At 51.2% G+C, this 136,576-nt stretch overlaps 11 protein-coding genes across 24 annotated transcripts; 5 read left to right on the forward strand and 6 right to left on the reverse strand.

Annotated features, from left to right (window-relative positions):
- Window positions 1-2,946: 2,946 nt before the first annotated feature.
- SDHAF1 (succinate dehydrogenase complex assembly factor 1) lies at window positions 2,947-6,382 on the forward strand. Its single transcript, XM_079908221.1, has one exon. It carries the CDS (start codon window positions 3,318-3,320, stop codon window positions 3,762-3,764), a length of 447 nt encoding a protein of 148 aa, XP_079764347.1. The 5' UTR covers window positions 2,947-3,317; the 3' UTR covers window positions 3,765-6,382.
- A 4,052-nt stretch (window positions 6,383-10,434) lies between these two features.
- On the reverse strand, window positions 10,435-14,581 carry SYNE4 (spectrin repeat containing nuclear envelope family member 4). Of its 2 annotated transcripts, none has more exons than XM_079908408.1 (9): window positions 14,467-14,581; window positions 14,094-14,231; window positions 13,745-13,895; window positions 13,105-13,245; window positions 12,693-12,872; window positions 12,358-12,606; window positions 11,488-11,565; window positions 10,727-10,785; window positions 10,435-10,634 (listed from the first exon to the last, which is right to left on the reverse strand). In XM_079908408.1, the coding sequence occupies exons 1-9, from the start codon at window positions 14,562-14,564 to the stop codon at window positions 10,457-10,459; spliced, it is 1,272 nt and encodes a 423-aa protein (XP_079764534.1). In that variant the 5' UTR covers window positions 14,565-14,581; the 3' UTR covers window positions 10,435-10,456. The 2 variants fall into 2 exon arrangements, with proteins under 2 accessions (XP_079764534.1, XP_079764533.1); XM_079908407.1 differs by having other exon boundaries at window positions 12,678-12,872.
- A 219-nt stretch (window positions 14,582-14,800) lies between these two features.
- Window positions 14,801-19,743, reverse strand: ALKBH6 (alkB homolog 6). Of its 9 annotated transcripts, none has more exons than XM_079908411.1 (7): window positions 19,694-19,743; window positions 18,822-18,904; window positions 18,439-18,507; window positions 17,049-17,109; window positions 16,517-16,689; window positions 16,196-16,312; window positions 14,801-15,065 (listed from the first exon to the last, which is right to left on the reverse strand). In XM_079908411.1, the coding sequence occupies exons 2-7, from the start codon at window positions 18,900-18,902 to the stop codon at window positions 14,802-14,804; spliced, it is 765 nt and encodes a 254-aa protein (XP_079764537.1). In that variant the 5' UTR covers window positions 18,903-18,904; window positions 19,694-19,743; the 3' UTR covers window position 14,801. The 9 variants fall into 9 exon arrangements, with proteins under 9 accessions (XP_079764537.1, XP_079764540.1, XP_079764536.1 ...); XM_079908414.1 differs by having other exon boundaries at window positions 16,517-16,668; window positions 18,791-18,904; window positions 19,694-19,713; XM_079908410.1 differs by lacking the exon at window positions 19,694-19,743 and adding an exon at window positions 19,021-19,465 and having other exon boundaries at window positions 16,517-16,668.
- A 314-nt stretch (window positions 19,744-20,057) lies between these two features.
- CLIP3 (CAP-Gly domain containing linker protein 3) lies at window positions 20,058-32,484 on the reverse strand. Its single transcript, XM_079907345.1, has 14 exons — window positions 32,055-32,484; window positions 31,517-31,740; window positions 28,371-28,510; window positions 28,192-28,285; window positions 27,843-28,004; window positions 27,309-27,427; window positions 26,563-26,799; window positions 24,136-24,271; window positions 23,868-23,996; window positions 23,084-23,227; window positions 22,893-23,016; window positions 22,621-22,685; window positions 22,168-22,240; window positions 20,058-21,697 (listed from the first exon to the last, which is right to left on the reverse strand). The coding sequence occupies exons 2-14, from the start codon at window positions 31,680-31,682 to the stop codon at window positions 21,643-21,645; spliced, it is 1,644 nt and encodes a 547-aa protein (XP_079763471.1). The 5' UTR covers window positions 31,683-31,740; window positions 32,055-32,484; the 3' UTR covers window positions 20,058-21,642.
- A 1,477-nt stretch (window positions 32,485-33,961) lies between these two features.
- On the reverse strand, window positions 33,962-46,328 carry THAP8 (THAP domain containing 8). 4 transcript variants are annotated; one of them, XM_079906804.1, is made up of 5 exons: window positions 45,601-45,676; window positions 44,509-44,578; window positions 36,792-36,984; window positions 36,238-36,630; window positions 33,962-34,536 (listed from the first exon to the last, which is right to left on the reverse strand). In XM_079906804.1, the coding sequence occupies exons 3-5, from the start codon at window positions 36,936-36,938 to the stop codon at window positions 34,396-34,398; spliced, it is 681 nt and encodes a 226-aa protein (XP_079762930.1). In that variant the 5' UTR covers window positions 36,939-36,984; window positions 44,509-44,578; window positions 45,601-45,676; the 3' UTR covers window positions 33,962-34,395. The 4 variants fall into 4 exon arrangements, with proteins under 4 accessions (XP_079762930.1, XP_079762927.1, XP_079762928.1 ...); XM_079906801.1 differs by lacking the exon at window positions 44,509-44,578 and having other exon boundaries at window positions 45,587-46,328; XM_079906802.1 differs by lacking the exon at window positions 44,509-44,578 and having other exon boundaries at window positions 45,601-46,327.
- A 23-nt stretch (window positions 46,329-46,351) lies between these two features.
- Window positions 46,352-93,096, forward strand: WDR62 (WD repeat domain 62). The gene is made up of 32 exons (XM_079906805.1): window positions 46,352-46,547; window positions 49,363-49,454; window positions 50,824-50,886; window positions 55,084-55,141; window positions 55,379-55,549; window positions 56,419-56,556; window positions 56,972-57,154; window positions 58,517-58,677; window positions 60,115-60,304; window positions 67,977-68,114; window positions 69,741-69,919; window positions 71,512-71,603; window positions 73,134-73,259; window positions 76,151-76,218; window positions 76,299-76,420; window positions 77,227-77,302; window positions 78,081-78,192; window positions 78,288-78,351; window positions 78,954-79,079; window positions 80,735-80,868; window positions 83,015-83,067; window positions 85,041-85,259; window positions 87,092-87,219; window positions 87,556-87,659; window positions 88,014-88,121; window positions 88,409-88,564; window positions 88,857-88,971; window positions 89,095-89,236; window positions 89,316-89,376; window positions 89,558-90,241; window positions 90,792-90,949; window positions 91,044-93,096. Exons 1-32 carry the CDS (start codon window positions 46,371-46,373, stop codon window positions 91,305-91,307), a joined length of 4,662 nt encoding a protein of 1,553 aa, XP_079762931.1. The 5' UTR covers window positions 46,352-46,370; the 3' UTR covers window positions 91,308-93,096.
- Window positions 93,097-95,913: 2,817 nt separating this feature from the next.
- OVOL3 (ovo like zinc finger 3) lies at window positions 95,914-97,846 on the forward strand (the record flags this gene model as incomplete). Its single annotated transcript, XM_079908419.1, is given in 5 exon segments — window positions 95,914-96,007; window positions 96,082-96,146; window positions 96,922-96,988; window positions 96,991-97,122; window positions 97,638-97,846. Coding segments are annotated over 5 exon segments (567 nt in total).
- Window positions 97,847-97,899: 53 nt separating this feature from the next.
- On the reverse strand, window positions 97,900-99,340 carry POLR2I (RNA polymerase II subunit I). The gene is made up of 6 exons (XM_079907533.1): window positions 99,055-99,340; window positions 98,922-98,976; window positions 98,556-98,629; window positions 98,394-98,468; window positions 98,235-98,286; window positions 97,900-98,003 (listed from the first exon to the last, which is right to left on the reverse strand). The coding sequence occupies exons 1-6, from the start codon at window positions 99,111-99,113 to the stop codon at window positions 97,941-97,943; spliced, it is 378 nt and encodes a 125-aa protein (XP_079763659.1). The 5' UTR covers window positions 99,114-99,340; the 3' UTR covers window positions 97,900-97,940.
- Window positions 99,341-99,571: 231 nt separating this feature from the next.
- On the forward strand, window positions 99,572-107,843 carry TBCB (tubulin folding cofactor B; the record flags this gene model as incomplete). Of its 2 annotated transcripts, XM_079907531.1 has the most annotated exons (7): window positions 99,572-99,655; window positions 99,754-99,878; window positions 100,276-100,419; window positions 103,768-103,864; window positions 104,600-104,791; window positions 107,340-107,412; window positions 107,568-107,843. In XM_079907531.1, the coding sequence occupies exons 2-7, from the start codon at window positions 99,765-99,767 to the stop codon at window positions 107,680-107,682; spliced, it is 735 nt and encodes a 244-aa protein (XP_079763657.1). In that variant the 5' UTR covers window positions 99,572-99,655; window positions 99,754-99,764. The 2 variants fall into 2 exon arrangements, with proteins under 2 accessions (XP_079763657.1, XP_079763658.1); XM_079907532.1 differs by lacking the exons at window positions 99,572-99,655; window positions 107,568-107,843 and having other exon boundaries at window positions 99,680-99,878; window positions 104,600-104,742; window positions 107,340-107,396.
- Window positions 107,844-124,323: 16,480 nt separating this feature from the next.
- On the forward strand, window positions 124,324-130,848 carry CAPNS1 (calpain small subunit 1; the record flags this gene model as incomplete). Its single annotated transcript, XM_079907768.1, has 10 exons — window positions 124,324-124,520; window positions 125,435-125,468; window positions 125,748-125,837; window positions 126,006-126,063; window positions 126,161-126,225; window positions 127,709-127,777; window positions 127,879-127,957; window positions 128,095-128,211; window positions 130,108-130,166; window positions 130,351-130,848. 10 exons carry the CDS (start codon window positions 124,324-124,326, stop codon window positions 130,375-130,377), a joined length of 795 nt encoding a protein of 264 aa, XP_079763894.1. The 3' UTR covers window positions 130,378-130,848.
- Window positions 130,849-131,419: 571 nt separating this feature from the next.
- Window positions 131,420-133,454, reverse strand: COX7A1 (cytochrome c oxidase subunit 7A1). Its single transcript, XM_079907346.1, has 4 exons — window positions 133,099-133,454; window positions 132,296-132,382; window positions 132,087-132,171; window positions 131,420-131,693 (listed from the first exon to the last, which is right to left on the reverse strand). The coding sequence occupies exons 1-4, from the start codon at window positions 133,333-133,335 to the stop codon at window positions 131,638-131,640; spliced, it is 465 nt and encodes a 154-aa protein (XP_079763472.1). The 5' UTR covers window positions 133,336-133,454; the 3' UTR covers window positions 131,420-131,637.
- Between the last annotated feature and the right edge of the window lie 3,122 nt (window positions 133,455-136,576).

A 136,576-nucleotide genomic window follows, 5' to 3' on the forward strand; every position in this document is an offset into this window, starting at 1 on the left:
AAATAATGTCACTAGGACTCAAGTTTCCATCTTTCATCCCTGCCTTTTCCTTTTTCTGTGTTAGCATCTATATTAAGTAGGCTCTACATCCAAATGCTATAACAGAGGCTCAACATTACAGGGGCTTAAACTTGATAAAAGCTTATTTCTCATGAACAATCCAAGTATAACCAGTTTGTTTCCTCCAAGTCAGGAACACAGGCTCCTTCTATCACACAACACAGCAGGGGTCAGCTCCTGGATTGCAGGGTTGAGGAATGAGACAGCTGGAGACAGCAGGTATAGACACCTCTCTTGACAAGTTGTCCATGCAGAAAGGGGAGAATAAAGATCAGCTAGAAAGTTCCAGAGGGCAAAGGTATCTTAGAATTGATGATGATGACGATGATGATGATGATGATTTTGAGATGGGAGAAACTCAGGGATGTTTAAGTGCTGATGGGAAGAAGCCAGACAGGGAGAGTTTGGAAATCCAGCAGGGAGAGATGCCAGGGTGGAGGATGCATGGTTCCCCAAGGAACTTGGAAGCAGGAGAGCAACAGGAGAATTGAAATTTGGGCAGGCAAAATGGATAGTATTTCTAAGTAAGAGGAAAACAAACCTGAAATCTCATGATGAGAAATAGAAACATCTATGAGTTCAAGGTTAATTGTAGGAGGGGGAGGATGGGCCAGCAAGAGAACGGCTGGGTATCTGCCACAACCTGGCAGGTAAACTAAGCCAGAACCTTTGGTTAAAGGGTCAAGAAACCCCCACTATGTCTCTTAAACTTCTAGTGTAACTTTGGGTAAGTGACTCAACCTCTCTCTGTGCCTCAGTTTGCTCATCCACAAAAAGTGGTGATAAGAGTGGTGCCCACCACATAGGGTAGCTGTGAAGATACATATAAAGTGCTTGGGGGACTTCTGTGGTGGCGCAGTGGATAAGAATCTGCCTGCCAATGTGGCGGACACGGGTTCGATCCTTGGTCTGGGAAGATCCCACGTCATGGAGCAACTAAGCCCGGGAGCCACAACTACTGAGCCCGCGTGCCACAATTACTGAAGCCTACACACCTAGAGCCCGTGCTCCACAACAAGAGAAGCCACCACGATAAGCCCACACACCGCAACAAAGAGTAGCCCCCACTCGTAGCCCCCACTCTCCGCATCCAGAGAAAGCTGGTGCCAGCAACGAAGCCAACGCAGCCAAAAATAAATAAATAAATTTTTAAAAAAATTAAGTGCTTGGTATAAGTAAGTGCCCAGTAAGTATAAGCTGTGATTGCTCTTGCAGCCATTTTTATATTATCTTTGGTGAGGCAGTATGTATAGCAGAGTGGTTAAAAACACAGGCCATAAAATCAGATCCCTGGGGTTTGAAACCTGGCTCTGCCACTTACCAGCTATGTGAACCTGGGCAGGCTACGTTACTTCTCTGGCCTTGGTTTCCTAAGAGGCAAGAGGCGTATGGTCCTGCAGATCTACCTTGTCAGAGTGTTGGTGAGGATTTAATGTCACTTAAAATATCAAGTGTTTAGGGACGTCCCTGGCAGTCCAGTGGTTAAGGCTCTGCCTCCCAATGCAGTGAGCGCAGGTTTGATCCCTGATCGGGCACGGCCAAAACTTAAAACAAACAAAAAATGTTTTAAATATTCACTATTTTAAAAATAAACTGTTTTAAATATTCACTATTTTCAAATAAATGTATTACATAATATAAATTAGGTGACAAGATATTAATATAGCATCATATTATATTGCATATTTTATTAACATACTGTGTCATACATTATCTTATAAATAAAATATTAAAGCACTTGAAAGAGTGCCTGGCACAGAGTAGTGCTCAGTAAACAGTTACTAGATTATGAAGACACAGGTGAGAGAGACGTGACAGGATCCAAAGGCTTTTTTTTCTCTCTCTCTAAATCTCCCTTTTAAGAAAGTGTTTATTACGGAAAATTTCAAGCATCACAAAAGAAGAGAGAATAGTGTTATGAAACCCCATTACAGTTACAAATATTTTGCCACTCTTGCTTTCTTTTCCTCTCACTCTTTGTCGCTCCGCGGCATGTGGGATCCTCCCGGACCGGGGCACGAACCCGTGTCCCCTGCATCGGCAGGGGGACCCTCAACCACTGCACCACCAGGGAAGCACCTCCTCTCGCTCTTTTTGTTTTGTGCTGGAGGATTTTAAAGCAAATCCCAGACCTTATTCCTCTAGCAAAGACCTGGATATGTATTTCTGATAGAGACACCGAGGGGATTCATAGCGGTTTCAGATCTCCCGTTTGACTCCCAAACTCCGACCCTCTCCCCAGTCCCCGACCCGCCTCCCTTCTAGCATAAGAACCCACGCCCAGCGCAGCTCGCCGCCCAGGTGTGCCGGGTCGTGGTCGCACGCTGGGCGGAGGGTTCCGGGTTATTGTCCAGCGGCCCCCCACGCTCCGGGTGCTGGTAGGGTCCGAGGGGGTCGTGGCATTGCAGGCCTCCCAGCCCTACGAGTACGCCTCCGCGTAGCCTGCGGGGACTCTAACGGAATTGAGGCTGACCTGATACTCCCTGGACATCGGGGTGCCAGCCTAGTCGAAATGTGCCATGTGGGCTGGACTCTGGACTTCAACAGCTAGGGAGGCCGCTCCCTCTCCTACCCTCGGACCCGACTCATGTCGGTAGAGGGCGCTAAGAGCCCAACTCCCTGCGCTACAGGCTGCGTCTGGGGGCTTACAGCCCACACCATCTCTCACGCCATCTTAGCACCGAGAAGCTTGTCCTGCCGGCTGTGACCCAACACTTCACCGCGTGACCCCGTCCCTCTGCCCGTCCCCCGGGTTGGGACCCTCGACGCACACCTGCTCTGCGGGTGGGAACGCATGGAGCTTCCCGAGACTGCTTTAATAAATAACTGAGGACAAAAGCATGCCTGTGCCTGTCTTCTCTCTCCCAGTGCCCCCAGAGCCCTGAGGCTCACAAGGGCTCCAACCTCTAGCTCTCTCCACTGGCAGGACCCAAGAGTCAGGTCAGTATCCCTGGTCCCTTCCGACCCCAAACCTAAGGGCCTCAGCGCCTAGCGCCCTCCTCATCCAGGCCCTCAGAAGTACCGTCCTCTAAAGGACACTGATTTCCTGTGGGGCGGGCCAGTGAACCAGAAGCTCCGCCCCTTACTCACAACGTTGTGACGTAGAAGCAGCGACAACCTATGGGACGCGACGGCGCCGCAAAGCTGGGGGTGGGTGGCGCAAGTGTCAGTTGTCGCGTTTCACCGCTTCTCCCAACTGTTCTACCGCGCCACTCGGTGGGGCGTCTGCTGTGTGAGCCCGCGGCCCAGCTGCTACCATGAGCCGGCACAGCCGGCTTCAGAGACAAGTTCTGAGTCTGTACCGCGAGTTGCTGCGCGCCGGGCACGGAAAGCCGGGCGCCGAGTCGCGGGTGCGGGCCGAGTTCCGGCAGCACGCCCGCCTGCCACGCTCCGACGTACTGCGCATCGAGTACCTGTACCGCCGCGGACGGCGCCAGCTTCAGCTGCTACGCTCGGGTCACGCCACGGCCATGGGTGCCTTTGTGAGTACACGGGGCCCGACTGAGGAGTCCCCCGGCGCGGGGGCCCCAGGGACCCCACCTGACGAAGGTGACGGCCCAAGGAGACCGCTGGACAGCATGGGAGTACCGAAGACCGCGCCGGATGGACGGTGGCCGTCACCCGGTGGCTCAGGGGAACCGGGGGCCCGCCTGACTGCGTGGGGGGACCGGGGAACCGGCCTGATGGAAGGTGAGAGGTCTTGAGAGACCAGATCGACAGATGGGGGGAATTGAAGAGCCCTCCTGGCGACGTAGGGTGCGTTGGCGAGAGATGCCCGACTTTGCCCGATGTATGGTAACGGGTCAAACTTACCCATGAGGGCTTGGGGCAGCCTGGGTCGCCGGCTGGCTGGACTATCAAGCTGAGAGCTACTTACCCGAAGGCCTTGGGGAACCAGGACGCCCCGCTGTTGGACAGAAAGAGACAGACACGCCCTTCTCTAGACCCGGGAGAACATACCACTCCTGGCTCCTCAAGGAGACTCCCTTCGTTGTAACTATGAGGAGAGCAGACTTTTTTGCTGAGGAGTTTGGGAAGATGCCCTGATGGCCGGTGAGAAGCCTGAAATCCCCTTAGAAAAATCTTTCGCCCATTGTGACAAACTAGGATCGATGAGGAAGCGGGTAGGGAGTCTCTCACCCCAGCTAATCAATTAAAGACCCCCTCAAGACCTCTACGTGATACTTCTGAGGAGGACTCCCGATTCCTGCCCCTTTCCCTGCTCAGGACTGTTGGACAAAAAGGCAATAAAATTGGGGATGTGCTTACTTCCCTGTTGGTGGTCTTAAAGATTTAATGTTTGGGGGGATTTTTGAAGAGGCACACACACACACACACCAACTAGTGACCCTCTGGCAAGGGATGGGTGTGGGGAGCTGTCTCTTCCCCTCTGGAGCCTTCTAGAATGGCAGGTTGGTTGGAGCCGCATAGTTCTCTCTCCTGGGCAGATCCATGGAGGGGACCCAGCCTGGCTTGACCCCAAAGAAGCCCCAGTAGACTCCTTAATGGAGGGTAATGAGGCAGGAGAGGAATAGTGGAGCTGAGGAGACCTGGCTGGTAACCCCTGAGGTAGTAGTGGGGCCCTCAAACCTGGCTGAGGAGTCCAGCCTCAGCTACAAGCTGGGATTTTTGTTAGCAAGGCTGAGGGGTTGGGGAGGAGAGGCGGACCCAAAGGCCACAGGCATACCTCCCCCCCATAGACCTGCCCTAGGTATTCTCTGGAGTACTGCACTTTGCAGCCCTCAGCTGTATTTGCACTGATGTCGGTTAAATAAGTGGAAAGCAGTTGAATGCAGTTGAGAGGAGGAGGAGGACCTCAGGAAGGGAGCCCAGGCCTCAGATCAAAGGTAGTACGGACAGAAGAGAAACACAGTCTCTGCCCCAATCCCAGTGGGGGAGGCAGGAACCCAAATAGTAATAAAGTTGGGGTGCAGTTTAAAGAATTATAAAGTATTTGCCAGAATGTAGGGATAGGCTTCCAAGCAGGGGGACCAGTGTGGGTAAAGGCCTGGAGAGGGCGAGGGGAGAAATGCTGGGCCCTGGAGTGCCCCAGAGCACAGGCTGTGCTGTTCACGCAAGTGACTTCTACTTCAGCTTTGTCTCTGGTTGGTGCTTGGCCTCCACGGCCATGTTCGTCTCTCTGCCTCAGTTTCTTTGGCCAGGGTGATGCTGTTAATCCTGGCCTGACTCCATTTTGGAGTAAAAGCCAAAGTCTTGAAAGTGGCTTAAGGGGTTAAGTCCTACCTATCCAGCCCCCATTACATTTCCCTCCTCTTCCTCTTGCTCACTCCTAGCTCCAAGATCTTGAGCCTTAATAAGCTCCAGGATGGGAGCTTCTGGCAGGGCTGCAGGCAATGATTGAGTTCTCACTGGGGCTGGGTATCCCGGTCAGGAAGGGAGACATTCACTTGGGTATTACAGAGGAATGGAGTTTGTCTGGTAGAGAGGATGAGGGAGGGGATTGCCTGATTTGAGGGAGGAAGTTGTAGGTGAGTGAGCAGTGATTAAGAGCATGGACCCTGGAACTGGAATGCCTAGGTTTGAATCGCAGTTTCAACACTTACTGATTACATGATCGGAGGCAAGTGATTTAACCTCTTTGTGCCTCAACACCCTTATCTGCAAAATGGGCATACTAATAGTGCCTCCCTCCTGTGGCTGTTATAATGATACAGTGAATTAAATACATGTGGCAGCAGGTGATGATGTCCCAACCCCACTTGTAGCTGCAGAGGAGGGTTCCCAAGAGGCAGCCAGCTTCCTGCTCTGAGCCCCTGCATCTCTGCTTCTCTGCTTGAGGGCTTTCGGGGAATTATGGGGGGTGGGTTAATACCCTTAGGAGCAAACTACAGCCTGTGGGGGACAGCAGTCACTGGATAAGTGCCTGTTGTCTGGTGGGACAAATGAAATGTGTTCTACAAGGTGCCTCCATGGGACTGAGCCCCAGTTGCTCACAGTGGCTATCACTCCATGAGCACGTTTTTTGATTTTCCCCTGCCCTGTCTCACTCTCCCCACTCCCTAACTCCTGCCTCCTGGGATCACATCCCAAATAAACCACCTCACTTCAGTGCTGACGTTAAAGCCCCCCCGTTGGTAATCTCTGTGTCTGCTGCTGTGTTTTTCACTCTTCTAAGGCACAGGGTCAGTGCCTCTCAACCTGTCTGTTAAAAGAATCTCCTGATCTAAGAAAATTGCTATAAAGGACTTAAGGGGCTTGGAATAACTTGGAATATGGATTGTGGGTTAATAATAGACTTGAATTGAGTTTTTAAATTTCCTGATTCCAATAACTGTACTCTAGTTGTATAAGATCTGTACTTTTGATCTTAAGAACTATACACTGAAGTATTTAGGAATTAAAAGTATCATGTCTACAACTTACTCTCATATGGTTCCAAATTATGTGCACATATATATTAGTGAGAGTGTGAATGGTGAAGCCCATGGGGTAAAGTGTTAACATTTTATGTGAATGTGGGTAAAGGGTATATGGGGGTTTGTTGTACTCGTCTTAAAGCTTTTCAGTAATTTGAAACAGAACAAAAAGTTACAAAAAAGACAATGGTCATATCACTGGCCATTCCTCTTTGGGCACCAGAGATCTTCACATAGAGGATACATTTTTACAAGAGATTTGAGAAGAGTAAAGCCTGCATCTTCTGAGACTTTATAAATCTCTCATGCATACCTTCTTCGCAGATTTAACAATCAATTTAAATTAAATTTCTGACCTTTGAAATAATAACATCTGCTCTCCCTTACAGATTCTGATCTCCACCCTATTGAGAGTGATGGGTCACTAGAATATGTTCCTGTCTTGGGTCACAAGCTCAGTGGTCCCAAAGGGGCGACCAGGTGCATGAGGTGGCCCAGTGGGGCCTTGGGGAATTCTGGGAAACTCACAGTACCTGATGAGGATGAGGAGCCAGCCACACCCTCAAATTCCCAGCACTCCTGCTGAGCTCCCTCCCTCAAATAGTGACATCCTAGGCGTAAGTGATGTAGAGGAATGACTAGAATTTTTTTTATAGTAGTAAGAGCGTTGTGATTGGATTTTTTGCGGGGGTGTGGGGGGGGGCACACGCAGCACAGCTTGTGGGATCTAAAGTTCCCCGACCAGGGATCGAACCCGCAAGCTCGGCAATGAAAGCATGGAGTCTTAACCACTGGACCGCCAGGGAATTCCGTGATTAAATTTTAAAACAGAATCGATCTTCTGGAGATGGTCCATGAATTGCTGGTGAATAGAAAGGTACAATGTCTAGAATTGACTTCACAGTAGTAATCTAGGAAGAGGGGAGTGAGCACCTGGGAGCATTAAACGGGATTGGCCCTGAGTTGATAATATTTGGAGCCAGTGATGAGTTCACAAGGACTTGTAATGCTATTCTTTCTCCTTTTGTACAAGTTCAAAAATTATCAGAATGAAAGCTGACACAACAAAAGCCCCTCCAGTGCCCATCTTACTCAAACTAGAAGTCCTCACTGTGGTCCACAAGGCCTCACCTGATCTGGCCCTACTGCCTCTCTCACCTTACCTCCTTCCATTCTCGCACTCCAACCACACTGGCTTTCCCACGCGCCAGGCACACTTCTACCTCAGGGCCTTTGCACTTGCTGTCCCCTCTACCTAGAATGCTCTTCCTCCAGGCCTGTACTGTCCAGTATGGTATCTGGGAAGTACCTGTGACTTGAGCATTTGAAATGTGATTAGTGCAACTGGGGAATTTTTTTTAACTTTATAAATTTTAAGTAACTTAAAATTTTAAACTGTAGCAGTGTAAAATATTTTGTCATTAAACACAGCTGTATTGTTTTGGTAGCACTACATTTCATTTTATGCGTTGAAAATTAAGCATCTGAACTGAGATGTGCTATAAAGTATAAAACACATACCAGACTTCAAAGACTTAGTAAGAAAAAAGGATTGTAAAATACCTCATTATTTTTATATTGATTACATATCGAAATGATAATATTTTGGATATGTTGCGTTAGAGTATAAATTAAATTAAAATTAATTTCACCTGTTTCTACGGTTTTACTGTGACAGCTAGGAAATTTAAAATTATATTTGTGGTTCACATTATATTTCTGTTGGACAGCACCCCTCTAGGAGTCCCCCTGGTTTGTGTTCTCACTGCAATTTGGTATAATGACTTAATTATAGCATAATGATATAATTGTCTCCCTGATTCTTTCTTCAACCATCCTAATTGTACCCCTCCCCCTTTGCCTTTTCCCACATTAGTTTTCTCCTTAGCACTTAACCACTCTCTGACCTGTTATGTATTTTACCTGTTTCTTTTACTTACTGTTGCTTTCTCCCACTAGAATGTCAGCTCCACAGGGACCAGGATTTTAGCCTGACTTGTTCACGATCATAGCCCTGCTCTTTGACCAGGACCTGGTTCATAGCAGACTCAGTCAATATTAAATGAATGAATGAATGAATGAATGGCATGGATTTGCTCCATTACCCAATCGGTTGGGTCAATATTGCCAAGACTCTGCCTGTCCCATTTGCTGGTAAGCCCAGGAACACCATGCCTCCTCAGGGACAGGACCTGGCCTGGCATTTGAAACAGAACAGATCTACGTTTGCATCCTGACTTCTCCCCGAACTTGGAGTCACTCCCAGAATCTGCTGCTTCCTGCCCCCTTCCCTCAGTGTCCATCCCCCCTTCTGGTGACAGCTCCCTGATTTTTTTTGGAGAACAACTTCTTCCCCTGTTTTCAGTACACGTGGTTCCGTCAAGGCTGACTGCAGCCCCCAGTGAAGTATGTGACACTGGCTTTGGGTCCTTGGCTGGAACTGTAAGGGAAGAGTAACTCTCCTATTGGCTGCTAAATTGGTGGGATGTAGGCTTGGAGGTTTTGAGGGGCACTCTGGCGATCACTTGCATAAGAGTGAAGCCAAAACAGAGGAAAGAACTGAGCCTCTGGATCCAGCTGTGCTTATAGTCCTGAACTTTTCAGTTACCCACGAAAACAAATTCCCATTTCTTTTTAAATCAGTGCGGATTTGGCTTCAGTCACTTGCTCCCTGTGTGGCCTCAGGCTGGTGGCTTCCCGTCTAGAGCCTCAGTTTCCCATTCTGTTAAGCGGGGCCACATCATCAGGTGGTTGTGAGAATTAAAGGAGAAGGGATCTGTCTTAAGTGCACATCCAGGAGCCTAGCACAGGGCTTCTGCCTCTGTTCTTGAGTCCGGTTCTGCTCTACCCCTTGTCCTGATACCTTAAGCTCTGGGGAGAGGATGAGCTTAGACACCTGGGGCTGGGGACTGGACTTCAGGACTGAAGCCTGGCAATTCAGCATGATGACCTGGGAGAAGGGGGCTTTCACAGTCGTGCATCAGTGATGGCCAGCCTGGGAGCCCACCATGTGGAGTGTTTGAACAGAGCACGTGGATGAATGCAGGTCAGGGGCTATAGCAAGTGCTGTCGGCAACCCAGCACCAACATCACCTGCACCCCTCCTGCACACCTGCACCCCTCTAGCATCCTGTAGCAAGCACCTGTGCCTCTTGGCCTGAGGGTCGTTTACAGGCAGGAGAGGCTGGAAGTGCTGGGGAGTTAATATCTCTAGGAATAATCCTTAACCAATGAAAGATGGGAGCTGGTACATATATGCCACAACTTCTTCACCTCTTGGGTGGGACAACTTTGAGTGTGTCTCACAGTCTCCCAGAGGTCCCTAGGGGGATGGCACTCTAGGTGCCCAGAGCAGCAACCAGCTCATTATCTCCTTTCCATGGTTCACTTCCCATTCCCCTATCCATTTGCCTAGGATCAACTCCCTAAAAAACTACCTGTGCTTGAATCTTTGTCTCAGGGTCTGGGGGAACCCAACCCAAGATGGGCTGATTCAGTTCCATGTTCTGTGCTCAAGGCAAAGGGATCTGTGGAGGGGGCTGTCCAGATGTACCAGGGCCATACCCAAGATTCTCAGTACTCAAGCACCCAATATCCCCACATATCCTGCTATAGACTGAATGTTTGTGTCCCCTCAAAATTCATATGTTGAAATCCTAACCCCCAAAGTGATAGTATTAGGAGGTGAGGCCTTTGGGAGGTGATTAGGTCATGAGGATGGAGCCCTCATGAAAGGGATTAGTGCCCTTATAAAAGAGACCCCCAGAGGATTCTCTGCCCCTTCTTCTATGTGCAGATACAGTGAAAAGACAGCCGTCTATGAAGCAGGAAGTGGGTCCTCATCAGACACTGAATCTACAGGCACCTTGATCTTGGACTTTACAACCTCCAGAACTGTGAAAAATCAATTTCTATTGTTTATAAGCCACCAGTCTATGTTATTTTGTTATAGCAGCCCGAACAGACTAAGACACATCCTTTGACAGTGACCATTTATTACATATGTCTGGACTGTGTAGTCAGATTGGGGGAGGACCATTGACATAGCTGAGCACCAGGTAAGGTGTCCTGGCCAGTCGGGCAGGAGAGCAGCAGGAGTCCCCTGACATGGGCAGGAGCAATGTGGCACCCACCAGCAGAAGGAAAAGGAGGAGGAGGAGGAAGGTCAGGGGCCGCCTGGATGCAGGAGTGGGGGATCTGCAAAGGGAAATGCAGTGTTCAATGTATGGGTGGGCTGCCACCATAAGCCCTACCCCCACACCCCCAGACCCATCTCCCAGGCATCTCACCCAGGGTCTACCTCCAGCATCACATCCTGGACATTGGGAGATGCTTGCCTCATCTTGTCCTAAAGGTAGAGAGCAGCCAGCAGTAGAATGGGTGGAAGTGATATTTAATGTGGTCTTTACCTTACTCCCACAGACCTACAGAGCTGGGCTTATTTCTCCTCCTTTCCTAGCACTCCCTCCATCCCCAAGACCCCACATGGACTTGGAATATCTCCAGGTATAGTGGATGTCTGTCAGTGCCTGCCCTCCAAACAGTCTCCCTTTTCCTGGTAACAGTGGTTCAATTTGGGGAGAAGGGTATCATACCTCCCTACTTTCCTGAACTCAAAACTCCACCTCCATGGTTAGGCATGTGACCCAGATCTGGCCAACCAGAGCCCTCCATCAGCTTGGCTACTGTGATTGGTTCAGGGTGTAGGCCATGACCCAAGCTGGGGAAGCAGAAGTCAGCCCTAGGACTCGGCTGCCGTAGGTCAGTGGCACTCTCTCCTCCTGGGGTGGGTAAGCCAGTGGGAAGTGAGTGTGTAGCTGCTGGGGCAGCCATTTTGCTAGAAGGAATCCACCTTGGAGAAGTAGAGCCCAAGACAGGGAGGGACTGAGCCCTGACAGTATTTGAGGTCTTGAATTCAACACCACCTGGACTTTTCAGTTACATGAAAAAAACAGCATCCTCTTTTTTGTGTGTAATTCAATTTGGGTCGGGTTGCTGTCACTTGCCGTCAACATTCCTGAGTGATACACCTGGCCGAGGACCAACTCACCTGAGACTTCCGGAGCAGGGACCGTCTTCGGTGACCTGTTAAGTGTTTCCGGTGGCTGAGGCCTGACATGAGCATGTCCTGTGGGGAGAGAGAGGAGTGGGGTCCTTGGAGAATCAGTGACAAAGAGACACAAAGTTGGGGAAGGGCCAAGAGGGGGGAAGTGTCACAGAGATTAGATTCTGTGGGAAGAGAGAGATCTCAGGGAGAGATGAAGAGAGGGGCAGAGCCAAAGAAACCAAGAGAAGAGAGACATTATTTATTCATTCATTCAACAAATATTTAATGAGCATCTGTTACATGCCAGGTGCTATTCTAGGAGCTGGGGACACTGTGAGCATGGAAACAGGCAAAGTCCTGGCGTCCATTGAGTTTATATTCTAGTAGGAGAGAGAGAGACCATAAGTTAATAAATGTATAATGTCAAGATGTGGTAAGTGCTGTTAGGAAATAAAATAAGAGGATAAGGAGTGATAATGTTTGGAGGCCAGGGCAGGCCTCTCTGAAGAGGTAACATTTGAGGAGAGACTGGATGGAATGAAGTGAGGAGGTGAGCTCGGTGTGCCTCTGGGGGCTTCGAGATGGGAGTGTATTTGGAATATTTGAAGAGCCAGGAGGCTAGTGTGGCTGTGGTGGGGTAAATGAGGGGGAGAGTGAGAGGAAATGAGGAAATAAATATAGGTACAACAGAGACACCTGGAGGCCAAGAGAGGCAGAGGGATGAGGGAGGAGACCACTGAGACACCAAAAGCAAAAGAGACACCGGGAGAGACAGAGCCATGAAGACCTCCTCGAAAGGGAAAAAGGCCCTGCTAGGAGACACACAGAGGGTCCCTTGGGTGCCTGGGGGGAGGTGACCCCACCTGCTCTCACCTCAAGGCTTTGTCCCCTGCCCTGGGGCCCCCTGCGGCCACACAGCTCACAGGGAGTCCCTGGTGTCCAGGCTGTCCTTTGCCCCAAAGGCCCGAGGCCCCCAACGTCCCCCGCCGGGTCCCACTCCAACTCTGCGGGAGTGGGGAGGCTACTGGGTGCCCAGGGCCCCCAGACCCCACCAGGTCCTGGCCCGTCTGAGTCCCCCTCGACCTCCAAGTCCTGCTCCAGTGTGCTGGCCTCCTCAAACACCTGGTCAGAGGACAGAGGTCATGAGGGTTGGGATCGGCGCCTGCGCCAGGGACCGCCAGGGTGGGCCATACCAGGCTGTAGCTGACCAGCTGGGCCTGCAGCCGCCACAGCTGCCGGAGGATGCTGTCTCGGTGGGCTCTGAAGGCCCTTAGGACCTGCTCCAGGGATGCCCGGGCCTGAGGCTCACTCCGCTGTGCCAGCCCCTCACCGAACACCAGCAGTGCATCTAAACGCTCAGCTGCCCCACGCAGGTCTGCCTGTAGGGCCTGGGTACACATGGTTGGACATCACCAACACCACACCAGCCCATCCCCACCCCCCGCCTCCATACACACACAGCAGGGGCACCAGAGACCTGAGACCTGGAGTCACTATCCCCACCCCCTCTGCCATCCAGACACCTGGAACATGGAATAAACCCATTTCCCACCCTGGGAAGCTGGCACCCACTCCTGAGGCCCTGCCCACCCTCCCACGTTTTGGCTTCCCACTGCTCACCTGCAGCTGGACCATCCTGCTCTGGGCTGATGCCCAGGGCCCCAGGCCTTGCTCCAGGTCCTGCAGCCGGAGGCCCAGCCCCAAAAGGCAAAGATGCAGGCTGTCCTGCTCAGCCTCTAATCCCCAGCCAGAGATGGGGCGCTGGGGAACACAGGGGACTGAGTCAGAGCCAGTGAGCCAACCAAGGCCTGGCCCGCACCCATTGCACCCAGGCTCCTGCCCTCTGGGTGCTTCTCTGCAGCAGAGTCCATCTCTGGGTCTGCACCAGGGTTGCTCCCACCTAGAGAAACTTCCCAGTGGAGCCAGGCCTGAGAACCTCTAGTTCAAATTCTCCAGGTTTTCAAGGCTCCTAGAAACTTGTACGTATAGGGCCTGGGGCTCTGGAGAGGGAGAGGGTGATGGAGCTGGATAGCCCCACGAGGAATGGGGCTACGCCAGGGCCAATGATGAAAGAATTCTCTCTCAGTTGGTAAAATACTGAATAGTGATAGTTAAAGAATCATTGTCTAGAGCATCCCTCCCCATACAGATGCCCAACATTTTTCCAGAATCATCACCTCATCCCCGGTGTGGAAGCCAGATCCTGGGAGACAGACAGGAAGTAGGGACTGGCACAGGGGCCTAGTTCACCTCAGCTCACCTCACGGTGTTTGGCCCCAGCCGAGTCCTCATGAGAAGGGGGCGTTGGCAATCTGGGGAGGCCAGCAGCAAGTTCAGTGCCCCTCGGCCCACCCTGGAAGGGCTCAGGAGGGTCCAAGGAGTCCTGCCCCAGCTTCTGGGCCTGTTCTGACCTGGGATGGTGGGGGGGGGGCATTGACAGGCCCCTGGGTGAGCCTAGGTGCCCATTATCCACCCTACCCTACCCCTGTCCCCAGTTACCTCTCTCATGTCCCCAGGTGATCTTAGCTACAATACCTCCTACCCTCAAAAGGCCCCTGCTACTGCCTCCACCCTTTGGGGACCACAGTTTCAAAAGCCCCAGCTCGTACCTGATTCTCTCCTCTCCAGAGGCGGAGCAGATGGTGCATCCAGATGTGTTCAGTTCCCTAGGGGCTCCAGGCGGGTGGCTGAAGGGCTCTGAGGGGGGTGTAGGGCCCAGGCGTGGGGGCAGGGCCATATTGGGGAGCCTGAGGACAGAGAGTCAGTGAGTAGGAGCCCTTTTCCTATCCTCCCAGACTTCCTCAGTAGGACTCACCCAGGCCTGAGGCAGCCAGAAGCCCAGGGGCAGGCTCAGCTCCACCTCTTTCTAGGAGGAACCTGGACCCAGGTAATTTGATGCCCAGCTCAGGTGATAGTAGCACCACTTAACTCCTTCCTCCCCAGCAGACCAGTAGCTGAACCTCCCAAGCTCACCCCACCCACCTAAGGGGTTTCCAGATATAACCCTGCTCCTCAAGAGCCCTGGGTTCTTCTCCACTCTGTGACCCGAACATCTGACCTCGGCAGCCCACACCATCCATCTAAGGTCCCGGACGCAGCGCCCCTCAGGAACCCAAACATCTGGCCCCCCACCCCCAAATGTCCAAAACCAGAGTAAGATTGTTTTGTTGGTGGTTTATTTGGAATGGGGCCTTTTCCTGTGGTTCCCTCACAGGTACTGGGAAAATAACCCGGGGGGAACCGCCTCTGCCCACAGGGAGCCAGCAGTCCAGAGCAGGTGAGAGCTCGGGAATCCGAGCGGGTCCTGGGTCCTGGCGTCACTTGCTGAGCAGGAGGCCAGCGCGCAGCACGCGGGGTACGCGGCGGATGGTCAGCGAGACGCGGGTGCCGCGGACCAAGCGGGCTCCAGCTTGCGCCGAGGGGCAAGCGGCTGCGTTGCGCGGCAGGGAGGCGGCGTCGAGCGCGTCTACGCTGGCGGCTGCGATGCCGTGGAGGAGGCGCGTGTAGGCGGTGCCACGGAGCACCAGAAGGCTGCGCGGTTCAAGCAACAGCGAGGTGGCCGGCCGGGGCGGGGGCCGGGGCTGCGGGGCGGGTTGAAGGTTAGCGGGTCCCCAGAAGTTAGGAGTGGGGTGGGCGAGAGGTCAGCGGGTTTGGGGGTTCAGGGGGCGAGGGTCAGCGAGTCCCAGGGGCAAAGGCTGAGGGGCAAGTGTGCTCCTAGGGATCGAGGCTTTGGAGTGAAAATCCCGCGGGGGCCAGGGCCAGGGCCAGGGCCGGGCTTCCGGGGGAGTGGAGACGGGGTGGTGGTGGGGTGTCAGCAGCCCCTTGGCAGGGACTAGGCTGCAGATGGGGGTATCTAAGGGCCTAAGGGAACTGCAGCTGGGCTCTGCAAGGAGCTGGGGCTGGGACCGAGGGATCAGTGGTCCCAGGAAACTGAGTGGAACTGGGCTGAGGACTTGGCTGAAGCCAGGAAGGGAGGAAGAGATGAACAGGTGTGGTCTGGGAGGATGTGCGGATATCAGGATGTTTTGAGGACACCAGCAGAGTGGGAGGGGGTGTCAGTGCATCTAGGAGCGTGTAGGATTAAAAAGGGCAGCCGTAATGAGCAGTTGGTGTCAGGGTGTCCAGGGAGTTTCTGTGTCCAGGGGGTGTCAGACATACAGCAAAGAAAGAGGTCAGGGAAGCTGCTGTCATGAGCAACACAGAGGGGAGGCAGGATATCTGGGGGCCCTTGAGCAGCAAGTCATGTGTTGAGGTGCCAAGGAGAATCTGGGGGTGTCCTGCATGACAGATCACATTATTGGAGGGGGAGGTAGGAAGTCAGTGTTGGGGTGCCTGTGCAGTGGCCACTGAAAGGGTGTCTGGCAGGATGTCAGCGACAACCCTGAGTGGCTGGTGTTGGGGTATCTGAGGATGTCCGTGTCTGTTGGAGAACTGGGGAGCCCTGCATGCGGTACTGGAGCGCTCTGAATGTATGGAGCCAGGGGATCTGTAGGCTGTCAGGGTATTCATTCAGCAGATGGGGGTATTGGGGTACCCGTGGATATCATGATTTCTAGGGCACCCTGCAGGCAGATGGGCTGGGCATCTGGGCGGATGTGGGTGCCCTCCATGAGGGGACAGAGGAAGATGTCTGGAAGGGTATCAGGGGTACCCCGCAGGCAGGTGGGATTGGGGCCTCTTAGAGGATATGGGGCGATGTCTCAGGGCCCACCTGCTCTGTAGGGTCATCGTCCTCTGGCTGCCGAGGCTCGTAGAGGTCCAGCATGGTGTGGGAGCCCAAGCTGATGGTGCTGACAGTCGGGTAGTACAGTGGCCCATCCTCGTGGGGCTGGGGAGTGGGTACCAGGGCTGGACAGGGCAGGAGTCCACACACCCCCACCCTCAGGTGAAAGCGGGGCTCCCCAGCTGGGGACAGGGAGGTGAGTGTTTGCTTGGGGTATGTGGCTGCTTAATGAGAGTGGATGTGGGTCGACAGGATGCCCTGCCCCATGATGGATCCGAGGTCTGGGGGTCGGGGTGAGAGTGTGGTTACCATGATGCCCTCCCCAGGCAGATACTGGTTCACAAGGACGTGGTTGGCTGGGAGACCCCCAAAAAGGCTGAGGTCAGACACTTTGTCCACGTAACGCTGGAGCCACGGTGGCAGCCGCTCAGGAACCATCCCCCGGGGATGGGGGAGCCCACCTGGGGGAGGGAAATGGGGTGCTGAGGGCACCCAACAAGGAGCTCTGGCATGTGGAGCCCCCATTAGGGATATCCCAGTGGTTGGTAGCACTCTGACCTCCTCGGGGACCCCTAAATCTTTGGAGATCACCACTCCACCCTTCAAAGGTTTCCTGACTTCTCCAAACCCCTAGAGATACCCTCCAACTCATCAGGAAATCCCTAAGCCCTCAGGACCTCCACTGACCCCTGAGAATCCTCCTGGCCCTTGGGACCCCTTGAACCCTCAAGGACCTCCCCCCGGCACCCTGACGCCTCAATGTCCTGAGACTATCCAACCTGAGCTGCCTACCCCAGTCCCCAGCCCTAAATCACCCATGCCCACAGCCGGAGACACTTACCCCAGTTCTGTAACTTCCTCCCGGAGAGCTGGGTCCACTTTGGTTTTGGGGCATTGAAGACCTGGGAGGTGGGAAGGGGGTCAGTCCTTTTCCAGGACCACCCTCTCTGATTCTCCCACCCAGGCCAACATAGGGGTTTTCACCTAGGGTGGAAATGGGTCATCTCAGTGTCTGTGGGATCATTCTCCGAGACAGTGTTCCCAGGATTTTGTTCTTGCCCTTTCCCCTGTGGAGGCCACTGGCCTCAAAGCCCCTCTGTGTCTAGGGATTGAGGGAGGGAACCAGAGCTACCCAATCAGGGTCTGAGTCTACTCAGAGCTCTGGGCTGGGTTGGGCTCTTTCAGCCCAGCAAACAGTCTGCACTCTGTAATTTCGTGATTCCTGGGCTATCTCAGCACAGTCTGAGTCCTGGAACCTCCTTGTTCCTCTTGCCTGGGGGAGAAAACGTGCTCAACTGGGCTATTCAGTATAACCAAGAGAGTACGTTGAAAATTCTCCACTGCCAAGACCCCAAGGGTCTAAAAAGGGTTATCTCAAAAAGTCTAAGAAATCTCCTTATTTCCTTCATTGTTATGGGGCTGGAAGCGGCTGTCTCAGTATGAGAGTCTGAGTTTTGGAGCTAACTCATTCCTGGGACTCAAACTAGACAGGACTAGTTGGGATAGCACAGGGAAGATCTGTGCTCTATAACCAAGGCTCTGGGGCTGCAAAGGGCTATCCCAGTGCACAGACTCTGAGCTTTGTAAAATTCTCCTTTCCCCAGACCTTAAGAATAGAGTACAGACTGGGCTACCTACCACAGGTGGTCTGTGCTTCGTAACCTTGTTCCCAAGACTCTGGGTCTATGCTGAGCTATCAGCACAGGGAAGCGTTTAACATTCTGAGGCCTGGGTTATCTCAGCACAGAAATCTGAACACTGTAAATTCTTCATTCCCCAAATCTCAAGGGAGTGAACTGGGCTACCTCAGCCTATGTTATAACCTCCTTCTCTCTAAGGTAGCCGGAGAGGGCTGTCTTAGTACAGGGAGTCTTAGCTCCATAATAACCACCACCTTTCTAAGAATCAGTTTGGGGGGTTCCCTGGTGGTCTAGTGATTCGGTACTTTCATTGCCATGGCCCAGGTTCAATCCCTAGGGGAATGAGATCCCACAAGCCACGTGGCGTGGCCAAAAAAAAAAAAAGCATCAGTTTGGTTTCCCCTAAGCTTCCTGGGAAAAGCCCTTTCTGACAGGCCCCAGCAGGTGCTGAGAAAGGAATAGGGAAGGTGGTGAGGGATGGGTGCCAGGTGGCACTCTCCCTCCTGCAAGAATCCTCACTGTGACCTTTCGGGCTCTCCTACGAGAACTGGGGGTTGAAGAGGTTCTGGGAAGAGGGGATAAACAGGTCACCTGTCGAAGCAAATACTCCTCCTCTTCCTTGGAGATGAAGTCAGGGACATAGTAGATTACAGGTGGTGCCTAGGATAGAGAGATCCCCCCTGAAGGTGTGACCTTTGGACCACACAGGAATGCTGCCATCCATGAGCAGCCCCTCCTCTGGAGCGTAGCTCAGGATGTCCCCAGACAGGCCAGGGCCTTAAGTCGAGGGACCAATGGCTATTTGGGGGATGGGGAGGTGGGGTGAGGGTAGGGCTAGACCCTGAGGGTAAGGATGAATTGAGAGGGAGGGGGCAGTCCCAGCCCACAAACCCAGGAGTCAGCCTGCCTATCCCCACTCTATCTCCCGCCCTCTAGTTCCCACCTTCACCCTCTGCACCCCCGGTCCTGACAACCTGCTCCACCCTGAATGGTTCCAGAGCTGGAACCCTGGCGTCCTGATCCTCCATTGACATCAAGTCCGTGTACCCGGTCATTCCTGTGGGGAGGGGAGAACATGCTGAAATCACCAAGCCTCCCACCCGCAGACTGTGATCCAGCTTTCTGGTCTCATCATGGGCCAGGGCCTCACCTCAGCCCTCTAGTGAAACTCACTTGGTTTCGAAAACCTAGATGTCCTCAGCATCTCAAAAGCCACACAGTGCACCCGTAGGCTCCCTGCCCAGACACGATGAGCACCCACAGTACTCCCCCCAGACTCCGTCCACCAAATACCCATCAAACTACACGTCTGCCGTCTCAAGCCTCTACAGAGAACAGCCTCAGACTCCACTGGGAGCCTTTCTTAAGAGCTCCACGCATATCCCCCAGGGCTGCACCCCAGACCCCCTTTAAACACCTTCATTTGAGACCTCATCCTAAAAACTTCAGACCTGCAATCCCGAGCCCGGCTCTCTAACAATATTCGAGGTCCTCATAGACCCTCCTCCCGCCTCAAGCCTTTTCAGACGCCCCATTCTGAGCACGCTTGTGCCCCCAATCTAAGCTTCCTCAGACACATCCATTTTCAGTCTCCTTGTATCCTCCCCACTCTAGACTCCCCTCAAGACTTCTCTTTCCGAGCGCCCCTTCCCTGCAGCCCCCTTGGACCTTTGACCCTGAGCCTGACCCCTCTCACACCTTCCCTCCCTGAACCCCTTGGTTCCCCCGACTCTGTCTTCTAGAACCCCACACTTTTAGCTTCCTCGGACTCCCATCTGAGCTTCCCCGGATCCCCACTCTCAGCCCTCTTGGACCCCCATCTCCGCCCTCGGCGCCCCAAACTGACCGTCCACCAGTGACCCCTCCAAAATCCAAATTCAACACCCCCATTCCCTTCCCAGCCACTTCCTACCCACATGGCCGACGCAGGAATTCTCAGACCAATGGGAATTCTCAAAGGCTCTAAGGCTCCTCCTTCCACCCAATCGGCGCTCTCACACACTGTTGTTCCGCCCCCTCGCCCTCCTTCGGTGACAGGCTGTGCCTCCCGGCCTCTGAGCCACTGGGGCCCCTTCAGAGACGGGTCTTCGTCTGGCATCGACCAATCAGAGCTCCAGAATCGAACCTGTCCACGCTGCGGAGAGCCCAGAAAGGAGGGGCAGCCGTGGCGGCACAGGAAAAACGCGATGGTTGGAAGGACTCCCCGCAGGTTAGGCCATCCTATATAAAGCCGCAGGGATGCGCGACTGCTGTACCCAGCAAGGGTACGGAGGCAGGGCCGTAACTCCCTAAACACCGACCCGACACAGAGAGCCGTAGAAACGTCTTTATTGAAGGGGGTAGGGGTCATGCTGAGTTTGGGGACATGCAGTGAAGGGGCAGTCGTGAGCTGTCCTTGGTTTTCAGGGCCCCAGGTCTGCCCTGGACCCCTGGGCCTTCAGGGTCTCCGTCGGGCTGTTAGTCTGGCCAGGGTGCTCTGAGGTCCTTCAGGGCCAGTAACTTAGATTTGGTGTTTTGGACCTGTGACCAGAATGTAGATTGAAATGGGGACTCCAGGATTTGGGATCCCCTCAAGGCCTTGATGCCCCTCATGTATGAGATGGAGGCTTGAGGATTTGGGGTTCCCTTGGGGCTGGGGCTCTTGGAATTTGGGTGTCTTGAGATCCATGGACTCAGGGCATTCAAGTCCTCTGGTTTCCGGGGATGAGAATTCCTGTTTGGGGTTTCTGGTGCCTATGAATAGAGCTTGAGGTGCCCTGGGGGCCCAGGATACATATCTCCTCCATCCCAGGCACAGGAACCTCCGTGACTGAGGTTTCCTGAGGGCTTGGGATTGGATTTTTAAAATTTGGGATTCCCTGGGGATTTGGGGATTCCATGATTTGGGGATCCTGGGAGTTAGGGCTTTGGGGTCTCCTAGGGGCTCTAGGACTTGCGGGCACAGGGGAGTTTAGGACATGTACTCTGGGGTTTGGATCCTCAGAGTCCCAGAATGGGACCTCCAAATTTTGGGGTTCCCCCAAAGGGGGAAATAATTACTTTAAAAATAGAGAATTTTCTGGGAGCCTGGCCAGCACAGGTGCTGTGGGCCGCATGGGGTGGGCTTCGTACAAGGCACTGGGGGTTTCTTGAGGGTGCAGAGGATAGGAAGACTTGGGGGTCCTGTAATTAGCACTTCCAGTACTGTTTTGGTATCTGTAAATTGGGGGTGACAGTGGGCTGGTTAATGTGGGTCTCTTCTTGAGGGGTAAGAGCAGGGGGGTTCGTTAATGGAGGGAGTCTCTGATTGCAGTGTAGGGGGTTTGGGGTGACCACGGGGGTCACAACATCTTGAGGGGACTGATATTAAATGTGGGTTTGTTACTCTTGCTTTGGAGGTGTTTCTTTCAAGGGGACTTGATGGTGGTTGGGGGGGGGCCTTTGTTAACAGGGAAGGGTTCTGATCCAGTGACTAGTGACTCAGGAATGTTCTGCTGTGGAGCATTATGTAGAGAAAGTCACCGTCATTTGGGGTGATGTGGAAATCTGTTATTGGGGGGTCTCCTCTGAGGGGTTGGGACTAGCCTGAAGGTACTACACTTAGGGAATCTCTTTCTGGGTAACATAGGGTCTGTATTTGGGGGGTTATCATGAGGGAATCTGTTAATAATGGGGCCTCAGTGATCGAGGGCTGGCTAATGGGGGTCTCTATTCTGGACGTGTTACTAGGAATCTCTATCTCAGGGTGACTCGGGGGCTCCTTGTATCAGGAGATGCTAGAGGAGGCTCTGTGTCTCTCTCAGATGTCCAGAGCCTCTAAGACTGCATCTCCGCCCTCAGCATCCAGGGAAACCAGCAACAGAAGAGCAACCTGGGGAAGAGAACTGTGTCACACGCTGGTGCAGGATGCGGAAGCATCTGGATCCATCACCACCCAGCTCTTCCCCGAGTGTCTGGGATTTGGCCTTTCTGGATTCCAGCTGTGCCCTCTCAGGCTCCCGTGGAGCCGAAGGTGTTCTGTCTCTTTTACCTGCCCCTTAAAAGTTGAAGTCACCAGGGATTTCCCTGGTGGTCCAGTGGTTAAGCCTCTGTGCTCACAACACAGAGGGCCCAGGCCCGGCGCAGCCAAATATACATATATATAAAAGTTGAAGTCACCAGAATTCACTATGGGGCCTCACTCCCTAAAGACTGCTTCTGGGTAAGCTAACTAGTCGTATGTTTTCCTAACTTCTATTTCCAGCCCCAACCCAGAACTCCAGACTCCCTGTGTCTAATGGCCTGGTGGATGCCTCTCCCTGAATATCCCACAGGAGAGGGGGACCAAGGGTTGCTACGTACCTGGAGATGGAGTTCTCTGATGCGATGTCCTTTGGGGTCCGGACTGTTGTGAAGGTGCGTTTGGGCTGCGTCACTGAAGGGAAGGGCAAGGTCTCAGGTGAGGGGATGATAGACCCACCTCTGTCCTCAATATCTACCCAGACTCTTTTTCATTAATATTTATCCACGTCCCCAATATCCTACATTCCCAATAGCCATCTAGACCTCTTGTCAATAATATTCCCTGTGTCCTCCAAGACCTACCCATGTCCCCGGTGCCTGCTCAGAGCCTTGTCGTTAACATCCCCATCCCTATAGCGCCCATCCTTTTGGGGATCCTGTCTCATCATTTTCCTGGACCCTGTGTCCCCAATTAAATACTGGAGATTCTGTCACCAGCATATACCTGAGGACCCAAGACCTTTCTTCCTATCCCCAAATCCACACTCCTCCCACAGCCAGCCCCCAACTCACTTGTCACTTGATGTACTTTTTTGGCTCCAACATTATCCCCAGGGGGGTCAGTGGATCCACCAATCCTGGGGAGACACGAGGAGTGGGAGGAGTCAGAGCCACAAGAGGCCAGGGTCTGACCAGGAGCGGAGCCCCGGGGGGCCTACAACGAAAGAGCTAGGGTGTGGGGGTGGATATCCACACTGTCCTCCTGGTCCAAGAGAAGGAGACATCCAAGCAGGGGATCAGGATTCTGGGTGGTGCCCTGAGTTGTGACCAGAGTTTGGGCTCACCTCTGAATTCGAGATGCTGGTGCAAAGACTCCATGCCGTGGGGGGCAGGTGAAGTACCGGACACCAAAGACAGAGCCATCATGTTTGCCGGTGGGCTGGTCTAGCTCTATGCCGTACCAGTAACCTGCAACAGGAGAGTGTCAGGATGCCTCAAGGCCCTGCCTGCCCCCAGCCCAGATAGCTATCCTCACCTGGGGCAAAGTCTGTCTTCCCATAGAAACGCACGATCCCTTGCTTCTGGCCTGCGACGAGCACTTGGTCTCCAACCTCAGCCTTAGCTCCTTCACGCTGCTGCAGGCTGCCCAGAGATGGGGATGATGAGGGCTTCTTCTTACCTGGCGGGAAGGGGACAAGGGGTGAGGGTGAGGCCTCCAGATGCCAGCCCTGGGGGCCCCGTGTCACCCAGAAAGCCACAAGGTAGAAACTATCCTGGTTCAAATGAGACGAGCCTTCCCCTGAAATGGGGTTGGCGGGGTGGGCTTGAAAGGAAACAATCCCAGCTGCCAGAGAATGGGGGTGGGGGCTTTGGGCCTGAGGGACAACTAAGTCAAGAACCTACAGAACCTCAAAACTCTTTCTCAAAGTTGAAGATATTTGGGCCAAGGGAAAAACTGAGTCTCAGAAGTCAGAAACCCAGAAACTGTCCTTTTAAAATGAAGGGGGGAGTTAGGTCTGAGAATAAATCAAGTCACTAAAGCCAGGAACCCCATAGATTCTTCCCTAAAACTGGGAGAAAACCTTTGGCTCTAAGGGGAAACTAAGTCATGGGGGGCAGGGAACACACAGGTCCTTGCAAGAACTGGGTGGGACCAGTACTGAGTCAAAGGAGAAACTGAGGCACAAAAGTCAGGAACTCAGAGGTCATCCTCTAAAATGGGAGTTTGAGCCTGAGGAGAAACTGAGTCACAGAAGCTGGGCTATCCACAGAATATCCTCAAGAATGGCTCTCGTCACCCCTAGGGCTCCCCCTCTGACCTTTGTGTTCCCTGCGGCCTTTGCCTGTGACACGGGAGAAGTCCATCCGGGGAGTCCGCGGTGTGGAGGTGACAGATGAGGGAGGTGCATCCACTGCCTTGGAGATCTTGGACACAGAGGCAAAGAGACCTGGGGGGACAGAGCCTGGGCTGGGAGTTGTCCAAGCCTCTGCCCTCTGACCCCCCTCTTCACCTCCCAACCCCAGCACTCAGCAGCAGAACTACTGAGTGGACCCCACCATCACCTTCTGGGCCCCAGTGGGACTGACCCTGCTTGGGAGGGCAGATGAAGTACCGGACACCCCCAACACTGCCATCATTCTTGCCCTCAGGTTCATCCAGTTCCACGCCCACCCACTGGCCGCTGGCGAACTCCGTGGTCCCGCAGAACCGCAGTGTGCCCGTCTGAGGAAACAAGGGAGGAAATGGCTTGGGTGCACCTTGAGAGGCCGATAAGATCACCGGCACACAGGTAGCATGGTGGGATGGACGAGGGAGCCCCAGGCTTAAATCTCAGCTTGGACATCACCATTCACTGGTTGTATAACTTAACTGTGCCTCGATGTCCTCATCTGCGAAATGGGAACAGAAATCTCACCCACCTTACAGGATTGTTACAGAGCTGCGCTGTCCGACGCAGTACACGGCCACTAGCCACATATGACAATTTAAATTAACTAAAATTAAATTAAAATATCATTTCTCCAATCACACTAGCCACACTTCAAGTGCTTAATATCCACATGTGGCTCATGGCTAGTTCACTGGACTACACAGACATAGAACATTTCCAATCTCACAAAAAGGTCTACTGGACATGAATGCTATAGAGACATAAAAGCCCTCAGAACAGGGCCTCGTGCTGAGTAAGGGATCAGTAAGTGTTGCCTATTATTATCCTGTAACTTTGGTAAAGGGACCTCACGGGGCCTCAGTTTCATTTGGAAAATGGGGATCACAGTCCACCTCAGAGGCTGGTTATCCGGTGGAAACATTTTTAACATATGTGAAGTTGCTTAGCTGCAGTGAGTGTGGTTATTATCATTTGTGTGAGGCTTCTTCACTGCTCTAAGCCTCAGTTCCTCATCTATAAAATGGGCTAAATAATAGCGCCTACTTTGGAGAGCTGGTGTGGGGATCAGAACAGTGCCTGGCACACAGAGCCAAACCCTATTCTAAGGGCTTTACACATTTTAACTAGTTTAAACCTCGAAAATAATCTTAAAAGAGAGTGGATATATACATAACTGATTCACTTTGCTGTTCAGCAGAAACTAACACAACATTGTAAATCAACTATATGCCAATACAAATTCATTTAAAAAAATAAAATAAAATAAAATAAACCTCAAACAACCCCCCTCAAGTGGGTACTATCAGCTCCATTTTACAGATGAAGAAGCTGATGCCCAGAGAGGTGAAATCACTGGCCCCACAGCTGGTAAGTGGCAAAGCTGAGATTTGCCTGAGCAAATCCCTGAGCCTGAGTTCATAACCACTGTGCTATGCTGCTGCTTCTCAATCTCAAAGAGATTGTTATTACATGTCTTCAGACAAAGAGTTTCACCTCTTGGGCTTCTTACAGTCTTCTATATTGTAAAATGGAGAGAATCAACCCATCCTGCTTTCAAAATTGTCACACTGATTTGATTAAATCATGTACAGAAACTTTCCAGTTTCTGGAATTACGCATGCAAAACTCTTGATTACGAAACAAAATGTGACTTTTATGGCTTCTCACTGTACAAAGAAACAAAATTCAAATTCACTCCAGTGGCCTGCAGGTCTGGTGAGATCCAGCCCCTGCTAACGTCACCACTTCACCCTCCCTAGATAACTCCCCTCCAGTCACACTACCCCTCCCCTCCTCTGGGATTTTGTACCTGCGATCTCCTCTGTCTCCATATTTTTGCAAGGTGAGCTCCTTCCCCTCTCAGCTCAGATATCACCTCCTCAGAGAAGCCTTCTCAGAAGACCTTAGCTAAAACCACCTCGGCCCTCAGCTAGGGCCAATTTATTAAATGCAAGCATTTAATGGTTTTCAAAGCCTTTGTTGCTACTGGAAATTATCTTAACTATGGGTATACTTTATTGACTGTCTCTTCCTCAATAGAAATGGAGTTCTATGAGAGCAGGTCTGGGGCTAACACAGGCCTTCATCCCCAAGGACAGGCTGGGTCCAGCATGGAGCCTGAGGGACACCAGGTAAATGAATCAAACTTGGAATGATTGAATGAATAAAGATCTCTCTGTCCTCTGGGACTTTATACCTGCTCCCCCTCCCTAGGGCCCCCTTCTCCCTTTCTTCTCCTGGCTCATTCCTCAGCATCTTCAAGTGAGCAAAGTATTGACCACTCTGGGAACACAAGTGGCCCCTGGATGGGAACCACAAGGCCCAGGGGGACCCAAATGGGGCAGAGTTGCACTGATCACTCTGCATGTGCTTCCTCGTGAGCCATGACAGCTCTGGGCTGTCACTGTCAGGAGATGGATCTGTCTTCCCCCTTGGACTGAGAGTTCAGCTTGGGTGGGGCACAAAGGAGGCACTCACAGAACAACTGTTAGACAAAATGAATACTGTGTGCATGACTGGGAGGGTGGGCAGGCAAAGGGGAGAGTCTGCACTCTGCCCAAAGACCCAGCTCTGAGGGATGAGGGCTGAGTCCTGCCCACCCTTCCCTGCTCCAGTCCCTGACCTTCTGGCCATCCAGTAGCACGCGGTCTCCCAGGCGCAGGCCCAGTGCACTGAGCATGAGATTGCCTGGGACGTTGTCATAGTTGGGTAGCGTAACCTTGGGGAGGGCGCAGGAGAGCGGCACAGCCTCCTCCAGTAACGTCCGCAGCTCCTTGGCCACCAGCGCCGCCTCTGCCTTGTCCAGGGACATGTCCATGGGGTCTGGGACCACCTCTGCTGGCACCTGTCCCTTTCGGTTCTGGGGGCCAACAGGAAGAGAGGGAGCAAAGACTCAGCGGCATAGGCTGCACCCCCACTGAGCCCATGCCCCCAGAGACCCCGGGTCGAGGTGAGGCAGAGGTGGGAATAGGTCATACCCTGGGCCAACTTGGAAAGAGGAAGGGGTGGGGCATTAAGGTACAGCCCACGATCCCCAGGGAAGTCCACCTCTGAGACCTCAGGCTGGAGATGTCAAGTATGGAGCCAATAGGGAATGAAGGTCCCACTTCAGTGCTGTAGGTCATGCCCTCAGGGCCAAGACCCCAAGCCCGGAATGGGGCCATGTGAAGGACAAACACTGAAAATGGGCTCCTGTGGTACCGGGTTAAGGATCCAACTGGGCCAATGGGGAATGAGAGTTTCAAGAAACTCAAGTGGTCCTGCCCCGCCCCCTCCCCCGCTCCCATCCTCTGCAGAGGCCTGCTGGCCAGAAAGCGGTTGGGGAGGAAGGAGAAGGAAGGTAACAGGACTGGGCCAGGGTGGCAGTACCCGAAGCGCCGGGTTGGCACCGTGTTCCAGCAAACATTTGGCCGCACCCAGGCACAGGTTGGAGGCAGCGATGTGCAGGGCTGAGCCATGGTTGAAGTCACTGCACGTGGAATTCACCACTGGGAAGTGGGTGAGAGGAGGGTTCCGGGTGAGCGCCCTCAGCACCCCAGCCCTCCCGCTGCCTTCCAGCCTCCGAAGTCCACCTCTTCATCCATCTCTTAACCCGCAGGCCCCAGGCCCCACCACCCCACGGCAGCCTCTGACACAGAGCCCCGCCCCTCCTCGGCCACCCCCCTCCCAACCAGCTCCCGCCAGGCCCTGACGTTTTGGACCCCTGAACTCCTTCTCCCGCACCTCCCGCCTCCCGCCTCCCACCCTGGCCTCCCACCCTGGCCTCCCACGCCAGGCCCCATCAGTCGCCTTCCCTGCCTTCTCACTCGTCTCCTCCCCCCACACCTGGGTACCCTCCTTCTGCTTCCAGCCCTCCTTCCTCGCCTAGGTCCTGCCCCTCCCAGCCCGGCCCTTCCTCCTTACCTCTGGGCCGTGCACCCTTCAGTAGCACGCGCACGAGATCCGGCACGTCAAAATAGGCCGCGTAGTGAAGCGCGTTCATGTTGGTCCAGCGGCTGCGCAGGGTCACGTCTGCGCCCAGTGCCAGCAGCTGCTGCGAGAGGCGTACAGCCGCCGCGGGGTCCCCTGCGCGACAGCCCAGGTCAGCTTGGGTTCCCTCCTCCAGAGCGTGGGCCCAGAGCATGGGGAAGGCCCAGGGCTTTAGGGACTGCACTTTGGGATCTTAGGCTGTGGGGTCCAGGATGGAGGTCTGAGGGCCGGGGTTCTGAGAGTGTTGGGCGTGGCAGTTAGGTTTGGGGGTTTGGACCCTCACCGACTCCGTGGGCCCCCGCCTTGCACGCATAATGGAGCAGTGTCATGTCGGTCAGCCCATCACGATCATTCACGTGGCAGCCTCGACGCAGAATCTGGGAGTACCAGGGGACCAGGGAGGGTTACCCAAACACGTGAGGAAGCCCTTCCTCTCCTCCCTCGCTTCCCCAGCGCTCTCACCTCATTGCCAATGACATCAATCTTGTGCTGGACTTGGGGCACCCACTGGCGCACAATGGCGAACAGCTCAGGGATGGTGGTCTGCGGGTCAAACAGAATCTCCTGGCAGGCAGGGTCGTTGGGGTCGAAGAAGGTGAAGGCTGGGGTGGTGAGAGGTCCAAGATCACCCCAGGCAAACTGTGGACTGACCCCCCCCCCCTTCCATCCTAAGGCAGAGGAGCTCTAGACCTTTAAAACCTTCTAATACAGGGTCTCAGACTGGTGGCACATGGGCCACAGGCATTTTCTGTGTGGCCAGCGTGAGGTTTCAAAATCAGGTCTCACATAAAAATGTGGATGCCTGGTGTGTCTTGAAAAACTGGAAGATCATATAGCAGCAAACTCCACCCCATGAAACAAGAGTGGTAAGGAGTCTGCATGCCCAAGGGGGCTGCTACTGCTCTAGCGCATGTCGCCCTGTCGGGGCATGCTTTAGCCAAATCTCCAGGGTAAAGAAAATTAAAAAGGCAGAAGTCACGGTTTTTAAGAAAAATCTCCCCGAATTTCAATTACTGTGCAGTCCACATAAAATGGATCCATGGGCAGGACCCAACCTGTGGCCAGCCAGGGGGTGCCCAGAGGAACTTCCATCTCCCCCCTTAGAGTGTTGCCCTGTAGTAACGTCAGCACGCAGCACAGGGCTGGCACAAGGCAGGAGCCCAGTGCGTGTTGAATGGATGAGCAAACGAATGACCAGATGACACAGAGCCCAGGGACGTACCGCATAGAAGGTGTCTCCCGGAAGCAGCCTGTGTGCTCTTTTTAAAACCCCAGTCACAGCACAGCTCTCCCTGGCTAAGCCTGCCCTGGCTTCCATCACACTCAGAGTACAGACCCAAATCCTCAGCCTGGCCCACAGGCCCTAAACAAACTGGCCTCATCTGTTCTCTGCCCTCTCCCCCTCACTCGCTCCCCTCCAGCCACACTGACCTCCTTCTGTCCTTCCAACTCGCCAGGCAAATTCCTCTCTCAGGGCTTTGTGCTTGCTGTTCTTCTTGCCTGGGCCCGTCTTCCCTGAGATCTTCCTAAGGCTTCAGAGAGGCCTCCCGAGACCACCCCGGCTAAATCAGCACCTCTGCCCTTCTTTATCTCTTGCCCTTTTTCATTTCTTTAAAAATATCACTACTTAGGGACTTCCCTGGTGGTCCAGCGGTTAAGACACTGTGCTTCCTATGCAGGGGGCCTGGGTTCGATCCCTGGTCAAGGAACTAAGATCCCCATATGCCACACGGCATGGCCAAAAGAAAAAAAAGAAGAAAAAAATCACTACTTAACATTACTTGTTTACTCCTTCCTCCCTCCCTCTTTTCCTCTCTTTCTCTTCTTCCTCATTCTCTTCCTTTCTTGCTTGTCCCCCTCACTAGGACGTTTCCAGGCTGCCTTGTTCACTCCCCTATCCATGCAGGAGGCGCTCTGTCAGTCTAGCTGAATTAATGTACAAATTTAATAAATACACGAGTTTCTCTTGGAGTCCACCTTAGCCCTCTCTCTGTCCTAGACTGCATTTTCAGATTCCTTCACATTCTGTGACCAAACCCTCCTCGTTCTACAGGCAGGATTCCTGGGGACGGGAGGCAGATACCCTAGACTCTCTGACTTCCCAGCAGGCCACAGGTCCCAGCCACATCCAGCCACATTTCCAGTGGAGATTTTCCAGTTTCCCAGGGTGGATACCCGGCCCTAGACACCCAGATAACTTTCTTATTTTTCTATCAGACTGAGGGCAACTTATGGCCTCTCTGACCCACCTCTAGTGGGTGACATGTCCACAGATGCCACCCCTCCTGCCCTATCCTGATGACACCTACTCTCTGAACTTGGAACCTCATTTCCGAACTTACAGCTGCCGGGGATTCCTAGCCAACATCTTTTAAAAGCCTCCTCCTATATCTAATTCTGGCTGAGCTCCACCCTCTCTACCCAGTAGCCAGAGGGAGCTTTCAAAAATATAAATCAGACCTGCCCCCCCACAAACTGCTCTCCCCCGCCATCACACTTAGAATATATCCAAAGTTCTCACAGTAGCCTTTAAGGCCCTTCCAGATCTAGCCATTGCCAACCTCTCATCTCAGCTCCAATCACTCCCTAACAGCAACATCAAGATTTTCCTTCTGCTCCAAGCTCAGTCCTGCCTCAGGGTTTTTGTACTTGCTGCTTACAGCCTGTAACACTCTTTCTCCAGCTCTCCTATGGCTGATTCCTCCTCAAGCTCTGCGTCTCAGCCTAAATGCCACCTCGTCAAAGACCCACCCTGACCACTCTGTCTCAAGGTGCTGCCCCTAGCCATTCTCTATTATATCTCCATCTTTTATTTCTTTCATAGCATCCACTCCAATCTGAACTTATCCAATTTATATACCTGTTACTTGCTTAGTCTTGCCTTCTCTCCTGAGAGCAGGGATCATGCCTGGATTGCTCACCATTAAATCTTCATCTCCTAGCACAAGGCTTGTCACAGAGTAGTAGTGATGGATAAACAGTGCTTGGTGAATGAGCAGACACTTTCCTTTTCTCCAAGAGGCCACCCTCTCAGCTCCACATCTTCCTACCTCAGAGCCTTTACTCCTGTGGTTACCTTGCCTGGGACCCCCTTCCCCTAATCTTTTCCCTTGTTAACCCTCAATTCATCCTTCAGTCTCCCTCAAATGTTCCTTCCTCAGGGAAAGCGTATCTTAAAAAGCTCTTGCAGAATTCGGTTCTTAGCAAACACAATTCTCATCAAGGCTTGTAATTATGTACTTATATTTTTATACTTATTTGTGTGGTTGTCATTGAGGCCTGTGAGTTCTCTTAGGCAAAGACTAGATCTGTCTTGCTCCATGCTGTGCCCCCAGTTCCTAGGTCCATAGCAGGCTTTCCAAAAATGCTTGTTTAATGACTAAATGACTGAATGATTTGTCATGAATCAAATATTACGATTATCCCAATTCCATTCTCCAATGGGTGAATGAATTAATGAGGGGGGGGGGAATCCAAGGGCCACGACTCCTCCAGAACACCTTCAGATCCTCCAGATTCCTCCCACCATCTCCACCAGCAGAGTTCAGCCAAACCTCCCTGGCAACCCAAGGCTCCAGGCCATATTGCTGAGTGGGGAGGGTGGTTACCGTAGTCCTTGGGGAGGGGGGCAGGTGCCGAGGGGTGCACAACAGGCTTCTGCCGGCGCTCCTGGGTGGGGCTGGGGGGCTCTGGGACAGGCTCATCCTCCTCCTCCTCCTCTTCTCCCTCCGCCCTGAGCGGCGGGGCCATCGGGGCGGGATCTGTCTTAGTCATGGTCCTTGGTGGCCCTCAGTGGGCAGGTGCAGAGTTGGAGGTGGCCTTCAGGCAAATCCTGGGGGCAGAGGTCAGCTAAAGAGGGTGCCCCAGTCTCTGGAATCTGAGCCCCCCAGACGCTCACCGGGCTCCGGGTGGCTCCCACGCCCCCAGCTCTGGATTTTGGGCAATCATAGGGACGCCAGTCACCCATCAGAGGACGCTGGTTTGTGGGCCCAACGCCTACCACTTCCCCCAGGCCAGTCCCCCATTCTTCTCCTCCCGCGTCAGGGCCCTCAGTCTAGGCCGCCCCCTCCCCCGGTTTGTTTATCTCAGGATGCAGGATGCTTTGCCCCTCCCCTTCTCCGCGGGCCTCCCCTCTACCCATCTTACCTCGGGTGTCTGGGGCTGGAGACCAAAGCTGAAACCGGGGAAACTGGAGTAATGGGGTGCCAGTGTCTGGGGAAGTGATGGGGGAGAAGAAGACAGAGAGAAGGGGACGAGGCCCGGACGCCGACGGGGGATGGGGGTGGAGAGGGAGGGGCGCTGACGGCGCATGCGCTGTCACCCCCAACCAGGCGCGGGGGCGGAGACACTGCGAGGCTGCTTGCATTGATGAAAAGGCTGGAGGCAGCGGTGGGAAGGGTATAGACACCGAGGACGGGGAGTAGAAGAAATGGCCACGAAGAAGGATGTGAGGCATGGGGACAGGAGACAGATGAAGCAGGGACAAGGGCAAAAGACAGGGATGGGAAAACGGGCACATGGAGTTTTGTCCATCCCGCTGTGATAGCGCCTTTGCGAAGGCCTGCAAACCAGACCAGTCTGGGCAGGGGTCTCGATGTGTGGTAGTGGTGGGTGTTGTCTCTCTCTGACATATCAGACCTGACCTCTACTCCACGTCCACCCTAGACAAGGGATGTCTCAGAGGGATGACTTTGTGGAGACTCCTATAATCACTGTCATTGTCATTATCGCATAGTGCGCACACAGCATTTACCCAGAGAAGGTAAGCCATTTACCCAAGGGCATACAGCAAACAGGTAATGGAGCTAAGACTTGAATCCCAGTGGCCTGGCTATAGCGCCTGGGCTTTTAATCACCGTGCTACATGGCTTTGGCAGTGCCTAGGGGATAGATCTGCCAATGGACTCCTCCCCCCAGAAAGGCCTCCAGGAGCCAGCCCAGGGATGAGGCCTTCCCGGCCCCATCATCCTGGCTGGGCTGTCACACCTGACTGGCTGTGGCCTGCACTGTCCACAATCATCCCAGCCTGAACAGGGCTAGCTGACTTTGCCTTCCACCTCTCATCCTTCTAATGTGCAGGCCCAGTAGCTCCATTAAGATATTTCCAGAATTTCATCCCTCACCCCAGTCCCAGGCCCTAATCCTGGTCCATCCTTCATCCTCTCCCACCTGGACTATGGCAGCTCCCCACAACACTCCAATATGCAGCCAGAGGGACCTATTAACACCTATCAGGGCTTCCCTGGTGGCGCAGTGGTTGAGAGTCCGCCTGCCGATGCAGGGGACACGGGTTCGTGCCCCGGTCCGGGAAGACCCCACATGCCGTGGAGCGGCTAGACCCGTGAGCCATGGCCGCTGAGCCTGTGCGTCCAGAGCCTGTGCTCCGCAATGGGAGAGGCCACAACAGTGAGAGGCCCACGTACCGCAAAAAAAAAACAAAAACAAAAACCCACACCTATCACATCAGGACCTTCCTAAAGGCATCTGCTTGCTGCACCTCACTGCAGGTAACAGCCAATGTCTCAACCACAACCCACAAGTCCCTGTGTGAACGTCCCTGTCATCTCTCCAATCTCACCTCCTCTCACTCTCCCCCTCAGTCACTCCACTCTAACCACCCTGGCCTCCTTGTTCCTCCTCACCCCAGGACCTCTGCACTGGCGCTCCTTCTGCCTGGAATGCTCTTTCCCCAGATACCTGGTTCCCTTACTCCTCTCTTTTAGGCTTTCGCTTATTGGTACCTTTCCAATGAGACCTTTTCTGCTCTATCTAACATTGCGTCCCAACCCCACCCTCCTCACACACAAACACTCACTCCCTTCCCTGCTTCAGTGTTCGCCATAGCAACACTGTCTTCCTCCGGCTTATACCTTAGATGGTAGGGTATGCGCAGAGGCCGTTCTTCTCCCTGGAACATCCAGTCCACGTGCCTTCCAGGCCAGCTCCTTCTCATCATCAGGTGTCTGCTCAAACACTGTCTCCTTAGAGAGTCCTCCCTCCCACCCAGCCCATTACATTTTCATTCAGTCTTTATGGCACTTATCACAACCTGAAATTATACTGTTTATTAATTTACTAGTTCATCTTCTGCTCAAGCAGAAAGTGAGCACCACGAGGACAGGACTTTTGTCAGCTGTGTTCACTGCTGTATCCCCAGCTTGGCACCAGCCTTGGCAAAGGGTACAAGGGGCTCTTCAGAACCAGGTACAACTCTCTCCAAACGAACAACCCTTGCTCTGCTCTGAGAATGTTTTACTGACCGCAAAGATTGAAGGTGGGGTTGGGACCTGGTTCCCAGGGTAATCACTGCTGACAGGGGTCTTGGGCCCAGGTCAGCCCTAAGGTTCAAGGGGTCCCTAGGAGGAGGTGGTGGGAGCCAGGGCCCTGAGGGAGGCACTGCTATGCCCCAGGCATGGGTCATGGGGCTGGGCCAAACCCACGTTTGATGCATCTCTCTTCCTCTGTCTTCTGTCATCTGTCCTGGTCCTTATGCACTGGGAGTCTGAGTGTCCAGGAGCTCAGGCTTGGCGTCCAGGGTGGGAGGTGCAGGACCTTGGGCGAGGACCACAGCTATGTCAGGCCCTCCACAGATGATGGTGAAGGCTTGGGACTCCTCAGGTCCAGGGAGCTGGGCCATCCAAGGCAAAGAAGTAGTAGAGATGGAGGACACAGGGGAATGAGGGGAGTGAGGGGAGGGAAGGAGGGAAGGAAAAAGTGGGGGCAGGGGGAGAAATGGTGAGGAACAGGGAGGTAGAGGTGGGAGGGAGGTGTCAGGAGACAGAGAGAGATATGGGCAGAGAGAGATGTGAGGAGAGAGATGTGAGAACCAGAGAGACATTCATGAGGGTATAAAGAGGTATGGGGAAACAGGGAGAGAGATGTGGGGGAAGAGAGACACGGAGAGACAGATATGGGGGGTGGGAGAAATGTAGGGGCAGGGAGACAGGGATATGGATATGGGGGATAAAGATGCAGATGAAGAGAGACATGGGAAGTGGGGAGATAGATGTGATGACAGAGACATGGGGGCAGAAAGACAAAGATGAATGTGGGAGAGAAGAGAGACATGGGAAGTGGGGAGATAGATGGGATGACAGAGACATAGGGGGCAGAAAGACAAAGATGAATGTGGGAGAGAAAGGAAGAGGTTGAGAGACAGGGATAGAATGGGGACAGGGGAGGCAGAGAGAGACACTGTCAGCCCAGGGGCCCTGGCAGGCTCCATGAAGAGCCGCAGGCCTGAGTCTGAGTTATGTCCTTGCCCCCACCCCCACCCCCTCGTATGTCCCTCTTGTGCTCCCGCATGGTTCAGGCCACAGTCTCAAACATGAAGCCTCCGGGGACAGCCACTGCAGCTCTAGCTGACTGCTACTATCTGGGGATGCGAACCCAGTGCTGCTAGATTTGCTGAGCCTTCAGGAAAGACCAGAAAATATTTTACAGCATTACTGAGGCCAAAAGAATAACATCTGTGGGTCAGGCCCAACCCACTGGCTGTCAGGTTGAGACACCTTAGCTACAGAGGTACCTCAGGGGCTTTCTGAAACCCCCTCCCACCTCCCTTGTCCAGGCAGGAACAAGGGCCCTGGGACCTCAAGCTTGACCCTGGGGTTTTAAGCAGGAAAAAGGCCTGGTCAAATTTTGATTTTTAAAGACATGGTCCCCTTAGGAATTCCTTGGTGGTGCAGTGGTTAGGACTCTGTGCTTCCACTGCAGGGGGCATGGATTCGATCCCTGGTTGGGGAACTAAGACCTCACAAGCCGCGTGGTGTGGCCAAATAAAAAAAGACATGATCCCCTCCACTCCCCACGCCAGAAGATACTCAGCAGTAAAACATAGGGGCAAAAGGGCCTTAGATAGGGCCTGGGATACTCTAGTATAGAGTTGCAAACTCAAGCTCTATAGGGGCCAGGCAGGGAGCTCTCCCACAGAGGAGCACAGGCCTCCTCTGGGGCCAGACACCTGGGTTTGAATCCTGGCTCTGCAACTTACTGACTGCCTGGCTTTGGGCAAGTTACTGGACCACTCTGTGCTTCAGTTTTTTCATATGGAAAATGGGGACAAGAGCAGTTTCAATATCAAGGTCATAGTGAGTTTTCAATAAGTTATTTACTCTGTGTCTAGAAGAGAGTAAGGGCTGCTTAAATATTATAATATTATTAATAAATGGAGCAGCCACTACTCAGCTCCCACCGATAGTTGCTTGGCATTGCCATACTGATTTTTTTCAAGCCAGAAATTTGGAAACACGGGTGAAATGTTCTGACTTTCAACTCTGGACTCTAGGCTGAAAGCACACCCACTGTGTGGGCCAGGCAGGGCACTCACCGCGCGCAGCCGGCCCCGGTGCGCCGGCGCCAGTAGGCTCTCCGCGCGCAGCTGCTTCGCCAGCTGTTCCAGAGCCCGCAGCCGCGCCTGGTGCCGCTCGTGGCGCCGCTGGAGCCTCCGCACCCGCCGCTGCAGCGCTCCCAGCGCCGCGCCCAGCCCGGGCCAGGGGTGCTGGGCCGACACTCCAGGGCGCGGCCCAGTGGGAACCGGCGGAAGCGGCAGGGGAGTCAGGAACACGGTGGCTGGGACCTCGGGGCCCCCGGATGCTGGTCCCAACACCACAAGCTGTACGGGGCCAGGGGCCGGGACGGCTGGACCAGGGGACAGGGACGTGGCCTCCTGCGGAGTTGGAGGCACGACTGGTTTCTCGGTGCTTCGGGAATTCGTCTGCCTCTGGAAGACAAGGCAAGGGATGGGGGATCGAGGACATCAGGGCCGGACTCCAAGGAAAATTCCTCAGGAGTGGAGGGCTGAGAGTCAGCCTGCAGGAGGGACCTCCCTCAGAGGGGAGGGCGGGGGATCAGACTCCAGCAATGGGACTCTCCTGAGCTCACCTTGGCGGGCGGCGCTCCGGAGAAGATGGAGGGCACAGCATCCGGCCGCAGGTAGCGCACGCCCCAGCGCCACTGGAAGCAAGAGGGGGCGAAGTGCTCGCTGCACAGGTGCTGGTGGCAGCTAGGCACCCAGTGCTCACACCCCATGTGCCTCAGCCAGGCCTGCAGCCGGGGACCATCCTTCAGGGGGAACCTGCCGGGGGGCGGGGTCAGCGAGATCAGGTCCAACCCCACCCCTCCATGAGGATACGCACACCCAGAGGTCCCTGAGCTCCAAACCTCTGCCTCCCCTGGGCCAGAATCTGGCCCTGCCTCCCAACCAGGCTCTCAACCTTCTACTCACATCCAGTTCTTCAGGCTCCACCTTTTAAACACCCAGCATCAGCCCACCTCTCCCACCTCCGCTGACCCTCGCATCCAGCCTCCAGCCTCCCCTGGCTGGGTTTTTGCAACAGTCTCCTTCCTGGTCTCTTTACCCACTGTCACTCTCCCTTCCCCTCCAGTCTGTTCCTCCATATGAATCTCAGGAGGCAGTTTACAGAATTGGACAAATCTAGAATGTGGGAGATCCCATATTCATGGGGGTAGGGGTGGGATTATAGATTAAAAGAGATTTAAGAAACATCAGTCCAAAGGCAGATGTGGACTTTGTCTGCAACAAGCCATTCTGTAAAAAGACATTTTAATACAATTGGGGGAAACTGAGCATGAATTGGGTATTAGATGATTGTAAGAAGTTAATTTTGCTAGGTGTGATAATTATATTGGTTTAACCTTCTAAATAGTCATCTGTTGGAAAAATATTCTGAAATATTTATGGATAAAAGACCTAATGTCTGGAATTTACTTTAAAATACTGCATTAAAGATGTACATGGGAGGAAGGTGGATGAAAAACATTAGCAAAATGTTGACAACTGGTGTAAATGAGTGATAGATGCACGAGGATTCATTTAAACAACTCTATTTTTTGTGTATGCTTGAAAACATGTTAAAAAGTTTTTAAACAACTTAACAACAACAAATAACCCGATTAAAAAATGGGCAAAGGACTTGAATAGACATTTCTCCAAAGAAGATGCAAATGGCCAACCAGCATATGAAAAGATGCTCAACATCATTTATCATCAGGAAAATGCCAAACAAAACCACAAGATATCACCTCATAACCATTAGAATGACGACTATACAAAAACAAACAAACACAAAATAACAAGTGTTGGCAAGGACGAGCAGAAACTGGAACCCTGTGCGCAGCTGGTGGGAATGTAAAATGGAGCAGCCTCTATGTATGGCTGTTCCTCAAAAAATTGAAAATAGAATTACCGTATGATCCAACAATCCCTCTTCTGGATACACACCCCCTAAAAATTGAAAGCAGAGTCTCGAAGAGATATGAGCATACTCATGTGCATAATAGCATTATTTACAATAGCCAAAAGTGGGAAGAAACCCAAGGGTCCATCAACAAATGGATTAGCAAAAGGCAGTATATACATACAATGAAATATTATTCAGCCTTAAAAAGGAAAGAAATTCTGACACATACTATAACATGGATGACTCTTGAGTACATTACGGTAAGTGAAATAAACCAGTCACAAAAAACCCAAATACTGTATGATTCCACTTATATGGGGTATCTAAAGTAGTCAAATTCAGAGAAACAGAAAGTAGAATGGTGGTTGCCAGGGGCTGGGGGGAGGGGAGGGAAATTGGGAGTTCTTGTTCAATGGGTATAGAGTTTCAGTTTGGCAAGATGGAGAAGTTCTGGAGGGACTTCCCTGGTGGTGCAGTGGTTAAGAATCTGCCTACCGACGCAGGGGACATGGGTTCGATCCCTGGTCCAGAAGATCCCACATGCCACGGAGCAACTAAGCGCGTGCGCCACAGCTACTGAGCCTGCACTCTAGAGCCCACGAGCCACAACTACTGAGCCTGTGTGCTACAACTACTGAAGTCCGTGTGCCTAGAGCCCGTGCTCTGCAACAAGAGAAGCTAGGGAAATCCTGCGCATGGCAATGAAGACCCAATGCAGCCAAAAATAAATAAATAAATATTTTTAAAAAAAAGAAAGAAAAAGTTCTGGAGATTGGTTGCTCAACAATGTGAACATGCTTAATACTACTGAATTTAAAGATGGTTAAGAGGGGAGATTTTATGTTATGTGTATTTTACCACAATTAAAAATTTTTTTAATTTTAAAGTTTTTTTTTTAATGAATTAAATAAAAGCTTTCCCAGTGGGAGTGGATAGGGATTATCTGATAAGGCACCCTCTACAGGCGCCCAACTACTTCTGTGTCCATAAGAAGTAGTGCCACCCGTTAACTGGTGCCACTGTCCCCAACGTCTCTTTTTGCCCTCTTTTATAGCAATTCACTTTCTATTTGGACCTTGGTTCAAGACTGTCCACAATAAAGACCTCATTTCCCAGCTTCATTTGCAGCTAGAGGTGGCCACATGATTAAGTTCTGGCCAGTTTGTTCTGTGGGAGCTGCCAGAAACTGTGAAACATTAAAGGTTTATTTTAAGCTGCTAAATGTTGGGATAGTTTGTTATGGAGCATTAGGTAACTAATACAGTCAGTCATCCACATCCCACCTTCACAATGTCTTCCATATCTGTGACTTTTTTTTTTTTTTTTTTGCGGTACGCGGGCCTCTCACCGTTGTGGCCTCTCCCGCTGCGGAGCACAGGCTCCGGACGCGCAAGCTCAGCGGCCATGGCTCACGGGCCCAGCCACTCCGCGGCATGTGGTATCTTCCCGGACCAGGGCACGAACCCGTGTCCCCTGCATCGGCAGGAGGACTCTCAACCACTGCGCCACCAGGGAAGCCCTGTGACATTATTTACTTAATATTTTTCTTAAAATTGACCAACTTAAGTATTAAATGAAGATACCTAAAAGAGGAACTTTAAACCACAATTGAAAATGGAATACCAGTATCAATTCCATAAATAGGAGTTAACCATAAAAACACCTGATACCTTTACTTGCTGAGGGCTTTAAGGCCTGCTCTCTCTTTGTTAAAAAGGAAGAGTAAGGAGTGTTAGAGGGTGGGGGAAAATCCCATCCATAGGAGACAGGACAAATAAACTCAGGCATATGCACACAAAGAATACCATGCAGCTCTAAAATAGGCTGAAGGCACTGTATGAACTGATATGCTATTGTCAGGCATACATTATGTGAAAAAAGCAAGGTTCCAAATAGAGTATATCAGCTTTTCGTAATTGTGGCAGCCTGAATAACAGTCCCCCAAAAGACATCCATGTCCTAATCCCCGGAGCCTGTGAATATTGCATTTCATGACAAAAGATGTGATTAAGTTAAGGATCTTGAGATGGGTAAAATTACCCTCTACATCATCCGGGTTGGCCCTAAAAGCAGTTGCAAGTATTCTTTTAAGAGGGAAGCAGAAGAACATATTACCACAGATAAAAGAGGAGACGCAATGTGATGACAGAAGCAGAGATTGGAGTGATGTGGCCAAAAGCCAAGGAATGCCTGCGGACACCAGAAACTGGAAGATGCAAGGAACAGATTTTCTCCTAGAGCCTCCTGGGGAATGCAGCCCTGCTGACACCTTGATTTTTGGCCCAGTAAAACCGATCTGGATTGTGAGAGAATAATTCCTATTGTTTTAAGCTACCAGGAGTTTGTAACAGCAGCCATAGGAAACTAACAAAGTAATAAAGGGGGAAACAAGAACATATGTTCAGATTTGCTTGCATTTGCATAAAGAAACACTGGGAAAGACACATAAGAAAGTAAAGAGGCCACCAGTGGATAGGAGGTGGATGGGATGGACAGAGGTTGTTGGTGGGGAGCAAAGGAAGGCTTCTCAGGCGAAAGGCAGACAGAGAGGGAAGTGGGGGATAGCTGGTGAATGAGGACAGAAGGGCTGACTCAGAGGAGAGCGTGGCATCCAAAGAGCAGAACCTCAGGGCACAGAGCCAGGAACTCTGGCCGATGCAGTTCCTTCACCCTCAAACTGAGATCCAAATGTTCTCACCAGCCTCCTTCTGCCTGGACACGAACATGAAATCCCTTGTACCAGCACTTCCCACCTACTCCTGGGCAGAGACTGCCAACTGATTACTCCACGTCCACTCTCTTCTTCTTCCTAACAAACTCCAACTTTTTTAAGGCCATAATGTGCCCTGTTAGACGACTGTCTCCCAGGTTCCTTTGCAGTAGGTGGGCCACGTAACTAAGTTCTGGCCATGTTGGGTGATACATCTAGGATGGTACCTTAAATGTGAGAGGGTTATCAAATGGAATCAGAAGCAGCTCAAGGCGCAAAGGAGGAAAGTAATATCAGAAAACCTCTTCCTAATTTGGTCTTGGTTTTATTCTCTTTTGTTCCTCTAGATGGCAACATTTATGATAGGAAATGTCCCTCTCTAAAATTCAACCTTAAGTGCACAGCCAGTGTCCTCCTTTTTTTATAGAATATTTTAGTCTTGTTGGCCATTCTATCTACAGCACTGCTAAGAGTTCTTCTTTTCTTCCTTACTAACATAACTCAGAATGTCTTCAGGGTGGTTAACTGCCCATCAAAAGACTACATTTCCCAGGCTCCTTTGCAGTTTTTTGGAGGGGTGACCAATGATGAAGAACCTACCGTTGGGTGGGATTTCTGAGGCTTTGTAAAGGGGACCAGCTCAGTTTAGAGTTGTGTCTCTTTTGCTCTTCATCCCTTCTCTTTTCTCCCTACCAGAAATGGTTGGGCATGATGGCTGAGGTACTTGGCAGCCACTGGATGGATATGAAAGATGGGACCCTCATCCCTGATGACTGTGGAACTGCCACACCAGTGCTCATCTGCCAACCTCTATACTTGCTTCATGTGAGAGAAAAATAAACCTTGTGGTAGACTGTATTATTGTTCAAGACATTTGCTGCCCTTCCCCACACGAAGATACACATTTCCACTCTACTGACCTGACGCTTGCCATAGACTTGCTGTGGCCAAAGAAGTAAAAGTGATATGGGCCACTTCTAAGTATGCAATTTACCAGGAGCCATTGGGTGATTCTCCCCACTTTCTCTTTCCCCCCCTCCCACAAGACCACCAATATTCCAGGTAGGGGAGGCTCCTTCAGCCTGAATCCCCAATTAAGATACAGTAGACAAGGGCCACAAATGGCCGACAAAGGACATTAGTGTGAGTGAGGAATAAACCTTTGTTGTGGTAAGCCACTGAGATTCTGTGAATTTGTTACTGTAGCATAACCTAACCACGCTGATTCCTACAGACCCCGTAATTTGGTAAAGCCACTATTATTTCAGGACTTTGTTACTGCCAGACAGATGCAATTCCTACCTGTGAGACACCTCCCCCTGCCGTGAGAGATGACTGTCATTTGTTCCTGAAAGGGCCTAAATCACAACTAATGAATGTTTCCTTTGGCACCCAGGCAGGAATTTTGAGTTACTTCCTAGCAGCCACTTCCCTCAGTGTTTCACCTTGTTCCTTCCTAGCATCCATGCCCTCTCTTGAATCTCCTTTGGAGACTGCTCCTCACCAAACTCTTAGCTAAATGGCTTCTTCAAGAGTGACTCAGGGATGGACCTTGAGGTGGGAATGGGTCAGCCTGTGTGAGGAACAGCCCGGCAGCCACTGGTGGGATTTAAACAACACAGGCATGAACTGATTTTTATATGGTCGCCTGGCTGCTATGCACAGTTCTCACTGTTCTCCTTATTATTATGTGTGAAGCACTTAGAACACTTACCTGGCATACAGTAAGTGCTCTTTAACCAAGTTATTATTGTCATCGCTGTAAGGGAAGCAAGTGTAGAAGTAGGGAGACCAGCAAGCATCTATCACAGCGTCTCATTAAGAAATGATGGGGACTTCCCTGGCGGTCCAACGGGTAAGACTCCGCGCTCCCGATGCAGGGGGCCCGGGTTCGACCCCTGGTCAGGGAACTAGATCCCACATGCATGCCACAATTAGGAAGTCCACATGCTGCAACTAAGAAGTCCGCATGCCACAACTAAATATCCTGCATGCTGCAACTAAGACCCAGCACAGCCAAAATAAATAAATAAAGAACGAAATATTAAAAAAGAAAGAAAGAAAGAAAGAAATGATGGCAGCCTGGGCTATGCTGTGACAGCAGAGGTGATAAGAAGTGGTCAGACTAGGAATGTGGTGGGTTTTCTTTCTTTCCTTATTTCTTAATAGTTTAGTGAGGATTCTGCCATTTGCATTTATAACTGTATTGCCAAGGAGTTAGGGCTTTTGTTGTGATTGCTGCAGGATGGGACTGTTTTGGAGGGTAGAGTCAAAGGATGGATTAATGGACTAGATTAGGGGCAGTGGTGCTGAAGAAGAGAAAGGATCAACTTGTGTCCTCAGTTCTTCAATGATTGACCCCGCACCTATCCATGAGCTCTGTCAGGGCAGGAACAAGATCTGTCAGGGTCCTTTGTGTCCAGCAGGAGCTCACTTACTACAGGAGACACTCGGAGTTGCTGACTTAATAAACGATGTCAGAGTGATATATATTAAAAAGCAAGTCTGGACATACTGATTTAGGTTCAAAGACTCCTCTGCCCTCCTCCTCCCCTGAACCAGGGTCCCTCAAGGGATAGCTGGGACATGGCATTCTGAGTTTCCTGAGGAGCCCACCTGAAATGCATTCATCGAATTCATCCAACAAATATTTACTGAGCACCCACTACATGCCAGGCACTGTTCTAGGTGGTGGGGACACAACAGGGAATAAGACAGAAAAAAATCCCTGCCTTCATGGAGCTGACATTCTAGTGGAGGAGCCAATAAATGAATATATCAAATATGTGGTATGCCAGAAAGTGGTAAATGTTAAAGGGAAAAATAAAGCAGGAGGTGAATAGGGAGAATATGTATGTACGGGAGAGGGTTATCATTTTACAGAGTGGTGGTCATAAAGGGAAGATCTTTCCAGGCAGAGGGAACAGCACAGGCTGTTCAGAACAGGGAAAGGCCCTGGGGCAACACTGTGCCTGGCATGCTAGAGGAACATCGAATAAGCCAGTGACACTGGAGCGGAGTTAAGTAAGGGGCAGGAGGGAGGAGATGAGGTCAGACAGAGAGTGGGGATCCAGCTCCTGTAGGGCTTTGTAGGCCTGTTCTCTGCCTGCTCCAGCCTCACCTTCTTGTCTTTACAGAGTCAGGTGGGAGCTGGGGAGGGGATCTGAGCCCTGAACAGACTGTGGGAGCAGGTTGACAAATGGAAAGGCTACTAAAATAGTGCAGTCATGCAGTCAGGAGGTGACACTGGCCAACACCAGGGTGGGGGCAAGGAAGGGGGTTAGAAGTGGTAAATTCTTGATAGACTTTGAAGGGAGAGCCAACAGGATTTGCTAATGGACTGGATGAGGAAATGTGTCCTGGCCAACTTAGACTAAGGCCACCAGGGACAAACATGTAGTCTAGGGAAGTCAGGTTTATTTACCACAGCAATAAGGGAACTGTACACCAGAGATACTGTGGGGAGTTTCATCAAACAGAGGAAAATAATTATTATTTGGGTTTGGTGAATAGGTGAAATTTAGGTGAAATGTAAGTGAAACAGTGTTTGGATAGGCTCAAAGCAAAGCAGAACTGTGTGTAAAGGGATCAATATCAGACCTGAATTACAAAGTGGACCCAGGGTCCGTCTCCTTGGAAGCAATAAAGTTTGGATAGATGTGGAATACTGTGCCCAGAAACCCCTTACCTGAAGCTCTGCACCTGGACTGTAAATCAAGGTTGCTTCTCTGTGTCAAAGTGACTCAACTTCTCCAAACCTTAATTAAGTAAGATGTTTCATTCTTACTGATGTAATTTCAAACAGCAATTTGTGATGGCCTACGATTTTAGAGAACAAAGCTTCCTAGTAAGAAAGCAGCAGTCACTCAAAAGAAGGGGAGTTTTGGGCTTCCCTGGTGGCGCAGTGGTTGAGAGTCCCCCTGCCGATGCAGGGGACACGGGTTCGTGCACCGGTCCGGGAGGATCCCACATGCTGCGGAGCGGCTGGGCCCGTGAGCCATGGCCGCTGAGCCTGCGCGTCCGGAGCCTGTGCTCCGCAACGGGAGAGGCCACAACAGTGAGAGGCCCGCGTACCGCAAAAAAAAAAAAAAAAAAAAAAAGAAGGGGAGTTTTGTCACTTTACATCTGCAACACGTCCCTGAGAAAAATATAGAAATTTTTTTTCCTATTAACTCTTCAGCTAGCTTTTCCCGTGTCTGTCATTCCAGCCAAATAAATAAGAGAGCAGGTTTTTTGTTATTGGGTTTTTTTTGTTTTACAGTTCAAGCTAATTTTTACTTTCTCAAGTGTGAGAAAAGAGAAGTAAAGATGACTCTAAGGGTTTCTAGCCTGAAAGACGGTAAGGATGGAAAGCTATTAACTAGGATAATAAAGGATATGGGAGGTTTTAGGAGAGACAAAATCAGGAGCTTGGTTTCGGATATTTTGAGTTTGAGATGCCTCAAATCCGTGGGGATGGCGAGTGGGCAACTGTAGGCTCTTTCTGAGCCTGGACCAACCTCACTTCTGTCTACACGGCCCTCCCATTCCTCCGCTCGCCCCGTTCACTACCTATCGTCTACCCCTGCTGTTTCACACATCTGCATCTTTACATGTGCGGTGTCTACTGTTAGTGAAACACTGGGAACACGATCTCTTCAATCTGCTAACCCTGCTTCCAGACACCGGCAAGATGGACTAGGTCCCCCGCACCGCTGCATTTACCCTCGGGCCCGCCCCCACAGGGCCCCGCCTCCCTGCAAGGCCCGCCCCTCGCTTGTGCTCACTTGTAGAAGCTCACCGGGCGGTTGTCCGCGCCCAGTTGGCCCGCATTGTTGGAGCAGTTCGGAGCCCGGCAGTACTTGGGCATGGCTGTCCAACCCAACTGGGTTTTGCCCGGTCTGAAGACGCACTTTGGTCCTCGCCGGGCGCCGCCGAACCCCGCCCCGCCCGCACGCTTGCAGCGTGCCTGACGTAAGGGGCCTCGTCACGTGCCTGCGTACTGCGCGCCAGGCCGTGTTACCACAGCTACGCCCTCATCACGTGGCAAATGGAGACAAGCGAGAATGTCTGCGCAAAGCCGGCTCTTAGCCACCCGGACCTCATCACATGATGGGGGAGAGGTGGCGTCAAGGCGTTTCTGAGTCTGCGCCAACTCTTCAGTCTTTTTCGGTTCCACCCTACGCTTACATCCGGGCGACTGCCACTGCGCGGATAGTCGCCCTTGGGTGAGGGTGGGGGGGCAGCAAAAAGCGAGGCGAGGAGGCTTTGGCATTAGCTTCGTAAAAGTTAAAACCTGATATTTATTGAAAGATGAAAACACAGACGGGATTTAAAAAAAACTCCACAACGCTCGATCGAGTATCAAGCTGAGGAGCCGTGGCTCCACCCTGCCAGACCCTCCGCTCCGACTCTTAGCTCTTATTGGTCAAAAGCGCCGCCTGGAAACCCTGAGATTGGCCAGACCGGCAGCCGGCCGCGTCCAATGGGCGGCGGCGCCGGCTTTCCCGCGGCCGTTCGCTGTTCGGTGGCAGTTGAGGAGTGTAACGGTCGCCGGGCTCCGGAGTGACGATGGCGGCCTTGGGGCCCGGAGGCTACGCGCGGAACGATGCAGTCGAGAAGTTGCCATCCATCATGGCGGGAGTTCCGGCGCGGAGGGCCCAGTCCTCCCCGCCCCCCGTTCTACCGCTCTGCCTCCGGCGGCGGACGAGACTCTCGGCGGCGCCCGAGGACACGGTGCAGAACCGGGTGAGGAGCTGCTTGCCTTGCCCATCTCAGTTCCAGGTTCCCCTGGATCTCCCTTGGTCCCGCCCTTAGATCTTTGGCCCCGCCTCTCAGCCCCCGGTTGGTACCCCCTCTAGTTGCTCTCTGACCCGACTAGTCATCTAAACCCCGCCCCCTTAGCCAAGGCTCATCCCACTGCCCTGTCTCCTCCTCTCTCGGGTAGTGCCCGTCGTTCCTACTCCCACTTCTCAAACCCTGGCCCCACCCTTAGCCCTTGGAGCGTTGCCGGGGTTCCTCCCTGGCCTTGTACCTTGGATCGCATTTTAGTTTTGCTAATCACCTCCTAGTTCTGTTTATCCCTTTAGTTACCTTTAGACGTATCTCTGGGCCACTTTTGTATCCTTCCACTTTTGTTGACCTCACCCCCCTCTTGGTCTTTAGGGTCCCTACCGGGGTTCAGTCCCGAGTCCTACTTGTTCCAACTCTTCCTCAGCTCTAGCCTGCGTTCCTTCATCCGCTGCCTTCTCTTTCCTTCTCCTTTACCAAGGTGGGATTCTTAGTCCATATTGCCACCCTAAATTATGGACGGGATGTGAGTAATATTTGTAAAATCTCAGCAGCACTGCCGGAGTTAGGGAGACGGCGTGTGGAACAGTTCCTTAAATCCTGAGACACAGAAACAAAGATTTTAGAGTAGGTAGAAGAAATTCCAGTAGCACAGCAGCAATTTAAAAAATCGTTTTCCAACTCCCTGAGCTGCAAAGTCTGTTTTTATAAAATGGAGATAACGATAACCATGGTGTTGCAGGGAGATGCGACAAGATTGTGAATATGACCTACTTGGCACAAAGTCCAGGTAGAGGGTCAGTACTTGGTAGCTGCTGTGGCTCTTGTTCCTCCTCCGTGGCTTTCTGCTACACTCTGATTATATCACCCACTCCTGGGTGCAAGGCGCTAGGCAAGTGGCCTCTGCCCACTTCTCTCACCATACTTCCCTTGGCCTCCCTTTCATGAAGGTTCAGTCACACTGGCCTGCTTTCTGTTTTCCTGAGACTCCAATCTCTTTTCCGCCTCTTAGCCTTTGTGTTTGGTGAGTCCTCTCTCTGGGCTTTTTGCTGCAGTCTACTTGGCTGGCTCCTATCCCTCGAGTCTCAGCCTGAATATCCCTACCCTGAAAGGCCTTCTTGAACCCCAGCCTAAAGCAGACCCCCACCTAAGTCTCTCACCCAGAACCCTGTACTTCATAGCCCTTATCTTGTATGTTCCTGAAAGTGCCTTGTGGGCTCTAAAGTGTATAAAGGAGAGGAATAACAATAGTAATTTCAGAGATGCAGTATAACAAGGTGGTTAAGAGCACCGCCTCTGAACCCAGACTGCCTAGGCTTTAACCTTAGTTCTGTTCTTCCTTTCCTGATCTTTTCTGTGCCTCAGTTTCCTCATCTGTAAAATGAGGATAATAATATAAGTGTTCCCTTATAGGGTACTGGTGAAGATTAAGTAAGCTCACATATCTTAAGTAAGCTCACATATCTTAAGTACTTAGAACAACAGCTGGCACACTGTAAGTACTCTCTTGGTGTTAGTTACTGCTGTGATTGTGTATTCAATATTTTGGGTGATTGATGTCATTTATTTTTCTTGTTTGGTGGTGTAGGGGTCCATCCAGCTTGCGAAAGACCTAGTCTAAAAATTACCAGCTATGCTAATGCCCAGTAATGCTGATTAACAGATTAAAAAAACGTGACTGCCATTGCCTGGTTGCCTGGGTTAGTCCTGGCACTGCTCCTTCCAGATGGATTACCCTCATGGGGCTCTGTTTCCTCATCTGTAAGGTAGAGATGATGATGATGATAGTGACCACATCACAGGGTTGTTGTGAGCATTAAATAAATTAATACAGTTATAGGTATTTAAACAGTGCCTGTCTCCTGGTTAGATGCTCAATAAATATTAGTTATTACTATCTTATACTTGCCTTTCATTTCTGAGGCCCACCACCTTGCTTGAGAATGTTTCACTTTATAATAATTAGAAACTAGTCTCTTCAGAATATGAAAATACCACAGTTTGTTAGTTCATCCTCTAAATTGTTTAATCAGCCATGATGGGGACTGGCTTATTTGACTTATCTTGCTTAGAGAATTTTAAAATTTTAAATGCGATTGTTCAAGTTCACTTGTTTCTTTACTCGTTGAACCTCTAGACTGTGAATTTATTGAGGGAATGGACAGTGTCCACTTTTGTTCACTGCTGTAAGCAAAGTGCTGCACAAAGTGCTGGCTTTGAAGCCAGAGACTACCTGGGTTTGTATCCCAACCTTGCCACTCCACGGGGGTGGGACCTTGGGCCTCTGTCCTCATCTGTAAAATAGTGGTGATAATAGCACCTTCTTTGCAGTGTTGTGGGCTGTCAAGTCTTTCATTCATATAAAATACTTAGAGTCTTATTCACCTTCTCAGTGAGGCCTTCTCCCCTTCCTCTGTACTCTCAATCTCCTTCCTTGCTTAATTTTTCTCTAATGCTCCCATCGTCACCTGACATCTATTTTACATATTTGTTCTGTTCATTTTCGATGTCCACCATCCCATCACCCCCAGAATGGGAGCTCCAGGAGGACAGGGATTTTTTTTGTCTATCTTCCTCACCATTCTGTGCCCTTCACCTAGCACTGTATTTATCAAAGCAGCATTTGAGGAGGACAAGCTTTAGTTGCTGGTAGATGACTCTAGACGCTCAGTGAATGTGTTGGAGTGACAGGGATTGAATGGGTGGCTGAGGTGACTGTGCCACGTGGGGCCTGCTGGGGCAGCTGCTTCTAATTTGGGCCTTTTCCCTGCAGGTATCACTTGAGAAGGTGCTTGGCATCACAGCCCAGAACAGCAATGGCCTAACCTGTGACCCCAGCACAGGCCATGTGGCCTACCTGGCAGGGTGAGTGAGTGGGTGGGCCTCGGCCTCTGATCACTGATCCTGAGTTCAGAGCCTGAAGTCTTCAATGAATCTCTCTGGGCCTCGCCTTTTCCGTCTGTAGAATGTATAATGCTGCCTACCTCTGAGGGCTGTGGGAAGGATTCCATGGGCCCTTCTGTGTATAGAACAGTACCTGGCATGCGTGAGTGCTAAGAAAGCCTTATTGTGACTGCAGGCGGGAGGTGGCAGTGATTCTGGGAAAGGTAGGTGGTTAAGATCCAAGCCATGGTTGGTGTCAGCCATCTGGATTTGTGTCCCAGCTCTACCGTGTGTGCCCTTCTCCAAGCCTCTGCTTCTGTAAAACAGAGCTAGTGATACCCTCCTCTTGGGTAGTTAGTTGAGAGGACTGAAGGACATTTGCAACTGTTTATTCCACAAATACTGGTCTAACCTGGCACTCTTCTAGGCACCGAAAGGACCCCTCACCCCCACAGGGCAGGGCAGAGCAGGGCCATAGTAATTCCTGATGAACAGTATCTGTTACTGAGTCTCTGGGAAGCAGCCAGAATAGAGGACAGGGTTGGGCTCTTGAATCTGACAGGTGTGGATTCACTTACCCACCCTGTCCCCAACCTGCTGGGGAGTCTTGGGTAAAGGACTTCCCTCTCTGTAAAGGGCTTCAGTTTCATCATCTATGAAAAGCGACGAAGATTCCTGACCTCATCTGGCGGTTGTGAGGATTTAAAGAGATTGTGCACAGTATGTCTTTATTAGCCCAGAACCTAACAGTTACCACAGAGGAAGTGTTGGCTTCTATTTAAGATTATATTGATATTAATAATAATGTTGGGACTTCCCTGGTGGCGCAGTGGTTAAGAATCCGCCTGCAAATGCAGGGGACACGGGTTCAATCCCTGGTCCGGGAAGATCCCACATGCCGCGAAGCAACTAGGCCCATGTGCCACAGCTATTGAGCCTGTGCTCTAGAGCGCACGAGCCACAACTACTGAGCCTGCGTGCCACAACTACTGAAGCCCGTGCTCCTAGAGCCTGCACTCCGCAGCAAGAGAAGCCACCGCAATGAGAAGCCCACGCACCACAATGAAGAGTAGCCCCTGCTCGCTGCAACTAGAGAAAGCCTGCATGCAGCAACGAAGACCCAACACAGCCAAAAATAAATAAATAAATAAATGTTTAAAATAATAACAATAATAATAATGTTAAGTGCCCAGAATCCTCAGCATAGATAATGGGGGAGAAGGAGACTGAAGAGAGAAGCATCTGTTCAGAAAGAGCCTTGTTTATATGTGGGCTCTTGTGTTGGGAATAGAATCATCCCTGGACCCCAATACTCCCCTTAGTTTGGGCACATTTTCCTCTTTCTCCCCAGCTGTGTGGTGGTGATTTTGAACCCCAAGGAGAACAAGCAGCAGCACATTTTTAATACAGCCAGGTAAGCTGGGACGCGGGCATGGGTAGGGGTGGGACCAGGGTCCTGGCACATCCCTCCTTCCCCACACTGCCTGGAAGTGCTGTGGGTGGGTGACTCATTCATTCACCTGGTGGTTCAGTGACATTCACCAAGGGTCTGCTCAGTGCTAGGTACTGTTCCAGGTGCTGGGGACATGGAAGTTAACAAAAGAGATGAGAATCTGCTCTCGTAGAGCTGACAGCTTGGGTGGTGGGGGGAGGGACAGACTAAACTAGTTGGCAATGCCTAGCCGACCGTGAGACCATGACTGTTGCTATGGAGGAAATGACGAGGATGTGTTAGGGCAGGTTCGCAGGCAAAGGACTCTCGTCAGAGTCTTATCAGAGCCTCCCTGAGGCTGAGAGCTGAAGAAAGTGAGGGGGTGACCCATGTGAAGGTGTGGGGAGAGCATTCCAGGCAGAGGGGACAGCAAGAGCAAAGGACCTGCAGTGGTTAAGAATCTCAGGATGTTTGAGGAGCAGTCAGGGTTCCATGGGTGAGGGGGAGGTGGGGCTGGAACCAGCAGAAGCCACATCACAGGGGCCTTGGGAGGGGTTGGCTCTCATGCTGATTGCAAAGAAAAGCCACGAGAGGGCATTTGCAGGCTAAGGATATACTTCACGTACCCCAGCCCTCAGTACACTCTATCTCCCTTCCTTGCTTTACTTTTTTCCACAAAATGCACTCCTTTTTGATATGCTGTCTGATTTCCTCAGCGATGGTATTTACTGTCTCTTTTCACAGTGTGAGCTCTCTGACGGCAGGGACTTTCTCTTAGTTAATTTCTGTGTCCCTATACCTTGGGTCAGTGTCTAACACATTGATAACACTTATCGTTTCCTGAGTGAATGAGTGTGATTTGGGTTTTAGAAAGATCTCTCCAGCTGCCAGTTTATTGAGGAAGGCCCTTGGCTTTGAGCAGGCCCAGGATGATGCCCGGGTCTGCCTTGGGGCTGATTGAACACTGTGTCATCCTGGGTCTTTGGTCCCAACCGGGTTGTGACCTTTGGGAGGCACCTCACTGCAACTTTTTATTCCACAAATACTGCACAAATAGCTCAAGCTTAGCTCCTTTGGCCGGGCTCTCCAGGTGGACGGATAAGTTGTGGGTTTTCTTCTTCCCTTACGATCCCTAAGGCAAGGCCCCTAAGATACGGTTTGGTAGATACAGATTCCCTCTCAGAAGGGGCTTCTTGGACCCTTGACTCTGACTGTGGGTTCTGTCACTGGTGGTGAGGGCAGAGAGGGGTTCCAACCCAGACTTAAGTGTTTATTCACTATGTGATCTCAGGTGAAATACTTCTTGTCAATAATCACAGACTAGGGGCCCACAGACTTGTCTGACAGTATGTTTTAAATATCGGACTTACTTGACAACGTTTAAAGTTTTCTACACAAAAATTCAGATGCCCTCTCGTTTTAGAAATGTGAGAGATTCAGATCTCTGGGGCCCACATTCTCCTATGGCATGGATGGGCTGGAGCTTGGTGGCATTTGTCACAATGCCCCTTGCCCAATTCTTCTCATCCTCCCTGTTGCCTCCCTGAGTCCTGTAGGCGGTAGAGTAGGTAACCTTGATCCGAAGCAGATAGCATAGAAGTATCCACTCTCAGTCACAGATGGGTCTGTCTTAGGAGGCAGTGTGGCCAGAGTAGAGGTGTTCATTGTGCCTGCATTTCAGAGTCACCTGATCCCAGGCTTCATCCCCAGAGAAGGCTGAATAAGTTAGTCTGGAGTAAGACCTAAGCACTGCCAATTTTTAAACTTTTTATATTGAAATAATTTCAGACCTACAAGAATAGTACAAAGAGCACCTGTACACCTTTCACCCATATTTCCCAAATGCTAACATTTTACCACATTTGCTTTATCATTCTCTGTCTATGGGAATTCCCTGGCAGTCCAGTGGTTAGGACTCCGTCCTTTCACTGCCGAGGGCCCAGGTTCAATCTCTGGTTGGGGAACTAAGATCTCGCAAGCTGCACTGTGCGCCCCCCCCCCAAAAAAAAAGTATCATTCTCTGATTCTTTGTCTATATACATAGTAATTTTTTTCTGAACCATCTGAAAGTAAGTTGCATACCTGATACCCCTGTACCTCTAAATACTTAAGTGTGAATTTACTGCAAAAAAAAAGTATGACCTTTCAAAACCACAAAGATTGAGCAAAGTCAGGAAATTAAAGTTGGTACATCACTACCATCTGCTCCTCATTCAGCCTTCACCATTTGTCCCAAGGATGTCCTTTACAGCAAAAAGGATTCTGTCCAGCATCACGCATTGCCTTTAGTTGTCTCTTTAGTCTCCTTCAATCTAAACAGGTTTCCTCCATCTTTTCTTGACTTTCATGACCTTGACACCTTTGAGGATTGCAGGCCAGGTGTTGTGTAGAATATCCCAGCGTTTGGGTTTGTGTGCTGTTTCCTCATAGGTAGAGTTAGGTTCTGCAGGACCACCTCCGAAGGAATGCTGCGTTCTGCTCAGTGCATTCTGTCAGGAGGTGCGTGATGTCGTTCTCTCCTGTGGCTCGTGGTGATCACCTTGAGCCCTTGGTTAAGGTGGTGTCTGCCGGGCTTCTCCACTGGGAAGCCTCCCTTTTCCCCTTTGTGATTAGTGAGTATCTTGAGGGGAGCTTCTCTGAAACTATGCAGATACTACCCTGTTCCTTACCAAACTTTTACTCACTAGTTTTAGCATGGCTTTGATATTTTTCAAAAGCTCCCTGGGGAATTCTCATCTGCCCTGTCTGGTTAGGTAACCTTGGTACGACTTCCTTGTGTTGAGGTCTCCTCATCTCAAAACTGGCTAGGAAGGGTCTTGACTGCATGGAGTGTGCGTGAGGAATCAGTAGCGTGGGCCCATTTGGCAGAGGGCCAGGCGCAGGCTCAGGCGTGCAGTAGGCTAGGGGCAGCTGCAGACGGCAGACCTGCCCTCTTCCCCACCCCCAACAGGCATGGCTTAAAACACAAGGGTGTGCTCTTCCTGCACAGACAAAACCAGGAAGTGGGCACTTAGGGGGCTGGTGTCTCTGCCAGCATCAGGGGCCCCACTCCTTCTGTTTTTCTGTTCATCATGCTTATTGGGAGGCTTAAGATCACCTCCTGGCCCAAGGTGAAATTCTGGTTGTCATGTGGGAGCAAGTGGGGAGCAGGGCGAAGAGTTCCCTTTGAGAAGCTTTTCTGGAAGTCCCACACAACACTTCAGCTTACCTCTCATTGGCCAGACTGCGTCATGTAGCTGTGCCTGTGTGGCTGCAGGAGAGGTGAGGAGATGCACTCCAGCTGGGGCCATTGCCATCCCCATGAAAACTGGGCTTCCCTTCGGGAGGAAAGAGAGGCGAGTGGATATTGGATGGGCAGCACACCTTGGCTGCTACCTTAAGGAGCAGTGGAAGCTGCAGAGGGTTGAGTTGGTGAAGATAAATGTTCTATGAGATTCTCAGTGACTCACTTAGAGGCCTCGACTTAGCTATCTGCACAGCAGTTTACTCATTCGAGGTGGACAATTACTAGACTGCTAGGGAACAGAGGTAAAAGCAGGATTAAAAGAGAGAGAGGAGAGAAAAAACAACACAGTCTGGGAGCAGTGAAACTTGCTGCCACAAAACATGCAAACTAGACTGATCATTCAGGGTTCTTGCAGGCTAGCTGGGAGTGTCGAAGAGAAATGTGTTGGTTGTTTATGGGTTTTCCAGGACACCTTCAGCGTTTAGCAGTGGAGCACAGGCTGCAGGCTGTCTCAGTGTGATGTCTGCCAGGATCCTCCATCAGTACCACCTGCATAGTTAGGCCAGATCTGTACCATTTCCTGCATCTAAATTTCTCAGGGTTACAGGGTACATGGGGTCTTAGGGAGCCCACCCTGTCAGAGGGAGAGGGAAGGAGGGTTTCCATACAGCATCCACCCCGTCAGGGTTTGGGGTTTTGGGGAGGAAGGGGCCTTTGCTTTTACAAAACCCCATTTCCCTGTGCCGCTGCCCCCACTTCTTCCAGCAGGAAGGAATGCACTGGGTGCTATGCTGGGCAAGGACGTAGCACTCGCTCTCTGGGAGCTGCAGGCGCTCACCTCTCCCGGCCTCTTGGGAGTGAGGAGTGGGCCGAGTGCTGTGAGCACAGCCAGGCTGGAGTCTGGCTGCCCACCCTCAGTGGAATCAGTAATCAACCCCTTTCCTTGCCCCCAGGAAGTCTCTGAGTGCCCTGGCCTTCTCCCCTGATGGAAAGTACATAGTGACGGGGGAGGTGAGTCGTGATCGTGACTGAGTGGGTGGGGAGGGGCCTTGGGGCCATTCCTTCTACCCCCAGGAGGCCTGAGGAATCCCTGGAATAGCTCCTTCCTGGGCTAGAAAAGCCCCGTGACAGATGGGGGTGGTGGCTTTCGGGCGCACTCTGGGGCAATGCCAACTTCAGCCCCTCAAGCCCCTCAAGCCCCACCTGGGTGCAGAACCCGGCAGCAGTAAATGGCCCCATCTTCCCCAGAACGGGCACAGGCCTGCTGTGCGCATCTGGGACGTGGAAGAGAAGAGTCAGGTGGCGGAGATGCTGGGCCACAAGTACGGTGTGGCCTGTGTGGCCTTCTCTCCCAGTATGAAGCACATTGTGTCCATGGGCTACCAGCACGACATGGTACTCAACGTCTGGGACTGGAAGGTAAGAGCTGACTGGTAGGTATGTGACAGGCAGCCAGCTGCCAGAACACCCTGAGTCTTGGGCATTGGGAGAACTAAATAAGGTAACTTGGTAAAGTGTTTAACCAGCAAATATTTATTGAGCATCTACTACATGCCAATGCCGGTTCTAGGCGCCTGTTGCAGGGCATGTGACAAGTTGTCAACCCAGGGAACATACAATTCTTTTTATATTGACCAGCTGTGACCTTGAGCAAGGGACCTAACCTCTCTGTGAGTCTGTTTCCTCATCTGTAAAATGGGTATAATAGTATCTGCTTTGTTGAGTTGTGAGAATTCAGTGGGTTGATATGTGCTGGAAGGCTGGACTTTGGAACAGCTTGGGGAGGACTTGGAGTCGGGAGAAGTGGGTATCAAGTCCTGCCTCTGTTCATGACCTGCTGTGTGACCTTGAGCATGTGACAGCCCCCTCTGAGCATGACAGGGTGGTGGGGAGATGCACTTCCCTTGTAGGACTGCTGAGGGGATTCCACGAGTTATCCTGTGAAGGGCTCAGCAGGGCCCAGAGTAAGAGCCCAATATCCGGCAGCATGGGTCGTGTTGTCCTTACCTTCCAGCTGTGGCTGTCCTCAACACCATGTGTGGGCTGCAGGGCTTGGCCTCTTGAGGAGAGCTCTGGAACTTACTCTCACGTGGGAACCTTTCCAGGCCTCAGTCTCCTCTGTGTTGGGAATGCTAAGAGTGTCACACGTAGGTTTCCCCAAAAAGGAGGGCCCAAGAAAGACAGACTTGGAGCAGGGGAGGGTGGAAAGACGCAGGGCTGAGGGCAAAGGCTCAAAGAGTCTGATGAGGTGGGTGCTGGCGTGAACTTCTCTGCACCGATTCTTCCAGAAAGACATCGTGGTGGCCTCCAACAAGGTATCATGCAGGGTCATCGCCCTCTCCTTCTCCGAGGACAGCAGCTATTTTGTCACTGTTGGGAATCGGCATGTGAGGTTCTGGTTCTTGGAAGTCTCCACTGAAGCAAAGGTGAGTTGCTGTCCCTGCCACCTCATCCGGTCCCAGGGGAGGAACTGTCAGGGGCAGTAGGGACTCCTGGTTCTACCTGAGATTCAGGGGCAGTGGTCTCAGAGGCTGTCTAGCCTCTCAGGGGTCTGCCTTCTGCTTCTGGGCCTGCTCTCCAGGTGCTGACTGACTGGTAGGCCCTGCTGGGTAACCTCCCCTGCTGGACCCTGGGGCCAGACTTCATCCCTGGCCTGCTGCCTCAAGCCACTGTGCCTGGAAGTGTGTGTTCTCTTTGTTCTTCCCTTCTCCATTTGGAGGAGTTTCTGAGAGTTCTCCTGTTTAGCTGTGTTGTATCCACTGGTCATGAGAGGCCCGCCGTGACCTTGCTGGGGGCTGGGCCATGTGGACAGTGTCTCACTGTGCCCTGCTCTGCCTCCAGGTGACGAGCACAGTGCCCCTCGTGGGGCGCTCAGGCATCCTGGGTGAGCTGCACAACAACGTCTTCTGTGGTGTGGCTTGTGGCCGGGGCCAGATGACAGGCAGTACTTTCTGTGTGTCCTACTCGGGCCTCCTCTGCCAGTTCAACGAGAAAAGGGTGCTGGAGAAGTGGATCAACCTAAAGGTACCCCAGCCTCCCTCTCTGCTCTCAGTGGGGGAAACACTCCCCATGACTGTGTCTACAGGGACACTCAGCAGTCCCCCTGCGTGATAGTTGGTCACAACAGCTCTGGGTCTGACTTCCTGTTCTGCTTGTACAACTCTGGGAGAGTGACTTTCCCTCTCTGAGCCTCAGTTTTCTTATCTGTAAAATGGAATTACTGCTGCGTACCTCGCAGAGTTGACAGGGGAGTCATGCGAGATAATATATGTAAGGCACTTAGCACAGTGCCTGGTTCCCCTATAATGGGGGTCAGGGTTACAATTGCTTTTCCATCACCATTTGACCCAGTTCACGTTACTTTTCTTCACTGGGCACTCTTGGCTGGTGGGAGGACCGCTTTTTTTTTCTTTTTTAATCTAAGGTATCATTGACGTAATAACTTTTATATTACTTTTATCATTAAAGACTATATAAAATACATAAAATTTTAAACTAAAAGGTGACATATCAATAAATTACAGAACCACTTTTCTTCGGGATCTGAGGGTCTGAATCCAAGCTGTCTTCCTATCCTGGGCTTGGATGCCTGTTTGGCTGTTAGCAGGAGCATCACAGTTGTCCTCCTTGTCCTATTCCTGCTCTTATGACTCCCCTCTGGAGCTCAGCTTTAGGGTTAATGGCATGGCAAGAGGTGTGTGGAAGAATTCCGAGCTTTATCTGTCTTTCCTAGTTGGTTAAACATCATTTATTTCTCTCACTTGAATCCTCTTGCTAGAACTCATGCAGCTTTTAAGCAAGTCAGAAGCTTTGGATGGATAGATGTTTAGCCCCTGAGCAGGTGTCTTAAATGACCCATAAACTTAGTCCCTCTAGATTTGGAAAAGCTCCTCTAAGCTCTATCCAGAGGTCTGGCAGTTCCTGCCCCTTCTATCTGCATGCCCTGGCAGAAGAGACAGTCCTTCCTATATATAATAACTTTTTTCTGTGCTGCTTTAAAGTACAATCTCTATGAAGGTATTTTTAAGCAATAAGGAATAAAGCCTAAAATTTAATTTAAGCCTAAAATTCAACGCTGCTACTGCAAGCAACGTATCTGAAGTCACAATCGGCTGAGATATTTTCCACACACAGCTGAGTTCCTCTATAACAATGATAACTCTGTCCCAGTTTGTGCCTCTGTCTGCCTGCTGCCCCCATTTCCTTCAATAGTGACTGAGCACTATATCCTGATTTCAAAAATCTTAACATTTGCAAAAATGGGTTTCTTAGACCCCAAAGCTGTAAGGCTTTTCTGGAGGCCCAAGGCTGTTCTGTCAGCCCCCATATCCCTGAACTGGGCCACACAAAACATGAAGTCCACTTGGGTCCCCTTTGCCCCCACAGGTCTCTCTGTCTTCCTGCCTCTGTGTCAGCCAGGAGCTCATCTTCTGCGGTTGCACAGATGGGATAGTCCGCATATTCCAAGCCCACAGCCTGCAATACCTCGCCAACCTGCCCAAGCCGCACTACCTTGGAGTGGATGTGGCCCAGGGCCTGGAGCCCAGGTACTGCCTGGCACGGGGAGGGAGAGGGGCCTACCTAGAGTCTGTCTGCTGGTATCCATCCATGCTTCCAGATCCATCTACCTACTGGCCAGCCTTGGGCTGGAAGCAGGATACAGGCTGTAAGGAGGCAGCAGGATCTCGTGAAGTCTGCAGTCTAGTGAGGGTGCTGGATGATAAATGAGTGCATAAACAAGATCATTTCAGATAGTCGTAAATGCTTTGGTGAAATAAAGCAGGGACTCAAGAAGGAGAGTGTCTGGGAGTGGGGCTGTTGACTGGGTGGCCAGGGGAGGCCTCTCTGGTGAGAACAAGCCAGCTGTGTGGAGAGCTGGGTCCTGACAGCAAATGCAGAGGCCTTAAGGGGACAGCACACTGGGCTCCGTGTGTCACAGGAACGGCTGGGGACTGTGTGGCTGGAGCCCAGTGTGCTGTGGGAGGTTGGTAGGAGACAGGTGTAAGCATTGATGGAAGCTGCTGAGAGGAGCTTGGAGCCTATTCTGAGGTCACTGGGCAGCCACTGGGACCTTAGGCACTGGTGTTACTGGGTCAGGCCTTGAGTAGTAGCTCCTCTGGCTGCCATGTTGAGAGTGGGTGGAGGGGCTGAGCTGTGGTATATCTTCCCTTTTGTAGTAAGTCTGTTTTGTGAGGGTTGGGGGGCTACCTAACCAGAGAGTTCGGGGTGCCTGGGGCTGCCTCTTCGTAGGTTGCTGGACAGTACCTCCTGGGTGTGCCTTTTCTAAGAGAGCGCGTGGAGGGGCTTACTGGATGTCGCAAAGGAAAGAGAAGGTGGGTGAGCAACCCACAGACAGTAGTGTGTTGTAGTGGCCGGGGCGCCCAGCTCTGCCACCTTCTGCTGTGTGCTGTGTGGCCTCGGGCAGGTCACTGTATCAACGAGTGCTTCAGTTTCCTCGTCTGTAAAATACAGTACCTACCTCTCATGGAGACTGTGGGAATTCAGCACAGCTACAGCTCTCGGCTCGGCACACAGTAAGTGCTCAGTCAACTGTAGCCTTGGTAGGAAGGCCCCAAGCCAGGGGGACGGCTCACCAGCCCCCTTACACAGGGAATTTTGATCATGTGTTTGTGAGGCTGAGAGAGAGAGGGCCTGATCTTTGTGCCCATTATCCTATGCTCAGAGAGAGAGGATGGAGCTTGGGCCGAGTGAAAAGAGGGGAGAGAAATGTTAACAGGAGTCGAAAATTCAAACACTCTTAGGGGCTAGGCAGAAGCTTCCAGTTTACAGTCTCTGTATTAGAAGCAAAGCAAAGAAAGAAGGTGGAGGAGTGAGAAGTGGAGTTGGAGTAGGAGAGATGGGTCACCACAAAGATCATAAGGGATGGCATTGCCAGGCAGGAGGCAGCTCAAGCATCACCAGAGGCAGCTGTTACTACTCACAGTGACATTGATGGTCACTGATGACTCACGTGGCCTTGTCAGCTTCCTTTTCAGCAGGAAGGCAGAAGCCATCTACCCGGATACAGTGGCGCTGATCTTCGACCCCATCCACCAGTGGCTGTCCTGTGTGTATAAGGACCACAGCATCTACATCTGGGATGTCAAAGACATCAACAAAGTAGGCAAGGTGTGGTCAGAGCTCTTCCACAGCTCCTACGTCTGGAATGTGGAGGTGAGCCCCTCTCTCCCTCCCCCTCCCCCTGCTTAGCCCCCAGCTGGGGCTCAGCTGAGGAAGCTTCTGCAGAGTTTGGGGAGCCCATTCAGCCATACATGCAAAAGATACTCATGGACCCCTACTATGTGCCAGGTGCCGTTCTGGGTGCTGGGGACACAGCTGGGCAGGAAACTGACACAAGTCCTGATCTCCTGGAGCTCACATCCGGGTGGTAGAGTAAACCTGTAAACATATCAATATGGAACGTGCCAAGTACAATACTTCTCTGAAGAAAAACGAAGCCACCTAGGGGAAGGGGGGTTCAAGAGTGCTATTCTAGAAAGGAGAGTGGTCAGGGCAAGCCTCTCTGAAGATGTGACATTCGAGTGGGGGACCTGCAGGAAGTCAGGGGTGAGGCGCGCCACCATTGTGGGTACGGCAAGTGCAAAGGTCCTTCAGCAGCAGCGTGTGTACCCCAGGGAGCTTTCTGTCGAGGGCGTTTGCGTAGTTCACGGCTTTTTTTTTTTAATTGATTGATTGATTGATTGGCTGTGTTGGGTCTCCATGGCTGCGCGCGGGCTTTCTCTAGTTGCGGCGAGTGGGGGCCACTCTTCGTTGCAGTGCGCGGTCTTCTCATTGTGGTGGTTTCTCTTGTTGTGGAGCACGGGCTGTAGGCGCGCAGGCTTCAGTAGTTGTGGCGCGTGGGCTCAGTAGCTGTGGCGCATGGGCTTAGTTGCGCCATGGCATGTGGGATCTTCCCGGACCAGGGATAGAACCCGTGTCCCCTGCATTGGCAGGTGGATTCTTAACCACTGTGCCACCAGGGAAGGCCTTTTTTATTTAAGTGTTGAAAAAGCCTTTATTTTCTGAGAATGAATCTGTGGGGATTTTTCATTCTGAAGCTGTTCTAAGTATAATACTTCTTGCAGATAAGACTTGTAGATAAGATAAGGTAGAGAAAGAATTGTAGTCTGCTTTTTTTTTTTCCTGAAAATTTCTTATTATTAGGAATGTTTGTTCTAGAGAAATTATGTTTTCAGTGGCCCAGTTCAGGATTGTGAGAAATAACTTTATCCTTTTGAATAGGCATTATTCAGCCCTTTGCTTGAATACATCTCCTTTCATGGATCTGACATTTCTGTTGATAGCACTTTTCTCACTTAACAAGAATGTTTTTTAAATAACTTTTGAAATTTATATATAAATATATTATCCTTAAAAAAAGGTGAGATATTACAGATCAAGCTAAAGTCTTTTTTGATCACCTCCCCAGCCCCCACTCTTGCTGGCTCTCTCACCCTCACTCTTGTTATCAGTTGATTATGTGTTTTTTTTTCAATTCATTTTCTTTGCATCTGCTGATTATTTATATATATATTCTCAACAGAAATATCTGTGGGTAGATCTTTTAATCAGTTCTGGAAAGTTCTCAGCCAATATGGATTTAAGAGTTGCCTCTACCCCATTCTCTCTTTTTCTGTTACTCTAATTTGCTGTCTTTTTCTATCCTTCATATTTTTTTTCAATAAAACAGAGATCTAGAAAACCACACGAAAGAAATGTGCAGTCGATTGATTATTGTTAGCAGCTGTTGACACTCAAGGCCTAGATCCCTTTATTCATTGGGGTTGCAATATGGTGATATTCTAATTCTATCATTTCTTTTTATTAGTTGGACTGCTTATATGAAGAGAAACTTCCCTTCATCTACCATTTGGTCACCCAGTGGTACACTTCCTATAGGAAAGGCAGGATAAATGCTTGATTCTTTCCCTTTAATTACCAGTTTCCAAGATAATGAATTGGTTCCTTGTCCTCTAAAGGTAACTAGTTGTTTTTATTTAATATCATTATTAATTCACATATTTGAATATATTGGATATATTTTAATTGACTGCAATTATTAACATTATTGGAGCTCAAATTGTCCCATCTTTGGCCAGTGGAAGCCTCTTCAGGTTGGCTCCTGAGTCCTTTGGACATGATGCCAGTAGTCTTTGATTAGCTACCTTGCTAATGACAAGGGATGACAAGGTGTCCTAGCCTCATCTTGTGCATTTCTTGCCCCAAACCTGGAATCAGCCATTTCTTGAAGAAGCCCTGTTTTCTGTTTTGTTTCGTTTTTTCACTTTGAACTGGTATGTCAGAGTCACAGTCTGGGTGCTGGGGATGCTTATAGCTGTTGGATTGATCCTTCCAGAATCCTAGTTCTCAAAGACATAGGGGGATGATGGAATTAGAGTATCCCCAGTTAATCATTTCCTTGTTCCCACATTATAATACAACAGCCTAAGAATGATAATTCAATTCTGAAAACAGTTAAAACAATTTTTTTTGCAAATGTTCTCCCCATTCTCCCCTAATTTTTAGATTAATTATTCTGTATCTATATGATCTGATCATATAGTCATTATATACTATATTCTCTCCCTTTTGACCCCATTTATTTGAGGGGAGTATAAGTGTACATATATATTATGGCAAAATATACATAACATAAAACTTACCACTTAAATCATTTTAAATATACAATTCAGTGTTATTTAGGACATTCACAGTGTTGTACAACCATCACTACTGTCTAGGTCTGGAACTTTCTCATCACCCCAAAAGGAAACTCTGTACCCATTAAGCAATCACTTTCCATTCCTACTCTTCCCAGCCCATAGCAACAGCTAATCTGCTTTCTGTTGCTATGGGTTTGCTTGTTCTGAATGTTTCATATAAATGAAATCACAGAATATGTGGACTTCGTGTCTGATGTCTTTCATTTAACAATGTTTTCAAGGTTCATCTATGTTGTAGCATGTTTCAGTACTTTATTCCTTTTTAAGGTTGAATAATACTATTCCATCATATGGATAATACATTTTGTTATGCATTTATCAGTTCATGGACATTTGAGTTGTTACTTTTTGGTTTATTCCCTATTAATAATAGCCAAAATAACATTGTGGCTATTGTGAATAGTGCTATTGTGTAAAAGCTTTGTTTGAACACCTGTTTTCACTTCTTTCGGGTGTATACCCAGCAGTGGTCATGTGGTAATTCTATGTTTAAGTTTTTGAAGAACCACCACCGGACTTTTCCATGGCAGCTGCATCATTTTACTTTCCCACCAGCAATGTATGAGAGTTCCAATTTCTCCACATCCTTGCCAGCACTGGTTATTTTTCTGTTTGGTTTTTTAAAAATTATAACTATCTTAGTATTTGCAAGGTATTGTGGTTTTGACTTGTATTTCCTTAATGATTAATAATTTTGAGCCTCTTTTCATGTGCTTGTTGGTCATTTGTATATCCTCGTTGGAGAAATGTCTATTCAAGATTTTTGCCTATTGCTTTTTTTATTTTAATTAATTAATTTTTAAAAATTTATTCTTGGCTGCATTGGGTCTTCGCTGCTGTGCACGGGCTTTCTCTAGCTGTGGCGGGCGGGGGCTACTCTTCATTGTGATGTGTGGGCTTCTCTTTGCGGTGGCTTCTCTTGTTGTGGAGCACGGACTCTAGGCGCACGGACTTCAGTAGTTGCAGCACACGAGCTCAGTAGTTGTGGCATGTGGGCCCTAGAGAACACGGTCTTCAGTAGTTGTGGCGCTTGGGCTCAGTAGTTGTGGCTCATGGGCTCTAGAGTGCAGGCTAAGTAGTTGTGGCGCATGGGCTAGGTTGCTCCACAGCATGTAGGATCTTCCCGGACCAGGGATTAAACCCATGTCCCCTGCATTGGCAGGCGGATTCTTAACCACTGCGCCACCAGGGAATTCCTGCCTGTTTTTTTTGGTGTTTTTTTTAACATCTTTATTGGAGTATAGTTGCTTTACAGTGTTGTTAGTGTCTGCTGTATAACAAAGTGAATCAGCAATATGTATACATATATCCCCATATCCCCTCCCCCTCCCTATTTCTTAATTGGGCAGTTTGTCTTTTTGCTTTTGAGTTGTAAGAGTTCTTTATATATCCTGGATACTAGACCCTTAACAGGTATATAAGTTGCAAATATTTTCTTCCATTCTTTTTTTTTAGAAGTTTTATAGTTTTATTTATTTATTTAATTTATGGCTGTGTTCGGTCTTCTTCGCTGTGTGCCAGCTCTCTCCAGTTGCGTCAAGCGGGGGCCACTCTTCGCTGCAGCGCACAGGCCTCTCATTGTGATGGCCTCTCCTGTTGTGGAGCACGGGCTCCAGGCGCATGGGCTTCAGCACTTGTGGCACACGGGCTCAGCCACTCCACAGCATGTGGAATCCTCCCAGACCAGGGCTCAAACCCGTGTCCCCTGCATTGGCAGGTGGATTCTCAACCACTGCACCACCAGGGAAGCCCTTCTTCCATTCTTTATGTCGTCTTTTCACTTTCTTGATAGTGTCCTTTGATGAACAAAGGTTTTTAATTTTGATGAAGTCCAATTTCTCTATTTTTTGTTTTGTTGCTTGTGCCTTTGGTGTCATATCTAAAAAACCATTGCCAGACTTCCCTGGTGGCGCAGTGGTTGAGAGTCTGCCTGGCAATGCAGGGGACACGGGTTCGTGCCCTGGTCCGGGAAGATCCCACATGCCGAGGAGCGGCTAGGCCCGTGAGCCAGGGCCACTGAGCCTGCGCATCTGGAGCCTGTGCTCCCCAACGGGAGAGGCCACAACAGTGAGAGGCCCACGTACCGCAAGAAAAAAAAAAAAATTGCCAAATTCCTAGTCATGAAGATTTACTCCTATGTTTTCTTCTAAGAGTTTTATTATTTTAGCTCTTCCACTTAGGTATTTGATCTCTTTTGAGTTAATTTTTGTATATCGTGAAGTAAGGGTCCAAATTCATTATTTTGCATGTGGATGGATAATCCCAGCACCACTTGTTGAGCAGAGTGTTCTTTCCTCCTTGGGTGATCTTGGCACACTTGTTGAAAATCAACTGGCCATAGATGTATGGGTTTAGTTTTGGATTCTCAATTTTATTCTACTGATATATGTCTATCTTTATGCCAGTACCACATTGCTTTGATTACTATAGTTTTGTAGTGATTTGGTTTGACTATTTGGGGATCCTTTGCAATTCTATATGAATTTTAGGATCAGCTTTTCCATTTCTGCAAAAAAGACTGTTTACGTCCGTTGTAATCTTTATATTTTCCTTTCTTCTGCTAGCTTTTGGTTTAGTTTTCTCTTCTTTTCCTAGTTCCTTAAGGTGAGAAGTTAATTGATTTGAGATCTTCTTTTTTTGTAGGCATGTACAACTGTAAATTTCCCTCTGAGCATTGCTTTTGCTGCATCCCATAAGCTTTGGTATACTGTATTTTCATTTTCATTGGTCTCAAAGTATTTTCTAATTTCTTTTTTGATTTCTACTTTGACCCATTGGTTATGTAAGGTTGTGTTAATATCCACATATTTGTTAATTCTCCATATTTCCTCTGTTATTCATTTGTAATTTCATTCCACTGTGGTTGGAGAAGATTGTTTATATGATTAAAGCCTTTTAAGTTTATTGAGACTTATGTTGTGGCCTATATGTGGTCTATTCTGGAGAATGTTCTATGTTCATTTGAGAAAAATGTGTTCTGCTGTTACTGGATGTTCTTTATCTCTCTAGATCTATCTTTTTTTTTTTTAAGCTGAAGCAGTCATTCATTTTATTTATTTATTTATTTATTATTTGGCTGTGTGGGGTCCTAGTTGCGGCACGTGGGATCTTGCGTTGAAGCGTGTGGGCTCTTTGTTGTGGCACACGGGCTTCTCTCTTGTGGTGCACGGGCTTAGTAGTTGTAGCATGTGGGCTCTATAGGTGTGGCACGTGGGCTCAGTAGTTGCGATACATGGGCTCTCTAGTTGTGGCGTGTGGGCTCTCTAGTTGTGGTGCACAGGCTCTAGAGCACACAGGCTTAGTTGCCCCATGGCATGTGGGATCTTAGTTCCCCGACCAGGGATCGAACCCACGTCCCCTGCATTGGAAGGTGGATTCTTAACCCCTGGACCACCAGGGAAGTCCCCTAGATCTGTCTTTTATTGAAAATGGAATATTGAAGTCCCCAACTATTATGTAGAACTGTATATTTCCTCCTTCAATTCTGTCAACTTTTTCTTCATATATTTTGGGTCTCTATGTTAGTTGTATGTTTGTATTTGTTATATCTTCTTTATAATTGACCCTTTTTTGTCACTTGTAATAATTTTTTACTTAAAGTCTATTTTGTCTGGCATTACTGTAGACATGCAAAGCTCCCTTTTGGTTACTATTTGTATGGAATATCTTTCCATACCTTCACTTTCAACCTGTATGTATATTTGGATGTAAAGTGAATCTCTTGTGGGCAATATATAGTTGGATTTTTTTTTTTTTTTTTTTTTGGCGGTACACGGGCCTCTCACTGCTGTGGCCTCTCCCGTTGCGGAGCACAGGCTCCGGACGCGCAGGCTCAGCGGCCATGGCTCATGGGCCCAGCCGCTCCGCGGCATGTGGGATCTTCCCGGACCGGGGCACGAACCCATGTCCCCTGCATCGGCAGGTGGACTCTCAACCACTGCGCCACCAGGGAAGCCCTGTTATGTCCTTACTTTTATCTGTACTTCTCTACTTTGTCTCTCTTGTCCCTATCCTGATCAATTTTGTTTCCATTCCCAGCAGTTTCTCCTCAGTATAGGCCTTTGTCCTGAAAGGAGCCCTGGTAGGTTAGTTTTGAGAGCTCACCAGGCCTTGATTTCTCCAGCCCCTTCAGGCCTTACTGCTGAGCCCAGCACTCAACCACTATTGGAGTGGATGACCCCCCACCCCCACCCTGCCAAGTTCAACTACTGTTCAGTTTGGCCAGTTGTGCTTTCCAGTGAATACCTGCTGGCTACTTTGAGGTTAGAATACCTCATTGCTCCTCTCTGCTTTCTCCCATATACATGTTGAGAACATGTAGGTCTTATGACTGGAGGTAGTTTGTTCCTACCTGCTTGTATTTGGGGGAGTTATGAGAATATATTGTTCACCTACTTTTGTTATAAATATTGTCCATGGGGTTTTGGTTTTGCTTTCAGGTTTCTCTTTTTCACGTGGGAATTCTGAATTAAAAATCTGTGATGCTGCTGTCATCATCATCTCAGAATCCAGGCTTCCATATTTTGAAATTTCTTTATATGTTATCTCTTTGTCTCTCTGAGTTGCATTCTGAATAACGTCTTTAGTTCTATCTTTCAATTCAGTTAATTTTCTTTTCAACTGTGTCAAATCTTTGGTTTTTAATATGTTTTATTTTTCATTTCTAGGAGTAGTTCTATTTTGTTCCTTTTCAGCTCTGCTTGGTTGTTCTTTATAGTTTCTGGTTGGCTACTCATACTTTTAATCTTGTCAAAGTTCTTTTATTTCTTTAAACATAGTAAACATAGTTATTTTAGAGTCTGTTAGATAATTCCAGTATTTGAAGCTAGACTCTGTTGTTTCTGCTGCTTCTTGCTCGTGGTACCTTGTTTCCTTTTGTGCTTAGTGATTTGCACTACCCATTTTCCTTAGAAATTGATTTGTGGGGATGTTTTATGGACTGGACTGAAGATGGGGCATGGTAATATATGGTAGCATTTTGTGTCTTTTTTTTCTTGCAAGGCGTTACACTAAGGCTGTTTATCTGCAACGTACTTTTATTTCACCATGCAATAGTATATCATAGTGCTGGCATTGAAGTGCTTGTAATGAATCTCCTTTGCCTTGTTCTCTGGGGACTGTAGGTGTATCCTGAGTTTGAAGATCAGAGAGCTTGTCTGCCATCAGGATCTTTTCTGACTTGTTCCTCAGACAATACCATCCGCTTCTGGAACATGGACGGCAGCCCTGACTCTCACTGGCAGAAGAACATCTTCAGTAATGTAAGGGGCTTCATTGTGAACCATCTTTTAGGAGGAACAAAGGCCTACTTGAATCTAGGATAGGGGGGTAGGAGGGAGTTTTATGGAACCTCAGTGTTAAGCTTCACTAGGGACAGGAACCAGGAACCAAAGCTGGTCACTCTCTGTCTCCTATCTCATTTCTCTCTCTCTCCCTCTCTTTCTTTCTAGGTGACATGGTCTTTCCTGTCTGCTTTTTTTAAAATATATATATATATATTTATTTATTTATTTATTTTATTTTTGGCTGTGTCGGGTCTTGGTTGTGGTCCTCTCTGCTTTTCTTTACCACTCAGCTCCTGCTGTCTCAGTGTGTGTGGACACAGCCACTCCAGGCAACCCGACATACTCAACAAAGAAGAAATTGCTGCCCAAGTCTTGAGTTAAAACTCCCTGGGAGAGCACCTGACGGGCCAAACCAGGCAGGGGTGTCTCCTGTCTAGCTAGCTGCCACGCAGTGAAGCCTGAGGTGGAGGTGCTGGCAGGATCCCAAAGAGAGCCATGATGAGAGGCTGGGGAGAAACACTTTACTGAAGAAATGGTTGGTGTTGCTAGGTCAGTGAAGGAGCTTCTCTGAGGAGCTGAGGCCTGAATCATGCATTCACTGATTCTACAGATAGTTATTAAGGTCAGTGCTAGGTGCTGTGCTGCATGCTGGGGACACATCAGTGACTAAGGCAGACCCTTCTCCTGGCCCCGTGACACCTACAGTCTAGTAGGGGGAGGCAGCCAGCCAATAACTGCACAAATTATGATATAATCACAAGCATAATAAGCACCATGAAAGAAAGGTGTAAGGTATGAGTAAGATATATCTAAAGTCAGTCATCTGATTTTATCTGTGGCATTAGGGCAGCCTCCTGGAGGAGGAGATAACTGAACTGAGATATGGAGGATTGGGAGGAGTAAAGAGGGGAGGAGAGAGTGTTCTACACCAAGGGACAAAGGCCTTATGGCTGCAAAGAGCTTGATGAGTTGGAAAACCCAAAAGAGGTTAGTGTGGCTGGAACAAAAAAAGCTCTTAATGCAGGGTGTGTATAGCAAATGCTCCTTTACGACTCCCCTCACCAGCGCCCCACGTCCCCCTGCCATACTACCATCTTCTCTTCTGCATCTGTGATAACCATGTTATATTTGGTTGCACACAATAGAAAAACCCGAAGCGAGGTAAAAGTTTGATTTTCTGACTTGTAAAAATAGTCTAGAGGTAACTAGTCCAGGCTGTTTTGGCAGCTGTAGGAAGCCCTTAGAGACCCAAGAGCTGTCCAGCTCTCCACTCTGCCCATTTTGAAGGAGCCCTTGTCATCGTGGTCCAGGATGGCTGCTGGTGCTCCAGTCATCACATCCAAGTTCCAGGCAGCAGGATAGTGGGAAAGAAGCAGAAGAGTTTTCACTTGCTTTACACCTCATTGACCAGAATTTATTGACACAGCTTCATTTAGATGCAAGGGAGTCTGGGAAACATAGTTATTATTCTGAGTGGTGAAGCTCCCAGGTCAAAATTGGAATTCTGTTACTAATGAAGAATGGGAGACTATCAGGAGAAAAAATTGCAGAGGTGCTCCAGAGCTTCTCATAGCACTGACCTAAGTCCTTTCCCGCTTGCAGACCCTGCTGAAGGTTGTGTATGTGGAGAATGACATCCAGCACCTGCAGAACATGTCACACTTCCCAGACCGGGGGAGTGAGAATGGGATGCCTGTGGACATGAAAGCTGGGGTACGAGTCATGCAGGTCAGTCCTGATGGCCAACACTTGGCTTCAGGCGACCGAAGTGGAAATCTGAGGCAAGTGGGCCCTGGCGTTGTCTAGTGTACATCTCCCAGCTTGGGCTCAGGTACTAAGGGCAGTGGGGAGGAGCCCTGGCCTTGGCACCTCCAGCTGCCTGTTGGGAATGAGGGACTGTGAGTAGCAATCTGGTAGCCAGCCACCCCTGGGAACATAAGCTGAGAAGGGGCTTCCAGAAGGGCTAGCTCAGGGTAGATCAGGGTAGCTACTGGGGCCTCAGCAGCTGGGCCATGTGAACTCTGCCTGCAGGGTGGACAGGCAAACTTGCATGACTCTCGGGCATGGTGACACCTTCTCAGCCACATGGTACCACTGCTGAACCATCAGAGAAGATGCCAGCTGGAGCTTGGCATTTCTGGTGGCCCTGAGAGAGGGACCAGAGGATGGGACATCTGAGGGCTCGGGCTGTTTACCACCCTGCAGAGGTTTTTCAAGATGTGACAGGCCCAATAGGTGCTGACAGAATATGAGTCCTGTCACAGGGATCAGGTTTAAGGTGGCGAATGTCAGCTATGACCCCCTGGGTAGTGGAGCTGTTGCAGAATGGGAGGGACTGGGGCACTGGAGAGCATGTGCCGCATAACGGGGCAGCCACCACGCAGCACCAGTAGTATAGCCTCCAGGTTGTCAGATCTTCCCATTGTCTAAGAAGAACATAAAGTGCAGACTTTTTCTGTGAAGTTCCATGGTTTTTAAATGTTGGCAACTGTTGTGATGTCAATCACTGCATGAGGCAAACTGAACGTGTCAGGGGGCTGCTCCCGTTGACAGCACTTGGCTGTGAATGGTGAAAACAGTGAGGAGAGGTAACGTGGGCATAGCGATCTTCCCCCAGGCTGGCCGCTGGCCTGAGTACCATGGGTATTGACTGATTTAATCCTCTCACCGACCCTCTGGCGTAGGTGCTGTTATTCACTCCACTTTCAGATGGGTTCCCTGAGGAAAGAGAGGCCAAGTGGCTTGGCTAAGGTCACACGGGTAGAGAGTGGAGAAGCTGGAATTATTGTTTCTTATTTCAGTCCTGGATGACCTGTTGTCTGATTTCATTTGGCAAGAATGTGAGGAAAGTCTGGATCTGAGACTTTTTAAGAATGAGAGGGAGTTCCCTGGGGGTCCAGTGGTTAGGAACTCCACGCTTTCACTGCTGAGGGCCTGGGTTCAATTCCTGGTCAGGGAACTAAGATCCTACAAGCCACAGAGTGCAACCAGAAAAAAGAAAAAAAAAAGAATGAGAGATTAGAATCAAATGTTCCCACCCATGGGTCCTATCCTTGAGTATGACCTCTGACCCCTGCCCCAGCCCCAGGAATCACCTCTGATATATCCCTATCCTAACCTTTGTTCCCCCAGAAGACCATCCTAGGTGTTACCCATGGAACCAGAAGGGGCGGGGTGCCCGCTGAGGTTCTCGCAGGCTTGGCAGGTTTTTAGATGAGAAACTGGTTGGGCACCTGTAGACTACTTGGCCAGGGTAGGGTGTTCTCCACGTCACCTACCTGGCTGCTCTGACCTTTTCTGGTAGTGGCAGAGCACCTGGAGCTGAGGGGTGGGGGCGCCAGGCAGGGTACAGCAGGGAGTGTGTATCTCTCAGGATCCACGAGCTGCACTTCATGGACGAGCTGGTCAAGGTGGAGGCCCATGATGCTGAGGTGCTGTGCCTGGAGTACTCCAAGCCTGAGACAGGTGAGCCCATGGCAGGGGAGCAGCCTGCCTGGCAGAACCACAGGGAGGAGTAGTTGGTGTCTGGTGGGACCGTAAATGACAGGGCAAGACTCGACTTGTTTACCCTGGTCCCCAGTGCCCCGAACAGAGCTCAGGCTAAAGAGGTGAAGGTTGAATGAGTGAATATATGAATGAGCTCCTCCTCTGCTGGAGAAGATAAAGATAGATCAGTAGTCAAACATATTCTTTGGAAAAAGTTTGACACTTACAGAAAAATTGCAAGAATATTATAATGAATATCTGTAGCCTCTTCACCCAGGCTCCCCAAGTTTTTTCTTTTAAATCCTGTCTGACCTGTGACAGAATTATCTGCTTCCCCTCTTTCCATTTCTATGTATTTGCGCACTTTTAATACACTTGTAATAAAATAATAGCATGTGCATTATTATTATTAAAGCGTGTATATTATTATTATTATTTGCTGAACTACTTGAGAGTAAGTTGCAGGCATGCTGCGCTTTCACCCTTAAATGCTTCTGTGAGCATTTCCTAGGAATGGGGACGTCTATTTACATGACCACAGTGCACTTATCAAATGTGCATCTTATCAAATCTGTCATCTGTCTGGGGTTCTTATTCACGTTTTGCCAGTTGTCCCAATGCTGTCCTTTACAGCACCTTTGTTTTTCCAGTCCAGGTTCACACTTCAGTTGTTGTGGCTCTCTTGTCACCTTTGTTTTCGAATATTTCCACAGCCTTATTTAATTTGTCTTTATGACTTTGGCTTTCTGCAGAATATAGATCAGTCATTTTTTAGAATTTCCTTCAATTTGGGTTTGTTGTTCTCCTCATGATTTGATTCCGATGATACATTTTTGGCAGGAATATAATGTAGGTGGAGTTATGTCCTGATAATGTTAATGTTCTTTCCCATGCTCTTCCTTCCCCCACACCCTCTGCCCCACCAAATTTTCTTTAAATTTCTTTTCATTCAGTACACCTCTCCCGAGCTCCCCTCCACCTCAGGTCATGTGTTAGGGCTCAGACATAGCAGGTGTCCAGGCTAGGCACTGTCTGAGGGGGCCAGCACGAAGGTCCAGTGGCTGAAGGAAAGGTGGCAGCATGTGGTCAGTAGGGCCTAGATGAGGCTCGTGTAGCCAGAGCTCAGAGAGTGAGGGGGCAGTGTTTTGGGGAGGTTGAGAAGTTGGCAGGGTCTCACGTGGCTGCCAAGTAGCTGGACTTGGTAGGGAGGAATGCTGGGCTCTGCTGGAATGTCTGGTGTGGGCACAAGTGGAGGAGTGTCCACGTGTGCATCAAGATTCATCCTGCAGGAGCTGGTGGCAAGGGATGTGAAATGCCAGGGTTTGGGGCTCTGGGGAAAGACTGCACAGAGTGGGGGAGTGGCCCCTTTCCAGGTTTGTGGCAAGTTGACTGCAGTTAAGAAACCGAACTCCTTCTTCAAGGCCAGGAAAGCTCGGTCACACTGCTCTCTGGGAGACCAGGCCATCAAGCAGCCTCCCAGAAACCCAGTGGCACCCTTTCCATCCACAGGGTTGAGCTTGCTGGCCTCAGCCAGTCGGGACCGACTGATCCACGTGCTGAACGTGGAGAAGAACTACAACCTGGAGCAGACCCTGGATGACCATTCCTCCTCCATCACAGCCATCAAGTTTGCTGGTGAGCCCTTTCCTTCTGCGTCCTGTGCCTCATTAGATGGGCTCCTTTGACTGCACGTAACAGCGAAAGCCACCTTTAGCTTAGAGAGAAAAGGGAGAGGCAAGCTCTGGATTCAGGCACAGCTGGATCCAAAGATTGCATTTTTATTTATTTACTTATTAAAAAAAACTTTTTTAGACTAATTTTTTTTAATGCTTTTGGAGTATCATTTATTTTGGCTGCTCCACGTGGCATGCAGGATCTTAGTTCCCGGACCAAGGATTGAGCCCGTGCCCCCTGCAGTGGAAGCACAGAGTCTTAACCACTGGACCACTAGGGAAGTCCCCAAAAGTTGAATTTTTTAAAGTTACCTGAACTCTCTCCCTCTGTCAGCTGTGCCTTTCTCTCGTGGGCAGGATCTCAGTGGTCACTGTGCCGCTGGAAAGAGATTTCCCCTCTTCCTGTCAATTTTGGCAGAAATTGGTAGCTGACTTACCTTGTGCTGGCTTGAGGCACCTGCCCTTTCCAGAACAGTTATTGGTGCCAGAGCTTTGGAGTATCCTCTTGGGCTGGGTGTGACTCGTGTGCCCCCAGCCTCCACCTGCCTCCACCCCTGATCCAGGAGGACTGACATTAGGTGAGTGCTAGTCCGCAGAAAGAAATCAGAATGCCAGTCCAAGGTGGAATGGGTTTGGGTGACCTTGGCTGAAAAATAGATGACGGTGACAATTGCTGGAGACTAATTCTGTGCTGGGTGATGTGATCCTTGCACTGCCCCAGCAGTTACTGTACTTTACAGCCAGAGTCACACAGCCAGTAGGTGCAGGCCTGGTATTTTGCATAAGGCTGTCCTTCTTTATAGCCCTCGCTCAACCAGGCAGTTGAAGGGATCCCTCCAAGACTTGAAAGATCCAGTACAGAGATCCCTGGCCCTAAGGGATTCCAAGAAGAGGGGAAGTAGGCCCTGTGGGGGTTTAACTGATCAGAACCCAAGAACATGTTCAAAACTATATTCAAGAAGAATCCATTCATGGAATACGTCCACTGACTCCAAGTTCTTGACTATGAAGTGTTTTGTACATATAATCTTGTGGCTGAGAATGTATTAATGTCCGTGGTCTTCCCCACTTTCTGCCCTGTCTCTGTCTAACTCAGGTGGTCGGGAGCTGGGCAAAAACAGGTTAACACGTTTGCTATGTCTTGATGAGGACCTGACAAAAGCTGATCAGCTCAAACTTCTCAGACACCTGTAAAACACTGTTCAGACCATCCCATTCCATAGGGTAGAGGTAGTTAGAATAGATTGGTAAATCTAGCAGTTTGGCCAGCAGTGACCTCACCTTTAATGAATGGTCTGGATCCAGGAGAGGTGATAACTGGCCAAGGGGATGGCCCAGGAGTCGGTCCTTTAGGTCACCTTCTGAAGGCATGGGCCTCTGTTAAAGCCCCAGCCGGTCTGAGAGGATGTACATCCTAAAACCAGTCCTGTGAGCCCTACTCTGGCTGGGCTGACTCAACTGGGCGTTACACTCAAAACATTGATGGTTCATATAAACTGGGCACCAGCCAGTCGGAAACTGTCTGAAGCTATCCAGCTAAAGAATGAATCAGTCTCTTAATTCTTTTCTATGAAACATATCCAAAAAAGTGAACAGAAAAATCTGTGAATAGTTTACAGAATAATACAATGAATATCCACATCAAGGTTCATAGTCAGTAGGTCTGAACTAGACACACCCATTGTTTATAGCCAGCAACTGTTCTGATTGGTCCTAGTCCTAATATTGCTAAATACTTGACTCACCACCCCAGGTTAAGAAGCAAAACATTACCAGAGGTAACTTGCAGGCCCTCTCTGGATTCCTCGCCAACATAGGACTCGTTCCCTTCTATAAACCAATGACTTCTGCTCGAGTAACATCTTAACTTGTATGTCGGGCCTGGGTGCTCTCAAATGTCCTGTCATGAAGGAGCAGTGTCTATTGTACCAAGGTTGTACATGTTTTATATTTGTTCTGTCTCTTCATCCTCACCACAACTCTGCAAGGTATTTGTGCTGTGATTATTCTTATTCTATAAAGAAAGAAGAATAAAAGTAAGAACATCGATCGTGCTTACCAGGTATCAGCCACTGTCCCAAGGGCTTCATACCACTCCACGGGGCAGTGGCTGATACAGGCTTATTGAACAGACGGGAGCTGAGGCTCGGAGAGGAAGCCTGGCTTCAGAGCACAGTGTTTAACCAGAGAATGCCTGGGACCAGCCCTGGCCCCATCTTGACTCTCTGCACCCTGGGACAAGGACTGTGTGACTCTGAGCCCCTGGGTTCACATTTGTACAAGTGGCTGGTAACAGTCAGGAAGGGGAGGCATGTGGCACAGGACCTGGCCCGAAGTCTGTGTGGATATTCCTTTTTATTTCGGCTGCACCGCATGGCTTGCGGGATCGAGCCTGTACCCCCTGCAGTGGAAGCGCAGAGTCCTAACCATTGGACCGCCAGGGAAGCCCCTGTGTGGATACTCTGATCCTTCTTGATGGTGTGAGCCTCCCAGTGGTCTGCCTGTCTCCTCTTGCTCCCTGCTTCACTGACGCCTCCATTGTGAGGCCAGAGTCACCTCTCCAAATCCCAAATTAAACATGGTGCCCCTGCTGTGTCCCTGGCTTCTGTTTCCCTGTCTGCTCTTGCTCTGCAGATTCCTGCCTTGCCCACTGCACCATCTGTGCCCCCCTCACACAGAGCTCACAGTTTATAGAGTCCTACTGGCACCCAGCACTCACCTCACCTCCTCCGGGAAACCCTCTCTGACCCCCAGCGGAGTGCCCTTATAGTAGAGTTCCCTAGCTAGGATCCCCAGCCCCAGTTGGGCCCAGCAGTGGCCCAGCCCTGCCTAAGGCACTGCTTCCTCCTCCAGGCCACAAGGACATCCAGATGATCAGCTGTGGGGCAGACAAGAGCATCTACTTCCGCAGTGCCCAGCAGGTAGAGTGGGGCAGCCTCCTTGGGAGCTGGGTAGGGGGCTTGTCAGGGGTATCCTCTGAAGGCCCTGCCTGCCCTGCCAGGCCTCAGATGGACTACACTTTGTCCGTACCCACCACGTGGCAGAGAAGACCACCTTGTATGACATGGACATTGACATTACCCAGAAGTACGTGGCTGTGGCCTGCCAGGACCGCAACGTAAGGTGAGGAACTGCCCTGCACTCTTAGTCAGCCAGACTAAGTGGGACCTGGTTGGGTCTGTCTTCTCATGAGCGCTCTGCTTTCCTCCCCCTGCTCACCTGGTCCCTGAGAAGCTGGGTGGAGTGGTGGGACCCAGTGGGTGTTTCTTAGGAGCTGGGTTCACCCAGGCCTAGTCTCCAGGTCAAACAGAGGGTTCTCCTAGATCTCAGGAGCCTGTGTGGGGCAACTGAGAGCTGCTCATGTGGCTCATAAACTAATCATCCTCGTTCCCTGAGCTCCTGTCTGGGAGGGACAGTGGGGGAGTCACAGGCCCTGCCTTCGTGGAGCTCACAGTGCAGTGGAGGAGAAGACAGACTGACCAGACAGTGACAGCACAGAGTGGTCAGGGCTGGGATGCAGAGAGCCCAGGGGCTTTGGGGGGCCCTGGGAGGACATCCGACCCTACCTGGGGTCGCTGGAAGGGACGTCTGAGCTTAAACTGGGAAGGATGTGGGGGAATAAGCATGTGCAGAGAGGTTCTCCGTCTCCTTCATTTGCTCACTCAAGTTGGGTGCCAGGCACTCAGCTCGCTGTGTGGCAGGGAGATGGATGTTAGCTCAGTGGACACCCCAAGACGTAACCTCTGTGACCTCAGCCCAAGACAGGGTCTCATTCCCTGATACGGGGTTTCAGTCCAGGCATCGGGTGGGGGATAGGAGGTACTGGGGGCTTCCAGGGGAGAGGAGGGCAGCAGGTAAGGTTGGAACAAGGGAGCAAGAGAGGGCGGTGGGCAGGGCCATGTTAGCCACTTCTGCTCTCTCCTTCCCAGAGTCTACAACACCATGAACGGGAAGCAGAAGAAGTGCTACAAGGGCTCCCAGGGTGATGAAGGGTCCCTGCTGAAGGTGAGGAGCTGGGGCCCCGGGTGAAAACCGTACACAGACACCCACACACAAGGCCCCCCTGTCTGTCTCCTGCCCTGCTGGGCCTCCGGAGACCTGGGTCCTCCTTGGCACCTGATCAGAGGGATGAAAGGATCACATGCCAGCCAGCATCTACTCAGGCCTGGCTGCCCAAGGGTGCTTGGGAGCCAGGGCTGGCCCTGACTGCTCTACCTTTATTTACTGAATCCTTCCCCACGTGGGGACATTTAAGTGGCTTCCATTGTGAGTGGCAATAGAGTGTGGTGGGAGGAATCAGAGAGGCCTCTCCAGGCTTGCCCCTGTCTATGTTATCCAGGATGAGGTGGGGACCTTCTCAAGAGCCTCTGGACTAGGGGAGTTATGAGCTCAGGCTCCAGGGTCAGACCCTCTTACAGCTCTGCCTCGGGCTGTGACCTTGAGCAAATGTCATCTCCTCTCGAACCTGTTTCATCATGTGTAAAATGCAAATAAAAATTGCCTCTATCACAGGGTTCTGTGGGGGAAATAAGTTCACACACGTACAGCTCTTAGCACAGGGCCTGGCTGCCATTAGTACCATTGTTGTGGTTGGTAATTTCTTCACCTGTGAAATGGGAGCAGGAGCTTCTGCCTACCATGGTGTGTGTCGTGAGGGTTACCTGAGTCCATGTGCCAAGCGCCCAGCACAAGGCGTTCCTCAGTTAGTGGGGTTGTGTGTTGAGACCCAGGCCTATTCCAGAAGGAGGCAGCCCAAGTGTCACGTGGGTCCTCTTCTCGGCAGGTCCATGTGGACCCCTCAGGCACCTTCCTGGCCACAAGCTGCTCTGACAAAAGCATCTCGGTGATTGATTTTTACTCCGGGGAGTGCGTTGCCAAGATGTTTGGCCATTCAGGTGGGTTTGCCTCCTTGCTTGGGACACCTCCCCACCTACCCCAGCCCAGCCTTCTGGCTCAGAAGGCCAGCACGGCTTCTCTGCTCTGCTTGCAGAAATCGTCACCGGCATGAAGTTCACCTACGATTGTCGTCACTTGATCACAGTATCCGGAGACAGGTGGGAAAGGCCTGGAGGCTGCCCCAGCTGGACCTCCCTCTGGGAGTGGGTGGGACCTATCCTGCTGGGAGAGCAAGGGCTCAGACACCGGCACCCCATGCCCACAGCCTGCCTGTGCAGAGAGCTCTCTGAGCATGCCAGCTTACTCTCCTCCGATAGTGTGTGCCCAGCCCTGAGTTCAAATCCTAGCTCTGCCACTTATATTTCCCCTCTCTGACTTTGTAAAAGAGAGATGACCCCATCTACCTTGAAAATCGTATGGTGAGAGTCAAATGAGATGATATAAGTTCCTTAGCACATGGTTGGTATCCAAGGAAGTCCCTTTTGACGCTCTCTTCAGTTTATCAATACTACACTCCTTCCTCACAGCCCCCTTCCTTGGGTCTCAGGGTCTTCAGAGCAGCCTTGGTTTGCTGGGATGCCCTGGACCCCTCCCAGGGTGTAGACCTGACTTGGTCCAGAGCCCTGTGCTAAGCTGATGAGGGTTGTTTTCCGGGCCAGGAAATAAGGTCTTGTCAGTGGTGAACCAGGTGGCTCTGGGGTCAGATGGCTTCCATATTCACTGTTCCTCCCTCTTCCACATCCCTCCTTGGCCTCTGCAGCTGCGTGTTCATCTGGCACTTGGGCCCGGAGATCACCAGCTGCATGAAGCAGCACTTGCTGGAGATTGACCACCGTGAGCAGCAGCAGGAGAACACGAAGGGCAGGAACTGGAGCAGCCACCCCAGGTCCTGGCAGCCACCTGTCCATTCACCAGAGGGATGTCTTCCTGCCCTGGGCCCCGTGAGGAGTGAGGCTAGGGAAGCAACCACGGCCCAGACAGCCCCTGGCCCTGCCCTTTGTGCCCTCGGGGCCTAGAAGGGGAGATGTACTTTGAATAGGAAGTTACAATAATGCATATGAGAAGGGTTTTGAAGTGTAAAAGCAAAAGTGCTTGGAGAGCCCATGAGCACTCTGGTGGGAAGCCCCAGGTGGCTGTGGGGACCAGAGGAGGCCCCAGACCCAGCCCACCCAGCCCGTGGTGGGGAGGGAGGAGATCAGAGAAGGGTCCAGTGGAGCAGAGATGTCTTCTTAATCTTTTTTTTTTAAGGTTTTTTTTTTTTGTTTGTTTTTAATCTTTGGCTGCGTTGGGTCTTCATTGCCGCACACGGGCTTTCTCTAGTTGCGACGAGCTGGGGCTACTCATCGTTGCAGTGCGCGGGCTTCTCACTGCGGTGGCTTCTCGTTGCACAGCATGGGCTCTCGATGTGCGGGCTTCAGTAGTTGTGGCACACGGGCTTAGTTGCTCTGCGGTATGAGGGATCTTCCCGAACCAGGGCTTGAACCCATGTCCCCAGCGTTGGCAGGCAGATTCTTAAACACTGTGCCACCAGGGAAGTCCTATCTTAATCTTTTTTTTTTTTTAAGATGTTGGGGGTAGGAGTTTATTAATTAATTTATTTATTTTTGCTGTGTTGGGTCTTCGTTTCTGTGCAAGGGCTTTCTCTAGTGTGGCATGCGGGAGCCACTCTTCATCGTGGTGCGCGGGCCTCTCACTATCGCAGCCTCTCTTGTTGTGGAGCACAGGCTCCAGACACGCAGGCTCAGTAGTTGTGGCTCACGGGCCTAGTTGCTCCGCGGCATGTGGGATCCTCCCAGACCAGGGCTCGAACCCGTGTCCCCTGCATTAGCAGGCAGATTCTCAACCACTGCGCCACCAGGGAAGCCCTTCTTAATCTTTTAATGTAAGTTATTCCTTCACTTATATCTTTGAGTTTCCTAAACATATTTCTTAAGTCTTTATGTTGCAAGACCAGTTTTATTTGGAGTGAATTCCTGTTCTGGTTTTTGATTTGGGATTTTGGTTTGGAAGTTTCAGTTGGAGTGGGAGGTTTTGAATTTTCTTCTCTTCCGCCTCCAGAGCTGTCCCTATCTCTCTCTCTGTGTCTTGAGGCTTTGCATTGCTTCCCCACGGGGACCAGGCCTGACATGGGCCATCTATTTTGCAGTGATCTTGAGGTAATGCAGATCTAGGCACCAAGAGAGTGGGCAGCTCTTTGGCTTGTGGAGCTAAAACCTCATTGCTAACCCCACTTCCTAGAACAGAAGCCAGCAGCTCAGGACTCATGCCCTACTATCATCTGCTTTGCTTTTTGTTCCATTGCTGTGGCCCTTGAAGAGTTTGTCGTATTTCTTGAGCCCAGCCTTTGTTACGTCTCATTTTTTGTGGCAGTATGTTTCTAGCAGAGGGGGTGTGGCAGGTGAGACCTTCCAGCACCATCTTGACCAGAAGCCAAGAGTATGTTCACATGGACCCCAGCACAGGGCCCAGCCCTAGGCAGGTCCCCTCTACCACCCCATTTACCTATGTTTCTCTCCTTGCTGTCCTTTTTCCCGGCTTCAGGCAGGAGACATATGCATCCATGCCCAACGAGATTTGCTCCCTAAGCCCTGGAGAGCAGACGGAGGATAAGCTGGAGGAAGAATGTGAACCTGAAGAGTTACTAAAGACACCATCAAAAGAGAGTTTGGATCCAGGTTAGGAAAGGGGCCCTATTTTGACCTCTCAGTGTAGGGATCGTTGCTGGGTTTTGGCCACTACTCTGTTTTCACAGCCTGGCACATATTGAAGCTCAGTAATCATATCAGTCAGGACTTTTTCAGGGTAATAGCACCTAGACTCTCTCACTGGCTTAATTTGGAAAGAGAATTTATTGGTTCTTGTAAATGAAAATTTGAGAGTATTGGTTCAGGCATGGCTGGATCCAGGTAGTCAGGTGATGTTAAAGAAATAGATGTATCTCTGTCTCCTGGCTTTGCTTTTCTCCATGTTGACTTTGCGCTCAGGCAGAATCTCCCTGTACAAGGGGCAAAGTATCCCCAGCAGCTCAAGGTTATAACATTCTAGAAAAGAGAGCACTTCTTTCCTAATAGCTCAAAGTCCTGTGTTCATGACTCATGTTCCTGCTGTGAGTCACCTGCCCATTTCTGAGTCACTGTGATTGGCCAGGCCTGAGTTATGTGGTCATCCCTGAGGGTAGGAGGCTTTAGTCAGCTCCACTTGAACCACCTGACCAAAGGCGAGGGGTGGGTGTGTCCCAGGGGTAAACAGGGTGATGTTCACCAGAGGACAGACCAGATTCTCTTGTTCAGGCAGAAGGGAGAGTAGTAGCTAAGCGACTTTATGAGAGGCCAGGCGCTCTATAAATTTCTGCCCCTCTGCATATCGCCTTGGCTTAGACCCATGTTACAAGATGGCTGCTTAAGTTCTAGGCATCAGAGACATTTTTTTTTCACGTCTTTATTGGAGTATAATTGCTTTACAGTGTTGTGTTAGTTTCTGCTGTACAACAAAGTGAATCAGCTATATGTATACATATATCCCCATATCCCCTCCCTCTTGAGCCTCCCTCCCTCCCACCCTCCCTATCCCACCCCTCTAGGTCATCACAAAGCACTGAGCTGATCTCCCTGTGCTACGCAGCAGCTTCCCACTAGCCATCCATTTTACATTTGGTAGCTTATATAGGTCAGTTTTACTCTCTCACTTTGTCCCAGCTTCCCCTTCCCCCACTGTGTCCTCAGAGACATGGTTGAAAGAGGACATTCCCTCCTGGAATCTCCTGTACAGAGGAAACTCTTTCCCAGAAGCCCCTGCAGGCTTCTCACAGGTCCCATTGGCCATGATTGCTCCAGCTGTGAGAGAGGCTGGGAACAGTGACCAGCACTGGGTGCTCTTAGCGAGGGTAGTGGGCTGCCAAGAAGGAGGAAACAGGCAGGGGCCAACTGGATGGCTGACTAGTAGGCAACAGCAGTGTGAGGATTCAGCCTTGGGAAACAATCAAATAGAGAGTAAGCTCATTCTCTTTGTCACCACCCACACATCCAATCCAGCGTCCTCTCCCAGGTGGCCACTTTGATGAGTTTGGTGTGAACCCTTATAGGCCTTTTCCTGAACATTAATATACACATGTGGATATCCATAGGAAACATCTGTGTCCACAAATCGTATTATACTGCAGATATCATTCTGTATCTTTTTCTTCTCAAAACTATCTTACTGACCTGTAGGTTGGTGAATACAAAACAGAAGCCTCCCTCTTTTAACCAGAAGCATAACCAGTGATTTTGCTCTGGGTGGGCACTTGTGTGTTTTCTAACTTTACACTGTTGTGAATGAGGCTGTGCTGACCACTCCTCGGCCTCAGGCCGAGGACTGGCATTGCTAGATCCTGGGGTTAATACACTTTTTTTTTGGCCGTGCCATGTGGCATATGGGATTTTTATTCCCCAACCAGGGATTGAACCCATGCCTCCTGCATTGGGAGCACAGAGTCTTAACCACTGGACTGCCAGGGAAGTCGGATATACTTTTTATTTTAAAAGAGAACCCCAGCGGCCCTCCAAATCCAGTTACTGCCCCACCCAGCAGTCAGTGTTAAGCCCTCCGTTTCCCCACACTTTTGCCAACATTTGATAGCTTGAAGCATTTTAATTTTGGTCAGTCTTAGGGTAAAACATTATATCCCGTTGTTTAAATTCGCACTTCCCTGACAGTTAGTGAGGTTGACCATCTTTGGATGTCTGTCGTTTCCTGTGTTGTCTCTGGAGAACTGCTGTTTATGTTACCCGTTGTCTCTTGGGTTGCTTATTCTCTTTGCATGGTTTCCATGTGTCTCTCCAGATCCTCGGTGCCTGCTGACCAACGGCAAGCTGCCACTCTGGGCAAAGCGGCTGGTGAGTCTGCCCGGAGAGTGGGACGCCTAGGAGCGGACAAAGAAGGGGTGCCCTCCTCCATGTTCCTCATTCTTCTGGGAACACTTTTCCCCTCCACATGTCTCCTTTCCCTGGAGAACCCCTGTCATCCTTCCACTCTCCGCTTAGACAGTCCTTCTTTCATGCAACACATATTTACTGAGTGCCTACCCTGGGCTAGGCCTTGCTGTGGCCCTTAGATACAGCAACCAGCAGGGCAGATGAAATCTCTGCCTTCACAGGCTCATTCTCTACTTCGGGAGGTGGACAATAGCCACATTAAACAGGTAAATTATATAGTGTTTGGGGAACTGATAATCAGTGCTATGGAGGACAAAAAAGTTGAGAAGGAAAATACAAAGTGTTGGGGGTGGTGACAATTTTAGGGTAAAAAGAAAAGGCTTCACTAGGAGGACTTCACGTATTTGAGCAGAATTAAAGCAAGTGAGAAATACAGATCCTGGGAAAGAATGTTCCAGGCAGAGAGACCAGTCTGCAAGGGTGAGGGCCGTGAGGCAGGATCATGCTTATTAGCGTGTTCCAGGAAGTGCCCGATGCCTGGGTCGAGGGTGAATGAGGGCAGAATGGGGGAGAAGGGCTCGGAGAGGCAGTGGGGGCCAGGTGGTGAGGAACCGTGTGGGCTTGCTGCGTCCCCTCAACACCCCTTATTGTCCTTCTCCACTTATTTCTTCCCCTGTAGTGCTGAGTGAGATGGACAGGAGGGAGAGCTCTGAGCCAAGGAAGGTCATGTTCTAACTCAGGTGTTAACAGGTCCCTATGGCTGCCTGGGCAAAACAGACCTTGAGGGGCAAGCAGGGGGACCAGGGAGGGGACTGCTGTGATAATCCTGACAGGAGAGGTTGGAGGCTGGACCTGAGGGGAGAAGTGGTTGGATTCTGGATGGATTTTGAAAGTGGAGCCAAACAACTGGATGTGAGAGAAAGAGAGGGACCAAGATGAAGGTAGGATTGAATGAGTGATCATTAATTGAGGGAGGGGCAGGCCAGGCGCTGGTGGGTTAGAAGTTGGCAGCAGAATCCTAAACCCCAGGTTGAAGGGTTTATTTCAGGAACAATGTCAGACCTCAAATCAAAGCCTAAGTGTCAGCTCTTCAGGGAAATCCTTCCTGTTATCAGCCCCTGCACTGTTGACCAGGTCAGGCATGTGGCTGTGCTCTCTCAGGCCCCCAAGCTTTCCCTTACCAGTGCATATTACAATTGGAGTTACATCCAACAAATATTCACAGAACACTTACTCTGTACAGGTTCTATTGAGTCTTTTATATGTATTGTTTAATCCTCCTGGATGTACGGGCTTTTCATATCCCCTGTTATTTCACAGATAGGGAACTGAGGCCCAGAGAGGTTAAGTAACTTATCTGGGGTCAAGCTAGGAATTAGGGGAGGTGGGGTCGACCCTAGAAGGCTGGCTCCAGAGCCTAAGTTGTCAAGCACCCACCCTCCACTGTCTCTCAAGCAAGTCTTGGTAGGAGGCAGTGGTGGGCAGGACCAGGGTTAGGGTTAGGGACCGTGGAAGAGAAGTGGCCATATCTTGGATGTGTTTGGGTGGCAGAGTTGAAGAAATACAATGGGAAGTGTGAGGGACAGAATAAGAGGAATGAAGGAGAACCTCAAGGTTTGGGGCCTGAGCAGCTGCAAAGAATCACTGAGACAGGGAAGGCGTTAGGAGGAATAGGTTTAGGGGGAAGGTCAGTTGTTGTCTTCAACATGTTTGCTTTGAAAGATCACTAAACATCCATGTGGAGATGTGGAGCAGTTGCATGTGCACTTCCAAAGTTTAAGAACAAGGTTCAGGCTGGAAACAAATATCTGGAAGTTGTTTCTGATTGATGTTTAAAGCCACGAGGCTGGATGCAGGTCCGTGCAGTGTCCCGGGCCCTCACTGGAGTTGGTGAGCACTTGGCTAGCTGCCTGACCGTCCCCTGTCACCCTCAGCTAGGAGATGATGATGTGGCAGACAGCTCGGCCTTCCACGCCAAGCGCAGCTACCAGCCACATGGCCGCTGGGCGGAGCGGGCTGACCAGGAGCCTCTCAAGACCATCCTGGATGCCCGGGACCTGGATTGCTACTTTACCCCCATGAAGCCCGAGAGCCTAGAGGATTCTATTCTAGATACAGTGGAGCCGCAGAGACTGGCGGGCCTGCTGAGCGAGGTATAGACTGCCTGCCCCAGCCCGGCCTACAGCCCCTGCACCATGACTGCCGGCGCAGGACCTGGGGCCTCAGTGCTCTCGTTCTAAAGATAAAGCTGACTGTCCCACTGCAGGGGTGCGAAAGGGTTACATGTGATGGTAGAGGGCAGTAGGGTGAGCCTCGGACCTGGTGCACAGTGAAACTTCCCAGGGCAGACCAGAAAGCGGGAAGATGGGGTCGCTCGGGGGTTAAGAGCTTGGGCCCGAGGGCAGGCCTGTGCCTGAGTTGGGGGCATTTGAGCAGGTGGAGCCCTGGTCCTACACCTTCCCGGCTCTGTAACCTGCAGCAAGGCTTGATTCTCTGGGCTTTGATTTTCAAAAATATGGTCATTTAAACAAAAAAGAGAGAGAGACTTCCCTGACGGTCCAGTGGTTAAGACTCCGTGCTCCCAGTGCAGGGAGCCTGGGTTCGATCCCTGGTCATGCCGCAACTAAGAGCCTGCATGCTGCAACTACAGATCCTGCACGCGGCAACTAAGACCCGGCGCAGCCAAATAAATAAATATTTTTTAAAGAGAAAGGTGACTGGGGCTTCCCTGGTGGCGCAGCGGTTGAGAGTCCGCCTGCCGATGCAGGGGACGCGGGTTTGTGCCCCGGTCCGGGAGGATCCCACATGCCGTGGAGCGGCTGGGCCCGTGAGCCATGGCCACTGAGCCTGCGCATCTGGAGCCTGTGCTCCACAATGGGAGAGGCCACAACAGTGAGAGGCCCGCGTACGGCAAAAAATAAATAAATAAATAAAACCATTTAAAAAAAAAAAAAAGGTGACAGAAGATTTCAGAAAAGGTCATTTTTAAAAATGGTCATAAAAAAAAAGTGCACAGGGGGCTTTTACAGTAATCCAGTTCTAGAAACAGGGTCTGGGCCCTAAAAGGTGCTGAAGCAACTTTAGCTCTTATTCTATTATTTTTCAAACAAAATTCTTTTTTATTCTATTATATAAGTTTGCTTATGTGGCATAATATAAATAGTTATGTGCATAAATCATAAATATATAGTTTGATGAATTGCTACCTGTGTACACACCGATGTATCCACCACCCAAGTCAAAATATAGAGCACTTTCTACCTCTTGGAAGGGGATCTTGGAGGACCGCCTTGTGTCTCTTCCAATCAGTAACCCCACTGAGGTAACCAGCATTCTTTTTTTTTTTTTTTTTTTGGCTGCATTGAGTCTTCGTTGCTGCACGCGGGCTTTCTCTAGATTCGGCGAGTGGGAGCTACTCCTCGTTGCGGTGCACAGGCTTCTCGTTGCCGTGGATTGTCTTGTTGCAGAGCACGGGCTCTACGCGCACGGGCTCTACGCGCACGGGCTTCAGTAGTTGTGGCTCACGGCCTCTAAAGTGCAGGCTCAGTAGTTGTGGTGCCCAGCTTAGTTGCTCCGCGGCACGGGGGATCTTCCCGGGCCAGGGCTATAACCCGTGTCCCCTGCATTGGCAGGCGGATTCTTAATCACTGAGCCACCAGGGAAGCCCTGGTAACCAGCATTCTGACCTCTTTCACCATGGATTGGTTTGCCTGTTCTTGGATTTCATATGAATAGACTCTTAGTGGGTTCGAACCATACCTATTCCTTATCTGTAAAGGGGCTGATGATAATGCAGGGGCAGCAGAGAGTGAGCTCCTCATGGCCCCAGCCCAGGCCCTGGCTCACAGGGAGCATCCAGCAGTGAGGGCTGCCATCACTACCTACATCTTTACCGTTACCGTCGGTGTTGGCGGAACACCTAGCAGCTTGGGAGGGCCCTGGTTGCCACAGCTGCCTCTGATGTCTGTGCTATCTTACCCCCCAGTCAGAGAGTCCCCAGGACAATGGCTGTGGGCCTCCCTCCTTACCACCCCTACAGAGGGAGTCTTCTGAGGCCAGCGAGCTCATCATCTACCCCCTGGAGACAGAGGTGACAGTCACAGGGACAGACAGGTGGGTGTCTTTTGCACCAATGGGAACCTTAGTTGGAGAGAGGAAGCCTCAGCTGGTAGGCACATCGTGGAAGAACCACTCTCCCAGTGGGCCTGTGGGAGGGACGCGGGCGGGGGGTGAAGCCCGGATGGTGCAGGAGCCCAGCCCTGCAGCCTCTGCTGCAGCCTGTCTTCCTGGTTCCAGGAGAAGGTGCAGGGGCCCCTGGAGGCGGCAGGAGAGGTGAGGCTGTACTCCCAGCAGGAGCAGGTGCAGATGTCTAGGCGTTCTGGGTGGGGGCCACTTGTTTACTAACCAGTACATTATCATTCCCTCACCCCATGCCCACGGGCACTGCAGCAAGTACTGTGCGGAAGAAGTAGAGAGGGCGCCAGGAGACCAGCAAGGTGACTCCTACCTCAGGGCCCCCTCCATCGACTCGAAGGACCAGAGGCCACCTGAGGGTGAGTGAGCACCAGGCAGTACACCCTGCAGTAGTCTGTTCATGTGGCCAGGTCCCTTTCTGGGCACTGATGGTGACCTTGACCAAGGCTTTCTGAAGCCCAGAGTCTGTCACAGAGACAGGCATGGTCCCTGCTATTGTCACTCTAGAATTCTGGAGCCCAACTTCCCACCAGTGGGAGCCCAGCTCTGCACCTTCCTCGAAGTGTAGCCTTGCTGGTCCATAAAAATAGGGGGCGGTCTTATCATCCCCTTTCTGCAGATGAGGAAACTGAAGCCCTGAGACCCAGAGCGCCTTACCTGAGTCAGTCAGGGCCCAGCTTTGGACTCCTGACCCCTCCCACCCTGTTTTCCAGACTCAGGGGAGTCAGAGGCCGACTTGGAGTGCAGCTTTACCACCATCCATTCCTCCCCTGCACAGCCAGACCCAGACCCTCAGTTTGATGTGACGCCCCCTACACCAGGTAAGTAGGGGCCAGATGTGGGGAAGGGCAGTGTGTGGGCCTGGCCAGGGGCTGGTCACGATAGATAACCACTGGCCCAACATCAACCCTGCATTTGGTGGCCACTGAGCACCAGTTTCCTCCCCTGGAAGACAGACGCATTAGCCCTTCCTTCTCCGCCTGGTGGCAACAGGGTGTGTGATGGGCAGGTCCAGCTTTCTCCATTGTTAAGTGGCCAGTGGCTTTTTCAGAGCATCTGCCATGATTCATGGTGTTGATGGTTCTCTCCTGCCCACTCCCTCTCCCAGACCCCCTTCTCCTCTCCCCAGGATGCCCAGGTACCACAGAAGAGTTGTCCCAGCCCGAGGTGCCAAGCGTATCCAACGGCTCCCTGCCCCAGACCCCTGAGCAAGAGAAGTTCCTCCGCCACCACTTCGAGACACTTACTGACGCCCACCCTGAGGGTAGACCATGCCCCCCTCTGACCCGTGCCTGGGCAGCATCCAGGGCTGAGCTCAGTGTGGGCTTCTCTGGGGCTAGGCTTTCCCTGGCAGGACTGGCGAGGGTGGTGGGAGGGCGTGTGTTTTACTTGGGGGCCCAGCTGTATGGTTTCTCTGCCTGCTCCATTTGCTCCCAAAGTGTGTGTTGTCTATTGATGGGGGTTTCTGAGGATTGTCTGCTGGTCTGTGGGTCTGCCTGGGCCCAGGGCTGGCTGGCTGGAGGGATTCTGAGGGCGCCCTCGGCATCTTGCCCTAGAGCCCTTCCACGGATCCCTGAGAGACCTGAAGGCCTCTGAGGCCGAGGACAACTTCTTCAATCCCCGGCTGAGCATCTCAGGCCAGTTCCTCTCCCGCCTCCAGAAGACATCCAGGTGGGAGCTGGTGAACTAGTGAATCCCATCCCGCCTTCCAGCTCTCTGTCTCCCCGCGGGAAGGGGCTGTGTGCCCTCAGGCGCCCCCAAGGCAGCCATAACCACCTGTTTTCCCCCCTACAGGTTCACCCACACCTTCCCTTCCCGGCTGCCCCTGCACCTCGTGAAATCCCCAGAGGTCAAACTCATGGATCTCAGGGGGAGCCCGCCCAGAGCAGAGCCCCTGAGAGCAGGTACTGGCTACACCTGCCCAGGCAGGACCAATGTGAGTACTGGGGCCGCTTCCCTCGAGACAGGGCTGGGAGCCTGGTGGCCTTATCCTCACCTCAAGGCTATGCTTGCAGGTCATCTCTGGGGGAAAGGCTGAGGAGCCCCTCGAGACCCTGGAAGCCTGGTCCCCACTGAGTGAGTGTCCCCACCCCCAGGTGAAAAGCCCTAGCCTTCTCAGCAAATGGCCCTGGGTGCCTAGCTGAGCCATGGTGGGGATGGACAGGATCCACTCAGACCCTGCAGCCACCCTGGCTGGGGCTCCCTGTCCATCAGCTCTGAGCTGGGGTGTGAGAGTAAGCTGCCTCTTCCTTTCTAGCCCCCTGCCTCACAGGCCTGGCGCCCTGCATCCTGCCCTCCTCTGTGCCGCCCACAGACAAGAAGCCTCCGACACCCGCAGCTCTACCCACTCCAGGCCTGGCTCAGGGTTTCCACACCCCCGCCGCCCGCTCCTGCATGGAGGCCACTGCCAGTTCCTGTGCCAGGATACCACACAGCATTTCCATTGAGGACAGTGAGGGCCCTGTCCTGGCTGAGCTGGCCAGGCCTCTGTGCAGGTCCTCGTCCCTGGGGGAGCTGGCCTCCCTGGGCCAGGAGCTCCAAGTCATTACCACCACAGTGACACCCAGTTCTGACAGTGAGGGCCAAGAAGCTGCCCTGCCCTCCCGGGGCAACCATGAGGCCCGCGCCAGCCTGAAACTCACCCTGCCAAGCATCTGTGACAGGCTCGTGTTGCCCCCACCCCAACTGGAGCCTCCCACCACGTGTGTCTGGTCCCAGGAGCCTGTGGCCATCCAGCCCAATGTCATGGTCACAACAGCCAGCTTCCTGGCCCCCAGCCCTGTGGATGGGAGTGCCCCAAGACTCCACAACGCCACCTTTCTCCCAAGGTTCCTGGCCACCGAGTCCCTCAATACCCCTTCCCAGCCCAACAGCCCCCCACTTCCAGAGGCCAGGCCTGGGGTCCCTGGCAGCATCACCTCCCTCCTGGAGCCCACCCCTGGTGAGTACCATCCTTGGGACAAGGGATTGTCCCCTAAGCTCATCCCATGTAACAGCTGGCTCAGCTCCAAAGGTGGGCACTTGACCTGGCCACAGGCGCTGTGCCACTCACTCATTCGTTGCCTTGCATATTTAGTGAGCGCCTCGCTTGTGCTGGGCTTTGTTCCGGGCCCTGGGGACGTGGGACCTGGTGGTAAACAAGACTACAGAGAATTGACACCTTAACTGGGGGAGACGCCCAGACTAAATCTAGTAAGGAAAGTGTTCAGTGTATCACAAAGCGATGTGTGCTGAGAAAAAGAGAAAGAAAGGGTTTAGGGAGTGACAGGTGGGAGCAGTGGTTAGTTTTAAACAGGATGATGAGAAAAGGCTTCAGGGAGAAGGTGGCATTTGAGCAGAGACCTGCAGAAGGGGTGGGAAGGTAGCCTTGGGGACTGAGGGAAGCATCCCAGGCAGAGGGACAACAATTGTGGTCGGCCCAGCAACACTGGCCTCTTTAGACCAGCTAAAAAGTAGAAGTGTCTTTCTCATTTCGTCCCCTCCACCCCCAGATGTGCTCAGTCCAGTCCAGGGCTGCCCTGGACACTGCGGGGAACCGAGGGGGCCAGCCAGGGTACTGCCCCCAGATCCCCTTGAGCTGAGCAATGTGGGGACCGTCGTGCACAGACTGCAGACTACCTTCCAAGAAGCCCTGGACCTTTACCACCTGGTGAGCCAAGCCCCAGGGTCAGGGGAAAGGACTGAGGGGCTCCCTGGCACTGCCTGGCCCAGGTGGCCCCTAACAAGATGGGCGCCCCTTGCAGATGGTCTCCAGTGACGAGGTGGGCGCCGAGCAGCGGCAGGCACGGACTGAGCTGGCCTCCACTTTCCTTTGGATCCACAGCCAGTTAGAGGCCAACGACTGGCTGGTTGGGACCGATGTGGCCCCAGCCCAGGCCCTGCCCAACCCAGGCCCCCCCTCCCCACCTACACTGTGCCCCCTGGCCAGCCCAGACTTGCGTGCCCTGCTGGAACACTACTCAGAGCTGCTGGTGCAGGCCGTGCGGAGGAAGGCACGGGGGGACTGAGAGCCAGCAGCCCCCTCCACCGCAGCCCTGCTGCTTCTGAAGAAATAGTTACTTTACGCAAATAAACTGACAGCTTGGAGGAGTGGTTCCTGGTGCCTGTTCTGGCGCATCCACAAAGCCCCCTTCAGATGGATGCAGGGAGAGAGGGTAGAGAGCCCAGGGAACTCACAGATGCCCCGGTGCCAGGCCCTGTTCCAGGACTCTGTCGTGGGCAACACAGGACTGTTGGGGAACTGCAATAATGATGACCCCAGCACCTGGCTCCCACGTCACCTGTCCCCAGCCCACTGAGCTTCTGTGGAGTCACGTGTGGTCCTTGCTCAGTGGGGCCCAGCTGTACTCTAGGGAGGGGCCAGCCCTTCTTCTCTGCCCCCTACTGATGCGCAAGAACCCACTGGAGCCTCTGTGATCACCATGTCCCAGACCCTGGCCACCAGTTCACATACTGCCACAACACTGGCTCGCGGCCCCTGGGCCGGTCCCATGCTGGATCCTGTGAGCTTCAGGCTTTTGTTCCCATTTGCAGCAGGGTAAAGTGAGGAAGGACAAATCCAGGGAGCATGCCTAGGCCACCCAGCAGCTGGGACCAGTAATTTCTTCCCCAGCAAGACTGTGTCCAGCTTCAACATCCCATGAGCTCCCAGCACTGGTACCAGCTTCCCTAGGCAGCAGGCATCTAGCCACGTGGCATGTCTGCTAAGAAGGACACTCTTGTGACAGCAAAAGCCCTCACTGTCCCAAGTCTGTAAAAAGGAAGCCGGCAGGAGCAGAACTCTCCTAGAGCACAGTTGTACTGTGCAGCCTGCTTGGCCTGAACCCCCACTTGCCTGTGAGTTCCTCACTGCTCTGTTTGGTGATCACGGCCCACCAGAAACAGGCTCAGAGAGATCCAGTGCCTTGCCTCGGGTCCCATAGAGTTGAGAGTCAAATGAGGCTTGCCTGGTGGTAGAGCCAGACTCTTTAACATGAGGACGTGGCTCTCTGTTGGCCCTGTAAACACTGAACCAATCATGCAGTTGTTGAAAAAAATCCTACCAGCCCCGAGGAATTGCTGGTCCCAGCTGCTGTCACTGCTCTACACGGTAGGGGTAGATCAAGGAACAGGACAAGCAAAGCATCTGCCCTCGTGGCATTCACCTTCTAGAAAGTGAAACACGACAGAAATTAAAATAACTGTCTAACTGTAGGTAAACTGAGGGCATTCCCTGTGCTGGTTACAGGACTCTCTTAGGTGATGTTGGAGCTGAGGCTTGATAGAGGGCACAGGCCGTGTGGACACTCGGGCAAGTATCCAGGCAGACAAAGGCCAGTGCAAAGGCCCCATGGCAAGCTCAGACGTACATGAAGGGAATAACAGTGAAGCCAGGAGGCTGGAATGGAGTGAGCTCAGGGCGAGGGTAGGAGAGGAGGTGGGAGGAAGAATGGGTCCCACTGGGCAGGGCCTTGTTGCTTCATGACATTTAAGTCCAAGACACATTCACAATACAGTTTTTTTCCCCTAAATAAAATGCCTGATCTTGGTGTTTGGGAAGATGCCCAGTATTGTTTATTTCTCAAGGCTCCCTCTCCCTGCCCCGGCCCACTGGCCACCCCTGCAGACTGGAGACCCACTTGACCTGCCCCTGCCTGCCTCGGCCACAGGTGCCTAAGATCTCTGAGGTGTTTGGTTTCCAGGACCCTGGACACCCAGGGGACCACCTTGAGCCTCGGTCCCTCATTGATTTTACCCCTCCTCCCACCCTGTATCATAGTTAACTCTTCAACTCCAGGTAGCAAACACCTGGCTTAAGGGGCCCCAAGCTAAAGGGACATTTGTTACTCTTGATTCTGTTCCTGCTGTATTTCACCCTCTGTGAGTCTGAGTTTCACTCTCCAGCTTAGGCCCTCATGGTGGCAACATGGCTGCCATAGCTCCCAGCAGTACACCTTCACCCAACCAGGAGCAAAGACACAAAGCAGGGCAACCACCAGGATAGTGGGGAAAAAGTGCAAAGCCTTCTTAGATGCCTCCGCTTTCAGAGCAGTTGCAGGCAACAGGATTGGAGATGACTTTAATTTGCTTGGACCAGCCACCTCCCCTGTCCTGGGCCTGTTACTGTTGCAACAAAATTGGGTTCTCTCAGCACAAAAGGAAGATGGGCTGGTAGGATCCAGTGTGTCTGCCAGTCTCCACCTCGTAATGCCAAGCTCTTCAGCCCTGGAAGGACCAGACTTTCCTCAGACAAACCGACTGGTTAAGAAACCACAGCTGATGAATGTGTGTGCATGTGACAGTGCGCCAGCAGCAAGAGGACAGCATGCTCACGTGGGATATTTGAAAGAGAGCTTAGCAGAGGGATCATTTGCAGAGAAGTGGACAGGGAACAGGGAAACCTCAGGGCCAGTGCATGACCCTAGACTGGTAACAGAGGAGAGGTGTTACACCCCACACAAGGCACAAGGGAGCAAAGTGGAACCCAGAAGAGCAAATCCTGGAGACAGCTGCCCTGAGGGGAGTTGTGTTCCTGGCAACCCCACAGGGAGGGAGTTGGGGGAACCCCTCCCCCATCTTCTGCCGGGCTCCCCATTGTCTAAACCCCACTGGAAGCCAGAGGGCCCAGGAGCCCAAATGATACTGACCACCCAGGTCAGCTTCCCAGGACATAGAGCAGGACAGAAAAGGGACCTGGGGGCAAGTAAAGATAGCCGGCCCCAGGGTTTTTCCCTAATGTGTTTTCAGCAACAACTCAGGAACCAGTTGTCCCAAGAGATGTGGTGTTGGGCATGGAGAACTGGGCACCTGAGACAAACAAAATGGCTCCCATAACCTGCTCACTGGCTTGTGCTTCAGTGCATCTGGCCCCAGTGCATCTGGCCCTGTGTCGGTCAGGTCCTAGATACTGGGCTGCCGACCCAGGCCAGGCACACCAGTCACAGCTGCGTTAAGTCCAACAATTGGGAGATGGAGACACTTAAAATCCCACTTTACAGGGACATCCCTGGCAGTCCAGAGGTTGAGACACCACCCTTCCACTGCAGGGCGCACAGGTTCGATCCCTGGTCAGGGAACTAAGATCTCGCAAGCCGTGCAGTGAAGCCAAAAAAAAAAAAAAAAAATCCCATTTTACATGGGCTGATTGAAACTCAGATGTTTGCCTAGCCACCCCACCCTTCAAGACTTTTGAACAACCCGCATTTATATGTCTGCTGCATGCCAGATCCTCTCCCTGGGTGATCTACATGGATTTTCAACACAAACTAGGAAGACTCAGTCCCATTTCCAGATGAAGAAACAGGCTCAGCAAGACAAGATGTGACTTGCCCCAGGTCCTGCAGAGAGAAAGTGGCAAAGCTCTGGGCCAGCAGGCTTCCAGCGCTTCCTCTGTTGCTTCCGCAAATGAATTTAGCTGGACTGACTCTCAGGGAATGTGAAGAAATGAATAAGTATTGCTTCTTGCACCATCAAGCCTTTTATAGACTGTTCCTCTGCCTGGAAAACTCCCTGTTTACCAGAAACCTCTTCTTCCTTCAAGGCTCACACCTAGGAAGTCATCCCTGAACCCTTAGACTGGATCAGGAGACTCTTCTGGGTCCCCTGAGCCCCCTGGTTTTTCCCCATTGAAGCTTGGGTCACTCTGCCTGTGCTTGCCCCATCACAGCCTTGGTCATTCTGGACTGTCACTGGTGTGTCTCCCCCATGGACCTTTATGTCATTTTCAGTGCTGAGCTAGGCTAGGCCTATAGTTGGAGATCAGAAAATCGTTGGGTGAATAAGTGAAAGTAACTGCATGGGGAATATTCAAAATCCTTAACCCCTGGCTAAGAAGCCAATGACCAATCTAGAACGGAGCCTGGCCAGAGTGCTGGGGTAAGGGTCCTGGGAGCCCCTGGCTGTGTCAGGTGACCCCTTATAGTTCCTGGACCGTAGGAGAGTGAGGGAGTTACTAGGAGCTGCACTAGTAACAAGCCAGTATTGTGATACCCCATACACTTGAACAGTGCTTCCGGCTGAACGTCAGCTCTGGGCATCTGCGGATCAGAGAGGTAGAGCTTCCTGCCTGAAGATGCACAGGCTGGATCCTCACTTTGACCTTACGAATTGGACCCTGCTGTCTCTCCACCCTCTGGAGCAAGCAATCACAGTCACCCCCTCCCCTGCTTCCTCAGACGGCTGCTGTGATTTGAATAACCAAGCAGGCTGCTGGATGTCCGGTAGTGACTGATTTGCTTGGCAAACAGACCCTCAGGTCTGCTGGTAATATGGAAAAACACTCAGCCCCACTGGGGTCTCTGTTTCCTCTCTCCACCCCCAAGGGCTGCTTAGGTTCCAGTTTTGCCCTTGCTTGACCTCCCGGGGGGCCCTAGTGCTTGTCTTCCCCTGGAGGCTGGAGAGTACCCTCAGGAACCTGGCAGAGGAGAAGGCGGAGGAATGGCAGGGCCCAAGGCAGAGGTAACTGGAGCCAGCTAAGTCTGCCCCCTGGGCCTGTCACAAAATTTGCATGGAGAGAATGAGACCTCTCTGTGACTTCCCCCTCCCTTCCCACCTGGAATAGTTCTCCTGGGCCTGAGGTCTGACAGCAGGTGGAGGAAGCAGCCCTGTGTGCGGGGGGAGCTGTTCCCGGTGGTGATGCCCCGTGCCTTCCTGGTCAGGAGTCGGCGTCCACAGCCACCCAACTGGGGCCACCTGCCTGACCAGCTCCGGGGACATGCCTATGTCCCAGGTGGGCCCCTCACTGGGCCTAGAGGTGAGGGGCAGGGGAGACACAAAGCATCACCATCTGGCTTCTCTCCTCAGACTGCAGCAGCCTGGGGGTGCCACTGACACACCAGTCTTCTGGCCTCCGGGACTCTTGGGCAGCGGTGAGTCTGCAGCTGGCCCACAAGACCCTGCTCAGTTTCACCCCTGCCCGCTCTCAGCCGCAAGAGAACCTGCCTGCCCCTTACCCCCTCGTGCCACTCCAGCCTCGGGACCTTCCCACCCATTGTCCTCTCTGCTGGAAATGCCTTTTCTTTTTTAGTAGTGGGCTCACTGTTAGCCCTCACCCCAAGTACCCTTTCCCCAGGGTGGGCAGCCACAGCCCCTGCCCCCAGGGATTCTCTGCCCAGTGGGGCAGAAGAACAGGATTCAAACCAATAATGGATGGTGGTTTGCATTATGTCAGAGAATCAGACAAGGTGACAGGAGCTGGATGGGGGATGGGGGAGGAGCTCTCGGAAGGGATACTCAGCTGTGCGTGCACCGGAAGAAGGAAAGCCCTAGGCGGGATGTAAATGTGCTGGAGATTATTTCAGTTTTTATTGGGAGCCAGAACTGTCCTAGGCAATGGGTGTTGAGGAGTAAGACAAAAACTCATTCCTTCCTGAAGCTTATAATCTGGTGGGAGCTGCAGGTATAGATAATAAAATTAGGGAAAAAAATATTATGTTGGAAGGTGGTATGTACTATGGAGAAATAGAAAACAAAGGGCGATGGGGGGCAGGGTGGTCAGCGAAGGCCTTGGGGAGAGGGTGGCATAAGCACGCACAAACTGCAGTCTCCAGCCTTCCCAGACCTCCTTGGTTCCCAGTTCTAGGTGCTCCATTTGGTCCAGTGGAGGGGTGGGGTGGGGTCCTAACTCCCATGTCCCTCCCACAGCCCTCCCAGGGCACACTGACTGCCACTCCTAGGGGCCCTGGGATGCTTGGCTGGCCCCTCTGCCCCAAGGCTTCCCGTTGCAGCGCATGCTGACCCGGCACCTCAAGTGCCACAGCCCTGCCCACCACCACGTGTGCCACTGCTGTGGCAAGGGCTTTCACGACGCCTCTGACCTCAAGCGGCACATGAGGACTCACACGGGTAAGCGGCGGCAGGGACTGACTGGGAGGCGCTGCTGGGGGGGGATGGAACGAAATGGAGGGAGGTGCATGGGATGTGGAGTTTCCGTGCACTCGAGTTCCGTGCACAAGTGGGGCATGTGTTAGTGGGGCAGAGACTCAGCCTTCAGGAGGCTGGGAATACCATGCACCTTAGCTCCCAGCCAGTGGGTGTTGGGGTGGTGCCAAGGTGGGGGCCTGCTGAGGGATACAAAGAGAAAACAGGTACTGGTTACAGGATTCAGGTCCCGTATTGAAGGGTGCAAGGGAAATCCTCCTTCCTTCTCCTCCAGGGGAAGGAACATCCTGGTGAGGAGGGTGGGGACACACAGCTCCCACGTTTGCACGGGGTGGAGGTAGCGGATGGTGGGAAGCAGGCTGAGGTCTGGCGAACTTGGAGTAGGAAAGGGGGAATGCTCACAGAGGGCGAGGTCGGAGGGTGCTGGTCTGGGGGCCATTGCCCTGTCTGTCCTCTCTCCCTCTGGCCCACCTACGCAGGGATCTGGCCATTCCGCTGCGGAGCTTGCGGGAAAGCATTCACGCAGCGCTGCTCACTTGAAGTGCATCTTGCCAAGGCACTTGGACAGCTGGCCAGCTACGCTTATCGTGAGTGCCGTGAGAAGTTACATGTGTGTGAGGACTGCGGCTTCACCAGCTCGAGGCCTGACGCCTACGCGCAGCACCGCACCCTGCACCACGCTGCTTGAGACTGGGAACCCTGTGTCCAACCCGTGAGAGGGAAATAAACAGAGGAAAGGCACGCATAGAACACAGCATTTATTACACAAGGGGGAGAGTGGTTCACTCGGTCCAGCGGTGGCCGCAGTGTGGGGCTGTGCACACGTAATACAAGCGCATGGCATCCTGGCAGAAAGGATGTACGGTTAGGAAGGGTCTGGATCCACAGGGCTGGGTACAACACGAACCTCCATCCAGAGAAGCCTCACCCCAAAAGAACAGACTAGGGGGCTTTCCCCACTACTAAAGGTCCAGCTCGAGATGCCTGGAAGGGCAGGATCTCCCCAATATTGGTACCCCCACCCCTGGGAAGGACCAGGCCCAGGTCACTCCGAAAGCCTTGCTCTCACCACTCACCTCGGCCCGGGCACTGTGTGACTGGAAGAACACCGCCTCCTTGTGGCCGCACCTGAGGGGACAGTCAGCCACTCAGAGTCTGCCATACCCTTCCCTCCTCCCTTCTCCGTCCGGTGAGGATGAGCCACCTTCCCTCCCCACTACCAGCTGCGCGCTCACTTTTGGCAAGGGTGGTCTTCGGTCCGCGGCAACGTGGGGTCCTGGGACACGTCAGCGATGATCTGGGTCAGTTCGCTGAGGGAATAAAGGGTGAATAAGTATGCTTAGACCGGGCCTCCCAAGCCAACAACCCCGTCTCCGAGTTCGGGCCCTGCCACTCACTCCACTTCGTGCGTGATTTTGTTGACGTAGATGCAGCTGTTGTCGGCTTCCTGCTGGTAATCACAATTCCGGCACTGCGAGAGGGCGAGAGTGGCGGGAAGGGGGTCACAGAGAGATCCCCGATGGGACTGGGAGGGCATGGCCTTCCCCCGAGGAGATGACTAGGGGATGGAGTCTTGAGGTTGGGATCATTGGGTGTAATCGAGAATCACCTCGCGGATGGGCAAGACGAGAAAGTCGGGTTCACTAGGGGGACAGTTGGGAGGGTAGACCAGGACGGGGCGGCACTGGGAGTAGGGCCGGGCCACGTTGGGAACCTGTGGGCCGGTCACGGAACACCGGGGCGCCCGGCTGGCTCGCGCTCACCGCGTACAGCAGAATGCGGTTCTCCTTGTCCTCCTTGGGGTAAAGCATGTTGTTACTGTGGGGAGGGGGGAGGTCTGAGGTCAGTACTGGGGCCACTACTTGCTCCCCTTCCACAGTGCTGGCCGGGTCTCACCATTCCTGGCAGAATCGAATACCCACGAAGCCCGGCTCGTAGGTCCCATCGGGTTCCATGGCGACTCACTGCCCGCCTAGCCTTCAGCGCTTGCTCAGCCGCGCGACAGGTCGCGGGAAGGGTCAGATCTCTTAGCTTCGCCAAAAGAGGGGAGGAGCTGCGCACATGTAATGGCTCCCAGTGGCTTTGTGCTGGCTGATAGGAGGTTTGATTAATTACTTGCTTCAATCTTTTGATAGCCTAGAATATGGCTTCCAACTTCTGGGCCTTTCTTCCTCAGTTTACAGAATAGTGTGGTACGAGAACTGGGAAAAATGATGCGTCACGTAACCCGCAAAGTGCTGAGTGTAAATGGAGAGGCCTTGGCTCTTTGCAGGTTGAAGGCCAGTGCACATGCGCGGACAGGGGTACCTCTTGCCAGTCCTTCCTCTCGGCTTCAGTCTTCGCCCGCCAGGCCGTTTCCCGTGACGCTATTGGAAGAACTGTGCACCGTGAGAGACTTCTCAGGATTGGCTGGGCCTACCCAGGACTTCTTCCTGGCGGCGGCGAAGAGACGCGGCGATTGGCGGACCCCCCTTGCGGGAGGGCGTGGATTGGCCAGGTCCGGGAGCAGGGGGAGGGGCTGATATCCCAGAAGCGGCGGCGGCGGCGGCTGCGGAGCCGGTGTGAGGCGGCTGACTGGGTTGCTGGACCCCGCAGGGCGCGGCGAGATGGAGGTGACGGGGTTGTCGGCGCCTACAGTGAACATTTTCATCAGCAGCTCACTCAACAGTTTTCGCTCCCAGAAGCGGTACAGTCGCAGCCTCACCATAGCTGAGTTCAAGGTGTGGCCGTGGGGGCGGGGTCCTGATGGGCGGGGCTAGTGTTGAGGGGGCGGGGTTAAGAAGAAATGGAGGGTCTTCTCCGCGCAGGGAAGGGGCCAGAGATAAGCCGAGGTTGCAGAGGTTCTGGACTGGACCTCAGCGGGGCGGGGCCAGAGGGAACCTGAGGTTCCAGAGAATGGGTGCGGGGCCAGAGAAAAAAAGAGGTTGCAGGGAGTGGGGGCAAGACCAGAGGAGGTGGGGCCAGGGATAACCAGGTGGGTCCTAAATGGTAGGTCTCTTGGAGGAGCGAGGGATGGGTGATGGTTATTGATACAAAGGGCGGAGCCTCAGGGCAGAGAGTGGGGCCACTGACAGCCTTCCACCTCGTCCCCGCCTCCCCATCTTGTATTCCCCACAGTGTAAACTACAGCTGGTTGTGGGCAGCCCTGCTTCTTGCATGGAATTGGAGCTGTATGGACCTGACGACAAGTTCTACAGCAAGCTGGATCAGGAGGATGCACTGCTGGGCTCTTACCCCGTAGATGACGGCTGTCGCATCCATGTGAGGCCTCCCTACCTGGGATCCCTCCTCTCCGTTCATTTATTTATTCAATAGATGCTTGATGTGCTTTGCGCTGTGTGATAACCAAAATAGGCCCTAACCGCATGGAGCTCCCAGTCCAGCAGTGCGAGAGACAGACCCATCACCAGACATTGGCAGCCAGATTGGTCTGGACTGGGCTGAGAAAAGCCTAGGGGACTGGAGGCCTCCAGAAGAGGTGCCTGACCCCACCTCGGGGTATCAGAAGGGACTTCCTGAAGTTAGGGATGCCTGAGTTGAGATCTGAAGGATGACCTAAGAGAAGAGGCGGGAGGGGCATTCTAGGCAGAGGGAACAGAGTGTGAGGTGGGTCAGGGTGAGCAAAGAGGCTCACATATTGGGAGAAGCCAGAACACAGAGGACCTCTGCATGCATCAGCTCACATCATCCTCTCTGTCCTCAGTCTTCCCCGCACCCCCAAAACTCTGCAGACGTCCTAGCATCCCAGGTGAACTTTGCATGTACTGTTCTCTGTGCCTGAATGTTTCTTTTTTCTATGCCCACATGGCTCACTCCTTCCTTCCAGTCTTTACTTAAATGTCACCTTCCGGGTGTGAGGGCTTCATTGCCCTCAGTATAAAATTTAAACCTCCTCCCTTTCCCACTTTCTTTGATTTTTGTCCTTCTCACTAATCACCTGTGGCATACTGTGTATTTTTCTCCAATACCTGGAACAGTGCCTGGCACAGAGAGGATGCTCAGTGAAACATTGTTGAATGATGAGTTGAATGCATAAAATAATACTTGGAAAATGGCATAATTAACCCTATTTTGCGGAAGAGAAAACTTAGTTTCAGTATGGAATTTACTTTCCTGAGGAGAGACATAGCTAGAATTTTTACTTCAGTCTGCATGGCTCCAGAAGTTAGTGTACCCAGAGAACTGGGTCTTTTTTGTCTCTTTCAATTATTCATAACTGTTCACTGAGCATCCACATTATGCCAGGGATATAGCTGTGAATCAAGTCTGAGAAGGTCTGTGTTTTAGCTCTGTCCAGTGAGTGCGGTAGGCGTTAGCTAAATATTCACAGGAACAAACGTAAAGGGTCAGTGAGATGAGGGCCATGCAGGAGGAGATCACAGAGCTGGGAGATCCTATACTGGGGAGCCTGACCCATCAATGAGATCCAGGAGGACTTCCTGGAGGAGGTGCTGCCTGAACAGAGACCTGAAGTTAACTGAAGAAGGGGAAAGCGTGCTTCAGGAGGAGGGCACAACATGTGCAAACACTCTGAGGTGGGAGGGAGCAGAGTGGGGTACAGGGGCTGAAGAGTGACCTGTCCTGTTTTGGTGGGAAGTGGAAGCCAGGGGAGGACTCTGAGCCAGGAGGGTCCTGGTCTGACTCAGGTGTTCACAGTCTCCCTCTGATTGCATGTGGGGAACAGACAGTGGAGGAGAGAGGAGTAGGGAGACCAAGGAGGAGACTGCTTCCATAGTCCAGTTGAGGTTAGGGGTCCTGGACCATTGTGGGAGCAGGTCGGGACTGTGCTGAGCCCATAGGACTGACTTTGGACTGACCTCGGCAGTCTCAGCCTTGGGATGCTGGGGGGTCAGGCAGGGCAGTGGCGTCCTCAAACAGGAGGGTTTCACACATGGATTCAGGTATAGACAGGGTGCTGACTTCTGAGGCCATACAAGGAAAGTTTCCCAGAGGTGGAGCCTCTGGAGAATTTGTAGTTTTTCTAAAATTCTTTTTCTGTTTATAAATATCACCCATATTTCTTTTCTTTAAATTTATTTATTTATTTTTGTCTGCGTTGGGTCTTCGTTGCTGCACGCGGCTTTCTCTAGTTATGGCGAGCGGGGGGCTACTCTTTGTTGCAGTGAGCAGGCTTATTGTGGTGGTTTCTCTTGTTGCGGAGCACAGGCTCTAGACGCGCGGGCTTCAGTAGTTGTGGCTCGTGTGCTCTAGAGCACAGGCTCAGTAGTTGTGGTGCACAGGCTTAGTTGCCCTGCGGCATGTGGGATCTTCCCGGACCAGGGCTCAAACCCGTGTCCCCTGCATTGGCAGGCAGATTCTTAACCCCTGTGCCACCAGGGAAGCCCTCACACATATTTCTTGCAACAACGAATGACAGCAACCTCAGACTTAGAAAAACCTCTGATATAGAAAGTGGAGATTCTTAGTGATCGTTAGCCAGAAATAAGGGCCGTTTCAGTTTTGCCTAGTGACTCAGGCCAAACGCTTTAGGGTGTTCCTCACCCTTGTCTTTCCCTCACACCCACATCTAATCTGTCCGCAGATCCGTGGGCTCCACCCACAAAAATCTATCCAGAATCCAGATTCTCCTCCCTCACTGCCCCCACCCTGGCCCAGCCTCCATCTTCTCCCTCCTGGACCATCACACAAGCCGTCTCCCTGCTCCCATCCCTGTGCCCCTCCATCTGCTTCCCACACTCAGCTGAGGGAGCGTGTAAACACTTGTGTCAGATCAGAGCCTTCCTGGCTGAGCCCTTCCCTGGCTGCATCTCATTCTAGGTAAAAGCCAAAGTCTGCAGTGATCTATTGTGTCTCCCACTCTCCCCCTGGCTCACTCCACTGCCGCCGTGCTGGCCCTGCTGTTTCTCAAAGGAGCTAAAGACATTTCTACATCTGGGACTTTGTGCTTGTTCCTTCAGGCCTGTCTCAGACATCCCCTCCTTCCAGAAGCCTCTTTGTTGTATTTGTCTGCATAGAACCTTGTCGTCATCTGGTGTTTAATACCCATCTCTGTGCATTTGTTTCTGGTTGGCCTCCCAGCAGAATGAGCACTCCTTGAGGGCAGGGATTGATCTATTTTTGTACCGTGTCCCTAGTACCCAGCACGGGGCCCAGCTGGGTGCCTTGGAGGAGCTCATCAGGTGATGAGTGAATAAATGTTGGGGGTGGTACAGAAGAGATGCACCAGGATCTGGAAGTTGGGGTCAGCCTAGGAGGGTCCCAGAGGTCCAGAGAGGATAGACACACTGCCCGGAGGGTTCATGAGCAAGGCCCGAGCTCTGCCCTTCGGTTCCAGTGTCCTGGGGCCATCAGTGATGTGGATGTCAGTATGTAGGGGTCATCTGGAAGCAGATGCAGCCTCCAGGGCCTTGGATGGGTGGTAGAGAGGGAGATGGCCATTGTAGACACCTGCTCTCACCCCTTCGGCTGGGCTCAGGGCAGGCAAGAAGGCTGGGGTAAAGGTGAGGGTAGAGTAATGTGGTTTTTCCGAGACAGGAGAGACTTAAATCTACGGAACGCTCCAACGTGCAGCCACACTCGCCCCCCGCAGCATCCCAGGCCTCTCTGCCCAGACCCTGATCCCCACTGACCTCCCTCCCCTCACTACAGGTCATTGACCACAGCGGTGCCCGTCTTGGAGAGTATGAGGACATGTCCAAGGTGGAGAAATACGAGATCTCACAAGAAGCCTACGACCAGAGGCAAAGTACGGGGTGCACAAGGAGGGGTGGGGGCTAGGGGAGGGGGTGGGGAGCAGACAGGATAGACGGGGACACTGAGGGCGAGTCGGTGGTGTGGGCAGTGGGGCAGGCAAGCATGGGGGAGTGGAGGGGGCGGGGTGAGGTTGGCGTGGGGACAGACGGCTCATGGGAGAACAGTCAGGGGTGGACGGGCATGAGGTGTGAATGGAGGCTGGGGGGTGTGGCCGAGTGCAGGCAGGCAGACAGGGCCATGAGAAAGTAGAGGGGGCCTGAGAGGAAGGTCTGGGGTGTGTATGTGGGGTCAGATAGGGGAGCGGTCAGGGTCACGCTGGGGGCACGGTGTAGGGGACAGAGCATGGTAGAATACGTGGAACCGACAGGACAATGGGGTGCGGGCATGTGGGGACAGGTGAGAATGTGTGGTGGGGAAGATGAAGGTTTCCGAGCCTGGGTGGAGGCAAGCATGATACTGAAGGGACGGGAGGATGGGGTGCCGCGAAAGACTGCAAGCAGGCACCTTCCTTTTAGTTTCGGGATTGTGGGGAGGCCCAGGGGTCCTGGGGAGAGGCCAGGGCTGTGGTGGGAGACTTGGGGGGCTTGGGTGACAGCCCTTCAACACCCAGCATGGAAGCGTTTCCCTCGGAGTGTTGGCCCCGTGCGGGTGGCAGATTATCTCGTTAGGCCAGAGGTCTCCCAGGTGGTCTCCCATGTCTGACCCTCACCCCCTACCCCACCCACAGACTCAGTCCGCTCCTTCCTGAAGCGCAACAAGCTAGGTCGATACAGTGAAGAAGAGCGGGCACAGCAGGAGGCCGAGAGCTCCCAGCGCCTTACTGAGGAGGAGGCCCAGGCCAGTGCCATCCCCGTGGGCAGCCGCTGTGAGGTGCAGGCGCCTGGGCAGCCCCCTCGCCGGGGCACCGTCATGTATGTAGGTACGTGGCTCACCGGGGCCTCGTGTCCTGCCTTGAGGTGGGCAGTGCTGGGGACCCAGCCCTCAAGGGGATCTCAGTCCAGGAAGGGAGACGGACCCAGGGGCTAACTCTGACAGCCTGGTATGTTCACGGCAGGGAAGTGGGAAGCAGAGGCCACATGACCTGAATTGTGATGGAGGAAGTGGAGGCCAGAGGGATCAATTCTGAGGTGAAAGCCTGGGGGCACAGTGGTCAGAGCTGAGATGGGGAAACAGGCAGAATTATTAGGCCTGTGATAGGGGAAGCACAGACCGAAGTGATCAGGGCACACCCGGGCCATGGGCAAGGCTGGACTGTGCTGGGCCTCGGAGACAGGAGAGAGCAGTGTGGGGTTTTTTTTGGTTTTTTAATAACAGTTTTATTAAGATAAAACTTATATACCATAAAATTCACCCATTTAGGGAACTCCCTGGCGGTCCAGTGGTTAGGACTCCACACTATCACTGCCAAGGGCCCACATTCAGTCTCTGGTTGGGGAACTAAGATCCTCCTAGCTGCGCCACACAGCCAAAAAAAAAAATCACCCATTTAAAGAGTATCATTCATTAGCTTTTAGTTCACAGGAATCGTGCAACCGTCACCAGAGTCAGTTTTACATTTTCATCACCCTAAAAGGAAACGCTATAACCATTAGCAGCTACTCCCCATTTCTGAAACCCCAGCGCCCCCAGTCCACATAGCTGGCTACTAATCTATGTTATGTCTCTATAGACTTGCCTATTCTGGAAGTTTCATTTAAATGGAGTCATATAATACGTGGTCTTTTGAGACTGGCTTCTTTCACTAGAACCATAATTTCAAGGATCATCCATGTTGTAGTATGCGGCAGTATTTCATTTCTTTTTATTACCAGATAATATTGCATTGTATGCAACACCACATTTTATTTATTCATTCATCAGTTGAAGAACATTTGGCTCCTTCCCACTTTTTGGCTATTACAAATAACGTTGCTTTGAGTATCCTTGTTTAAGTTTTTGTGCGGACATGTGTTTTTATTTCTTTGTACCTAGGAGTGGAATTGCTGGGTCACAGAGTAACTCTTTCACTTTTTGAGGAGCTGCCACACTGTTTCCACAATGGCTGCACCATTTTACATTCCCACCAGCGATGAATGAGGGCTCCAGTTAATCCACGCCCTCATCAGCACTTACTATTACCTGTCTTTTTGATTACGGTCATTCTAATGGGTATGAAGTGGTAGAGCATTATGGTTTTGATTTGCGTTTCTGTGATGGCCAATGATATTGAGCCTCTTTTCAGGTGCTTAACAGCCATTTGTAGATCTTCTTTAGAGAGATGGCTTATTCAGATCTTTTGCCCAGTTTTTAATTGGGTGGTTTGTCTTTTTGTTGTTGATTGGTGTGTTAGGGCTGCCATATCAAAGTACCACACACCAGGTGGCTTAAAAAACAGAAATTTGTTTCTCACAGTTCTGGAAGCGGGAAGTCTAAGATTAAGGCTTTGGCAGGTTTGATTTCTTCTTAGGCCTCTCTCCTTGGCTTGCACATGGCCACCCTCTCTGTGTGTCCTCACATGGTCTTTCCTCTGTGGGCTAGCGCATCCCTGGAGTCTTTGTCCAGATAACCTCTTATGAGGATGTCAGTCAGCCTGGATTAGATCCCACCCTAACGGCCTTATTTTAACTTAGTTATCTCTTTAAAGGCCCTGTCTCCAAATACAGTCACATTCTCAGCTACTGAGGGTTAGGGCTTCAACATGTGAACTTGCGGGGGACACGGTACAGCCCATAACAAGTTGTAAGAGTCCTTTATGTATTCTAGATACAATTCCTTTATCAGATATATGATCTGCAAATATTTTCTCCCATTCTGTGGGTTGGTTGTCTTTTTACAGTCTTGATAGTGTCCTTTGAAGCACAAACATTTTTGGTTTTTATGAAGTCCAATTTTTTTTTCTTTTTTTGCTTATGCATGTGGCATTATATGTAAGAGGTCAATGCCTAATAGAAGGTCACAAAGATTTAAACCTGTGTTTTCTTCTAAGGGTGTTATAGTGTTACATATTACATTTAGGTCTTTGACCCATTTTGAGTTAATTTTGGGTTATGGTGTGAGGTAGGAGTTCAACTTCATTCTCTTGCATGTGGATATCTAGTTGACCCAATACGATTTGTTGGAAAGACTGTTCTCTCCTCATTGGACTGTCTTGGCACCCTTGTCAGAAATCATTTGGCCATAAGCAGTGTGGGTTTTATGCTGAGCAAGACGGGCAGTTTTTGAGGAATTTGGGACAAGGCAGTGGTGCTGTTTCCCTTTGATTTTTACAGAGCCCCCTTTGGCTGGGGGTGTTGATTGAATGGGGGTCAGGGTAGGAACAGGGAGACCAGTGAAGGGGGCTACCATATTGATGTGGGCAGGAGGTGGTGGTTGTCCTGGGTGGTAGCAAGGAGTGGTTTTTGCCAGGACAGGCTTTATACTCAGTGGGCAGGTGCGAATCTGGGGTGAACTGCCTAAGGAGGTTTCATTGGGATTTCTCCCCTGGGCAGGACTTACAGATTTCAAGCCTGGCTACTGGATCGGTGTCCGCTATGATGAGCCGCTAGGGAAAAACGATGGCAGGTAGAGATCCCCCGTGTAGCGTCTGTGTGTGTGCCTCTGTGCGCGTATGTGTGCATTTATGTGTAAGTGCATACATGTACTACTGGGGGAGCCCAGCCATGCTGGCATCTGGAGTAGGGGCCCTCTGACACTGCCTTCCCCATCATGCCCTGCAGTGTGAATGGGAAACGCTACTTTGAATGCCAGGCCAAGTACGGCGCCTTCGTCAAGCCATCCGTTGTGACAGTGGGGGACTTCCCCGAGGAGGACTACGGTTTGGACGAGATGTGATGCCCAAGGAAGGGCACCCCCCTGCTCCAGCTAACTCACCTATTGCCCTTCCCTGTGTGTGTCCATGGCCCTTTCCCCATGACCCCATTTTTATTTTATTCACTTGACCCTCGCCATTGACTTTTGAGACACATGTATTAAATTTGCCGGAAACCTGGGAAGTGTTTGGAAGACTCAATGATTATGGGGGGGCTGGGGACAGCTGGGTAGGGGAGGGGAGGGAGAGGGGATACCCCTTGTTTTTTTTCAATTTTTTTAATTTTTTTTATTTTTTGCGGTATGTGGGCCTCTCACTGTTGTGGCCTCTCCCATTGTGGAGCACAGGCTCCAGACGTGCAGGCTCAGGGGCCGCGGCTCACGGGCCCAGCCGCTCCGCTGCATGTGGGATCTTCCCGGACCGGGGCACGAACCCGCGTCCCCTGCATCGGCAGGCGGACTCTCAACCACTGCGCCACCAGGGAAGCCCTACCCCTTGTTTTTAAAGAGTATGTATATACAACTCAAAGCTTGTTCCTATTTCATTGGCCAGAATTCTGTCTCATGGCCACTTGTAGTTGCAAAGGTGGCTGGGAAATGTAGTTTTTATACTGGGTGGCCATTTCCTTGCCAAATATCAGAAGTTCCTCCAGCTACAGAAGCTGGGGAAAAGGGATATTGGGGTCAACAAGTAGTTCTACCACTGTCCCTGTGGGTGGGGGACCCGTTCACTTAATATTTAAAAGAAAAAAGAAATCTCAAGTCTTTAGAAGTAGCATGAGGCCCCTCACAGCATCGTAGAGCTGGGCAAAGAGGTCTGCGCCCTCAGATATGTGACGTGTGCATGCAGCCCAGGCATTCTAGGGAGGCTGTTCCACCATGTGTGTGTCTGCATGTGCAGTGACTCCTCATTAGCTCCTTGAAGGGATTCCTGATGGAATGACTATTTGGGAGGTTCTACTTAATTGTTAAAATGACTTTATTATAGCTTCTGGAGAAGAAGTTGGCACTGGTGGGAGCAACCGCAGTAAGCAGAATAAGGTTGAAATGCTTGAGAGCTGAAGGGGTCCTTGGGGAAGCTGCTCACGTGCACATACAGCCTGATGCATACATCCTCTCATGCCCACTGTAAGGTACGTGGACCCACTCAGATACACAGAACATGCACACACCTGGACTCATACTCAAACACCGGAAACACAGACACTAGAGGTCACATGTACAGAAATACAGTCAGTGCACAAAGATTCTGTCCCCCCGACACAGGGGAGCCACACTTACAGGATACGCTCAGATTCACATCAAACACCCATCTGGGATAGACATACACCTACACACACGCACACACACATATCAATGAAGTTGTTGATCTACAAAACAAAACTGGTTACTTTATAAAAGGACTCCAAGGCTTAGATCCCTTCCACATGAGGGAGTTGTCAGAGTGAGGAGCATTAGAGGGGGTGTCCCCAAATTCTCAACCAGAATCTACCAACCTTAGTTCAGCCAGAGCTCAGCAGAATTAGCTCAGCATTGAGGACCTGAGGCTCACTTTAAGATCAGGCCCAGTGTGCACCCCCATGTGATGAGGCCAAAGAATAAGGGCAGGAAGACGATCACATGCTCTCCTGGACACAGTGATCACCCAAAGTCATACCTCCAAGCTCCAAGCAAGGGTCACAGCATCAGTGTATAAGAGGATCTGTCAAGCTGCAGTGGAAGATCTAAGCACAGACTTCCAGGGTGTGCTTTAATGCCTTCCAGCTGTCAGCATGGAAGAAGCTGTACCCATCAGAACATGGGAAACATTAAAATTTTTGATGACAATGGAAGGGATCATGCTGGTAATTTCTAATTAGGAAACCTACACTTGCTGTGTGAAAGTCAACCACAGTTAGGGATTGGGGAGGCACATTTTACAGAATGACCTGGTGCTTAAGCTTTAAGGGGTCCAGAAAGGAAAGGGGACAGTAGTCAATGTGTTAAGGCAATACCAGCTGCTGTAACAAATATCCCCCTACACACACAGTCCGGTGCAGAGTTTCTGGTTGATTGACAGCAATCTCCATGATTCACACACCCAGACTCCATACTGGGGCTCCATCATCTTCATGTGCCTGGAATTATCTGCTTCCAGGTGGCAAATAGGAGAAGACAGTGTGGGGATGTTTCACCATTTTCTTTAAAAACATGTTCTACATGTTCCATTTCTGCTCATATTGTATTGATGAGTACGTGTCAGTCATGCAGCCACCCTAGATGCAGAGTGGGCTTTGGAACATACTCCTGGGCTGAGCAGCTCCCTCCCAGCCACTACTATGAAAATGGACCGTGGGTTTTGGCGGCTCCAGCATTGACCACCCTTTACCAGGTCCCCAGATCCATAACCTCAGGGGAAGCGGCAGGAAAGGGCCATGGGATCCACCAGGCCCATTAAATCCTCCTGTCCCCCAACCAGCTGCCTGTGCCTGACCTGCAGCATCCACCATGCTGCCCTTAATCCTCAGGTCAGTGCAGATGGAAGACACTGAATGTCCAGCACTCTTTCCCCACATTTTTTGAGTCCTCCCAATCCCCACTGTATGTCAGGCTTGATGCTGGAAACACACTCATGAAATGAACACAGTACTGGCTTGGGAGTTGAAGGCAGACAAACATAATTACCAAACATTTCTTCTTTTTTATCTTTTTTTTTTTTTGACTGTGATATTTCATTATGAATAAGGTTGCTGGCAGTAGGGGAAGGGAGAATAAAATCACTAAATTTGCCAGGTGGTGCTGGTACCAGGGAAGGGATGGGATGGAGGAGACTTGAATAGGAGTCATGTGAACAAACGGGGACTGGGCTTTGTAGGCTTGAAGTAATCCCTTCCGTGATTCATGGCTGATCAGAAACTTGATCCCAGTGCTAAATTTAGGCTGAATACCTTTGTCCTGGAACTGAGCTACATTGCTAACTCAATATGCTAATAGCCCACTTGAGTTCATTCACGTACCAGTTACAAACTTGGAATAATTCAGTAGGTTAACAGGTGGTGCAACCTTAGGAATAGCTAGACAGCCTAGGTTCAAACCCCAGCTGTGTCACCAGCTGGGCACTGGACAAGTCCTTCTCCCTGGGTTTCAGCCTCATTTCTTTCCGTTGCGGAGCACAGGCTCCGGACGCGCAGGCTCAGCAGCCATGGCTCACGGGCCCAGCCGCTCCGCGGCATGTGGGATCTTCCCGGACCGGGGCACGAACCCATGGCCCCTGCGTCGGCAGGCGGACTCTCAACCACTGCGCCACCAGGGAAGCCCTCAGCTTCATTTCTTAATTGAAGCCGATAATAGTACCTACCAAACGATTTTGTGAGCATTAAATGAGCTAGCACATGTAAAGCACTTAAATTCAGAGCCAGGCACGCAGGTAAGTGCTGTATAAGCCATAGGAATAAAAATGCTTATATACAGTCAACAGTTACAATGCTGGCTTCATTTAATCCTCGCAGTGGGCCCTGTCCCCAATTTCTTCACCGTTTTCACCTCCCCACCCCAACTTTCCTGGCCCAATTCTGGGGTCACCCTCCCCGAAAGGGGTTCCCAGGACAGCGCCCGCCTCCCAAGTCCCTGCAGGCTCTGCAACCCTAATCTCTGCACTGTCCCAGACTCGGGCAATAACCTCTCAGTCGCCACGTGGGGACAGCAGCGCACTGCTCCGCGCACCGTGCGCGCGGTGCATTGTGGGATGTAGTCTCGCTGGTATTGACAGGCGTCTCCCAACCTAACACGCAAACTACATTTCCCAGAAAAGCATGCGACACCCTCGGCCTAACCTTGCTCACGTCTGGAAGCGGAGGTCTTGCTCCCGCCCTGCGGCGCAGGGAATTGTGGGGTTTGGCTCCCTCGCGGAGGACGGGGCTGCGCAGGTGCGGGAGGCCTGCCGAGCCGGCCATGGTTTAATCAGAGAGCGAGAACAAATGTCTTCCCTCCCGCTTTCCTGCATCTCCACCGGTCACTCTCAAGGGTCTCGGTTAACTCTCAAGCTGGGTCAAGGAGCGCCCATCTTAAAGGAAAAAATATCCCTTTTCCCCTCTTACCTGTCACCCAACTTCAGTAATTGTCAGCATTTGGCCAATCATGTTCAGTTTTTCTGACCTCCCCCTATTTCTCCCGTAATTAAATCTCAGCAGAGACTTCCCTGGTGGTCCAGCGGGTAAGACTCCGCTGCCAATACAGGGGGCCAGGGTTCGATCCCTGGTTGGGGAACTAGATCCCGTAAGCGTGCCATAACTAAAAGATCCCGCATGTGGCAACTGCGACCCAGTGCAGCCTAAATAAATAATTAATAATTTAAAAAATCTCAGGCAACATATCACCTCATCCAGAAATGTGTTTCTATATGTGTCTCTAAAAGGTATGAGTTCTTTGTCACACCTAATTGCAATAATTCTTTAATATGATTTAATATATGGTCAGTGTTATTATATATGAAACAAAGTCCCCATTTGTTTCATAAATGTCTTTTTACTGTTGGCCTGTTCAAATCAGAATCCAAGTAGGGTTCAGGCAGTGCCTTTGGCTGATAGAGCTCTAAGTCTTCTATTCTACAACTTCCCTGTGGGATCTCCCACTGTCTGATTTGGCTGGTTGTACCCCCCTGATGTCCTTTAATATATTCCTCTATCCCAGTGTATCCTGCAAACTGGTAGATCCAAAAGCTGGGTCAGATCCAGGTTCAATTTTAGGATAAATACACTTTATGGGTGGTGGTGAGTTTTTGCATCAGGAGGCACATACTATCAGGTTCTCTCTTTTTGTGATGTTAAGATCCAATGTTGGATTTTGTGTTGTCGGCCTGATCCATCCCTTATAAAACCACAGCCAAACTTCAGAAAAGAGGTGTCTACATGGCCCTTACTGCAACCCTCTCCTAACTCCACAAAAACTAAACTCTTTCTATTGCTAAAGCCCTTCCTTGGGACTTCCCTGATGGCGCAGTGGTTAAGAATCCGCCTGGCAATACAGGGGACATGGATTTGAGCCCTGATCTGGGAAGATTCCACATTCCGCGGAGCAACTAAGCCATGCGCCACAGCTACTGAGCGTATGTGCCACAACTACTGAAGCCTGCGTGCCTTAGAGCCCATGCTCCACAACAAGAGAAGCCACCACAATGAGAAGCCTGCACACTGCAACGAAGAGTAGCCCCTGCTCACCACAATTAGAGAAAAGCCTGCACGCAGCAATGAAGACCCAACACAGCCATAAATAAATAAATAAATTTTTAAATAAATAAAAAATAAAGCCCTTCCTTGTTGCTAAACTCAAGAGGCAGCTCTTCACCTCAACTTACTGGTCCTGCAATGACAGCTGCCATTTAGATCTATGGTTCTCAAGCTTTTGTGTCTCAGGACTTCTTTACATTCTTAAAAATCGTTGAGGCCTCAAAGAGCTTTTGTTGGGCTTCCCTGGTGGCGCAGTGGTTGAGAATCTGCCTGCCAATGCAGGGGACACGGGTTCGAGCCCTGGTCTGGGAAGATCCCACATGCCGCGGAGCAACTGGGCCCGTGAGCCACAACTACTGAGCCTGCGTGTCTGGAGCTTGTGCTCCGCAACAAGAGAGGTCTCGACAGTGAGAGGCCCGCGCACCGCGATGAAGAGTGGCCCCCGCTCGCCGCAACTAGAGAAAGCCCACACACAGAAACGAAGACCCAACACAGCCAAAAATAAATAAATAAATAAATTTTTTTAAAAAAAGAGCTTTTGTTTATGAGGTTTATATCTGTAGCTATTTACCGCTTTGGAAATTAAAATGTTTAAACATTCTTTTAAAAGTAATAAACGATTACATGTTAACTATTAATTTTTTATAAAAAGTAACTTTTGAAAAAACTAGCAAGAAGAGTGGCATGGTTTTACATTTTGAAAATCTTTTTTAGGGAATTCCCTCGTGGTCCAGTGGTTTGCACTCCATGCTTTCACCGCCGAGGGCCAGGTGGGGGAAAAAAGATCCAGCAAGCCGCGCGCGGTCAAACAAACAAAACCTTTTTAACGTCAGGCTTAAGAGAAGATAGCTGGATTCTCATATCTGCTTTTGCATGCAAACTATTGAATATTATCATATAACCTCTGAAAACTCCTCTGTACACTCGTGACAGAATTCGAGTGGAAAAGGAAAAAAAGTATATTAGTATATAATAATAATAGTATTATTATGAAAGTAGTTTTAACTTCAAAGACCCCCTGAAAAGGTCTCAAGGACACCCAGGTGTACCCAGTGTTTGAAATATCCAGCCATTCCCCGTGACAATCCTGATTTCTGGCTTCCACACTGGGGTATCTGACAACACACAGCCCGCTTCTCTACTAGATCTGCCGTACCTGTCAGGACCTAACTGGGACACAGAAACCACTCCTATTCGAAAAAACAGGGACATTAACACATGGAGATGGTTATACAGCCGTTGGAGGAGCTGAGGGGCCAAACAGGAGCCAGTAAACCAATGGGAAATTAGATCAGCAGGAAGCTGCTAGAGCTCCTCCCTCTTTCTGGTCTCCTGCCCACATTTCCCATTGGCAGAACCCCAGGAGCGTCTAGATGAAGGGGAGACTGAGAACTGTGGCCTGGAACAGAAAGGGGAGGTCAAGGAACAGATGGGATATATACAGCCCAGAGCAGCACAGCATGGTACCCCCTCTGCACCGGGGTTCCCACCATGGCTTGTTGTTTGACCCCGACCCTGCTTACTGATTTACATGACATGTCTGGCTGCTTTAGGATTAGAGTTTTAGAGGTTAAATTTGTGATCTCTGGGACTTCCCTGGTGGTCCAGTGGTTAAGACTCCTCACTTCCAATGTAGGGAGCGCGGGTTCCTTCCCTGGTCGGGGCCAACAAGATCCCATGGGCAGTGCAGCCAAAACATTAAAAAAAAATTTTTGTAATCCCTGTTGTGATTGTTTTATTTATTTTTATTGGAGTAAAATTGCTTTACAATGTTGTGCTAGTTTCTGCTGTACAATGAAGTGAATCAGCTGTATGTATGCCTATATCCCCTCCCTCTTGGACCTCCCTCCCCCCTTCCCCCCCCCATCTAGGTCATCACAGAGCATGAGCTGAGCTCCCTGTGCTATACAGCAGGTTCCCCCTAGCTATCTATTTCACACATGGTAGTATATTTATGTCAAACCTAATCTCCCAGTTTGTCCCACCCTACCCTTCCCCCCACCACCATGTCCACATGTCTGTTCTCTATGTCTGCATCTCTATTCCTGCCCTACAAAATAAGTTCATCTGTACCATTTTTCTAGATTCCACATATATGCGTTAATATACGATATTTGTTTTTCTCTTTCTGGCTTACATCATTCTGTATGACAGACTCTAAGTCCATCCAGGTCTCTACAAATGATCCAATTTCGTTCCTTTTTACGGCTGAGTAATATTCCATTGTATATATGTACCACATCTTCTTTATCGATTCATCTATCGTTGGACTTTTAGGTTGTTTCCATGTCCTGGATATTGTAAATAGTGCTGCAATGAACATTGAGGTACCTGTGTCCTTTTGAATTATGGGTGGTGGTTTTAAAATATGTCCACAACGCACCCAAAACTAACATAATATTGTACATCAACTCAGTTAAAAAAAGAGAACATAAACAAATAAATAAATAAAAGATAAAGTATTTCCACAAATTCTTTGACACTTCTCTAAGAGCCCTCCAATTGTGTATGGGTTGGACTTAGTGCCTTTCTTCTAAGGAATAGAACATAACAGAAGTAATGGTGTGGGACTTCTAAGATCAGGTCATAAAAAGCATTGTATCTTCATCCTGCTCTCTCTCTGGGATCACTGGCTCTGCAAGAAGGCAGGTTTCCATATGTGATAAAACTCAAGCATCCCTATAGATGAGAAACTGAGTCCTGCCACAAGTCAGCAAGGAACTGACTGAGAACTCCTGCCAACAGCCCTGTGCATAGGCCAGGAGTAGGCCAATAGGAATAGGGAACTCTTGAGTTCCTGACCCATAGAAAATATGAGATAATAAATATTGTTTTAAGCTATTAAATTTTGGTTTTAATTTGTTAGCAGCAATAACTACCTAATGCATCTGTGTTCCAGTTATCTGTAACTGCATTAAATGGGTTTTTTTGTTTTTGTTTTTTTGCCGTACGCGGGCCTCTCACTGTTGTGGCCTCTCCCGTTGCGGAGCACAGGCTCCGGACGCGCAGGCTCAGCGGCCATGGCTCACGGGCCCAGCCGCTCCGCGGCATGTGGGATCTTCCCGGACCGGGGCATGAACCTGCGTCCCCTACATCGGCAGGCGGACTCTCAACCATTGTGCCACCAGGGAAGCCCACTGCATTAAATTTTATCTAAACTTCAGCAAGTTAAAACAGCCACTTTATTTTTCCTGTTTTCCTGTTTTGTAGATCAGGAATTTGGGATGAGCTTGGCTTGAGATCTCTCCTGTGTTTGAATCAGAAGTTGGCTGGGGCTGGAGTCATCTCAAGGCTTGACCAGGCAGGATTTCCAAAGTGACTCAGCAACTTGGCTGCCAGTGACACTGGCTATTGGCTGGGAGCTGAGTGGGGACGATAAATAGAGCACATCACATGTTCTTTCCATAATGGCTGTCCCAGGGTAGTTGGACTTTTTACATGATAGCTGGCTTCTCCAAAGCAAGCGTTCTAGGAGAACCAGGCAAAAACTGCATGGCCTTTTCTGACCCAGCCTCAGAAGTCACATAGTATCACTTGTGCCTCTGTCGATTGATCAAAGTGATTACAAACCCACCCAGATTCAAGAGGAGGCCACATAGACCTGAATTCTTTTCTTTTAATTTATTTATTTGGCTGCGCCGGGTCTCAGTTGCCACACGCAGGATCTTCGTTGCAGTGTGCAGGATCTCTAGTTGCGGCATGCGGCATCTAGTTCCCTGACCAGGGATTGAACCTGGGCCCCTGCATTGGGAGCGTGGAGTCTTAACCACTGGACCACTAGGAAGTCCCCCTAGATCTGAATTCTTGCTACAAGGAATGTCAAAGCCCTGGTGGTTGTTTTTCAAACAGTCCCACCTTTCTGTAAAGAACATTCTTTAAAGCATTGGGTCCTTCTCTGTCCTCATTCTACACATTCTCCTCTGATCTATTCTGGTAACTTTAATCACCATCTACATGCAATTCCCAGCCCTATCTCCAGCCCAGACCCTTTCCTGATGTACACATTGGTTGTCAACCGGATAGCTTCCTGCTCCTGTCTTAGATATTGCTTAAAGACCAAGCTGTGCCTGTTTAAATCCTGAGCCACAGAATCATGAAAAGTAATAAAAATCATTGTTCCTTTAGGCTACTAATTTTGGTATGGTTTGTTATGGAACAAAAGCTAACTGATACAGGATTAAGGAAATGTTTTCTGGGTTTGCGGAAGAAGGGATAACATGTTTTTCACAATATAAAGACAATCACCATACCAGCACAGGGCCTGGAATATGTATTCATTCACCCATCAATCCACTCACTCATTCACTCACTCATTCAACAGATATTTATTGAGATCCTGCCACATGCCAGGCACCTTTCTGGGTTCTGTGGCTACAGCAGTGACCAAAACAGACAAAACTCCTGTCTTCATGGAGCTTACATAATTTAAAGTGTGGTTTCAGTGTAAGAACAATCTATTGGGTAATATAAAAGAATCATTGGCCAGACTGGAGAATGTAAGAATTTATAATAGAATAGAAGCATCATGTCATACCAATTGGGTTGATCCCTCACCTTTTGAGGGAAAAATATCATTTAGGTATTTTATTTGGTGGTGGTGGGGATTACACCATGAAAAGCTAAAGATTTTCACCAGCAAATAGTAAATGACCTCTGTATGAGGAAAGACTTTCAGAACTTCAGTATAGTGGGGGAACAAACCACCAAGTAAAAGATAGATGAATTTGACTGTATAAAAAGCTGAATGTTTTATATGTCTAAAAAAGGCATGGCTGGGCTTCCCTGGTGGCACAGTGGTTAAGAATCCGCCTGCCAATGCAGGGGACACAGGTTCGAGCCCTGGTCCGGGAATATCCCACAGGCCACGGAGCAGCTAAGCCTGTGCGCCGCAACTACTGAGCCCACGTGCCACAACTACTGAAGCCCGTGCGTCTAGAGCCTGTGCTCCACAACTAGAGAAGCCACCGCAGTGAGAAGCCCGTGCACCCCAACGAAAAGTAGCCCCTGCTTGCCGCAACTAGAGAAAAGCCCATGCTCTGCAATGAAGACCCAATGCAGCCAAAAATAAAATAAAAATTAAATTAATTAATTAAAAAAAAGATAACGGATATAAATTTTTTAAAAAAGGCATGGCCAACATTGAATTAAATATGCATTAGAGAAGTATATTTGCAACAAAAAAATGATAGAAATTTGATTAACACCCTTAAGGAGTGAAGATATTAATAAAGTAATGTGAAATTAACATGAAAAGCTAATAAATAAAAATGAGCATAGAATAGGAAGACAATTTATAGAAGAAAGCTTAATGGCCAACTAAATATGAAAGCCCAGTTTACCCCCACTAGTATTTGAAAAATGTCACTTAAAATACCGAGATAACTCCTTTTGTCTCATATCAGCAAAGATGTTTAAATTTTGGTTTCTCAAAGCTGAGGACCGTTCAGGGCAACAAGGGACCCATCCGCCATGGTTGAGATATGAATGGCAACCACCTTTCTGGAGAATGACTGTGTAGCCTGAGTCCAAAGCCTGAAAATGTGGACGTCTGTTGACCCATCATTGATGTTTCTAGGAATTTGGCCCCTGGAAATAATCAGGGAAGTGGGTAAGGTCTTGTGAAAGGATTGTCATGGCACCTTTTTTTTTTTTTTTTGTATTATTATAACAAGAAAAAACAAAGCAAAAAAAAGCTTCACAAATTTCCGAGGAGATGTTAATGAATACTCAAAGATAAAAGGGTTCCTTGATAAAAGAAATGTGGGCTTTGCTGGCTTGAACAAAGTTAGATGAGCTCCTTTGTTGCAGGAATTTTCATTAACATGCTAGAGTCCATGATAACTCTACAAGAGGGCATCTCCTAGGCATCATTTTCTGAATTTGTTTGGTCATGGAGCCTGTATCAGATAGCTATTGCTATGTGACAAACCACACCAAAACTTAGTGGCTCAAAAATATAGTCGTTGAGCTTCCCTGGTTGCACAGTGGTTAGGAATCCGCCTGCCAATGCAGGGGACATGGGTTCGAGCCCTGGCCTGGGAAGATCCCACATTCCACGGAGCAACTAAGCCTGTGAGCCACAACTACTGAGCCTGCAAGCCACAACTACTAAGCCCACATGCCATGATTACTGAAGCCTGCGCGCCTAGAGCCCACGCTCCGCAACGAAGAGCAGCCCCGCTCGCCGCAGCTAGAGAAAGCCCACACACAGCAAGGAAGACCCAATGCAGGCAAAAAATAAATTAAAAAAATAATAAATAATCATTTATTATTCTCACAAGTCTATGGATTAGGGACTTCCCTGGTGGTCCAGTGGTAAAGAATCCGCCTTGTAATGCAGGGGACACAAGTTTGATCCCTGGTCAGGGAACTAAGATCCGACATGCCCCGAGTGCAACTAAGCCAGCATGCCACAACTACTGAGCTCATGCGCCACAACTACAGAGAAGCCTGCGCACCTCAACGAAGATCCCACGTGCCACAGCTCAGACCCAACACAGCCAAAAATAAATAAATAAATATTAATGAAAGAAAACATTGCATTAAAAAAAAAAGTGTATGGATTAGCTGCATGGTTCTGCTGATCTGGACCAGGCTTGGCTGATTTTGGTTGGGCTTACTTTTGCATCTGTCATTTGCTAGAGGGTCAACTCGGCCCTGGACAGTTATGATGGCATTGTCTGAGAGCACGCGGGGAGAGAGAGAAAAGAACATAAGGCCCCTTGAGACCTGGGCTGGGAAGTATTACACTGTCCTTCCACCTCATTCTGTTGGTTAATGACAAGGCCAATCTGGCTTCAAAGAGTTAGGAAATAGACTCTACCCCTTGATGTGAGAAACTGCAAAGTCAGATTGTACAGGGCAAGGATACACGGAAGGGTGGAAAATAGAGCTATTTTTGCAATCAGTCTACCACAGAGCTTATTCTTCATGGAGTGTATTAAAGTAAAATAAGGCTGTTAAACAGCTCTTTGGATATTGCTGCATTTGCAGAGCCTCCTCGTCTATGTCTTGTCTTCGTTCAACTGGGAACATCCAGGTCAAGCTGCCAGTAGGGCTTCTTCTCTTTTTTTTTTTTTTTGCGGTACGCAGGCCTCTCACTGTGGTGGCCTCTCCCATTGCGGAGCACAGTCTCCGGATGCACAGGTTCAGCGGCCATGGCTCACGGGCCCAGCATGCAGCTCCGCGGCATGTGGGATCCTCCCGGACCGGGGCACGAACCCGCGTTCCCTGCATCGGGCAGGCGGACTCTCAACCACTGCGCCACCAGGGAAGCCTCACTTTCTTAAGGGGGAGGAGATGAGGGCAGAGAGGTGACAGGGCAGATCACTAGGGACTTGGTGGCCTTGTGAGGATTTTGACTCTTACTGTGGTGAGATGCAGCCAAGGGAGGGCTCAGCCAGTAGGTTTCTGATCTGCCTCAGGTGTTCACAGGCTCCCTCTGGCTGCGTTTGGGGAAAAGACTGGGAGGGCAGGCTCAGGAGCTGGGGGATCAGGGAGGAGGCTGCTCTAACTGTCCAGGCAGGAGAGGGTGGGGGCTGGGCCAGGTTGGGGGCAGGGGAAGGGGAGGAGAGTTTAGATTCTGTAGGTAGAGTCACCAGGGTTTGCTGACAGTTGGAGTGGGTCTGAAACTGAGGTCAAGGATGGACCTAGGGTATTTAGTCTCAGTCACTGGAAGGATAGAGGTGCCATTAACCTAGATGGGGAAGGTGGGGAGGGAGCAGGTTTGGGAGGAAGGTCAGGAGCTCAGTTTAAGATGTGTCAAGCTTGAGACATCTCTAAGACCCCCATGGAGATATTGAGTAGGATGCAGGATGTAGGATCCTGAAGATAGAACTATCTGGGCTGAAGATAGAAACTTGGGTGTTGATACCCTAGAGATGGATTTCTTTTTTTTTGGCTGCACCGCACACCTTGGGGGATTCTAGTTCCCCACCAGGGATTGAACCCGTTCCCTTGGCAGTGAAAGCTTGGAGTCCTAACCACTGGACCGCCAGGGAATTGCCTAGAGATAGAATTTTAGCCATGCATGTGAGGGAGATCCATGATGGCATGAGTAAACTAGAGAGAAGGACTAAGATTTAGAGCTGGCCAGGGTTAAGAGGTCAGGGAGCCAGACCTAGATGACAATATGATTGTAATTGGCAGTGAGTGTTATGAGAAAGTATGTTACAAGCATGTAACTGCAAGCTTCAGCTTCAGTCTCAGGTTTAGACAGGGAGGGCTTCCTGGAAGAGGTGACTCCTGAGCTGACACCAAAACCTGAGTGGCTAAAAAACCAGGCAAAAAAGGCAGAAGGAGTGTTCCAGATAGAGGGCACAGCCCATGCAAAGGCCTGTCAGCAAGTGAGCTCCGGAGAGGGCAGAGAAGGAAGCTACTCAGACTGGCAGGGAGGGGTGTGGTCAGAAGGGAATCCAGATTAGTCATCACCAAAAGTTTTGGGCAACAGCCAAGCCCAGGTTCAGACCTGGTCCTGCCACCCTCTGTGACCTCAGGCGAGTGACCCTGCCTTCAGAGATTCCATTTTCTCTCCTGTTGGTTCCTGCCTCATAGATAAGGCTTATGTGGCAGCCCCAGCAAGCCTTCAGGAAGCATAGCTGTGACTGGGGTTTTGTCTGTTGCGCTTGTTATTTGAGCTATTATCATATTAATTATATTATTGAAGAGTCAATGCGTTAGGGTAACGATGCTGAAAACTCAGCCTCTGTGCACTGGTGCCAAATCAAATCTTGGAGTTTTGGGTGAAGTAGAAAAGAAGAGTTTTATTGCTTTGCCAGGCAAACAGGGACACAACAGGCTCATGGCCTCAAAAACTGTGTCCCAAACCGGGGGATTTGGTGAGGAGTTTAATAGCAGTGGTTCAAGGGCAGGGTTGGTGATAAGGATCAGGGTGTGTGCAGGGCCTGCACTTCTTTAATCTGGCCTCAGGTGGTCTCCTGATGCACTTCTCTGGAATGAAGAACGCTTCATCAAATAGTTAACATCTTCCATTTGTTGGGGGTTTTAGTTCTGCAGAAGAGCTCAAAGATATTGTTATGTGTATTCCTTGAGGAGCCAGGACCCGGCTCCAAGGCTGCACTACTCTTTCTTGACTGCTCCTCCCTTTGTCTCCGCATCCCCTCCCTTCCCTGATTAGCAGCTGTTTGAACCTGCCCTTTGGAGCTCAAGGAAGGTTATGGAGGCTGAAGCCTATTTCCTACAAACAAGAAACAGGGGACACAGAAAGGCTTCTGTGCCCAGGAGCCCTACAGGGTCCTGCTCGGTTTCAGTAGTGCTCAAGAGTACAGGCTTGGGAGTTTACCCTCAGAATCAGTTTACTTATTCGTAAAATGGAGATAATGTATAGTATCCATCCCATAGGACTGTTATGAGGACATATGACCCGATATAAAGTACTTGGGAGAGTGCTTGGCAGTTATTTTTTTATCAGTATTACCTAAGCAGGAGCAAGACACAGAGGATAATAGCTACTATTTATGAAGCATTTACTGCTTAATTTTGATAGGGGCCTAGAAAGTGGGGGCATGGAAACCTTCGTTTGCATTTTACAGATTAGGAGATCGTTGCTCAGCTCACTGTTTTGGGATCCCAAATTATTAAGGGCAAAGTCAGGATTCAAACTCAGGCTGAGCCAGCTTCCCAGGGAGAGGCTAAAGGCTAGACAGTCAGACTGCCTGGGGGAGCCAGATTTAGCTCCCTCTGAGGAGCCCTGAAAAAGTACTGGGCCCTCACAGGTTGGACGTTGGAAGCAGAGAGCAAGGGAGATACCCAAAGGTGGCTTCAGTTGCCATTTTCCCTCTCAGCTGCATTCCACACCCTGCCCACCACCCGACCTTGGGAACATCTAGCCTCAGAAACCAGGCTGTGGCCAGGGGACTCATCGTGTGTCTGGGCCCCTCTTTAGAGACTGTAAGACTGAGACTACACTTTGGGCCCGTCCAGGAAAAATGATTCTGGTGACCCTGACTCAGGGGCCAAGGGGTGTGGATGGAGAAGGCACAAGACAGTCCAATTCGTAGGCGGACCTGGAACGCCATCAGGGCTGTGCCGCACAGGGCTGTGCCCCGCCACAGATGCGGGCGCTTGTCCCCGTACTGTGGGCCAAACATAATTCGGGGCCTCCAACTGCTGCTTGTCGCGACAAGGCTAGGATAGGCGACAAGTGCCAAGAGTCCCAAGAGTTCCTTTCCGAGGAGACCGAAAACCACATCTGTGATTGGATGGAGGCTGATTTTGGGGCGAACATTCACACTACAACACTAGGGGGTGACCTTGGGCACGACGAGTCCTCAAGTCACCTCGGAGTTCTCGTCCCCGGGCGCCTGCACCTGGAACCAATAAGTGCAGGGAAAAATCTCAGCTCTTTTAAGTCAGGGCGGTGTCGGAACGCTAAGCACCGGAAACGCAGGACTGAGCCTGGGTGGCCGCACCCCATTACAGAAGGCGGGGCCCGCAGGCACACGCGCAGTTTCAATGTCGGCTCTAGGACCGTGCGGATGCCGCTGGGGCGCCCCGCAAGTGCCTAATCCGGCCTCTTCCGCCTGAGTCACCCGCCCCTCCCTGAGGAGCCGGACGCAGCAGGAGGCCCCAGAGCAGCACAGACTAGCGGACCGGCCGACGCGCGAGCGAGGCGGTGAGCGCCCAGTCCGGACTCCCCCTGCACTCTGTAAACCCGGCCCTGGAGGCCTCCAGACCCGAAAAGATGCTCAAATCTTGTCCTCAGGGGTCCACCGCACCCACGATCTCGGATTCGAACCCCCTGATCTGTCCGGCCCTAGTTATCCCGCCCCGGGGACTCTTCCACCCTCCCTCTCAGGATCTAAAATAGAAGCCCATGGATTTGAGAGGTACCCCGTAAATTCAGCCCTGGGTGTGGCCTCCAGGACTACGATCCTGGATCCGTGCTCTCAATTCTAACGGGGACTCCGGTATCCCGGGCCCCGGGGCTCACACTCAATATCTTAGACCCGAACCCATAGACACAGCGATGAGACTAATCCCGCTGCTGGTTGTACCTAAACCCTCAAGCCCACATTCTGGATTTACTAAACTCTGCTCCAGGAGCCTCCAAGCGGAGAATTTCTGATCCACGCTCCCGACCCACCCCAAACCCCTAAATCAGTCTTAGGGCTCTGGATCTCAGATTCGAGAGTCAGCTTGGGGCCCCCATCTCGAGAACCCCACTTGACCTGGCCGCTGTCTGGTGCTTAATGATGCCTATGCGTAGACTCAGCCCAGAGTCCTTCAAGCCAGACGCGGACCCTTCCCCCAGAAGCCCAGACCCCATCCCGAATGGACCCTCAAGCCGCAGCCGGAGGACAGGTCTCCGCCTAGCGGCTTCATATCACTCCCCCAAGTCCAGCAGTCAGAAATGCGTATTTCTTTGGGGGAAGGGGCGGGCTCAGGGACGAGACAGCCACCTGACCCCTTTTTCCCTCCTCAGGAATCTTGAGTCACAGCCATGTTCCTGGTTAACTCGTTCCTGAAGGGTGGAGGAGGCGGCGGGGGAGGCGGGGGCCTGGGCGGGGGCCTAGGGAATGTGCTCGGAGGCCTGATCAGCGGCGGCGGCGGCGGCGGCGGCGGAGGAGGAGGCGGCGGCGGCGGTGGCGGTGGCGGAACTGCCATGCGCATCCTGGGCGGGGTCATTAGCGCCATTAGGTAAGGCGGGGCCTGAGGAGGGGCGGGGCCTGGAGGAAGAGGCTTGTCCAGCCAGAATAGAGTGGGGTAACCTGGACACTGACCAGGATCCTTAATTAGGCTGGGCCGGGACTGGGCTAGGAGACCGGCCTTGAGGGGGCCGACCGTAATGAGTTCATGGGGGCGGGGCTTGACATGGGGGTAGTCTTGTGGGGACAATCTGATGGGCTTTGGGAGGTGGAGCTTAATGGGGCTGGCGCGGCCTACTTCCGCTAACCTGGAGACAAACGTTAAGGGGGCGGAGCCAGTGAGGCTGGGTATCACTTCATGGGGGCACGGCTAGCCTTATGGGCGCGGCGTGGCCCTCGTAGGTGGGTCAAGGAGGTGTGCCCAGAAGAGGTCTAACCGTAATGGGACAGGGGAAATGGCCTTGAAGGGGCAGGGCCTGGCTGGGAACTGGCTGGTTAAATTAGAAAAATGTCCTGGTGGAGGTAGGGCAGGGCGTCGGTAGGGGCCTCGTTAGTCTTGGCCACTGAGTGTGATCCCTTAAAGGGGTGAGAACTAATGGAGCTGGGGTGGGATCTTGGGAAGACACAAGTGTTCAGAAGCCGTGGCGATGGAGCAGGTTCCTAGACAGGTGGAACCCAGGAGGGTGGGGCCCCGGGAAGCTGGGGCCGAGCTTCTATGAAATGAGCTCCCGTCTTTTGAGAAATCTGCCATTGCGTGGGTGTGCCCTGGCAAGAGGGGGTCCTACCGTGGGGACACAACCAGGGCAGCGAGGATAGGGACAGGTGAGGACAAGGACTGATGAGGCGGGCAGAGGGAACAGGTAGGTAGGGCGGCGAGCTGGGGGTTGGGGGCTTGGGGTGTGGGCGCTGGTGCTGCCCGTTGGAGGCCCCGCCCCCTGGCACTAACTGCCCCTTGTTTCCCTTCAGTGAGGCGGCTGCGCAGTACAACCCAGAGCCCCCGGTAAGCCACCCTTCACAATCGGAGACCCCTCTTCTTCAAAGGGACAAGGACCCATCATTGTCCCTTTGAAGAAGCCCCACACTTCTCCTTATGAAATTTATCTCATTAAGTCTCTCCCTTGTAACATCCTTAAACTTAGCTATATCCACTCCCTATTCATTGACCACCTCTCATTCATTAGTCACTCAGCCACCCAGCCCACTCTGACTTTCCCACCTAAGGCTGTCCTGGCCAGGGCACCCCTCCCCCTACCTGCTCTGAGATCTCCTCCCTCTGCAGCCCCCTCGCACCCATTACTCCAACATCGAGGCCAATGAGAGTGAGGAGGTCCGGCAGTTCCGGAGGCTCTTTGCCCAGCTGGCTGGAGAGGTAAGCAACCTGGGGCCCCCAGAAGTGTCCTCACCCTTCCATGCCTTCCCTCTGGATGCCCTTTACATGTACATTCGACCATGGCAATCCCAAAGTTCCCATCCTCCTTCATGACATGCCCAGACCCCTTTCAGTCACCCCTGACCCATTCCTAACTTCTCCCCCTAGGACATGGAGGTCAGTGCCACAGAACTCATGAACATTCTCAACAAAGTCGTGACCCGACGTGAGTGACTGGGGTCAACACACAGGGCAGGTTTAGAGGCATGGCGACTGGGGTAGCTGTGATCTCTGGCCTCTGACTTTCAACCTGCATCCCACAGATCCTGATCTGAAGACTGATGGTTTTGGCATTGACACATGTCGCAGCATGGTGGCTGTTATGGATGTATCCTTGAGGGCAGTCTGGCGGAGGCCTTGGTGAAGAGGGGATTTTCTTTTTTGCTTTTCTTTCTTTTTTTTTTTTTTTGGCTATGCTGCATGGTTTGTGGGATCTTGGTTCCCCAACCAGGGATTGAACCCGGGCCCTCGGCAGTGAGAGCAAGGAGTCCTAACCACTGGACTGCCAGGGAATTCCCAAGAGGGGATTTTCTGAGAGCATGAGTTGGGCGGTCAGTGTGTAGCTTTCATATCCACAGATGTAGACATATATATATCACAACACACACCCACCTTGGACATGCGGCAATACATAATAACAGCTGTCATAACATGTTGCATAGGGTTAACCAAATCCAGCTCTGCCCTTAGCAAGGTTACTGAGCCTCTCTGTGCCTCAGTTTGCCTCTCTGTAAAATCGGGTGAATGATAATGGTGATAACAAATTGGAGTTACATGCAAAAGGTTTAGCACAGTACATAGCACATAAGCGGTCTATACATGCTAACTGTTACCATGATCTCACCCAGGTTGATTTTTCAGCTCTGAATCTGTTTCTCTGTCACTGGGGTATAATACTGGTGGGACTGGTGTCTTGAGGATTTAGTGACAAAAGTGATGTTCCTGAGAAGCTTAGCACTATCTGACGTGTACTTGGTCATTTGATAAGTCTTGGCCATTGTTGCTATTTATTGAGAATTTATTAAGTGCCAACCCCTGAGCTAAGGGCTTTATACCAATATACAGCCCTCTCATTCACTTTTATTTATTTTTATTTACTTATTTATTTTTTGGCTGTGTTGGGTCTTCGTTGCTGCGCGTGGGCTTTCTCTAGTTGCCGCAAGCAGGGGCTACTCTTCGTTGTGGTGCATGGGCTTCTCATTGTGGTGGCTTCTCTTGTTGCGGAGCACGGGCTCTAGGCGCGAGGGCTTCAGTAGTGTGGCACGCGGGCTCAGTAGTTGTGGCTCGCGGGCTCTAGAGCGCAGGCTCAGTAGTTGTGGCGCACGGGCTTAGTTGCTCTACGGCGTGTGGGATCTTCCCAGACCAGGGCTCGAAGCCATGTCCCCTGCATTGTCAGGCGGATTCTGAACAACTGCGCCACCAGGGAAGCCCCTCATTCACTTTTTATCAGAAACCCAGCAGGTATTTACTCTTATCCCTTATTTCCTTAGAGTTCTAAGATACCCTTGTTTTTTACATGTCCTAACATTTATAACATTGAATTACTGTTGAAGAATTTTATAAATGAGGAGTTCCCCGTGGTTATGTTTAAAATGTCTCTATTTTGAAATATAGACTAAAATAGTCTATATTTAGAAATATAGACTAAAGTAAGTACGGCAAAATGAACAATGAAGCCACACCCAAGGTGACATGACTAGGGTGGGATGGGAGCTGGGGTTTTAGCCCAGGTTCCCCTGCTTGGCCATTATCCTCATCGTGTACACAGTGCACGTATCTGGGTACATTTATTCTTAACACCCTCTCACCAGAGTGACACGACCGGCAAGCTGGGCTTCGAGGAATTCAAGTACTTGTGGAACAACATCAAGAAGTGGCAGGTGTGTGCAGCCTCTGAAACTCCTAGCACAAAGACCCCCAAGCCATGGAGATGCCATGCCCCATGATGCTTAGTTGAACCCTGACCTCCTTGTCCCCACAGACCATATACAAACAGTTTGACATTGACTGTTCAGGGACCATTGGCAGCAGTGAACTCCCGGGGGCCTTTGAGGCAGCAGGTGTGGCTGGCGGGAACGTGATGGGGCTGGGGGTGGGACTGGTGAGGCAGCCCCCACTGAGCTGGGCTGAGCCTGAATCCTGGGGCTGGGAGGGCTGGGCTATGTGGCCCCCGCACCTGAGAGACAGTCATTCTCAGGATTCCACCTGAATGAGCATCTCTACAACATGATCATCCGACGCTACTCAGATGAGGAAGGGAACATGGATTTTGACAACTTCATCAGCTGCCTGGTCAGACTGGATGCCATGTTCCGTGAGTGACACCCCAGCTCTCTTCCTGGGTGGGGATTTGTCCAACTTCCATCCGCCAAGCCTCCTTTGAGCCTGACCCTGAGGTGGGCAATGTTAGGGGCACAGCAGCGACTGAAATAGCCCTAGTTTCTGCCCGCATGTTGCTCACAGTCCAGAGGAGGAGAGGCAAATTCCCAGACAGTGACAACTCACAGTGGTTACGGCTGGGATCGGGGAAGCCTAGGCAGAGTGATGAGGGCTGTGAGGGGGAAGCTCAGGGCAGATTGGGTTTAGATTTGTGACTGGGGGAGCTCTCACAGCTATTCAACCCTAACAAGGCACCTGATGCAGCTTAAGGGGTCAAGGAGGGCTTCCTGGAGGAGGGAGGGCACATGTGAGTTGAGACCTGATGGATGAGGAGGAGTGACCCCAGCAAGAGGGTGGGGACGAGTGTTGCAGCGGGAACAGCCTGTGCGAAGGCCTAGAAAGGAAAGAGTAGATGGTGCTTTGGATGATTTTGGTTGGACTTGGTTCAGAGTGCTAAACATTTTAGGAAGGGGGTGGGATGGGGAGACATAAGGCTGGGAGGGGTCAGTAGGGGCTGGATCATGCGGTCTCTTGTGAACATTAACACACTGAATCCTTAAGACAGCCCTGTGAAGTGGGAATTATTGTCCCCATTTTCTGGAGGAGGAACCTAGGGTTCAAGGAGGCAAAATTTCTTGCTCACAGCCACTTAGCTAGGAAGTTGCAAAGCTAGAATTTGAACTCAGATTTGTCTGAGAGTTGCATAAAAGGAGGCAGGAGTAATGGGCCTGGTCAGGCTGTGCAGGCTGTGAATGCCAAGTTCAGGGGTGCTCAGACTCTACTGGGGACAGTGGACAGGGTCCAGGCAGGGGAATGACAGGGTCTCAGGTTTAACTTTAGGAAGATCTCCCGGTGTCCCAAGAGCCCAGGGAAGACAATGCATTAAGAGCCTGGGGAGAGGAAAAGGGGCAGGTGTGTCGGGGACATGAAGGGAAGGTGGGAGAGGACAACAGGGCAGATGATGCCAAAAGTCATGTATGAGAGGGCCCAAGAAATGGCCTTGGATTTACCAGCAAGAGGGCCAGCAGTGAGTGCAGCTTCCGGGGTACCAGGCGAGTGGGCCCTTGAGGGTGGTAACTGAGTGGTGAGTGACAGAGAAGCCACAAAGACAGTATGGGAGCCTGTTTGCCTACAGGTTTGGCTGTGAGTGAGGAACGTGGAGTCGAGTTTCAGGGCAGGAGTGGGGACCGCACGAGGCTGTAGGAGCAGGAAGTGCAGCGCCTCCTTCCGGTAGCCCCCTTAGGCTGGAACCGTGTGGAGCCGGTCGGTGGGAGGCTGGGGCTAGGGCAGAGGGGTGATGGGGGGCATGCAGGTCAGGATATGGAGCCCATTACTGAGGTGGGTAGCAGTCTGGGTTCCAATCCCATTTTTCTGACTTTTACACTGTGTGACATGGGGCACATAACTGCACTTCTCTGTGCCTTATTTTTTTTTCATTTTTAAAAAAAAAATTTATTTTGGCTGCGCTGGTTCTTAGTTGTGGCACGTGGGATCTTTGTTGTGGCATGCAGGATCTTTTTTTTTTTTTTAGTTGCGGCATGTGGACTTCTTAGTTGTGGCATGCATGCGGGATCTAGCTCCCGAACCAGGGATTGAACCTGGGCCCCCTGCATTGAGAGTGTGGAGTGTTACCCACTGGACCACCAGGGAAATCCCTCTGTGCCTTATTTTTAAATGACACTTATCTCACAGAATCGGATTAAATGAGTTCATACACGGAAAGCGCTTTATACATTGCTTGGCACAGAGTACTAGCCATTATTATTGTCATCCCATATATTAATATATTTTTATCCTAAAAGCCAATCCCTCCAACCCTTCCTTTCTCCAGGTGCCTTTAAATCTCTTGACAAAGATGGCACTGGACAAATCCAGGTGAACATCCAGGAGGTAAGAACCCCATCCTGGGATGTGGGATCCTAGCAGGGGGCCCCTCCCCTCAGTCCCCTGTACCAGCTCTGGGCTGGGGCTCCCTCCCTCCTATTTTCCCAGTGACCCCTGGGTGAGGGCAGAGAAGGGCTGCTGGTATTCTTAGGTTCCCTGATCCTCATTCTCGGTGCCTTCCTCTCCCCAGTGGCTACAGCTGACCATGTATTCCTGAACGGGAGTCCCAGACCTGCCCCCTCATCGCCTCGCTGTAGGAGTCACCTTGGACTCTTCAGTCTCCCCCAGGGTTGATCCTGTTTGCAGTCACATCTTCATGGCTCCTGCTGACCCACAGGCCTTTCTGTTCTCCCAGCCCTTGGCACCCGGATTCTCAGTCAACAGCCAGGGCCCAACATGCTTCAACACACCCCGCCCCAGCACACCCATCTCACATCTACTCCGTATCTACTTGCTTCTGTGCCAAGCCCAACGTTTGTGTTGCTTGCACACCCCAAGGGCCCTTCTCTCAGTTCTGGGAGGATCACTCCAGTCCCTACACACCCTGGCACACCCATTCAGTTACCACCCAGGCAGCTGAACTCCAGGCCACAACAGGCCACATGCCCCAGTGCCTTTGTTTGTATTCTGCTCCCAGCCTGCCAGGTCCAGGAGGAAATAAATGCACCCTAGTTGCTGCTCTCTCTGAGATCTGCCTCCTGTTCTGAGAGTTGAGGGGTGTCTCTGGCTCTGTTTGGGGCAGAGGGAGTCTGTCTCCGCCTGTCTTCTAGTCCTGGTCTCTTTTCAAATTCTGGATCCCAGTTGAGCTGTAACCTCATTCTTTTTGGGGTTTTTTTGGCCCCGCTGCATGTGGGATCTTAGTTCCCTGACCCAGGATTGAACCTGCGCCCCATGCGTTGGAAGCGCGGAGTCTTAACCACTGGACCACCAGGGAAGTCCCTGTAGCCTCATTCTTGCTGAGATCTCTCACAGAGCCTGTGGAGGCCAAGACTAGAAGCCTGGACCATCTCTGCTTCTGCTCCAAGAGCCATGCTGGTGGGAAGTCTTAGTGCTACCCCTGGCTCTGTCCCCCAAGGCCATGTTTGCCCCTCTCAGCTTCTGTGCTTGAGTGAGTCTGTCCTCACTTGCCTCTGCCTCTGTGTGTCATACATTATGCTCAGCATCTTCCTTCCCACCCTCTGGCCTCTGCAGGGAGAGAGGCTGCTCTCCCAGGATACAACCCCCCTGTCCCATTCCAGGTCCCCAGGCCCTGAGGGGCAGCCCAGGGGTGCTGGGAGGGCTGAGAGGCAGCGACATCCTAGGGATAGCCCTGGTCTAGCGTCGGAGACTCAGGGCTGGGGCAATGGTCTGTCCACAGGGCAGAGATCACTTGGTGGAAGGCTGGGAGGTACACACACGGAGGACAGAGCCGGGCTGGCTTCCCCAAGAAGCCAGCACATTTATTGATGCTTGTTCAGGTCCTGCAGACTTCTTGGTTTCACTTCTTTTGAGGGAAGGAGGCCCAGCCAAGGCAGTACAGGCCGTAGGCAGTGCCTAGGGAGGGAGTGTGGGGGGATACAGAATGAGACCCTAATTCCCTCCCTGAGCCCCCTGCAGACTCCCCAGTCACCATCCTGGATCTCAGCCCTACTTCACGCTCCAGCTGCCTTCCCAAACTGCACTTCAGCTGGGGAAATGCTGGACCTTGATCCAGACCGGGCTTTGGGCTTTCTCCCCAGACCCATCACTAGCCCAGCCGCCCTCCTGGGACAGAAGCCCAAGCCCTAGGGTGCTTCCTATTTGCCAGCCCAGAGCCCCATACCGTCCCACACCAGCTCAGAACCCAATCCCCTCCCAAAACCCCAGCGCTGGAACCAGCCCCTTCCCCTCTCCATCTGGAGTCCCGCTCCCTCCCGCAGTTCAGGCGGGGCCGGGCCCTGCACTCACCTCCCAGGCACAGAGCCATAGTCACTCGATACAGGATGTTGTCGGTTAGACCGCCCTTCAAGTGCACCGGGAGGTCATTGTCCGCCTGGATGTTGGGGGTAAACGATTGGAAAGGCGCTGCCTACTCGGTAGACCTTAAGCCCCTGCCTCCCCCAACTCGTCTTCAGGACCAAGCAGGCGGCCCCGGGTCCTCCCCCCGCCCCGCCTACCTGGAAGAGTTTCTGTTTCTCAGCCACTCGGTTCTCGAAGCGGTTCCGGGCGGTTGAGCTAAAGGAGCGCACCAGTGCCTGGGAGACCTGTGGAGAGGGGATGGCTGGGTATTGGAGGCGCCTGGAGGGGTGTCCCGGAGGAGGTCCCGCTGGGGAGAGGGTGTCGGACTTTCCGAGGCTCTGACTCGGGGACGGTCCTGTCCCTTGGGAGCGTCTCAAAGGCAAGATCCGAACTGGCAGCAAGAGTGGGGGAGGGTGTCCTGTCAAGAAAGGCCCAGAAGAAGGGGACTCGTGCCTAGAGGGTCTGGCTTGGAGGTTATCAGGCTGTCTAGAGGGTACTATTGGAAGAGGATTGGACCCAGAAGGGAGACTATGTTCTGCGGGCCCAAGTCCCGGAGAGGTTTTTTGCAGTTTCCTGGGTTAATGGGAGGAGCTCAGGTGCCGGGAACGTCAGGAGTGGAGCTGGAGTGCCTGGGGGATTTCCCGGCTGCCCGAGAGCTTCGGCGGCGGGGAAGGGGTGTTACGTTCCCGGTGCCTAAGTCCCGAGGTATTACGGGAGCCCTGGATGAAGGGAAGAAGTTCAGACTCGGGGCTTTGGGCCATGTTAACGGGTCCCCGGCTGTCTCAGAAGCTCTTGGACTGGGAGCTGGGGGGAGGGGGCCCCAGGCTTATTAGGAGGGAGTCTGGAGCCCTGAAGGGGGCTCACGTTCCAAGTCCCCAGATCCAGGAATGTTTGGGGAGTCTCGTATAGGGGCGAGGGCTTCCGGGTTGGGGGCCCCAGCCCGACCCATGGTGGCCCTCACCCGCAGGGCCCTCATCCTGCGTCCTCCTCTTCGGCCGGAGTCACCTCCCCTCTCCGCCCAAGGACAGACGGTGCCCTCCCCTCCGGGGGAGTCCCAGGCCACGCCCTCGGTGAGCCCCAGGACAGCGAGGTCCCGGCGGCCGCTTTCCGATTCGTCCAATAGGTGGGCGGAGAAGACGCTGCAACCCCATCCCCGCATCCCAGCGCCAAATGGTTGGAGCACCCATCTGTTACTCATCTCGGAATTCTGTTGGTCCGCGTGGAGAGGAAAGCGGTTCCAGAGAATTCATTTTTGGGTTGTTTCTGCGGTGATATCGGCTTGGGGCAAGTGCAAGTCCTCCGTCGGGTCCCTCGGATCTCTCCCTATCCGACTGACGTTGGAGAGCCAGTAAAGGAAGGTAAGATACCATCTTTCATTATGTCAAGTGCGGTCCTTTTTCCTCCCATGTTGAAACAGATTGCTGTGCCTTTGGCTAAACGTCAGTATTCATTTTGGGTTTAGGGACCATGTAGTATGGAAAATGCACTCAACTCACACCTCATCCAGGTGAGTGGTGGGAACCAAGGAAGTAGTAGATTACGCCCGTATCTCATACTCACGGGGGCATATGCTGCTTCCTCACTGAGTGGAATGAAAGGCAGGATAATTTTCCTTGTTTAAATAGTTATTTTTCATTATCTCTCTTGGTTTATTGTGAATCCATGTAGCTGACTCTGCAGAGGTTAAACATGCACACAAAATGACTCCGCCGCATAGCCACCATCTTTGCTTCTTCATTCATATCTTACCCCCACCTCCGCACTCAGTTCTTCACCCTGGAAAACGGTGTAGTTGCTCTATTTATCTATCTGTTGACTTTAGACTCCACTGCATCCCCAGCACCTGGCGCATGGGTGGATTTTTTTTTTTTTTTTTTTGGCTGCGTTGGGTCTTTGTTGCTGCGCGGGGGCTTTCTCTAGTTGCGGAGAGGGGGCTACGCTTCGTTGCGGTGCGTGGGCTTCTCATTGCGGTGGCTTCTCTTGTTGCGGAGCACGGGCTCTAGGCACATGGGCTCAGTAGTTGTGGCTCATGGGCTCAGTAGTTGTGGTGCACTGGCTTAGTTGCTCTGCGGCACGTGGGATCTTCCTGGACCAGGGCTCGAACCCGTGTCCCCTGCGTTGGCAGGCAGGTTCTTCACCACTGCGCCACCAGGGAAGTCCCGCATGGGTAGATTTGATAAATATTCGTTGAAGGAAATACAATATAACCCAAATGTTCTCTAACTTGGTCGCTCCCACCCACTTAACAAAGAAGGACTTCAGTGCTTCGCCTAGATTCTAGTCATCTAGATATTTCTGGGCATCCCTGGAAGTGGCCGCACATGTGCTCACTTACCCAGCTGTCCCCTGTTATCTGCAGTCATGTAGGATCAGTATTCAGGGAAGAAAATAGAAACTGCTCTGAGAATTGGATACCAGAAAGTTTGGAAAGGCTGAAGGAGTGCCTTCTAAGCTGGGCTGCTACCTAATTTATGGGGCCTTGTGCAAAATGAAAACGTGGGATCTCTCGTTCAAACAGCAGGAAAAAAAATTGCTGTTAAAAATACTAAAATATAAAGCTTTTTTTCTTTTTTCCATGATTGCACTTAACCTGTCATGGTGTTTTTAATTTGCTATACAATGTCATGCTCCCTAGAGTAAGGGATACCCTGGGGTGAGTACAAACTCTCACAGTCACCCGGGGGACCTGCCTTGCAACTTTGTGTGTGTGTACACACACGGCTGCTGGCTGCTGGGTTCTCCTCCTCTCCCCACCAGCCACTGGACCAACTCGTGCCCTGGCCAGAGGTGGAGAAGTCAAACAAGGCATCTCTCCTTCCCACGGGCTTGCTCCCTACAGGGTGATGCAACTTCCCTTCCAAGAAGAGCCAGAAACCTGGATCAAAGGTGGGCAGGACCCTCGCCCCTGCCGGGTCACCTGCTAGATGTGCCGTGGAGTGCCAACTGAGGAGGGGCCACTCTGCCCTACCCTCAGAGGCCATGGGATGTGTGTGGTGGACCTTGACCCTCCCTACGCCCAGGCCCCCAGGAGGCAGAAGAATAGGCAGCTAAGAGCCTGTCTCAGGGAGGTGGAGAGTGGTGGGAGGAGAGAATGCACACGGTTCAGGCTCCAAGTCCCTGGTGCCTGCTCCATCGTCCAAGCCGACTTCACTTATAAAACACAAATTCAAAGATAACGTGAAGAATTACAAGATGGCAGCCACAGAGCATTAAACCTCAAGCTTCTGAGGGGAATTCCCTGGAGGTCCAGTCGTTAGGACTCTGAGCTTTCCCTGCTGAGAACTTGGGTTTGATCCCCTGCTTGGGGAAGTAAGATACTGCAAGCCTCTCGGCCAAAGAACAAACAAACAAAAACCTACCACACTTATGAGTGTGGGGCTCTGTGCAACTGCACTGGACATATGCCTTGCTTTTAGGCTAGTCCTGTAGGAATGAGTCTCAGGACCTAGGAAAACTGACCTAGGAAAGCTGTTCTCTGATGCTTCCCCTGCAGGGATAGAGTCCAGAACACACCCTGTAGCACTGACCTTGGTCAGGAAGCCCTAGGCAAGAAGCTGCTGCTGCCATCACTCAGGTCTCCTTTAGGAATGGGTTCATCCACTTGCAGGACAAAAGGGCTCAACTTCAGGATAAAGAACCAGCTGGGGGATGTAAGCTCTGCTGCCCTGTGTTAGCATGAACACTTACTGCTATAACAAAAAGCCACCAAAATTCTGTGGTTTAAAGAACACAGAACTTATATACCAACCAATCTCAACATGTGGACTTTATTTGGATCTTGATATGAACAAACAGTAAAAAAAAAAACCCAAACATTTTTAAGACAATTGGAAATTTGGACAATGATTGACTTTTGCCTCAACATTTTATGAAAAATTTCAAAGATACAGAAAAGGTGAAGAAACCTTCTAGTAAGCATGTAGGATCTTAGTTCCCTGACCAGGGATCCAACCCACGCCCCCTGCAGTGGAAGCGCGGAGTCTTAAACGCTGGACTGCCAGGGAAGCTCCCCATATCATTTTTTGATCCATGTCAAAGTAGATTGCAGATATCAGTGTGTGCTTAACTAGACTGCTTGGATATTTTATTATGGTAAATAATTTAAAATTTTATAGCTGTTGTGGTTGTGTTTTTAAAAAATGAGTCTCTACACTTTAGAAATACATACTCAAATATTTTTTGGTGGAATGGTATGAGTTCTAATATATAAATGCCAAGTGACAAATGTAGCAGCTTAAAACAACAATAAACATTATTTCACAGTTTCTGTTGGTCAGGAGTCTGAGGGTGTTTTAGCTCAGCTACAGTCTCACAGCTCAGGATAGAGGTGGGCAGGAACCCACCAGGATTTACCTGTCATGAGTGGGGAGAGAGACTGATTCCAGCCAAGCAGCCTTTCAGAGTCCAGAACCAAGCTTTGGTATCTCTCTGCTGCCATC

Source organism: Stenella coeruleoalba (genome assembly GCF_951394435.1).
Source record: "Stenella coeruleoalba genome assembly, chromosome: 20".
Taxonomy (NCBI): Eukaryota; Metazoa; Chordata; class Mammalia; order Artiodactyla; family Delphinidae; genus Stenella; species Stenella coeruleoalba.

Coding starts and splice junctions, on each gene's coding strand:
- SDHAF1 (XM_079908221.1), top strand. CDS start 3,318: ATGAGCCGGCACAGCCGGCTTCAGAGACAAGTTCTGAGTCTGTACCGC.
- SYNE4 (XM_079908407.1), bottom strand. CDS start 14,564: ATGGATGGTGTGGGCTGCCGAGGTCAGATGTTCGGGTCACAGAGTGGA. Junction 12,873..13,104: donor GCAGGATGGTCCAGCTGCAG/GTGAGCAGTGGG, acceptor ATGTGTACCCAG/GCCCTACAGGCAGACCTGCG. Junction 10,635..10,726: donor ATGCTGGAGGTAGACCCTGG/GTGAGATGCCTG, acceptor TTCCCTTTGCAG/ATCCCCCACTCCTGCATCCA.
- ALKBH6 (XM_079908409.1), bottom strand. CDS start 19,144: ATGGGTATTTGGTGGACGGAGTCTGGGGGGAGTACTGTGGGTGCTCAT. Junction 17,110..18,438: donor AGGAGTATTTGCTTCGACAG/GTGACCTGTTTA, acceptor CCCACCTCCCAG/GTCTTCAATGCCCCAAAACC. Junction 16,313..16,516: donor TGCCTGGGGAGGGCATCATG/GTAACCACACTC, acceptor CCCACTCCCCAG/CCCCACGAGGATGGGCCACT.
- CLIP3 (XM_079907345.1), bottom strand. CDS start 31,682: ATGACTAAGACAGATCCCGCCCCGATGGCCCCGCCGCTCAGGGCGGAG. Junction 28,286..28,370: donor TTGATGTCATTGGCAATGAG/GTGAGAGCGCTG, acceptor TGGTACTCCCAG/ATTCTGCGTCGAGGCTGCCA. Junction 27,428..27,842: donor GAAGGGTGCACGGCCCAGAG/GTAAGGAGGAAG, acceptor CCCACTTCCCAG/TGGTGAATTCCACGTGCAGT.
- THAP8 (XM_079906801.1), bottom strand. CDS start 45,669: ATGCCCAAGTACTGCCGGGCTCCGAACTGCTCCAACAATGCGGGCCAA. Junction 36,985..45,586: donor CGCCCGGTGAGCTTCTACAA/GTGAGCACAAGC, acceptor GCCCCCCGGCAG/GTTCCCCCTGAAGGATGGTC. Junction 34,537..36,237: donor ACCGGGGCCGGCTGCGCGCG/GTGAGTGCCCTG, acceptor TGGATGGCCCAG/CTCCCTGGACCTGAGGAGTC.
- WDR62 (XM_079906805.1), top strand. CDS start 46,371: ATGGCGGCCTTGGGGCCCGGAGGCTACGCGCGGAACGATGCAGTCGAG. Junction 73,260..76,150: donor CACAGCCATCAAGTTTGCTG/GTGAGCCCTTTC, acceptor TTCCTCCTCCAG/GCCACAAGGACATCCAGATG. Junction 87,660..88,013: donor GGACCAGAGGCCACCTGAGG/GTGAGTGAGCAC, acceptor CCTGTTTTCCAG/ACTCAGGGGAGTCAGAGGCC.
- POLR2I (XM_079907533.1), bottom strand. CDS start 99,113: ATGGAACCCGATGGGACCTACGAGCCGGGCTTCGTGGGTATTCGATTC. Junction 98,630..98,921: donor ACCGCATTCTGCTGTACGCG/GTGAGCGCGAGC, acceptor GCCCTCTCGCAG/TGCCGGAATTGTGATTACCA. Junction 98,287..98,393: donor GAAGACCACCCTTGCCAAAA/GTGAGCGCGCAG, acceptor CTGTCCCCTCAG/GTGCGGCCACAAGGAGGCGG.
- COX7A1 (XM_079907346.1), bottom strand. CDS start 133,335: ATGAGTAACAGATGGGTGCTCCAACCATTTGGCGCTGGGATGCGGGGA. Junction 132,172..132,295: donor AGAAACAGAAACTCTTCCAG/GTAGGCGGGGCG, acceptor CCCAACATCCAG/GCGGACAATGACCTCCCGGT. Junction 131,694..132,086: donor TATGGCTCTGTGCCTGGGAG/GTGAGTGCAGGG, acceptor CTCCCTCCCTAG/GCACTGCCTACGGCCTGTAC.